Here is a 144,179-nt window from a genome sequence, read left to right as displayed (position 1 = left end):
ACTGTCTTACGCAGAGAGCTTAGAGAGACTGGGCTTGTACACGCTGGAATTAAGGAGATTGGGAGGGGATCTGATTGCAACATATAAGATTATTAAGGGATTGGACAAGATAGAGGCAGAAAATATGTTCCAGATGCTGGGAGAGTCCAGTACCAGAGGGCATGGTTTGAGAATAAGGGGTAGGTAATTTAGGACAGAGTTAAGGAAAAACTTCTTCTCCCAGAGAGTTGTGGGGGTGTGGAATGCACTGCCTCGGAAGGTAGTGGAGGCCCATTCTCTGGATGCTTTCAAGAAGGAGGTAGATAGGTATCTTATGGATAGGGGAATCAAGGGATATGGGGACAAAGCAGGAACCGGGTATTGATAATAAGTGATCAGCCATGATCTCAAAATGGCGGTGCAGGCTCGAAGGGCCGAATGGTCTACTTCTGCACCTATTGTCTATTGTCTATAACAGGCAGGATTGTGAATGCCTGAGGTGATTCGAGCTCATTGCTGACTGAGAACAAAGAGCCATGAGTCAGCAATTGTCCCTTGATGGGAAGAGGACAATAGATGGAGGCTGCTTGGACCAGAGCCAATGACCAGGTGTTAAAGGCCAGACACATGACCTGCGGCCTACGACACAGGAATGCGACATTTGAATTGATAAGCAATGGATATAAAAGTGGATGTTTTGTGTGCGCTGGTGGTGGTAACTTCGAAGAATAACCATCGCAGACACAAGCAAGAAGAACCCTGCGTGAACACGTGGAGAGTGAGTCGGGAACACAAGGAACAAGAGGCGCCTGGCCAGTGTAAATTCCTCCGCCCGGGTAATACCTTTGCTATTCTTTGACTATCCAGTAGAGGCAGGGGTACTTGGCAGTTGTGCGCACAAGGTATTTAATGTATGAATTCACGTATTGTTAGTTTGAACAATAAAGGTAATTGTCAGTAAATACCGATCTCTCTGTGCCTCACTCAGAATCGTTGGAAGAGGTAGAAGTGGTATCTCTCTCTCTCTCTCTCTTTTCCAACAGAATTGGTGTCCCTGGATGGGCTCGAGGTTAAATCTCTTGTTGAGTCAGCACGAGACTCGAGCCGGAACACGTGGGTGAGAAACAGAGGAATCTGGGCTGGGTAACTGGTTGGTAGTGACCCAGGATGAAGAATCGAGGGAAATCTGCAAGTCCGAAGGACTTGGATAGTTTTGATTGGAGGGAATTCCTCCAGAAGTACGTATTGGGGAAATGGCCACAATACGGGGAGTGTGCTGGACGCACCAGCGGTAAAGGCGGCGAAGTGTTGTTTAGAATTGCCCGAGGGAAATTGTCGGACAAGGAATTTAAGCAACTACTGAAGCCAGTAGCGACTGCCTGCCTCATTGAGGAATTAATGGAAGCCAATGCTGAGAGATATAAGTTAGCAGATGAAAACAAAAGAATCCGAGAGGCATTAGAAAACGAAAACAAAATGCTCAGCAAGGAGTTACAAATCCTCAAGGGAAATTTTACAGATTTACAGGGACAAAGAAGTATGGATTTAGTGCATATGAATCAGTTTCAGCTGAAATGCGAGAAACTAGTTAAAGAACAGAGTAAACTGGAAAAGGAAGCTAATTTAGCCAAGAGCCAAGCAGAAGAATTAAAGAAACAGTGCAGTGAATTAAAAACAGCTATAAATGTGATACAGAAATCAGTTGACCATACAAAGTGTTTAAAGCAGATACGAAAGCTGCAGGACCAACTTTCTGTACAGAGGGAAATAATATGCGCTTTTGGATCTGAAAGAGGGGAAGAGAGTGAATATGTAGATATAGATTGGAAAGGTTGTGGTGAACTACATATACCTGTCTGGACACGCCCCCTCTGCTGACTGCTCCTGTGATTCCTCCCACTGGCCGTGGCTCCTCCCACGGACCCTGGTATAAAGGCGATTGGAGCCTGAGCCCCGGTCAATTGCTGCTTGTTCTTTCTTCCAGCCAATAAAAACCTATATCTCGTCTCATGTCTCCAAGAGTTATTGATGGTGCATCAATTTTATTGGCTGGAAGTTTTAAAACACGGAAAGTATTTTACGTCTTGAAAAATTAGACTTGGACCCCCAAGCTCCAGAAGCAGCTCTTGCCTTTGAACTCTTTGCATGCTTCCAATCATACTTGGAAGCGATTCCAGTGACTGAGCCTGCCACAATGTACAAAATCCTACTATCAAGAGTAAGTCCGAAAGTATTCTCTCTTATCAGGGACCTGCCGACCTACCAAGGGGCACTGGACGCCCTCAAAAGACAGTACCTGCGGCCGGTGAACACCGTCTACGCAAGACATCACTTAGTGACGCGGCGACAGCGACCCGACGAGTCGAGCGCTGAGTTTCTCTGAGCCCTACAGACACTCGTGCGAGCTTGCGACTGCAAAGGACTGACGGCGGAACAACAGGCGGAGCTACTAATACGAGACGCCTTCGTTATGGGGATCAGGTCAGTCTACGTGCGCCAGCGGCTGCTGGAAAATGCCGATCTTACCTTACGCTTGGCGATCGAGACGGCCGACTCGCTGGAGGCTGCTCTGCACAACGCTGATGCTGTCCAGCCGCGCGATCCCCCGCCGGTTCCGTGGACACTGCAGACCCCGCCGCCCGCGAGCGAATTCACCACCGCCGCTGCCAGTTACGAGTCCACGAACTCCCCGAAACCGACCACAGCTGCTACCAGTTGCAAGTCCGTGCAATGTTACTTCTGCCGACTCGAAAAGCACCCCCAAAAACGCTGCCCGGCCTGAGAAGCTACCTGCCCCAGCTGCGGAAAGAAGGGCCACTTCACCAAGGTCTGTAAATCGGAACCACGAGCGGGGTCGGGCAGCACTGCGTGTGAGGCATGGGGGCGGCCATCTTGGTCACCGCCATCTTGCCTGCCGCCATCTTGCTTGCCTGCCTCATGCGAGACATGGGGCGGCCATCTTTGTCGGCGCCACATTGCCCCGCCCCCGACCTACCGGTGCTTACCGGGCAACAAGACGGCGGTTCAACTCTGGCCTCCGTAACCCTCGACCAAAGCGCCCCACACCAGCTTGCAAGGTCAATGATGGACATCCTGGTGGAAGGGCACAGGACTAGCTGCCTGTTTGACACATGCAGCACTGAGAGTTTTATTCACCCGGACACGGTGCAACGCTGCCGACTCGTGACACGGCCGGTAAGCCAGAGGGTCACGATGGCTTCTGGGTCACATTCCACAGACATCCGGGTAGGTTGTGTAGCGACATTGGTGGTGCAGGACACAGTATATCGGGACTTTGCGCTACTGGTCACGCCTCAACTGTGCGCACCTGTGCTATTGGAACTGGACTTCCAGAGCCACCTCAAAAGTGTGGCTATGGCATATGATGGGCCCCTCCCACCACTCACTGTCAGGAATCCTCAGTTTTGTGGGACTTCGTCATATACCCCGCTACTGACCACACACACACACTGACCCACACATCCCACCCAGCACCATGCCCACAGCTGCGCTACTGACACCACTTGTAGCCTCTCCACCCTCAAGATCCCTCCCCCACAGCTGTTCGCCAACCTGACCCCCGACTGTCAACCTGTGGCAACTAAAAGCAGGAGGTACAGCGCGGGGGACAGGGCCTTCATTCAGTCGGAGGTGCAGCGGCTGCTCGGGGAGGGGATTATTGAGCCAAGCACAAGTCCTTGGAGGGCCCAGGTGGTTGTTGTTCGGACTGGGCAGAAAAATAGAATGATCGTGGACTATAGCCAGACAATCAACAGGTTCACACAGCTTGACACGTACCCCCTACCTAGCATTGTGGATATGGTCAACCAGATAGTTCAGTACAAGGTGTACTCGACAATAGATCTGAAATCCGCTTACCATCAGCTCCCCATCCGCCCGGAGGACCGCCCCTACACCGCCTTCGAGGCGGGCGGCAGGCTCTATCAATTCCTGCGTGTCCCCTTCGGTGTCACAAACGGTGTCTCTGTCTTCCAGAGGGAAATGGACCGGATGGTGGACCAGTGCCAACTGAAGGCCACATTTCCTTATCTGGATAATATCACCATCTGCGTCACGACTGGCAGGATCACACCACCAACCTCCAATGATTTTTCCAAGTGGCCGAAGCCCTGAAGCTTACTTATAACAGGGACAAGTGTGTGTTCGGAACCACCCGACTCGCTATCCTTGGGTATGTCGTGGAGAACGAGGTCATTGGCCCTGACCCCGACCGTATGCGCCCCCTGTTAGAACTCCCTCTTCCCACCACCCTCTGAGCCCTCAGACAATGCCTGTGCTTCTTTTCCTATTACGCCCAATGGGTCCCCCATTACGCAGACAAGGCCCTCCCCCTGGTCAAGTCCACCACATTTCCCCTCTCTGCCGAGGCCCGCGCGGCCTTCAGCCGCATTAAAGGGGACATTGCCAAAGCAGCGATGCATGCGGTGGACGAGACCATTCCCTTCCAAGTAGAGAGTGACGCCTCCGATTTCGTGCTGGCTGCTACCCTCAATCAGGCAGGCAGGCCAGTAGCATTCTTTTCTCATACCCTTCAAGGCCCTGAAATTCGGCACTCTGCGGTGAAGAAAGAAACCCAGGCCATAGTGGAAGCTATTAGGCACTGGAGGCACTATCTTGCCGGCAAAAGGTTCACCTTGCTGACCGACCAGCGCTCAGTTGCGTTCATGTTCAGCAATCAACAGCGGGGCAAAATTAAAAATGGTAAAATTTTGCGGTGGAGAATAGAACTATCCACCTACAACTATGATATCCTGTACTGGCCTGGAAGGCTCAATGAGCCCCCTGATGCCCTATCCTGGGGAGCGTGCGCCAGCGCACAGCTGGACCAGCTATATGCCCTCCATGCAGATCTTTGCCACCCGGGGGTCACCCGATTTTACCATTTTGTGAAAGCCCGGAACCTGCCTTACTCCCTTGAGGACATCAGGATGATGACCATGGACTGCCAAGTCTGCGCTGAGTGCAAACCGCACTTCTACCGTCCTGAAAAGGTGCAACTTCTCAAGGCCACCCGCCCCTTTGAGCGACTGAGTGTTGACTTTAAGGGCCCCCTTCCCTCCACTGACTGCAATGTCTACTTTCTCAACATTATCGACGAGTACTCGCGGTTCTCCTTTGCCATCCGCTGCCCCGACACCACTGCCACATCCGTCATAAAAGCCCTGCGCCAGCTCTTCACTCTGTTCGGATATCCCTGCTATATCCACAGTGATAGAGGGTCCTCCTTTATGAGTGGCGAGCTGCGCCAGTACCTACTGGCTAGGGGCATTGCTACTAGTAGGACCACGAGCTATAATCCCCGGGGAAATGGACAGGTGGAGAGGGAGAATGCCACAGTGTGGAAGGCCACACTTTTAGCCCTTAAGTCAAAAGGGTTGCTGGTCTCTCGATGGCAGGAGGTCCTCCCCGAGGCACTCCACTCTATCCGCTCCCTGTTATGTACGTCCTCATGAGCGCCTATTTTCTTTTCCCAGGAAGTCTGCCACTGGGACCACCCTACCGGCTTGGCTGACATCCCCAGGGCCAGTGCTGCTCTGGAAACATGTGAGGAGCAATAAATACTCCCCGCTGGTCGAGAGGGTTCACCTTCTACATGCAAATCCCTAGTATGCCTACGTGGTCTTACCTGATGGGCGGGAGGACACGGTCTCCGTCCGCGACCTGGCGCCCGCAGGAGCAGCAGACCACTACCCCGAATACTCCACGGTAACTATGAACCCTGTACCCGAGGTGACACTGCGCACACCAAGCCCTACACAGACTCCTCACGACACTCCTATACCGGGCGTCTCGCACACGCATATACCAGGCGCCTCGCACACGCATGAGGGATCACTGACGCCTAGTGGGCTGACACCTCCAGTTAGGCCGGAACCAGCACAACCACCATCTCCGGTGCAATCACCACCGGCAGCTGTGCAATCACAGCCGGTGCTACGTAGATCGCAGTGACAGATTCGACCACCTGATAGACTTAACCTGTAAATATACTTGTAAGAAACTTCGCCCCATGGGGACTCTCTCTTTATAAACAAAGGGGGGGGGGTGAATATGGTGAACTACATATACCTTTCTGGACACGCCCCCCTACTGACTGCTCCTGTGGGTCCTCCCACTGACCGTGGCTCCTCCCACGGACCCCGGTATAAAGGCAATTGGAGCCTGAGCCCCGGCCTCAGTCTCCAGGATGCAGTGTGGTGGTCAATTGCTGCTTGTTCTTTCTTCCAGCCAATAAAAGCCTATATCTCGTCTCACGTCTCAGAGAGTTATTGATGGTGCATCAACGGTTTAGCCGATGATGCGACTAGATATGGTCTTCATAATGACGAAGCATTTTTTCCTGAGGATCCCCCGCCTGCATACAATACTAAGGAATCGCCGGTGCCAATGGCACCACTAACCCCCGTAGTCACTATTCGAGAGGGGGGTGCAGGGGCAGGAAATCAAAACCAGAATATAACATACACTGCTCCGTTTGGAGTACAGCAGCTCAGAGATATTGCCAAAGATATCGGAATTTGTGGGTTCGGAGATGATCCTCGGGAACTGTTTCAAGCCACTAATCATCAGAGAATAATACACGGTCTAGATGATGCCGAGGAAAGGAAATTGATTATGATGTATTTACATCCAAATATACACTCGGCTTTGCCAAACATACAACAACAAGGTGGGGGCACAAATGAGGAATTAAAGATGGCAATATTGACGGTTATAGGTATTAACAGAGGCGATCCTGTAGAGGCGTTAGCCAAATATTACCAGAGGAGAGGTGAACATCCCATGGCGTTTGCATCCCGTTTATGGACGGTGTTCCAAGGAGTATATGGAACAACAGTAGATCGAGACCATTTAGGACCAGAGCCCTTAAATAGATGGTTTGATGTGTGTGGATAAAACATTAAATATTCCATAGGGTACTGGGTACTTGTGATGATGATAAAGGGAGGTTTTATGTGGGTGACATCAGCTATGAGTTATACCAAAGGATGGAAAGTGTCCTTTGGAAAGTCACAATGTTGCAATTGAGGATGTGACTTTAAATTTGACTATTGGAGGACAAACTTTGCCTAATCAGCAGTGGAGAAGGTATTGGAGGAAGGTCTTTCAATTCAGCGAACTGATACGGATCGATATTTGTGGGACTATGTTGTTACTGATTTGCCACTGATTCCTCATTTGACTGCAAACTGGACACGAGTGGTGGAGGAGGCAAAGGAAATAATTCATCAGTGGGCTGAACATTCAAAAGATATTAAGACACATGCTGAGAAGGCAAATGAAATGTTGAGTGACTTAGACTCTTGGGGTAAATTTTGGAACTGGGGATCAAATGTTCAAATACATCCATGGGTGAGAATAATCTCACATGCTGCAGTGATATTAATTTTTTGTACACTGATGATTGTATTATTTAATGCGTATCAACTTAGAAGATGGAAGGCTGAAATCATGCAAAGGGTAGAGGGGAATGATTTTGCACTACTGAAAAAACGATGGCCAGTATAAACATTGTATGAATTTAGTAAGTAAAAGTTATAATGTAAGTGCAGCACACCTGCTGGAGATCCATGGCAATCCAGTGGATGGTCAATAGAATAGAGGAGGATAGTGATCCTAAGATAAATCTTTGGATTAAGAGGAGTGATATGTTGGCCAGAAAGAATGACAATCTTCAAATCAGTGAATTCAAATGAATCAAGGACAGTGGAAGCAGTCTTTGTTCTTGCCGTGTGCTTGGGGGATGGAGGCTGCCATTTTGTGAAGACACTCTATTCTCCATTTTGTGAGCTTGATATGCTGGACTTGATTAGTGTTTTAAAGAAGACACAAAGACTCTTCAGGTAATTTGCTGGACTGGAGGTCATTTCCAAATAAGGAGTTGTTTGTGAGGTGTTCTTTGGTTGGCTATAACATGCAGACTTGTGAATGCCTGAGGTGATTCAAGCTCATTGCTGACTGAGAACAAAAAGCCATGAGTCAGCAATTGTCCCTTGATGGGAAGAGGACAATAGATGGAGGCTGCTTGGACCAGAGCCAATGACCAGGTGTTAAAGGCCAGACACATGACCTGCGGCCAACGACACAGGAATGCGACATTTGAATTGATAAGCAATGGATATAAAAGTGGATGCTTTGTGTGCGCTGGTGGCGGTAACTTCGAAGAATAACCATCGCAGACACAAGCAAGAAGAACCCTGCGTGAACACGTGGAGAGTGAGTCGGGACCACCAGGAACAAGGGGTGCCTGGCCAGCGTAAATTCCTCTGCCTGGGTAATACCTTTGCTATTCTTTGACTATACAGGAGAGTCAGGGGTACTTAGCAGTTGTGCGCACAAGGTATTTAATGTATGAATTCACGTATTTGTTAGTTTAAACACTAAAGGTAATTGTCAGTAAATACCGATCTCTCTGTGCCTCACTCAGAATCGTTGGAAGAGGTAGAAGCGGTATCTCTCTATTTCTCTCTTTTCCAACAGTATGATGGAATTCACCCTGAAATTTGAGAGGTAGAGCTGAAGTCAGATGTATCAGTATCACAGTGGAGTAAAGGCAATTACAGAGACATGAGAGGAGTTGGTCAGTATTGATTGGAAAAGAACACTGGTTGGCATGACAACAGAACAGCAATGGCTAGAACTTCTGGAAGCAACTTGGAAGGCATGGGATATGTACAATCCAAAGAGGAAGAAGTATTCTAATGGACAGATGACACAACTGTGGCTAACAAGAGAAGACAAAGCCAAAATAGAAGCCAAAGAGAAGGCATATAACAGCAAAAAATAGTGGGAAATTAGAGAATTGGAAAGCTTTCAAAAACCAACAAACGCAACTGAAAAAACCATTGAGAAGGCAAGATGGAATATGAAAGTAAGCTCGCCAATAATCTTGAAGAGGATACCAAAAGTTTCTTCAGATACATAAGATGTAAAAGAAAAGTAAATGTGGGCATTGGACAGTTGGAAAATGATGCTGGAGAGGTAGTAATGATGGACAAGGAAATGGTGGAAGAACTGAATGAGTATTTTGCATCAGTCTTCACTATGGAAGACACCAGCAGTGTGCTGGAAGTTTGAGTGTCAGGGGTCAGAAATGTGTGAAGTTACCATTACTAGCGAGAATATTCCTTGGAAATTTCTTCGGCAGTTTGAACGAGGCACAACTGAACAAGCGCATGAAAGTTGGCCCGTGAGGCAGCGGGAGAGTTTAAAAAGCAAGCAGATTAACGGAGCCGGTGACGGAGTAGAGGGAGGCAGATTAGGAAGGCTTTGGCTCGAGAAGCTGAGAACGAGCTTGCTTCCATTCAGTTAAGGCCGGGTAAGCTCCTTTAATTAATCTATTTAGCTTAGAGGTAGGTAATAGAGGCAGCCGTTAGGGCAGTTGAGTGCTCCGTTTGCAGTATGTGGGAAGTCAGGGTGAGCACAATTGTCCCTGATGACCACACCTGCAAAAGGTGCATTCAGCTGCAGCTCCTGACAAATAGTGTTAGGGAACTGGAGCTGGATGAACCTTGGATCATTCAGGAGGCAGAGGCAGAAATAAACAGGAGTTTCAGGGAGATAGTCATCCCTAAAAGTCAGGAGACAAGTAGCTGGGTGACTATCAGGAGAAGGAAGGGGATTAGACAGAATGAGCAGAGCACCCCTGTGGCTGTTCCCATCAATAATAAGTATACCGTTTTGGATACTGTTGGTGGGGATGACCTACTGGAGACAAGTGGCAGTGGTTGCGTCTCTGGCACCGAGACTAGACCCTCAGCTCAGGAGGGAAGGAGAGAAAAGAGGAGAGCAGTAGTGATAGGGGATTTGATAGTTAGGGGGATAAGTAAGAAGTTCTGTGGAAGAGATCGAGAATTCCGGATGGTCTGTTGCCTCCCTGGTGCCAGGGTCCACAATATCTCGGATTGAATTCTCGGTATTCTCAAGAAGAAGAGTGAGCAGTCAGATGTTGTGGTCCATGTAGGGACCAATGACGTGGATAGGAAGAAGGAGGAGGTCCTGCAAAGAGAATTTAGGGAGTTAGGAGCAAAGTTGAAGGACAGGACCTCTGGGGTTGCAGTCTCAGGATTGCTACCTGTGCCACATGCTAGTGACGCTAGAAATAGGAAGATAATGCAGCTAAATACATGGCTAAGCAGTTGGTGCAGGAGGGAGGGCTTCATGTTTCTGGACAATTAGGCCTTGTTTGAGGGAAGGTGGGACCTGTTCCGACAGTAAGGGTTGCACCTGAACTGGAGGGGGACGAACATCCTTGCAGGAAGGTTTGCTAGTGATGTTCCGGGGATTTCAACTAGATTTGCAGGGGGAGGGGAACCAGAGTGTGAGAGCAGATAGTGAGGTGGAGGAGGATAAAGGTCATGCGAGAGCTGCAAATATAGTGCATGGAGTAAAGCCAGATCTAACATATAAACAGGCTTTGAGGAAAGAGAAACAGAATAAAGGGTATAAAGGTAGTAAGGTAGAAGGGCTAAAGTGTGTGTACTTCAATGCAAGAAGCATCAGAAACAAAGGTGATAAACTGAGAGCTTGGATACATACATGGAATTATGATGTAGCGGCCATTACAGAGACTTTGCTGACACCAGGACAGGAATGGAATCTCAATATTCCTGGATTTCAGTGCTTTAAAAGGGATGGCAGGGGAAAGGGGAGGAGAGGTGGAATTACTAGTCAGGGATACTATTACAGCTATAGAAAAGGTGGGTAATGAAGCAGGATCCTCTTTTGAGTCAGTATGGGTAGAAGTCAGGAACAGGAAGGGAGCAGTTGCTCTATTCTATAGGCCCCCTGGTAGCAACAGAGATACCGTGGAGGAGATTGGGAGGCAGATTTTGGACAGGTGCAAAAATAACACGGTTGTTATCATGGGTGACTTTAACTTCCGTAATACTGATTGACACCTGATTAGTTCCAAGGGTTTAGATGGGGCAGAGTTTGTTAAGTGCGTCCAGGACAGGTTCCTGTCACAGTATGTTGACAGGCCTACTAGGGGGAATGCCATACTAGATCTAGTATTAGGTTACAAACCGGGTCAGGTCATAGATCATCAGTGGGTGAGCATCTGGGGGACAGTGATCACCGCTCCCTGGCCGTTAAAGTTATCATGGAAAAGGATAGAATCAGAGAGGACAGGAAAATTTTTAACTGGGGAAGGGCAAATTATGAGGCTATAAGGCTAGAACTTGCGGGTGTGAATTGGGATGATGTTTTTGCAGGGAAATGTGCTATGGACATGTGGTCGATGTTTAGGGACTCTTGCAGTATGTTAGGGATAAATTTGTCCCAGTGAGGAAGATAAAGTGGTAGGGTGAAGGAACCATGGGTGACAAGTGAGGTGGAAAATCTAGTCAGGTGGAAGAAGGCAGCATGCGTGAGGTTTAGGAAGCAAGGATCAGATGGGTCTATTGAGGAATATAGGGTAGCAAGAAAGGAGCATAAGAAGGGGCTGAGGAGAGCAAGAAGGGGACATGAGCAGGCCTTGGCAAGTTGGGTAAAGGAAAACCCAAGGCATTCTTCAATTATGTGAAGAACAAAAGGTTGGCAGGAGTGAAGATAGGACCGATTAGAGATAAAAGTGGGAAGATGTGCCTGGAGGCTGTGGAAGTGAGCGAGGTCCTCAATGAATACTTCTCTTCAGTATTCACCAATGAGAGGGAACTTGATGATGGTGAGGACAATATGTGTGAGGTTGATGTTCTGGAGCATGTTGATATTAAGACAGAAGAGGTGTTGGATTTGTTAAAAATCATTAGGACGGATAAGTCCCCAGGGCCTGACGGAATATTCCCCAGGCTCCTCCACGAGGCGAGGGAAGAGATTGCTGAGCCTCTGGCTAGGATCTTTATGTCCTTGTTGTCCACAGGAATGGTACTGGAGGATTGGAGGGAGGTGAATGTTGTCCCCTTGTTCCAAAAAAGGTAGTAGGGATAGTCTGAGTAATTATAGACCAGTGAGCCTTACATCTGTGGTAGGAAAGCTATTGGAAAAGATTCTTAGAGATAGAATCTATGGGCATTTAGAAAATCATGGTCTGATCAGGGACAGTCATTACGGCTTTGTGAAGGGCAGACTGTGTCTAAAAAGCCTGATAGAATTCTTTCAGGAGGTGAACAGGCATATGGATGAGGGTAGTGCAGTGGATGTGATCTACATGAATTTTAGTAAGGCATTTGACAAGGTACAACATGGTAGGCTTATTCAGAAAGTCAGAAGGCATGGGATCCAGGGAAGTTTGGCCAGGTGTATTCAGAATTGGCTTGCCTGCAGAAAGCAGAGGGTCGTGGTGGAGGGAGTACATTCAGATTGGAGGGTTGTGACTAGTGGTGTTGCAGAAGGATCAGATCTGGGACCTCTACTTTTCGTGATTTTTATTAATGACCTGGATATGGGGGTAGAAGGGTGGGTTGGCAAGTTTGCAGATGACACAAAGGTTGGTGGTGTTGTAGATAGTGTAGAGGATTGTCGAAGATTGCAGAGAGACATTGATAGGATGCAGAAGTGGGCTGAGAAGGGGCAGATGGAGTTCAACCTGGAGAAGTGTGAGTTGGTACACTTTGGAAGGACAAACTCCAAGGCTGAGTACAAAGTAAATGGCAGGATACTTGGCAGTGTGGAGGAGCAGAGGGATCTGGAGGTACATGTTCATAGATCCCTGAAAGTTGCCTCACAGGTAGATAGGGTAGTTAAGAAAGCTTATGGAGTGTTAGCTTTCATACGTCGAGGGATAGAGATTAAGAGTCGCGGGGTAATGATGCAGCTCTATGAAACTCTGGTTAGGCCACACTTGGAGTACGGTGTCCATTTCTGGTCACCTCACTATAGGAAGGATGTGGAAGCATTGAAAAGGGTACAGAGGAGATTTACCAGGATGCTGCCTGGTTTAGAGAGTATGGATTATGATCAGAGATTAAGAGAGCTAGGGCTTTACTCTTTGGAGAGAAGGAGGATGAGAGGAGACATGATAGAGGTATACAAGATATTAAAAGGAATAGACAGAGTGGACAGCCAGCACCTCTTCCCCAGGGCACCACTGCTCAGTACAAGAGGACATGGCTTTAAGGTAAGGGGTGGAAAGTTCAAGGGGGATATTAGAGGAAGGTTTTTTACTCAGAGAGTGGTTGGCATGTGGAATGCACTGCCTGAGTCAGTGGTGGAGGCAGATACACCAGTGAAATTTAAGAGATTACTAGAGAAGTATATGGAAGCATTAAGGTAAGGGGTTCTATGGGAGACAGGTTTTAAGGGTCGGCACAACATTGTGGGCCAAAGGGCCTGTATTGTGCTGTACCATTCTATGTTCTATGTTCTATGAAAATGAAAGGTCTGGACCAGCTGCTGTACAGCCCAGGGATCTGAAAGAAGTGGCTGAAGAGTTTGTAGAATCATTAATAATGATCTTTCAAGATCACTAAATACTGGCATAGTTCCATAAGACTGGGAAAGAGAGTGTGTGTGTGTGTGTGTGTGTGTGTGTGTGTGTGTGTGTGTGTGTGTGTGTGTGTGTGTGTGTGTGTGTGTGTGTGTGTGTGTGTGTGTGTGTGTGTGTGTGTGTGTGTCTTAAATGTCCATAATGCATCTGAATATACCCCATCCCTGGCAGTACATTTAATGCTCCACCACTCTCAGTGTAAATAGAAACTTGTCCCTGATGTCCTTCCAATACTCTCCGCCAATCTCCTTATGTCCTCTTGTATTACCCATTGCTGTTCCCGGAAAGGCAGCTCTACATTCTGTTTCACTTTTGATATAATTAGATTGCAGCTGCAATGATATAAATAAACACCCATTTGACAATAAAAACCTTTGAACACAGAACAGCAGGGTACAGTAAAGGAGAAAGGCCCACACTCTCCATATTGTGCCAAATTAATCTAATTATTTGATTAAATGCCAAAATAAACTAATCCATTTACCCTCTGCAATGCCACATCCTTTGATTTCATGTATATTCTCATACCTATGTAAAAGCCTCTTAATGCCCCTTTCTTCAATGCCTCCTGAGGCAAAACATTCCAGTCACCCATGGCTCTTTGTGTGTAAAGAAAAATTTGCCCCACACATCTCCTTTCAACTTGTGTCCTCTCCCATCAAATACATGCCCTCTGGTATCAGACATTTCAAAACAGGAAAAAAGAGATATCAGATAATCTATCTATGCCCCTCATAATCTTATATCATGATCTGTACTCAGCTGTCGTTGTCTGAGAAAAGAACCAAACCTGTCCAAACTCTTGTCATAGTGCATTACCTCTCATTCAAGCAGTGTCCTGGGAAACACCTTCTGTACCTTCTCCAAATGTCGACAGAACTCCAACCAGAACTCAATGCAATTCCCAGATCAGATTCTGAATCAGGTTTAATATCACCTAGCCAGAGGCTCAAAGGAGATTTTATATAAATCTGCAACATAACTTCCAGGCTATTGACCTCAGTTCGTTGACTAATAAAGGCAAGGATGCCATATGATTTCTTTACCACCTTGTCATCCCGTGTAGCCACTTTCAGGGAGCTGCTCTCTGCTCATCAAGGGTCTTGTCAAAACAGTCTTTACATTTGATCTCCCCAGGTGAAAACCTCACAGATAGCTGGCTTCAAAGTTCAAAGTAAAATTTATTATTAGAGTACATATAGGCTACTATATACAACCCTGAGATTCTCTCTCTGCATGCAAACTTAACAAATCTATAGAATAGTAACTGTAAACAGGATCAATGCGCAAAAACCTGTGCAATTGTGAATATAAATAAATGACAATAAATTATAACCATGAAATAACAATATAACAGAGTCCTTAACTGAGTGTCGCTATCCCCTTTAGTTCAAGAGCCTGTTGGTTGAGGGGTAGAAACTATTCTTGAACCTTGTGGTGTGAGTCCTGAGGCTCCTGTACCTTCTACCTGATGGCAGAAATGAGAAATGGTCTGAATGGACGTGGTCTGGGTGATGAGCATCTTTGACGATGGATGCTGTTTTTTCATGGCAATGTTTCAGGTAGGATGGTTGGGAATGATAGTAGATGATCAGCCATGATCTCAGAATGGCGGTGCAGGCTTGAAGGGCCGAATGGTCTACTTCTGCACCTATTGTCTATTGTATATTGACATCCAGGATTATATCTGATGTTCTTCTTGAATAATTGAACAAAATCAGTTCTTCATCAGCTCTCCAGGACCTCACCTGTACCCAGAAATGACATGAAGATCTTCAAAAGGTCCTAGCAACCTCATCTCCTGTTTCTCTCAATAACCTGTGGCAAATCGCATTGGACCCTAAGGACTTCTCAATCTTGATATGAGATAGAATTTTACCATCTTCATTATCTTAAAATGATCTAGAAGATTGGCATTAATAAACGAGAAACCATCCACTACTGACTGAAAGCATTTACAGGATGTACTGCATCAGGATCAGGGTGACCAAAGTTGAACACGATAATCCAAGAGCAGTTGTACTGAATGCGAGCGTGGTCACACTTGGGGTTTTGGAATTAGAATTGGAATCAGTTTATTACTGTCACATGTACCGGGTTAGAGTGAAAAGCTGGGGTTCAGTTTCAGTTGTCCTGCTGTCAGAAAGATTGTTATCAAATTGGAATGAGCTCAGAAAAGCTTGAGAAGTTTGCTGCCAGGACGAAAGGCACTAAGTTCTAGGGTACAGTTGGACAGGAAAGTGTTTTATTCCTGAAAGCATAAGAAACTGAGTTGATCATGAGGGACATAGATAGGGTGAATGCATTCAGGCTTGAAAGACTGAAAGCACGTACCCCTGATCTCAAACAGTGTTAAACCTCCTGTTTATAAGACAAGTTAGGTACAAGGGGTCTCGAAGAAGGGGTGGTATCTATGGTGTAAGGGCTTGTCATGTCTGATCTGGGCAACTCACTCACCTTTGGTCCCCACCAGACACTCAGCTCTGACCTGCCATTCCATGTAGCTGTTTGCATGTAACATGGCCACACCACGGTACATTACCTCGACAGGCAGGCTAAACCAGGTAAGGGCTGCCAGCAGACTTCACATCCCAGTGAGATAGGGACAGGCTTGTCCTAACATGTGAAGTCAGCTTCAGATGACTGGGCAGATGAGATCTACAGTGAGATCCAATGGCTAGGAAAATGGTTCTGCAATGCTTCATGGAGAATGAAAGCCATGATGAGGCAGAGATGAAATTATGGTCATCCACTGCAACCAAGGAAGTCCCCAGTTGTGATGACTTGTCGTATCACTGGACCTGGTCCTTCGAGGTTGAGAGAGTGGAACTGCCCCAGTGTCAGGAGTTTTACAGTAGTTGGGTGACCTCAGGAGAGGTAAGGGGATTAAAAGTCAGTTCAGGGTTCCCCTGTGTTTATTCTCCTCAGCAACAAGTAAACCTCTTTGGATACTGCTCGGCAGGATGACTCAACAGGGCACAAGCAGCAGCCAGGCTGGTGGCTCGATGGCTGACTCCGACGCTCAGCAGGGAAGGGTAAAGTCAGTCAGTGAGGTGGTGATAGGGAACTCAATAGGTGGGGTCTGACAGGAGATTCTGTGGCCATAAATAGACTCCAGGATGGTGTGTTGCATCCCAGGTGCTGGATTCTAGGATGTATCAGAGTGACTGCAGGATATTCTCAAGCAGGAGGGTAAACAGTCAGAGGTTGTGATGCAGATTGGCACTAATGACATGCAGAAAAAAGCAAGAGGTCCTATGTAGTGCGTACATAGAGTTAAGAAAGAGACTGAGGAGGAGGACATTGGATCCTTTTCTGGAATTGGTGACCTGGACAAGAGAGACAGGTTGCACCTGAACTCAAGGAAAAACAATTTCCTCGTCAGGAAGTTTGCTGATGCTACTCTAGAAAGCTTAAACTAGCTGAGAACCAGAGCAGCAGGTCAGTAATTGTAGGATGAGACATGAAGGTAGATATCTGGGAAAGTATTGAAAGGCAAGTTTGAAATAACAGGAATGATGGGGCAGAGAATTTGAAGTGTGTATATTTGAATGCTACAGGTACTATGGGTAAGGGTGATGAGCCGAGAGCATGGATCAGTGCACAGAACTACAACGTTGGAACCATTTCTGAAAACTGGTTGATAGAAGGGCAGGAATGGGTGATTAATGTACCAGGTTTTCAAAGTTTGCAGAAATGATACAGAGGAGGTAAAGGGGGGGTTGGGGAGTTGCACTGTTAATGAGGGATAATATCACTGCTGAACTCAGGGGAGACATAATGCAAGGGACAGGCACAGAGTCCGTTTGGGTAGAAATCAGGAATGGGAAGAGTGCAATCACACAGATGGGATTGTACCTCCTCCCCCGGCCCCCCAGTAGCCATTATATGTAAACAGATTGGGGAAATGTGTAAATATAATAGATGGGGCAGAATTTGTTAAGTGTATCCAGGAGGGTTTCTAAAATCAGTATGTAGATGGTTCATTGAGAGGAGGGACTGGGTGTTGGGTAATGAGTCTGGCCAGGTGACTGACCTTTCAGTGGTGAGGAATTAATGAACAGTGACCACAACTCCTTAACTTTCAGGATAGCTATAAATAACGATATATTTAGATGAAAAAAAAAGAATTTCAGAAATATACACTTTTCTTGACATTAAATGTGCCTATTGAAACATATTGACTTGCAGGAGAGGTTTAAATTGGTGTAGGGAAAATTACAAGGGCATTGGGCAGGAACAAAGAAGAGTTAATTGGGAAAACTTTTGCTCTGGCAAGTCCACATCAGACATGTGGAGGGTGTTCAAAGATCAACTGCACAGAGTACAGGAAAGTTATGTTCCTGCTGGAAGGAAGGACAGAGCTGGAAAGATAAGAGACCCTTGGATGTCCAGAGAGACGATGAATTTAATCAAGAAGAGGGAGGAAAGGTATGTAAAGCTTCAGAAATTACAATCAAACGGAGCACATGAGGAGTATAAAGAAGCCAGAAAAGAACAAAAGAAGGGAATTAGGAAAGCCCAGAGGGGCCATGGAAGGTAGGATTAGGGTGAATCCCGAAGCATTCGATACATACATCAGGAGCAAGAGGATAACTGCGAAGAGGGTAGGATCACTCGAGGATAAAATGGGGAACATTTGCTTGGATGTGGAGAATGTAAGTGAGGTACTTAATGAGTACTTTGTTTTAGTATTTACCGAGGAAAACGGTATGGAGGACTAATAGGTCAGTGCTGAGTGTATAAATATGATAGGGTGTTTAGAAGTCAAGGAAGAGGAAGTGTTGGGTATCCTAATGTGCATTAAGGGGGTTAGTTTCCCAGGGCCTGATGGGAATTATCTCAGGTTCTTGGAGGAGGCAAGAGATGAGATTGCTGAACGGTTGCCCAATATTATTATGTTCTCTCTAGCCACAGCTGATGTCCTGAAGGACTAGCGAGTGGCTAATGTACTTCTATTTAAGAAGAGAACAAGGGAAAATAATGGGAAATGTGGACCGCTGTGTCTCATGTCAGCCATAGGGAAATTGCTGGAGAAATCTTTTAGGTATAGCATATACAGTGTGAGTAATTGGAGACCCATGACCAAATTCAGCAGAACCAGCATGGCTTTGTGCAGGGCAGGTTGTGCCTTACGACTTGATTGAGTTTATTGGCAAGGTGATGAGAGAGATTGATAAGGGTACCGAAGTGGATGTTGTCTACAATGATTTCAGTGAGGCATTTGACAAAGTCATTCATGGAGGCCAATCCAGAAGATTAAGATGAACGTGTAACACCCTGGTTAAGATTTTTACTGCTATGCTGTAGGTGTTCTGTTTTAACAGTTCTGCAAGAGCAGTCTGTTCTGCCTTCAGCTTGTTTGCTTTAATTTGAGATAAGAGGCTTGTTGTTCAATTTAGTAATTTGGTATCAGCCAATCAGGATGGTAGAAGTAGGAAGGAAGATAGATAGATAGATAGATAGATAGATAGATACTTTATTCATCCCCATGGGGAAATTCAACTTTTTTTTTCCAATGTCCCATACACTTGTTGTAGCAAAACTAATTACATACAATACTTAACTCAGTAAAAATATGATATGCATCTAAATCACTATCTCAAAAAGCATTAATAATAGCTTTTAAAAAGTTCTTAAGTCCTGGCGGTTGAATTGTAAAGCCTAATGGCATTGGGGAGTATTGACCTCTTCATCCTGTCTGAGGAGCATTGCATCGATAGTAACCTGTCGCTGAAACTGCTTCTCTGTCTCTGGATGGTGCTATGTAGAGGATGTTCAGAGTTTTCCATAATTTACCGTAGCCTACTCAGCGCCCTTCGCTCAGCTACCGATGTTAAACTCTCCAGTACTTTGCCCACGACAGAGCCCGCCTTCCTTACCAGCTTATTAAGACGTGAGGCGTCCCTCTTCTTAATGCTTCCTCCCCAACTCGCCACCACAAAGAAGAGGGCGCTCTCCACAACTGACCTATAGAACATCTTCAGCATCTCACTACAGACATTGAATGACGCCAACCTTCTAAGGAAGTACAGTCGACTCTGTGCCTTCCTGCACAAGGCATCTGTGTTGGCAGTCCAGTCTAGCTTCTCATCTAACTGTACACCCAGATATTTGTAGGTCTTAACCTGCTCCACACATTCTCCATTAATGATCACTGGCTCCATATGAGGCCTAGATCTCCTAAAGTCCACAACCATCTCCTTGGTCTTGGTGACATTGAGACACAGGTAGTTTGAGTTGCACCATATCACAAAGTCCTGTATCAGTTTCCTATACTCCTCCTCCTGTCCATTCCTGACACACCCCACTATGGCTGAGGATACCGTCCCTGTTGCACAAGGTGCTTTCAACAGATGAATGGCTTCAAGAGGAAGGACCGATATTCCCACGGGAGACCTGTTTGTTCGAGATGGTTTTCAAGTGACCTTCGGAAGGTGGTGTGTGTTTTCACACGGACCAAGGGTCTAGTGCGTGAGTTGCAGACAAGTTCAACATGTTACGTGGTTTACTTTGGATGTCACTTTAAAATGCCTGGATGAGGCAGGACTATGACATCAGTATAACAAGCTGAGACAGACCCTGGGATTTTTAGAGGAGAGAGGGAGGGAGGTGGGGAGCAAGAGAGAGGGAGAGGGAGAGGGGGAGGGAGGGAGGGGGAGAGAGAGAACTCATGAATGAACAAACTTTGGACCGCAGGCTGCCGGCAGGGGCTTGCTGTAAAATGGGTAAAGTCTGATACTTTCCCATGCGTAAAGGATTGCTTTGAGTAACGGCACACAGTGCACACTGGATGTGTGACTGTCGGTTCGTATAATCTATACGTGGATTTTTGATGGAGTGTCCTGTGGCGACCACTGTTGTTAATCCCTACCGAGATTCGGATGTGTTATGTGGTAACCACTTGTGTGCACAAGACAAGTCACGGAGTTGGCAGGACCAAAGTTGTTTACACCCTACATTTACCAAGCCTGAGAAAGGTGGGTTTTCTGCTGCAGAATCCGGAGGCTGTTGAAGAGATGCCCAGTAAAAGGGAGTTTCACATGGATCCACAGCAAATTGGCTTCTGGATTCAGAACTGCATTCTGCATGGAAGACAGGACAGTGGTTGAAGGGAATTATTCAAGCTGGAGGTCTGTAATTAGTGATATTGTGCAGGGATCTGTGCTAGAACCTCTCCTGTTTGTGATGTATACAAATGACCTGGATGGAAATGTAGATGCATAAACATGAAAAAATCTAAAGATGCTGGAAATAAAAAGTAACACACACAAAATGCTGAAAGAAATCAGTGGGCCAGGCAGCAAAAATGGGTAAGAGTAAACATTCAACATTTGAGCTGAGACCCTTCAAAAGGACTGGTAAGGACAGAAGATCCTAAGGAACAGGAGCAGAATTAGGCCATTTGGCCCATTGCCTGCCTTCTCTCTGTATCTATTTCTGCTCTGACCAATCAAGAATCTATCAACCTCTACCTTAAATATACATAAAGACTTGGTCTTCGCAACTGCCTGTGGCAAGGAATTGCAGTGTCACCACTCTCTGGTTAAAGAAATTCCTCCTCATCTCTGTTCTAAAAGGACATCCCTCTATTCTGAGGCTGTGTTCTCTGCTCTTTGACTCTCCCACCATACGAAACATCCTCTCCACAGCCACTTGATCAAGGCCTTTAACGATTCAATAGGTTTCAATGAGGTCACCTCTCATTCTTCTGAATTCTACTAAACAGATGCGCTGAGCTAACAAATGTTCTTCATATGACGAGCCATTCAATCCTGGAATCATTTTCTCGTGAATGCCCTCTGAGCCCTCTCCAGCTTCTGTTCTAAGAAAGCAAGCGAAGAAGTCAGACTCAGAAGTTGGGGAGAGAGGGAGGAAGAAGTAGAAGGTCGTTGGTCATAGGTGAAGATGGGAAAGGGGGAGGAGATGCAGTAAAGAGCTGGGAACTGATTACTGAAATAGATAAAGGGCTGGAGAAAGGGGAATCTGATAGGACAGCACAGAAGACCATGGAAGAAAGGGAAGTGGGAGGAGCACCAGAGGGAGGTTATGGTCCAGGCGTGATTATGTATTTGGTAAGTTTCTGTTCTTATTTGGATATTACTCATCTGTTAGGACATAGTAGTGTAGTGAAATTGGCTCTGGGGACAGTGTTTTGTATTGTGTGATGGATGTGGGAAGACTGGGAGATCTCCAGTCTCCCAGAGAAACACACCTGCACCAGGTACATCGAGCTACGGTTCCTGACAGAATGTGTATTCTGCAGCTCGATGACCTTCAATGCAAATGGAAGAATGAAGAGGTTATTGACAGAAGCCACAGGGAGATAGCCACCCCTAGATTGCAGGAGACAGGAGACTATTGGGAGGAGGATGGGAAACACAGCCTGTGCAGAGTATACCTGTGGTCATTGCCCTCGATCATAAGTATATAACTTTCACTACTATTAAGTAGAACAAGCTGCCAGGGGGAGGCACAGTGACCGGCACAGTGCACTGAGCTTGGTGTGTGGCTCAGAAGAGCAAAGAAGTGAAGAGGACTACAGTGTTTATAAGAGATTCCCTGGTCAGAGAAACAGAGACAAGGTTCTGTCTGCGGGATAGAGAGTACCTCAATAATATGTTACCTCCCGTGTGCCAGGACCAAGGATGTGTGGGATTGGGTCCATGGCGTCCTCAAGGGTGAGGGTGAACAGCCAGAAGTCTTGGTACATACTGGCACCAATGACATGGGTAGACAAGGTGAAGAGGTCTAGAAGAGAGACTTTAGAGAGCTAAGTAGAAAACTGAGAAAAAGGACCTCAAGAAAAGTAATCTCTGGGTTGCTGCCTGTACAACAAATAAGTGAGGGTAGGAATAGGATGATTGGGCAGGTGAATGTGTGGCTGAGGAACTGGTGCAAAGGGCATGGGTTCAGATTCATGGATCTCCTCTGAGGAAAGTACAACCTCTACAAAAGGGATGGGTTCCACCTGAACCAGAGGGTATTCAATATTCTTGCGGACAGCTTGGCTAGAGTTGTTCAGGAGAGTTTAAACTAATTTTTCAGGGGAATGGGAACTGGAGCAATAGTGCTGAAGAAGAGGCTACTGGCTTACACACAGCGGCAATGTGTAATGAACAGAGGCTGTTGATAGGGCAAAATTGCAGTCAGTAGGATGTACTGCAATTTAAAAGATGGAGAAAATTGAAAAGGGTGAAAGCAGGACTGAAGGAGTTACATTTGCAAGTGCACAGAAAACTGAATAACACCGATGTTCTTGTTGAACAACTGATAGAGTTTTGTTTTTGAGGACATTATTAGGAAAGCAGATGAAGGCTAAACAGCGGATGTTGTTTCCATGGACTTTAGTAAGGCATTTGACAAGATCCTGTGTGGGAGGCTGGTCAAGAAAGTTCAGTCGCTCAGAATTCAGAATGAGGTAACAAATAGGATCAGATGTTGGCTTCGTTGGAGAAGCCAGGGAGTGGTAGTAGAGGATTGTTTTTCTGACTGGAGTTCTGTGACTAGTGGTGAGTAACAGGGATCAGTGCTGGGACTTTGTTGTTCGTCATTCATATCAATGATCTGGATGATAATGTGCTTAACTGAATCAGGAAATTTGCAGATGACTCCAAGATTGGGGGTGTAGTGGACAGCGACTTAGGTTATCATGGCTTACAGAGAGATCTACATCAGCTGGAAAAATGGGCTGCAAAACGGCAGATGGAATTAATGCAGCCAAGTGCAAGGTTTTGCACTTTGGTAGGACCAACCAGGGTAGGTCTGACATAGTAAATGGCCGGGTACTGAGGAATGTGGTAGAACAAAGTGATCTCGGAATACAATGACATAATTCCCTGAAAGTGGCGTAACAGTAGATAGGGTCGAAAAGAAAACTTTTGGCACATTGACCTTCATAAACAATGTTTTGAGTGCAGAAGATGGGATGAGATACTGAAGATGTATCAGACATTGCTGAGGCCTAACTATGAGGATTGTTTGCAGCTTTGGTCAGCTACCCACAGGAAAGATGTAAACAAGTTTGAAAGAGTACAGAGAAAATTTACAAGGATGTTGCCGGGTCTGGAGACCGCAGTAATAAGAAAAGATTGAATAGTTTATGACTGTATTCCTCAGAAAGTAGGAGATTGAGAGGATGTTTGATAGCGGTGTAGAAAATCATGGGGGGTACAGATAGGAAAATGCAATCAGGCTTTTTCCACTGAGGTTCAGTGAGATACAACCAGAAGCCATGGCTTAAGGGTGAAAGGTCAATGTTTAGGGAGAACATGAGGAGAAACTTGTTTACTCTAAAGGTCTTGAAGAGTTGAATGAGCTGCCAGAACAGGTGGTCCCTGTGAGCTTGATTTCAATGTTTAAGAGAAGTTTAGATAGGTGCATGGATAGCCGAGATATGGATAACTATTGCCCTGGTGCAGGTTATTGGGAGTAGGCAGATTAATGACAAGTAGATAGAAGGGTAGCATTGCTCTGCTGGTAGAATATGAAATCAGATCATTAGAAAGAGTTTACATAGGGCAAGAAAGTATTGAATCACTGTGGAAAGAGCTAAGGAACTGCAATGATTAAAAACAAACATTAACACTCACGAAAGTGATTCCAGGATCGTGTGATTTGTCATATGAATAGAATCTGAAGGCTCTGGTCGTTATTCACTAGAATTCAGAAGAATGAGGGGTGACCTCATTGAATCTTATCAAATGGTGAAAGGCCTTGAAAGAGTAGATGTGGAGAGGATGTTTGGTGTGGTGAGAGAGTCTCTAATCAGAGGGCACAGTCTCGGAATAGGAACATAGAAAACATACAGCGCAATACAGGCCCTTCAGCCCACAAAGCTGTGCCGAACATGTCCCTACATTTGAACTACGTAGGATTTACCAGTAGCTCTCTATTTTTCTAAGCTTCATGCACCTATCCAGGAGTCTCTTAAAAGACCCTATCGTTTCCTCTGCCACCATCACCGCCAGCAGCCCATTCCATGCACTCAGCACTCTGTGTAAAACATTTACTCCTGACATGTCCTCTGTACCAATTTCCAAGCACCTTAAAACTATGCCCTCTCATACTAATCATTTCATCCCTGGTAAAAAGCCTCTGACTATCTACACGATCAATGCCTCCCATTATCTTGTGCACCTCTATCAGGTCACCTCTCATCCTCCGTTTCTCCAAGGAGTAACGGCCAAGTTCACTGAACCTATTCTCATAAGGCATGCTCCCCAATCCAGGCAACATCCTTGTAAATCTCCTCTGCACCCCTTCTATGGTTTCTATGTCTTTCCTATAGTGAGGCGACCAGAATTGAGCATGGTTCTCCAACTGGGGTCTGACCAGGGTCCTATATAGCAGCAACATTACCTCTCGGCTCTTGAACTCAATCCCACCATTGATGAAGGCCAATGCACCATAAGCCTTCTTCACCACAGAGTCAACCTGAGTAGCAGCTTTGAGCGTCCTGTGGACTCAGACCCCAAAATCCCTCTGATCCTCCACACTGCCGAGAGTCTTACCATTAATATTATATTCTGTCATCATTCAGAGGAGCTTCCTTTTAGAATGGAGATGCAGTGCAATTTCTTCAGCCATATAGTAGTGAATCTGCAAAATTCTTTGCCATAGGCGGCTGGAGGAGCCAAGGTGTTCTGTATATTTAAGGCCAACGTTGATAGATTCTTGATTGGTCAGAGCATGAAGGAATATGGGTGAAGGCAGGAGATTGGTGCTGAGAGGAAATTTGGATTAGACGTGGTTAAATGGCAGATCAGAGACAAATGGCCTAATTTTGCTCCAAAATCTTACAGGGGTCTTATGGTGATAGGCAGGTAAGGAGGGAAGGCGAGAGAGATTAACAGGAATGGGGAATTGTGAAGCAGAGGAGTGGGCTGGAAGTTCAGGAAGTCGACATTTATGCTATTAGATTCCAGATGGAATATAAGGTGTTACTCCTCCAACCTGAGTGTGGCCTATTGCAGCAGTATCAAAGACCATGGAATGACATGTCAGAATGGGAATTGAAATGGGTGGCCAGCGGGAGTTCCTGCTTTTTGTGGTGGACAGAGTGTGAGTGCTCAGCAAAGCGGTCTCCCAATCTACGTCAGGTCTCCCTGATATACAGGATACCACACCAGGAGCACTAGACACTGTATATGACCCCAACAGGCTCACAGGATAAGTGTTGCCTCACCTGGAAAGACTGTTTGGGACCCTGAATGTTAGTGAGGGAGGAGGTGTGGGGGCAGGTATGGTATTTGTTTTGTTTGCAAGGGTAAGTGCAAGGAGAGAGATCAATGGGGAGGGGGCAAATGGACAAGGGAGTCAGGTAGGGAGCGATCCCTGTGGAAAGTGGAATATAGGGTGGAGGGAAAGTCCTATTTGGTAATGGGATCCCTTTGAGATGGTGGAAGTTACGGAGTATTATGCACTGGACTTGGAGGCTAGTGGGTGGTAGGTGAGGACAAGAGGATTCATATCCCAATGTTATCGATCTATCTCTCAAACTATTTTCTTTGTATTTGCACAGCTTGCCTTCTTTTGTATTAGTGTTTGTCAGTCTTTGTTTGGGTGTAGTTTTTCACTGACTCTATTGTATTTAACTGGAATTGCCTGCAAGAAAAGGTACCTCAGGACACTGTATGGTAACGACTGTTCATTCATTTCTGTTGATGCTGTTGACCTGTTGTGTTTCTCCAGCATTTTCTGTGATGCTGATAATGGATTTCCAACATCAGCAAAATAACTTTCGTGTTTGTGGTATCATATATGTACTTTGATAATTATCTTACCTTGAACTTTAAAAATCAGATCAAAGATCCAAACTAAAGGTGTAGCCATGGGCACCTGCATGGGTCCTAGCTATGCCTGCCTTTTTGTCGGCCATGTGGAGCAATCTATGTTCCAAGCCTACACCGGTATCTGTCCTCCTCTTTTCTTACGTTATATCGATGACTGAATCGGCGCTGCTTCCTGCACACATGCTGAGCTCGTCAACTTCATTAACTTCGCCTGCAACTTTCACCCCGCCCTCAAATTCACCTGGTCTATTTCCGACACCTCCCTCCCCTTTCTAGATCTTTCTGTTTCTATCTTTGGAGACAGCCTATCCACCAATGTCTACTACAAACCTACAGACTCCCACAGCTACCTAGACTATTCCTCCTCCCACCCTGTCTCCTGCAAAAATGCTATCCCTTTCAATTCCTCCGCTGCATCTGCTCTCAGGATGAGGCCTTTCATTCTAGGACAAAGGAGATGTCTTCCTTTTTTAAAGAAAGGAGCTTCCTTTCGTCCACTATCAACTCTGCCCTCCATCGTGTCTCCCGTATTTCACGCACCTCTGCCCTAACCCTATCCTCCCACCAGGCCACCAGGGATAGAGTCCCCCTGGTCCTCACCTATCACCCTACAGATCCAATGCATAATCCTCCGTAACTTCTGCCACCTCCTACGGGATCCCACCACCAGCCACATCTTCCCCTCACCCCCACTCTCGGCTTTCCGCAGGGATCGCTCCCTACGTGACTCCCTTGTCCATTAATCACCCCCATCCCTCCCCACCGACCTCCCTCCAGGCACTTATCCCTGCAAACGGAAGAAGTGCTACACCTGCCCCCACACTTCTTCCCTCACCACCATCCCAGGCCCCAGACAGTCCTTTCAGGTGAGGCACCACTTCACCTGCAAGTCAGCTGGGGTGATATAGTGCATCCGGTGCTCCCGATGTGGCCATTTATACATTGGGGAGACCCGCCGCAGACTGGGAGACCATTTCGCCGAACACCTGCGCTCGGTCCTCCAGCAGTGGCGGAGTCTCCCTGTGGCCACACTCAATTCCACAGACCTCTCCCACTCCGATATGTCTGTCCATGGCCTCCTCTACCATCAAGATGAGGCCACACGCAGGTCGATGGAGCAATACCTTATCTCCAGCCTAGGTAGCCTCCTGCCTGCCAGCATGAACATTCAACTCACAGACCTCCGTTGATACCCCACTTACCCCATCCCTATCTAATATTTCAGTCTGGTTCTCTTTCTCTTTTTCCTGCCTCACTACAATCTCCCCCCCAGCCCTAACTTTCTTTCTCTTTTATTTCCCATAATTCTCCACCTTACCCCTAGCCCACTTCCCTCCAGCCTATCATTTCCCAGCTCTCTACTTCATCCCTCCCCCCACTTCTTATCCCCCCTTGACCATCCCATGTTACTTCACTCCTGATGAAGGGTTTCAACCCGAAACGTCGTCACTACTTCCTCCCAGGAGGTAGATGCTGTCTTGCCTGCTGAGTTCTGCCAGCATTTTGTGTTTTCAACGATATGTGAAGCGATAGCGAAGCTTTTGCGTGCTTTACAGGAAAACAGCAGCTCTAGTTTCTCTTTCGTCTTCTTTGCAGCAGGAATGAAAGTGGCCGTCTGCTATTGGCTAACAGAGGTGACATGACCCCAAAGGAATGTAACTGGCTCATATAAATCCAGGGCTCACTGAATGCACCAGCTGTTTTACTCTTGAATTGTCAGAGTTCTGTATCCAAGGAGAGTTTGGTAAGTAAGGGAAATCAGTGAGGTATGTTTGTTTGGAATTTATCATAGTAACTCAATTGATTAAATTAATTACCACAAGTTTTGCAAATGATAATGCTCTTGATGTGCCTTGCAAACCTTGGCAATGGGAAGATGGTACAGAAAGGAGTTGGGCTTTAAAAGGAACATGTTGGGAGGGATGGCCTACCTGGGGAAGCAACAGTGTCCGGACCTGTGGCTCAGAAGGGTAGGAAAAGGAAGAAGGCAGAAGTAATAGGAGTTCAAACAGGCGATTCTGTGGATGCAGGAAATAAACTCGGATGGTAGTTTGCCTCCCAGGTGCCAGGGTCTGGGATATTTCACATCGTGTCCAGGATATCCTGAAGTGGGAAGGAGAACAGCCAGAGGTCATGGTACATATTCGTACCAACGACATGGGTAGGAAAAGGGAAGAGGTCCTGAAAACAGACTACAGGCAGTTAGTAAGGAAGTTGAGAAGCAGGACCCCAAAGGTAGTAATGTCAGGATTATTACCTGTTCCACATAGTAGTGACTATAGGAATAGAGGAAGGTGGAGGATAAATGAGTAGCTGAGGGATTGGAGCAGGGGGCTGGGATTCAGATTTCTGGATCATTGGGACCTCTTTTGGGGCAGGTGTGACCTGTACAAAAAGGACAGGTTGCACATCAATTCAAGAGAGACCAATATCCTAGTGGGAAGAATATCCGAGTAGGGGAGATTCAAACAAGAGGACATGAGTTGAGACTTAGGGGGCAAAAGTTTAAGGGTAACATGAGGGGGAATTTCTTTACTCAGAGTGTGGTAGCTGTGTGGAATGAGCCAGTAGAAGTGGTAGAGGCAGGTTTGGTATTGTCATTGAAAGCAAAATTGAATAGGTATATGGACAGGAAAGGAATGGAGGGTTATGGGCTGAGTGCAGGTCTGTGGGACTAAGTAAGAGTTAAGCGTTCGTCATGAACTAGAAGGGCTGAGATGGCCTGTTTCCGTGCTTTAATTGTTATTTGCTTATATGGTTTAAACTAGAATTGCTGCGGGGATGGGAACCGAACTGAAGAGAGGGAGGAAGCAGCAGTGGGCTCACAAAGAGAGAAAACTTTTTAAAAATATATTTTTATTGAAGGAATGACACAATACAGAATACATAATGGATTATATTTTCCTCCATTTTGCTTTTATATATTGCCCCTAAACAAACCTCCCCTCACCTGCCCTCCCCGAACATACCATGGCAGCTAATATAGTTACAATACAACATTTCACAAATAGAAGTATGGACATTTCACAGCCATACCCCCACACTACTTCAAGACGAAGGCCCACACACTTCCATAACATGTCAGATAATCCAAAATACACTTATATTACAATTCATCAACCAGCCTGTGAGGTAAACCATATGTGTGTTAGAAGGGAGGCAATAGAGAAAACTTGGAGACAGTGTGAGAGGGAGAATAGGCAGGTGCTAGAGAAGGGATACACTCAGACCGATGGTTTGATACATGTTCAGCAGAGCTTTGTGGGCCAAAGGGCCTGTACTGTGCTGTAGGTTTTCTGTGTTTCTGTTTCTATATCGTTTCCTCAGAAATTTTTTTGTGATAGACCGCTTGAGGCTGAACAGAAATATAACTTCAGACTACTTAGGAATTAGGAAAAACAATAAATCAATTTTTATTGAATATAAATTATTTAATTGCAAAATGGTGCTAATGCTTTGCAATAGTTCACTCAGCTAAAAATATTTTGTTAATGCTTTCCATTGGTACTCAGTGTCTGAGGCTTCATGTTTAAGTGTTCAACAATAATCAGCCAGCATTGATGGATTCCACTTGCCCTGATACCGTTTCTCCATGACCGAAACATCCTGGTGAAACATTTCACCATGCTCATTACTGACAGCACCAAGATTTGCAGGGAAGAATTCTAAATGTGAATGCAGAAAATTAATCTTTAGTGACATGATGCACTTCATAGTTTTGTTTGCTTGAAGCATATTGTCAACCAGCTGCACGTAGCTTGGTTCTCTGTGGTTAAGAAGGCCTTCATCAACCATGGGATTCAGTTTCAGAGCTGAGAGGTAATGTTACAGCTATATAGGAACCTGATCAGACCCCACTCGGAGTACTGTGCTCAGTTCTGGTCACCTCACTACAGGAAGGGATGTGGAAACCATAGAAAGGGTGCAGAGGAGATTTACAAGGATGTTGCCTGGATTGCGGAGCATGCCTTATGAGAACAGGTTGAATGAACGCAGCCTTTTCTCCTTGGAGCAACAGAGGGTGAGAGGTGACCAGATAGAGGTGTATAAGGTGATGATGAGAGGCATTGATCTTGTGGATAGTCAGAGGCTTTTTCCCAGGGCTGAAATGTTCAGGGCTGAAGATTTCTGGCATTGGAAAGGGTCCAGAGAAGTTTCACAAGAATAACTGCAGGAATAAATGGGTTAACATGTGTGGCATGTTGGCATGTTTGATGGCTCTGGGCCAGTACTCCCATTTTAGCAGAATGGAGAGGGCGGATCTGATTGAGAGCTATGGTATATTTTAAGGCCAGGATACTGGATGTGGAAAGGATATTTCCTATAGTGGGTGGTGGGGTTTAGGACCAGAGGACAGAGGGTCAAATTATCAGCATGTTCTCTTAGAACATATGGGAGGAAATTCTTCAGCCAGAGGGTGGGGAATGTGTGGAATTCACTGCCACAGATGGCAGTGGAGGCCAAATCAGAGAGTAATTTAAAGCAGAGCTTGATAGGTTCTTGATTATTCAGGGTGTCAACATGTGACAGGTTGACAGGAGAATTGGGTTGAGAGTTAAGATAAGTCTGTCATGATCAAATGCCAGAGTAGACATGATGAGCTGAATGGCCTCATTCAACTCCTATGTTTGAAATGAAGGTGGGCTGACTGAAGAAGGAAGCATTTCAGGTGAAAGTTGGTGGAGCTGTGGAGAGTGAAGACGACAAAGGACAGATCAAGATTGAGGTGAGTAGGAAATGTGGGCAGGGAAATGGCAGATGAAGGTTAATCTGGGTAGGTGTTGGTGAGCTGTTGCACTTTGGGAGGTCAAAAGTCAGAAGAAATCACACTGTAACTGATATGACCCTGAGGTGCATTAATGTACGGGAGGAGGGAGGTCATGTGTACAAGCCTCAATGTGGTAATGCCAGTAGGTTGGCAAAGAAGGGATAAGGCATGCTAGTCTTCATTGATTAGGGTGAGAAGAGAAAGGTGGGAAGTGCTGCTACAGGCTCCCTACTTCCACAACACTTCCTGCTCTTCCACCTATCTTCATATCATCCACAAATTTGACCACAAAGCCGTCAATTCCATCATCCACATCATTGACATGTAATATGAATAGAATAGAGGTGTCCCAACACTGACCCCTGTGGAACACCACTAATCAACCCGAATAGGCCCACTGTATTTCCATTTTTGTCTCCTGTCAGTCAGCCGATCTTCAGTCCATGCTGGGGTCTTTCTTATAGAAACCTAGAAAATAGGTGCAGGAATAGACCATTTGGCCCTTTGAGCCTGCACCGCCATTCAGTATGATCATGGCTGATCATCCACCTCAGAACCCTGTACCTGCTTTCTCTCCATACCCCCTGATCCCATTAGCCACAGGGACCATATCTAACTCCCTCTTAAATATAGCCAATTAACTGGCCTCAACTGTTTCCTGTGGCAGAGAATTCCACAGATTCACCACTCTCTATGTGAATACGTTTTTCCTCATCTCGGTCCTAAAAGGCTTCCCCTTTATCCTTAAACTGTGACCCCTCATTCTGGACATCCCCAACATCGGGAACAATCTTCCTGCATCTAGCCTGTCCAATCCCTTCAGAATTTTATACGTTTCAATAAGATCCCCCCTCAATCTTCTAAATTCCAGCGAGTATAAGCCTAGTCGATCCAGTCTTTCTTCATATGAAGGTCCTGCCATCCCAGGAATCAATCTGGTGAACCTTCTTTGTACTCCCTCTATGGCAAGAATGTCTTTCCTCAGATTAGGGGACCAAAACTGCACACAATACTCCAGGTGTGGTCTCACCAAGGCCTTGTACAACTGCAGTAGAACTTACCTGCTCCTGTACTTGAATCCTCTTGCTATGAATGCCAATATACCATTTGCCTTTTTCACCGCCTGCTGTACCTGCATGCCCACTTTCAATGACTGGTGTACAATGACACCCAGGTCTCGTTGCATCTCCCCTTTTCCTAATCGGCCACCGTTCAGACAATAATCTGTTTTCCTGTTCTTGCCACCAAAGTGGATAACCTCACACTTATCACATTAAATTGCATCTGCCATGAATTTGCCCACTCACCTAACCTATCCAAGTCACCCTGCATCCACTTAGCATCCTCCTCACAGCTAATACTGCCGCCCAGCTTCGTGTCATTTGCAAACTTGGAGATGCTGCATTTAATTCCCTCGTCAAAATCATTAATATATATAGTAAACAACTGGGGTCCCAGCCCTGAGCCTTGCGGTACCCCACTAGACACTGCCTGCCATTCTGAAGAGGTCCCGTTTACTCCCACTCTTTGCTTCCTGTCTGTCAACAAATTCTCTATCCGCATCAATACCATACCCCCAGTACCGTGTGCTTTAAGTTTGCAAAATAATCTACTGTGTGAGACCTTGTCAAAAGCATTTTGAAAATCCAAATATACCACATCCATTGGTTCTTCCCTATTCACTCTACTAGTTACATCCTCAAAAAAATTCTATAAGATTCGTCAGACGTGACTTTCCTTTCACAAATCCATGCTGACTTTGTCCGATGATTTCACCGCTTTCCAAATGTGCTGTTATCACATCTTTGACAACTGACTCTAGCATTTTCCCCACCACCAATGTCAGGCGGACCGGTCTATAATTCCCCAGTTTCTCTCTCCCTCCTTTTTTAAAAAGTGGGGTTACATTAGCCACCCTCCAATCCTCAGGAACTAATCCAGAATCTAAAGAGTTTTGAAAAATTATCACTAATGCATCCACTATTTCTTTGGTGACTTACTTAAGCACTCTGGGATGCAGACTATCTGGCCCTGGGGATTTATCTGCCTTTAATCCCTTCAATTTACCTCACACCACTTCCCTACTAACATGTATTTCAGAATCAGAATCAGAATCAGACTTTAATCGCCAAGTACCTATGCACATACAAGGAATTTACTTCCGGCAGATGTTGTCTCTCTGCTCCTAACAATAATAATGATAAATATAAATGAAAATATAGATTATACATACAGGTAGTGCAATCCAAGTAATAGTTAGCCGACAGTTAACCGGCAGTTAACTGTTTAGCAAAGTGACCGCAGTAGGGAAAAAACTTCTCCAATGCCTATTAGTCTTAGTCTGGAGGGATCTGAAGTGCCTACCTTTCTCTCAGTTTCTCCATCTCACTAGACCCTCGGTCCCCTTCTATTTCCGGAAGATTCTTTATGTCTTCCTTAGTGAAGTCAGAACCAAAGTAGTTATTCAATTGGTCTGCCATGTCTTTGTTCCCTTTGATCAATTCACCTGTTTCTGACTGTAAAGGACCTACATTTGTCTTAACCAATCTTTTCTTTTCACATATCTATAAAAGCTTTTACAATCAGTTTTTATGTTCCCTGCCAGCTTTCTCTCATAATCTTATTTCCCTTTCCTAATTAAGCCCTTTGTCCTCCTCTGCTGAACTCTGAATTTTTCCCAGTCCTCAGGTGTGCTGTTTTTTCTAGCTAATTTGTATGTTTCTTCTTTGGAATTGATACTATCCCTATTTCCCCTTGTAAGCCACAGATGCACTACCTTCCCTGGTTTATTCTTTTGCCAAACTGGGATGAACAATTGTTGTAGTTCATCCATGCAATCTTTAAATGCTTGCCATTGCATATCCAGTGTCAACCCTTTAAGTATCATTTGCCAGTCTATCTTAGCTAATTCACATCTCATACCTTTAAAGTTACCCTTCTTTAAGTTCAGAACCTTTGTTTCTGAATTAACTATGTCACCCTTCATCTAAATGAAGAATTCCACCATATTATGGTCACTCTTACTCAAGGGGCATCGCACGACAAGATTGCTAACTAACCCTTCCTCATTGCTCAATACCCAGTCTAGAATGGCCTGCTCTCTAGTTGGTTCCTCGACATGTTAGTTCAGAAAACCATCCCGCATACATTCCAAGAAATCCTCTTCCTCAGCACCCTTACCAATTTGGTTCACCCAATCTATATGTAGATTGAAGTCACCCATTATAACTACTGTTCCTTTATTGCATGCATTTCTAATTTCCTGTTTATTGCCATCCCCAACCTCACTACTACAGTTAGGTGGCCTGTAAACAACTCCCACCAGTGTTTTCTGTCCCTTAGTGTTATGCAGCTCTACCCATATCTATTCCACATTGTCCAAGCTAATGCCCTTCCTTTCTATTGCGTTAATCTCCTCTCTAACCAGCAACGCTACCCCACCTCCTTTTCTTTCTTGTCTATCCCTCCTGAATATTGAATATCCCTAGATGTTGAGCTCCCATCATTGGTCACCCTGGAGCCATGTCTCTGTGATCCCAACTAGATCATATTCATTAATAACTATCTGCACATTCAATTCATCCACCTTGTTATGAATGCTCCTTGCGTTGACACACAAAGCCTTCAGGCTTGTTTTTACAACACTCTTTGACCTTATACAATTATGTTGAAAAGTAGCCCTTTTTGATTTTTACTCTGGATTTGCCTGCCTGCCACTTTTACTTTTCACCTTACTACTTTTTGCTTCTACCCTCATTTTACACCCCTCTCTCTCTCTGCACTTGTTCCCATCCCCCTGCCACATTAGTTTAAATCCTCCTGAACAGCAGTAGCAAACGCTCCCCCAGGACATTGTTTCCAGTCCAGCCCAGGTGCAGACCGTCCTGTTTATACCGGTCCCACCTCCCCCAGAGCTGGTTCCAATGCCCCAGAAATTTGAATCCCTCCTACTTGCACCATTTTTCAAGCCACGTATTCATCTGAAATATCCTCCTATTTCTACTCTGACTAGCACGTGGCACTGGTAGTAATCCAGAGATGATTACCTTTGTGGTCCTACTTTTTAGTTTATCTCCTAACTCCCTAAATTCACCCTGTAGGACCTCATCCCATTTTTTACCTATATCGTTGGTACCTATGTGCACCACGACCGCTGGCTGTTCACCCTCCCACTCCAGAATGCCCTGCAGCCATTCAGAGACATCCTTGACCCTTGCACCAGGGAGGCAACATACCATCCTGGAGTCTCGTTTGTGGCTGCAGAAACGCCTATCTATTCCCCTTACAATTAAATCCCCTATCACTATAGCTCTCCCACTCCTTTTCCTTCCCTCCTGTGCTGCAGAGCCACCCATGGTGCCATGAACTCGGCTGCTGCTGCCTTCCCCTGATGAGACATCTCCCCCAACAGTATCCAAACAGTATATCTGTTTAGGAAGGAGATGACCTCAGGGGACTCCTGCACTACCTGCCTACTGCTACGCTGTCTAGTGGCCACCCATTCCCTTTCTGCCTGTGTAGCCTTTACCTGTGATGTGGCCAACTCACTGAACGTGCTCTTCATAACTTACTCAGCATCGCGGATACTCCAGTATGAATCCAATCGCAGCTCCAGCCGCTCAATGCGGTCTGCCAAAAGCTGCAGCTGGACGCACTTCCTGCACACGTAGTCGTCAGGGACACTGGAAGTATCCCTGATTTCCCACATGTTGCAGGATGAACAAACCACAGGACCGATCTCAGCTGTCATGACCTACCCAATACGTTGCCTCAACTTTTGAAACGTTCTCCTTTTAAAGGAACTTACCCAGCCTTACCTCACTTGGAGTGAAGCTCGTCCTCAGCCTCTGCTCACCAAAGCCCCTGGAGACAAAGCCTTCCTACTCTGTTGCCCGCTCCTTCAAACTGCTCTCTTTTAAATACTCCCGCTGCCTCACGGTCCAACTTACATGCGCTTGCGCAGTCGTGCCCGTTAAACTGTCTAAGAAAATGTAATACCATTGGCTCTTGTCGTGTTTAGCAGCCTCATATGTGGAACCATGTCAAAGGCTTTCTGACTTCTAAACAAACAACATCTACTGACTCTCTTCTGTCTGTCCTGCCTGTCGTTTTCTTAAAGATTTCCAGCAGATTTGTCAGGCAAGATTTCCCCAAAAGAAATATTAATTTTTACCCTATTTTATCCTGTGCCTGTAAGTATCTTGAAAGCTCATCCTTCATTTTGGACCCCAACATCTTCCCAAACACTGAAGTCAGGCTATCTGGACAATAATTTCATGAATTTTGCTTCACTCACTTTTGCAAAATGGAGTGACATTTGCAATTTTACAATCTTCTAGGAACATTCCATTGTCTAATGTTTCTTGAAAGATCTTTACTAATGCCTCAACAATCTCTTCAGCCACCTCTTTCAGAAACTTGGGATGTTGTTCATCAGATCCATGTGATTATCTACTTTCAGACCTTTCAGCTTTCCAAGCACCAGCTTAGTAACTGCAATCACTTCTGCCCCCTGACCCTCTCGAATTTCTATCATATTGCTGGTGACTTCCATTGTGAAGACTCAATCAAAATACTAATTACATTCATCCACTCTTTCTTTGTCCCCAATAACTCTGTCAGCGTAATTTTACAATGGTCTGATATTCACTCTCAACTCACTTTTACTCTTCATATATCTGAAATAACATTTGGTATCCTCTTTTATATTACTGGCGAGTTTACCTCCATATTTCATCTCTTCTCTCCTTATTGTTGTTTTAGTTGCCTTGTGTTGGTTTTTTAACATTTTCCCAATTGTCTAAATTCCCATCAATATTTTTTATATTATATTTTTCCCTCTACTTTGCTTTTATGCTGTCTTTGACTTCCCTGTCAGCCTCAGATTCATCCTCTCTTTCAAGTTCCTAGTCATATTTGAGATGTATCTATCCTGCACCTTCCAAATTACTCCAGAAAATACAGCTGTTGCTGTTCTGCTGTCACCCACAGAGAGTTCTCTCTGGAAAGTGGAGAGGGGTGGGGTGGGGTGGGAGAGAGAAAGCAGCTTTGTTGGAGATGGCAGAAGTTGTGGAGAATGATGTATTGGGTACGGAGGTTAATGGACACACATACACCTCTCCACATCTACTTTATTTAGACCTTTCAATATTCAAAGCTTTCAATGAGATCCTACCCTCATCCTTCTCCGCTCCAGTGAGTGCAGGCCCAGAGCCATCAAATGCTTTTCATACATCAACACTTCCCTTCCCAGAATCACTCTCAGAAACCTCTATCATGTTTTGTAGCTTCAAAACATTAAACTAATTCAAAGGAAGACACAGGAGTCTGAAATGTGGGTCTAGATTCGAGTATTATTTTAAGCGAGGCACTCATATATCACGTGGTAGCGTGATGATGTATGCATTTCATGGATTTTACATTATCACCCATAATTAATTATTTAAATGAACAGGATTGCTCAATCAATCAATACATATACAAGATTACTTAAATATTAAGTATTTTTAATTATTTTTATTAAATATTTTATTTTATTAAATTTATTTATTATTTTATTAAATATTAAGTATCTACTTTTTGCGAAGGCTGAGGGAAGTCCATCTCCCACCCCCCATCCACATCACATTCTACAGGGGTTGTATTGAGAGCATCCTGAGCAGCTGCATCACTGCCTGGTTCTGAAATTGCACCATCTTGGATCACAAGACCCTGCAGCGGGTAGTGAGGTCAGCTGAGAAGATCATCGGGGTCTCTCTTCCCACCATCAAGGACATTTACACTACGCACTGTATCCGCGAAGGAAACAACATTATGAAGGACCCCATGCACCCCTCATACAATCTCTTCTCCCTCCTGCCATCTGGGAAAAGGCTCCGAAGCATTTGGGCTCTGACGACCAGACTATGTAACAGTTTCTTCCCTCAAGCTATCAGACTCCTCAATATCCGAAGCCTAGACTGACACCTTGCCCTAATGTCCTGTTTATTATTTATTGTAATGTCTGCACTGTTTTTGTGCACTTTATGCAGTCCAGTGTAAATCTGTTGTCTAGTGTAGCTTTCTCTGTGTTTTTTTAATTATGTAGTTCAGTCTAGTTTTTTGTACTGTGTCACGTAAACCATAGTCCTGAAAAACGTTGTCTCATTTTTACTATGCACTGTACCAGCAGTGAAAGTCGAAATGACAATAAAAGTTGACTTGACTTGATATTAAATACACAACACTCCTCCTTGCATGGCTATAAAATCCAATTGAATAGAGAATGCATCTCAACTAGGTACACACTCTATAATACAACTACCATACAGACATCCACAGCATAGTGCATTTTAAATTGTCCTATTCGGACCTAAAGATTTAATTGCTCTGGATGACTTTTTACTCCTGTGGGATACTATCCTGTGAGAAGGAGAATCACTTGGCAGGTGAGACTTGTGGCTGTGAAACAATCTCAGGTGCTGGTTCTTTCTCTGTGGTGGCTGTCTTCTAGTTTCTGCATCTTGACCTTGGGAAAGTGCACTTAGTTCACTGAAGTATTCTGGTATTAATCCATCTCGATCTGATCTCTCCACTTTGTTTCCTCATCTACAACATCAAGTCATTAAATCCTCTGTGCTCATCTCTCCATTGACTCTTTTCATTTTGTCTTACCATTCATCCAGCTGGGCTTTGGTCTTTGCATCTACTTTTACAAGAAGCTTTCCTTTTCCAGTTGAAGTTCATGCTATAATCTTCATGCAATCTTTATACTCAGAAAAGCCAAATGCTTGCAACTTTCCTGAAGCACCTTCAAATCTCTTCCTGCTTAAAACCTTATTTCTCAAGTAACTGCCTGATTAATATATCAGAAGATTTCTCAGTTGTTACCTCTAGAAATTATTGTAGTTCAGCCACTGCTTTCATCACTTTCATGATTCCTCTGAGCGGTATGCTCCTTCCTTGGACCAATATGCTTTCCAACTAGAGGCAGAGGTTGGCCTGTTTGCCCCCTGTTGTTCATAGAGTTTGACATGGAGACATCCAGTACCTTCCATAATTCCTGCCAGTTGACATTATTGTAGGTGATGTGGCATGAAAATGGTGGCTGGATCTGCAATCAAGTTGTAGTTGTCTCTGCCAATCACATTCCCCACAATGCTGGTCCTCCTGTTTATACCATATAGTAACTCAATGTGGCTTGTAGCTGTTGTGTTTCACTGTTACGAATGTCATTCTCACAGGATTTGCCTTTACTCTAATATAAGTATATGGAAGTGTTGAATAAAAGGTCTCCAAGTCTGATCAAATTTAATAGAAGGGTCATATATAACACTTCTAATTTTTTCTAAGTTTAAACATAATGTAGTTTGAGAGAACCAATGAAATGTAGTGGGAGGATTAATTTCCTTCCAATTCAACAAAATCGATCTTTTGGCCATTAATGTGAGAAATTCAATCATCCGATACGCTGAAGAGGTTAAATGGTGTGGTTCTATCAGTGGTAAACCAAAGATTGCCATAATAGGATGAGATTGTAAATCAATATTCAAAACAGTTGAAATAATATCAAAGATATCTTCCCATTTTTTTTAAAGCGGAACATGACCAAAACATATGAGTTAAAGAAGCGGTCTGGGAAGGACATCTATCACAAACTGGACTTGTATGAGAATAATAACGAACTAATTTATCCTTAGACATGTGGGCCCTATGAACTACTTTGAACTGTATCAAGGAATGTTTAGCACATATAGAAGATGAATTAACTAATTGGAATTTTTTTCCCATTTTTCGATAGGTAAGGTAAGCTTAAGTTCCCTTCCCCAATCATTTTTAATGTTATTAGATGCATCTGAACGAATTTTCGTAATTATGTTGTCGATAGATGATGTTGCACCTTTCTGAGAAGGATTTAAATCTAAGATTTTTTCCAGACTATCTGTAGCATATGAGTTCAGGAAAGTAGGAAGGATAGTATTTTAAAAGTTTCTAACCTGTAAATACCAAAAAAAATGAGATCTAGGTAAATTATATTTGCTAGACAATTGCTCAAATGACATGAAAAATTATCCAAAAATAAATCACAAAATCATAAAATACCTTTAGTTTTCCAAATCCTATAGGCTTGCTCTATAGTAGATGGATAGAAAAAATAGTCAAATATAATAGGACTTGCTAGAATAAATTGATTCAGCCCAAAAACTTTCTGAAATTGAAACCATATTCATAAGGTATATTTAACTATTGGATTATCTAATTGTTTATACAATTTAGAAAGAACAAAGGGAAGCAAAGTCCCTAGAATAGAACCCACTGAAAACCCTTGTACTGAGTTATATTCAAGGTTTACAAATGAGGGCTTAAAGTTGTATCCAAGTCCCATAACCAAAATTTCAAATAGCAAATATTAATAGCCCAATAAAAATCTAAAATTTGGCAATGCCAGACCACCCTCCTTTTTAGACTTCTGTAAATATTTTTTGCCTATCCTTGGATTTCTATTCTGCCAAATATAAGAAGAGATTTTAGAATCAACACTGTCGATCAAAGATTTCGGAATAAAAATTAGTACCATTAAGCATTAATCCGGCCTATCAATGACAAAGAAATTGGGGACCAATTAGTGAATAACTGTTTAATCTCATCAATGAAAGGTAAAAAGTTAACCTTAAATAAATCTTTGTTTTTTTTGGTAATTTTGACTCTTAAATATATAAAATGGTCGGTAACCAATTTGAAAGGTAAACGTCCATATATTGGGACGTGTGTATTTTGAGGAAATAATTCGCTCTTATTAAGGTTCAGTTTGTAACCTGAAAAGTTACTAAACTGAGCCAACAAAGATAGAACTGCAGGAATAGATTCCTCAGGATTAGAGATAACACAGTAATAAATTGTCTGCATATAATGATAGTTTATGTATCTCACTCCTACGGGTAATACCAAAAGTATTAGATGATTCCCAAATAGCAATTGCTAAAGTTTCCAGAGCAATATCAAATAGTAATGGACTAAAAGGACAAACTTACCTGGAACCCCGAAATAAACAAGAAAAGGGAGATCTTTGATTGCTAGTGATAACCAAAGCTACTGGGGTATGATATATCAATTTAACCCAAGATATAAATGTCAAACTAAAATTAAATTTCTCAAATACAGTAAATAAATATGGCCATTCAACTGTCAAATGCTTTCTCAGCATCTAATGAAATGACACATTCTGGAATACTACATGAAGGAGTGTAAACAATATTCATTAATCTCCTAATGTTAAGAGTACCGGTTTTTAATGAATCCAGTTTGATCCACAGAAATCATTCAAGGTAATACATCCTCTAACCTAGTCGCCAATATCTTAGAAAAAATCTTGGAATCTACATTCAACAAAGATATCGGTCGATATGATGCACATTCGGTGGGATCTTTATTCTTTTTTAATATTAAGGAAATAGAAGCCCTATAAAAAGATTATGGTAATTTACCCAATTTAATTGCTTCTTTAAAAACTCTACCTAACCAAGGAGAGAGAGAAGAAGAAAAGCATTAAAAAAATTCTACTGTATAACCGTCTGGACCTGGTGCTTTACCAGAATTCATTGAATGAATGGCGCCCTGTATTTCTTCATCTGTAATGGGAGTTTGTTTCTAATATTAAATGTTCTTCAGGTGATAATTTCGGAAATTCAATTTCCTTAAGAAATCGTGCATAATATTAGAATCATTAGGAAAATCAGAATTATATAAAGTGGTATAAGAATCTTGAAAATATCTGTTTATTTCATCATGATTAACTGTAAAATTACCAGCTTGTTTACGAATCTTAATAATTTGGCATTTAATTGAGGCAGTTTTCAGTTGATTAGCTAATAATTTACCCAATTTATCACAATGTATGTAATAGTCACATCTGGTTTTTGTTAATTGGTTTGCAATCAAAGATGTAAGTAATAAATAATAAGTAATTCCATTTGAAGCTCGACTCTCTGTTTATAAATCTCCTTGTAAGTTCTCAGTTAAATATCTGCATGTTTCAGTTCAGTATCTCTGAAATGCCTTTCAAGCTCATTTTGTGGAATGACTGAAACAGCTGAATCAGTGTCAAATTCCATTTTAATTACTTTGCTGTTTACTTCTGGTGTAAGCCATATTGTTTGTCCATAATTAATTTTCACATTGTAATCCTCAAGTGTACCCAGTTCTGTTTCACTCTCATCATTATCAGATCCTTCATTAACAGTATGTAAATTAGTGCTCTTTTTGAAACTGCAACTTGAGTTTTTAGTTTTTTCTCTTCCCTGTCTAGTTGACTTATTTTTGTCTGTCCAACATTCTCTTTGTATGTGTCCTACTTTGTTGCATTTTCTGAAAGTTTCGCCCTTGTATCTGCATTGGTCTGGAGCCCCTGCTACAATGGTAATTCATTTTGTTTGGCCAGGCCAGTTTCTGTTTAGATGTTGCAATTTTGTTCATGCTCCCTTTTATTCCCCACTGTAACTCAGGTTCCGTCCATACTGGAACGGATAGTTTTGAAAACGCCGGTTTCACGTAAAAACGATAGGCATTCACACCAAGCATTTTTGAAAATACCTCCATCCACATTAAAACAGTATTTGGGTGAATCTCCTCCTACTGGGCATGCACAGGACACATCTACTGAAAACAAGCCACCAACATCCTTGCAGTGAGGATTGTTAATGCTATTGGGGGGGTTGTTTAAACTAATTTACAGGGGGATGGGAACCAGAGTGACAGAGATAGTGGAGTGGAGATGAAAATAAATGATGTTAAAGTTTCATGGAAAGTCACAAATTGAAGGGTTGTGTGTGGTTGTAATAATCTTCTGAGGTGTATCTATTTGAATGTGAGGAGTACTGTGGGGAAGGCTAACAAGCGTGAGGCCATGGATTAACACATGGAATTATGACATTGTAGCCATTAGTGAAACTTGGCTACAGAAGGGGCAGGACTGGCAGCTTAATGTTCCAGGGTTCCGATGTTTCAAATGTGATAGAGGCAAGAGGGATGAAGGGTTGGGGTGGGGGGGGGGGGGAGATGTCAGGGAAAATGTTACAGCAGTGCTCAGGCAGGACAGATTAGAGGGCTTGTCTACCAAGGCCATATGGGTGGAGATGAGAAACAGGAAAGGTATGACCACGTTAATGGGGTTGTATTATAGACCACCCAATAGTCAGTGAGAATTGGAGGAGCAAATCTGCAGAGATAGCAGGCAACTGCAGGAGATGTGATGAGGATGTTAGGAGAATTCAGGGTGACTTTGATAGGCTGGGTGAGTGGGCAGATACTTGGCAGATGGCGTTTAATGTGAATAAGTGTGAGGTTATCCACTTTGGGAGTAAGAACAGGAAGGCAGATTATTATCTGAATGGTGTAGAGTTGGGTAAGGGAGAAATACAAAGAGATCTCGGAGTCCTTGTTCATCAGTCACTGAAAGTAAATGAGCAAGTGCAGCAGGCAGTGAAGAAGGCTAATGGAATGTTGGCCTTTATTACAAAGGGAATTGAGTACAAGAGCAAGGAAATCCTTTTACATTCGTACAGAGCCCTGGTGAGACCACACCTGGAATATTGTGTACAGTTTTGGTCTCCAGGGTTAAGGAAGGACATCCTGGCTGTAGAGGAAGTGCAGCGTAGATTCCTGAGGTTAATTCCTGGGATGTCTGGACTGTCTTACGCAGAGAGGTTAGAGAGACTGGGCTTGTACACGCTGGAATTAAGGAGATTGAGAGGGGATCTGATTGAAACATATAAGATTTTTAAGGGATTGGACAAGATAGAGGCAGGAAATATGTTCCAGATGCTGGGGGAGTCCAGTACCAGAGGGCATGGTTTGAGAATAAGGGGTAGGTCATTTAGGACAGAGTTAAGGAAAAACTTCTCCCAGAGAGTTGTGGGGGTCTGGAATGCTCTGCCTCGGAAGGTAGTGGAGGCCAATTCTCTGGATGCTTTCAAGAAGGAGCTAGATAGGTATCATGGATAGGAGAATCAAGGGATATGGGGACAAGGCAGGAACCGGGTATTGATAGTAATTGATCAGCCATGATCTCAAAATGGCGGTGCAGGCTCGAAGGGCCGAATGGTCTACTTCTGCACCTATTGTCTATTGTCTATTGACATAAAGTTGTGAAAGCAGGGGATTTTAATTTTCCACATTGATTGGGACTCCCATACTGTTAAAGTTCTAGATAGGGTACAGTTTGTAAAATGTGTTCAGGAAAGTTTTTAAAATCAATATATAGAGATACCGAATAGAGAGGATGCAATACTAGATCTCCTATTAGAAAACGAGTTAGGACAGGTGATGGAAGTGTGTGTAGGGGAACACTTCGGTTCCAGTGATCATAACACTGTTAGTTTCAACTTAATCATGGATAAAGATAGATCTGGTCCTCAGGTTAAGGTTCTAAACTGGAAAAAGGCCAAATTTGAAGAAATGAGAAAGGATCTAAAAAGCGTGGATTGGGACAGGTTGTTCTCTGTCGTTGGTAAGTGGGAGACCTTTAAAGGAGAAATTTTGAGAGTGTAGATTTTGTATGTTCCTGTCAGAATTAAAGTTAAAGTGGGTAAGTATAAGGAACCTTGGTTCTCTGGGGATATTAGAACTCTGATAAAGAAGAAGAGAGAGAGGTATGACATGTATAGGAAACAGGGAGCAAATAGGGTACTTGAAGAGTATAGAAAGTGCAAAAAACTACTTAAGAAAGAAATCAGGAGGGCTAAAAGAAGACATGAGGTAGCTTTGACAGTCATGGTGAAGGAAAATCCAAAGAGCTTCTACAGGTATATTAAGAGCAAAAGGATAATAAGGGATAAAATTGGTCCTCTTGAAGATCAGGGTGGTCGGCTATGTATGGAACCAAAAGAAATGGGAGAGATCTTAAATGTGTTTTTTGCATCTGTATTTACTAAGGAAACTGGCATGGAGTCAATGGAAATGAAGCAAACAAGTAGTGAGGTCATGGAACCTATACAGATTGAAGAGGAGGAGGTGCTTGTTATCTTGAGGCAAATCAGAGTAGATAAATCCCCAGGACCTGACAGGGTATTCCCTTGGACCTTGAAGGAGACTAGTGTTGAAATTGCAGGGGCCCTGGCAGACATATTTAAAATGTCAGTATCTATGGGTGAGGTGCCGGAGGATTGGAGGATTGCAGGATAGCTCATGTTGTTCCGTTGTTTAAAAAAGGCTCAAAAAGTAATCCAGGAAATTATAGGCTGGTAAGTTTGACATCTGTAATAGGTAAATTATTGGAAGGAGAACTAAGAGATAGGATCTACAAGTATTTGGATAGACAGGGACTTATTAGGGAGAATCAACACGGCTTTGTGCATGGTAGGTCATGTTTAACAAATCTATTAGATTACCAGGAAAGTGGATGAAGGGAAGGCAGTGGATGTTGTCTACGTGGACTTCAGTAAGGCCTTTGACAAGGTCCCGCATGGGTGGTTAGTTAAGAAGATTCAGTCGCTAGGTATACATGGTGAGGTAGTAAATTGGATTAGACATTGGCTCAATGGGAGAAGTCAGAGATTGGTAGTGGAGGACTGTTTCTCTGAATGGAGGCCTGTGACTAGTGGTGTGCCTCAGGAATCAGTGCTGGGTCCATTGTTATTTGTCATCCATATCAATGATCTGGATGATGATGTGGCAAATTGGATCAGCAAATTTGCTGATGATACAAAGATTGGAAGTGTAGTGGACAGTGAGGAAGGTTTTCAAAGCTTGCAGAGGGATCTGGACCAGTTGGAAAAATGGGCTGAAAGATGGCAGATGGAGTTTAATACAGACAAGTGTGAGGTATTGCACTTTGGAAGGAAAAACCAAGGTAGAACATACAATGTAAATGGTAGGACATTAAGGAGCGCAGTAGAACAGAGGGATCTAGGAATACAGATACAGAATTCCTTAAAAATGGTGTCATGGGTAGATAGGGCAGTAAGGAGAGCTTTTGGTACATTGGGCTTTATAAATCAAAGTATTGAGTATAAGAGTTGGAATGTTATGGTGAAGTTGTATAAGGCATTGGTGAGGCCAAAGTTTGAGTATTGTGTGCAGTTTTGGTCACCAAATTACAGGAAGGATATTAATAATGTTGAAAGGGTGCAGAGAAGAATGTGGAGAGACTTGATCGAGGTATATAAAATTATGTGGGTATAGATAGAGTGAATGCAAGCAGACTTTTTCCACTGAGGCTAGGGGAGAAAAATAAACAGAGGACATGGGTTAAGGGTGAAGGGGGAAAAGTTTAAAGAGAACATTATGGGGGGGTTTCTTTACACAGAGAGTGGTGGCAGTGTGGAATGAGTTGCCAGATGAAGTGGTAAATGTGTTTCACTTTTGACATTTAAGAAAAATTTGGACAGGTACATGGATGAGAGGTGTTTGGAGGGATATGGGCCAGGTACAGGTCAGTGGGACCAGGCCGAAAAATAGTTTGGCACAGCCAAGAAGAGCCAAAAGGCCTGTTTCTGTGCTGTAATGTTCTATGGTTCTATGGTTTGATGTCAAATCTCACTGTGAAATTGTGCATTTGTGCAGTTACAGTGTAGAAAAACTTAAAAGGAAATTGCCAAATGATGGACAGCTGTTGGCTCTCGTGCAGTAGGACTTAAAACTAAAAAAAAGCAAATACTGGAGCGTATGGAGGCAACCAGCAGGGAGTTCATGGACAGTATGACCTAGCTGATGACAAACATTGAAAAACTGACTAACTCTGTTGCATTAATAAAGCACCTTGTTAAATGTATAAAACATGTCTGCATCCGTGTTATCTTGTATTTCCATACAATGTTACATTAGGCTGTTACACCTCTATTGTCAGAGAAGTACTTGCATAAATTGGTAAACCACGTTCACACAATCAAGGACAGAAAACAGGGCAAAGTGAGTACACTTATTTATTCAGTAAGTTATGGGTCAAAGTATTTGGTGAATACATTTCTAACTCTTCTGGCTTCAGTCTTGTTGCCGTCTGCTCTGAAATTGTGAGGTTGTGTGGCGGGTTGCATTCAAGAAAACAATGAAATGCCACGCTACCACCACAATCTGTTCTGGCATGTCAAGACAGCATTTTTAGAAATCTCCGTTTACCCTGTCCACACTGCTCTGCCCAATCGGCCTTTTCAGATTTACATACTCTGGAGGGCATTTTAGAAAAGTTTTGTTTTTGGGGGAGGAAAATTGCCATTTCTGTGTGGATGGAGGGTCAAAACAAAGAGAAAAAGCTTTGGTTATGGATTTATCTGGTTAAGTGTGGACATAGCCTCAGTTTGTCTCTGCCTGAGGTTTCCATTGAAACAGATATTTCAACTGCTCTTCTAACTGAAGCACAACTTACATTTAGAAGTTATTTTTGAATGCCTTCTTGTAAGATTCCATGATCTAAACAATCTCCTAATTGCATCATTGAGCCCATAATTGGGCTGACAATGCTCGGGCAATCTCTTCAATTCCACCACATTAGCTGAAATGTATTTCCCTTACTTTGGTTTCCACTTCTGAAACCTGAAGTGTTTGGCTTTGGTTTTCATTGTTCCTGCATCACTTCTACAATAGATTAGATTAGATTAGATGAGATTATGCAATATTTGCAGTATGTGCTGCTTTGGTTAGAGCAGTCAAACTTTGAAGCAAACTATATGCCTGGAATCTCAATGTACTTAGCAAAATTGGTTCTTGTTTCTTCTTGGTTACTTAATTTACTACAAAATATTGTTGAATTTGTTCAGTACATGACACTCAGTAATCTGTTGTGTAATCAAACATGCCAATCTTTCTGTTGTAGCCAGCCATTTTTGTTTTTGTTATGATTATCACCTGGTACTCACTCTTTATGAGCCTGTGAGTCCTTCCTTTCCCATAATGAACTGATGAATTCTTCTGTTTTCTGACTTTTTTTAAAACTCAGTCATGTCTTCCCTTCTGAAGAATATATGCCGCATTGCTATTTGTTAACTTGACAGTCTGCACATGCTGGGCTGTGTATTTTACTCTAAATTCCTTGCTGCATTTTTTTTTAGTTTAAATGTCTCACTGCACATTAACAGGTCATGTAACCGTGTCAAGTTCCTTTTAAAAATACTTTGCCACCATTGTTATGTTTTGTAACTTTGGAACTTTAAACTAATTCAAAAGAAGACATGCATGTCCAAAATGTGGGTCTAACTTCAAGTTTTAATTTAAACAAGGTACTCACATATCATGAGGTAACGTGATGATGTAGGCAATTCATGTATTTATACGTATAACCCATGGTAAATTAATTCAATAAACAAGGTGGCTTAATCAACATAAATATTGTGGCAAGCACTTGGTCCATAATGATAAATGAGAAAGCTTTTAACTCAATAACAGTTTTATTGTGATACACAAAACAGACCACCCACCATGACCCAGAGTGTGAACCCAACCAGTCTCATACAGACGGGGGAGGTGACCATCACACACCCTGGTTACAGTCAGGGTGACCCACAAATACACAAGCAAATACAGTAACTGTATAACTCAAGCTAATATGTAACAATAAATGAACTGGAACTTCCCACCATAATCCCACAAAAGCATTTTAACACAAGAACAATAAACAATACTGGTCATTGGAAATGTATACAGTGGCATGCAAAAGTTTGGGCACCCCTGGTCAAAATTTCTGTTACTGTGAATAGTTAAGTGAGCAGAAGATGAACTGATCTCCAAAAGTCATAAAGTTAAAAATGAAACATCCTTTTCAACAGTTTAAGCAAGATTATTATTGTATCATTGATAGTGTATTATTCTTGTTTTGTACAATTTTAGAGTTGAAAAGGGAAAGGAGCACCATGCAAAAGTTTGGGCACCCCAAGAGATTTGAGCTCTCAGATAACTTTTACAAAGGTTTCAGACCTTAATTAGCTTGTTAGGCTATGGCTTGTTCACAGTCAGTGTTAGGAAAGGCCAGGTGATGCAAATTTCAAAGCTTTATAAATACCCTGACTTCTCAAACCTTGTCCCAACAATCAGCACCCATGGGCTCCTCTAAGCAGCTGCCTAGCACTCTGAAAATTAAAATAAATGATGCCCACAAAGCAGGAGAAGGCTATAAGAAGATAGCAAAGCATTTTCAGATAGCCGTTTCCTCAGTTCGTAATGTAGTTAAGAAAAGGCAGTTAACAGGAACGGTTTAGGTCAAGTTGAAGTCTGGAAGACCAAGAAAACTTTCCGAGAGAACTGCTCATAGGATTGCTAGAAAGGCAAATTAAAACACCCATTTGACTGCAAAAGGCCTTCAGGAAGACTTAGCAGACTCTGGAGTGGTGGTGCACTGTTCTACCATGCAACAACACCTGCACAAATATGACCTTCATGGAAGAGTCATCAGAAGAAAACCTTTCCTGAGTCCACGCCACAAAATTCAGCGCCAGAAGTTTGCAAAGGAACATCTAAATAAGATTGATGCATTTTAACTTCCATCAGTCCACAGGACAAGAAAGAAGTCCTGTGGACTGATGGAAGTTAAAATAGAACTTTTTGGCCACAATGAGCAAATGTATGTTTGGAGAAAAAGGGTGCAGAATTTCATGAAAAGAACACCTCTCCAACTGTTAAGCACAGGGGTGGATCGACCATGCTTTGGGCTTGTGTTGCAGCCAGTGGCATGGGGAACATTTCACTGGTAGAGGGAAGAATGAATTCAATTAAATACCAGCAAATTCCGGAAGCAAACATCACACCATCTGTAAAAAAGCTGAAGATGACTTCCACAACAGGATAATGATCCTAAACACACCTCAAAATCCACAATGGACTACCTCAAGAGGCACAAGCTGAAGGTTCTGCCATGACCTTCACAGTCCCCCGACCTAAACATCATCGAAAATCTGTGGATAGACCTCAAAAGAGTAGTGCATGCAAGACAGCCCAAGAATCTCACAGAACTTGAAGCCATTTGCAAGGAAGAATGGGCAAAAATCCCCCAAACAAAAATTGAAAGATTCTTAGTTGGCTACAGAAAGCGTTTAGAAGCTGTGATACTTGCCAAAGGGGATGTTACTAAGTACTGACCATGCAGGGTGCCCAAACTTTTGCTTCGGGCCCCTTTCCTTTTTTGTTATTTTGAAACTGTAAGAGATGGAAATAAAAAAGTAATGTTGCATAAAATATTAAAGAAATGTGTCATCTTTAACTTTATGCCTTTTCAAAATCAGGTATTCTTTTACTTGCTTAGCTATTCACAGTAACAGAAATTTTGACCAGGGTGCCCAACTTTTGCATGCCGCTGTATGTGTGTGTATATATATCTATATAGCCTTCTTGTTTATTGAAATAATACGTAGAATGCTCCAAGTGTGGTCTGACCAAACCTTATAAAGATTCAGCATTCCATCATTGCTTTTACATTCTAGTCTTCTCAAATTGAATGCCAACATCGCATTTCCCTTCCTTCCCACCAAATCAATCTGCAAGTTAACCTTTAAGGAATCCTGCACAAGGACTCTCAAGTCTCTTTGCACATCTGAGGTTTGAAATTTCACCCTGTTTAGACAATAGTCGATGCCTTTATTCCCTCTACCGAAGTGCATGAGGATCACTTCCCTAGACTATATTCTATCAGGCACTTCTTTGTCTATCCTACTAATCTGTCAAGTCCTTCTGCAGACTCCCTGCTTCCATAACATTAACTGCCCCTCCATCTATGTTTGCATGATCTGCAAACTTGACCACAAAGCAACCAATTTCATCAAACAAATCATTGACATATAACATGAAACAAATCAGTCCCAACACTGACCCACGTAGAACACCACTAGTCACTGGCACTCAACCAGGAAAGAATTGCTTCACTTCTGCTGTCTGCCTCGTTACAGTCAGCGAGGCTTCTATCAATGCTGGTATCTTTCCTGTCACACCATGAACTTTTCTCATGTTTAGCAGCCTCATGTGGGGCCCGTTTACCAGCTGGTTGAGATCCCACTAAGCTTTGATAGGATTCCTCACTGTCCACTACACTCAGCTCTTTAGTTTTGGACTGAGGGGATGGTTGTTATCATGACACCATGTCACTGAGTATCTCCAAGGACACACAGGAAATCAAAATCAAAGTCAAATTTGAGTTAATATTCAAGTGCACAGGTGCTCATTGAAATCTTACTTGTAGCAGCATCACAGGAATACAGCACCACATAAGCATTATTCACAAGAAAAGCAAAAAATTAACAAGAATTACACACAGGTTTTTTCAGAAAAGGAAACATTAGAACCAAGAGAAACAAGAAACAAGTCTATTTCTGCGTCATCGTGATGACTTCTTCTCTGTAGGCTGCCTCATTATTGTTTGAGATGAGGCCAATCACTGTAGTATCATCTGGAAATTTAATTAGCAGATTGAGCTGTGGGTAGTGACAGTTATGGGTATACAAAGAGTAAATGAAGGGACTTAGTACATACCCCTGGGGTACCTGTATTGAGGGGCAGAGGTTAAAAGCCAGCAATCTGACAAGAAGTCCAGCATCCAGCTGCGCAAGGCAGGATGAAGGCAAAGGTCTCTGAGCTTCTTGTTGAGCCTGGGGGGAATTAGGGTGTTGAATGCTGAACTGTAGTCCAAGAACAGCTTTTTAAGTATATAAAGGGTAAAAGAGAGTGCAGGGTGGATATAGGACCAATACAAAATTACGCTGGAGATATTTTAATGCGAGATGCAGAGATGATAGAGGACCTGAATGCGTATTTTGTATCAGTCTTCACAGTGGAAGACGTCTGCTGTATACTGGACATTCAATTAAAGAGTGTCAGGGAAGTGAAGTTTGCGCAGTGAGGAGAAGAAGATGGCGGTGCGACGCAGCGTGCGCAGCCTCTCTAGAGAATGGATATCTGTTTTGTGTAAGTAGGGATCTGTGCACAATCCTGATTTGATGGAGGCAGACGTGACAGCATGGAGGAACATCTGGAGAAACTTCTGAAATGCCCGCTTCGCTGCCACTGCTACTGTGCGGTCCGGAATCTCTGGAGGAGAAGGCCTCCGAGAGCTCGGTTTTGCCTGTTTCGGCGGCTGGGACGAGGTTGAAGGCGCCTGGCAGAGAATGGAGCTCGGGAGGGTGTATTGGAGGGGCTGGTCGGAAGTTCGAAGTTTTCGGATGGACTCAGAGACTGCTGTCATCGGGCACTTCTGAGGCATTAATTGTCAGTGCCTGGAAGCTTGCTGCCTGATGATTGGATTATTGGTGTCAATTGGGGACTTTGAGACTTTTTTAAAACCGCGTCCATTGTCTGCGTCTATCGAATTACGGTATTGCTTTGCACTGCTGTAACTAATGTTATAATTATGTGTTTTTGTCAGTGTGGGTCTTGGTTTGTCCTTTTTTTAAATTTTGTGATATCACTCTGGAGGAACATTGTATCATTTCTCAATGCATATGCATTTCTAAATGACAATAAACGAGGAGTGAGTGTCCTCATAATCTAAAAAGATCTCAAAAAAAATTTACGAATGAGAAATTGCTCAGGAAGCATCATGGTCTGAGGGTGGATAAATCTGCTGGAACTGATGGAATGCACCCTCGGCTTCTGAAGGAAGTAGCTGGAGAGATTGCGGAGGGATTAATGCTGATTTTGGCATTGTAGCGGATGACTAAAAAATTGAAAATGTTACTCCGGTATTTAAGGAAGGTGGGAGGCAGCAGAAAGGAAACCATAGACCCGTTAGCCTGGCATCAGTGGTTGGGACGTTGTTGGAATCGGTTGTTGGGGATGAGATTACGGAGTACTTGGAGGCACATGACAAGATAGGCCAAAGCCAGCATGGTTTCCTGAAAGGAAAATCCTGCCTGACAAACCTACTGCAAGTTTTTGAGGAAGTTACAAGCAGGGTAGACAAAGGAGATGTAGTAGATGTTGTGTACTTGGATTTTCAGAAGGCCTTTGACAAGGTGCTGCACATGAGGCTGCTTAGTAAGATAAGACCATGGAATTACAGAGAAGTTACTAGTGTGGGTGGAGCATTGGCAGAAAATAGAGTAGGAATAAAAGGATCCTATTCTGGCTGGCTGCCAGTTACCAGTGGAGTTCCACAGGGGTTGGTGTTGGGCTGCTGCTTTTTACAATGTAGGGCAGTGATTTGGACTATGGTATTAATGGCTTTGTGGCTAGATTTGCCAGTGATACCAAGATAGGTGGAGGAGCAGGTAGTGTTGAGGAAACAGACAGCCTGCAGCGAAACTCAGATAGTTTAGGGAAATGGGCAAAGAAGTGGCATATGAAATACAATGTTGAAAAGTGTACGGTCATGCACTTTGATGGAAGAAATAAACGGGCAGACTATTATTTAGATGGGGAGAGAATTCAAAGTGCAGAGATGCAAAGAGACTTGGGAGTCCTTGTGCAGGTTACCCTAAAGGTTAACCTCCAAAAGTTGAGTTGGTTGTGAAGAAGGCAAATGCAATGTTGGCATTCATTTTCTAGAGGTATAGAATACAGTATAAGAGCCGGGATGTGACGTTGAGTCTTTATAAGGTGCTCGTGAGACCACACTTGGAGTATTGTGTGCAATTTTGGGCTCCTTATTTTAGAAAGGATATACTGACATTGGAAAGGGTTCAGTGAAGATTCATGAGAATGCTTCCAGGAATGAAAGGGTTACTGTATGAGGAACGTATGACAGCTCTTGGGCTGTATTCCCTGGAGATCAGGAGAATGAGGTGGAATTGTATAGAAGCATTCTGAATGTTAAAAGGCCTGAACAAATTAGATATGGTAAAGTTATTTCCCATGGTAGTGGATTCTAGGACAAGAGGGCACAACTTCAGGATTGAAGGACGTCCTTTTAGAACAGAGACATGGAGAAATTACTTCAATCGGATGGTGGCAAATCTGTGGAATTTGTTGCCATGAGCAGTAGTGGAGGCCAAGTCATTGGGAGTATTAGATAGGTTCTTGATTAGCCAGGGCATCAAAGGGAATGGGGTGAAAGCACGGGAGTAGGAATGACTGGAAGAATTGGATCCACCCATGATTGAATGGCAGAGCAGACTCAATGGGCCAAATGGCCTACTTCTGCTCCTATATCTTATGGTCTAGCAGCATTCTCACATAAGCATCCTTCTTCTCCAGATGTATATGGACGATGTTAAGAGCTGTGGCTATTGTGTCATCTGTCAATTGGTTGTGTCAGTAGGCATATTGTAGGGGGTCCAGTTTGGGTGGTAGTGTACCGCAGATGTAGTCCTTGACCAGCCTCTCAAAGTATTTACTTATCATTGAGGAGAATGGGGAAGGACACCAGTTGCTCAGAAATGTTACCTTGGTCTTAGGTACAGGGACAATGGTGGATGTTTTGAAGCAGGAGGCCACTCTACACTGGGAGAGAGAGAGATTAAAATATCAAGGAGAATAAAAGTACAAACCTAACTTAAGCTGTAATTGCAAAACCCAATGCTAAATTTTGGATAGAAAACCATCATCACCAAAATGTTAACAATCCAGCTGGTTGCTGTGGATGAGCTTAATGTTAAAAAGAATTGAAAAATGCTAGTGAGCTATTACATCTCCTATTTCACCTCTCTCCTTCGCCTCTGTAAACAGTCAAACCCACAGATTGAGCCATTAGGTAATTCAGTGAGATCCCCAGTCACCAGGACATCCCAACACCCTTCCAGTGGAGATCAGGAGGATGTAGATTACTCCTGTCTGTGAGTCACTCTGTCATTGGGTGGGGGTGGGGAGTGAGTGGTGCCACAAAACTGACCCCTGTAACATCCCGTATTTACAACTACTATTTCCCTTGCAGGAGAAGAGGAGGATCACCATGGCAACTCAGGAATATACATCTGTTACTGCTATAAAGAAGGCTGTGAGGGGCATCACCAAAGCATCTGATGTCAGGGAGGACAATGCTTTGATCTTGCAGCCATACAGTAACTGGGAACAGTTTCTGATGCCTGGCCCAATCTCTATTGCCATCTTAGGGGAAATTATATTCCTTTCTGCAGGAGAGGACTTTGCAATTGACAAGATGGTGCCCAACGGAGGGGTTAAGTACATGAAATATCCCAAATCATTCCGTGCCTCTTTAGTGCAAGTGAGCAACGAGGGCTGGGAGGCTTTTCAGCAAGCCCACAAGAACATGGATCAAATCCGGCTTCTCGCTGTGAACGTCCCCACTGACATGAGAGATGTTGTGAAGTTCCTCATGCAGAAAGATCCAAAGGTCACTGAAACTTTCCTACCGATTCCTCTGAACAACATCAAATCCACTGCAGATAAATGCTTGGAGCTGGCCACAGCTGTAGAGCAGAAGTTCACTGGGGTCATCCATCTCATCAATGAACTATTGGAGGCCTGTACAAGCTCGAAAGGAGTGTATGAGCAACAATTACATGAAATAAAAATCAAAAAGGAACTGGCTGAAATGAAGGAGAAAGCAGCAAGACAGGCTAAAGAAATTCTGAATGGGTACCACCAAAAAATGGAAAAGCAATTGGATGATGCAAATAAAGAATACAAATCCAGCATGGATTCCATTCCAGTTGGCTGGAATGCTGTGGGAATGTCAATAACAGAAACATTTTTCAATAGTGTCAGTTCATTAGTCAGTCTGGGATTTGTCAGGTCAATGTTCTCTAAAATGAGCAATACTGTAACAGCTGCAGTCAGTCCCAAATCTGCTAGCAATGCTAAAGTCATTGAGAATAATATCATTTATAAAGGAGAGATCCTGCAGTTTTCTATACAACAGCTTTATCCCTTCCGGACCCAGGATAAGAAAATTGACTTGAAGAAACTGAACAGTGAGGATGGAACAGAAATGTTAAGCTTGTGTAAACAGAACTTGGAGCAATTGAAGAAAGAGGCAGAAAAAGGAGGGGATTGCCCTGAGAAGGATACAGCCCTGAAGATCTGTAAATCAGGAATTGGAATATGTGTGGAGCTGCAAACCTTACAAAAGTCTAGACCAGCTGATGAAGTGGCAATGGCCAGTCTAGCTAAGAAGATAAAAAATGTGATGCAGGAGACAATCAGGTTCACCTCACACTGCAAGACAAAGGTAGGGACCATGGGTGTAACAGCCACTCCACCACACATGTCTCAAGCTGACCTAGGAGAGGGTCCCACTGGTTTACAGACAGCCTGTCTCAATGCCAGAATCAAAGTGGAACAGTCTTCAGCACAGCTACGAGCTGCACAGGAGATGTATGAGAAAAGCTTTGAGAATATAAAGAAGAATAATGAGGAACTACAAGAGGTCCTGGAGACTCTGAAGAGCTGTAAAGTTCAGGAAATAGATTTTGATAAAACTGTGGAGATGCTTCTGAAGGGATTGGACGCTTTGGGCCGTGTGAAAGAACAATGGGGTAAGATGGTTCTCTTCTTCACCATGATGTCAAACCTGATCGAATGTGCCCTGAACCCATCACTTCACAAATTCATACAGTACAGTGAAAAGTCTTCCTCCGGCTATTCACAAAACCAACTGATCCAGGACATGTTGTACACAGAGATCTCTCATGCCACTAATATTGCAAGCCTTGTCCACTTGATTGCTGAAACATATGTGCAGGTCTCTACCCATCATCTGATGGACCAGGTCAACAGCCTAGGGAAATTAATGGGCCTCGACCCAAATCGGGACAGAATTAAATTTGAGGAGCAGCATAAGAAGTTTGGATCAGACTGTAAGGCAGCATCAGAAGCCATTGAAGATCTTGTAAAGAAGAATAAAGAGCATTATAAAGAGCGAGTGCAAGTGAGAATAGACAGAATCCAGAACACTGTGATGCCTTTGCTACCCCCTGCCACATCTGAAGAAATTAAAGAAATTGAAGATGCTGTGCAAGTAGGCACACAGGCAGCAATTGAGGAAATATCAGAAGAGATCTTGAATAATTACATTTAACAAGCCCTTTCCTCACACACTCCAACTTTCCAGCGTTTCCCACAGATCATTGTCATTTATTGATGGTATCTTGATTGGCTTTTAGTAAGGAGAGGTTACACTTCCCTGGTAATGGAGGCAGGAGGTTACATGGATAATAACATCTTCCAGTAGTTCAGTTTGAGAGACATTACTTGTTTCTCCATCCAAATGAACTCTCGATTTCCTCTCCACCATGCCTTGGCTTTGTGAAACAATTCTGAAGGCTTCTGTCTCTGTTACTTTGACCCCCTGCCCATCTCATGTACTCACCCCTGGGGAGTAATGATCCACTTGTTTGAAGTTCCCTCTTGAGTCCACAACAGCCTGTGAGGGAGTTTTCTGACATCAGCCCTAAAATGCATTTCTCCCTCAGGCTGTGTCTGTAAATGACTGTGGAATATTTACCAAAGCTGTACTGTTTGTTCTGCTCTGCTGTCATTAGATCAAGTAGATCTGGTGTCGTAAGAAAACACCGAGTGCTCCTTTTCCTCCCAATCTCCCAAATATGGACATCCAAACCATTCCCCAAGTAAATCTCTCTTAATGGCCCCCGTTATTACCCTGTCCTCAAAGCTGGGGACGTGGGCTAATGGCCAAGTGCCTTCCTTGCTCATTTCCTGGCATGGGATTGTGGAGGAAGTGAGCTGTGGAGACAGACTCGGTAAAGTCAGAGGCAGGATTGGGAGGGACACTGGAGGGTTGATTGTGCTGCAGCTGATGATAGATATAACCATATAACAATTACAGCACAGAAAGAGGCCATCTCGGCCCTTCTAGTCCATGCCGAACACTTACTCTCACCTAGTCCCACTGACTTGCACTCAGCCCATTACCCTCCATTCCTTTCCTGTCCATATACCTATCCAATTTTACTTTAAATGACAATATCTAACCTGCATCTACCACTTCTACTGGAAGCTCGTTCCACACAGCTACCACTCTCTCAGTAAAGAAGTTCCCCCTCGTGTTACCCCTAAACTTTTGCCCCCTAAATCTCAACTCATGTCCTCTTGTATGAATCTCCCCTACTCTCAATGGAAAAAGCCTATCCATATCAACTCTATCTATCCCCCTCATAATTTTAAATACTTCTATCATACCCCTCAACATTCTGTGCTCCAAAGAATGAAGACCTAACTTGTTCAACCTTTCTCTGTAACTTAGGTGCTGAAACCCAGGTAACATTCTAGTAAATCTCTTCTGTACTCTCTCTATTTTGTTGACATCTTTCCTATAATTCGATGAACAGAACTGTACACAACACTCCAAATTCAGCCTTACCAATGCCTTGTACAATTTTAACATTACATCCCAACTCCTATACTCAGTGCCCTGATTTATAAAGACCAGCATACCAAAAGCTTTCTTCACCACCCTATCCACATGAGATTCCACCTTCAGGGAACAATGCACCATTATTCCTAGAACACTCTATTCTACTGCATTCTTCAATGCCCTACCATTTACCATGGATGTCCTATTTGGATTATTCCTACCAAAATGTAGCACCTCACACTTATCAGCACTAAACTCCATCTGCCATCTTTCAGCCCACGCTTCTAACTGGCCTAAATCTCTCTGCAAGCTTTGAAAACCTACTTCATTATCCACAACATCACCTATCTTAGTATCATCTGCATAGCCATTAATGTATATGACAAACAACATTGGACCCAGTACAGATCCCTGGGACACACCACTAGTCACCGGCCTCCAAACTTGACAAACAGTTATCCACCACTACTCTCTGGCATCTCCCATCCAGCCACTGTTGAATCCATTTTACTACTTCAATATTAATACCTAACGATTGAACCTTCCTAACTAACCTTCTGTGTGGAACCTTGTCAAAGGCCTTACTGAAGTCCATATAGCCGACATCCGCTGCTTTACCCTCGTCAACTTTCGAAGTAACCTCTTCAAAAAATTCAATAAGATATGTCAAACATGACCTTCCACACATAAATCCATGTTGACTGTTCCTAATCAGACCCTGTCTATCCAGATAATTATATATACCATCTCCAAGAATACTTTCCATTAATTTACCCACAACTGACGTCAAACTTACAGGTCGATAATTGCTGGGTTTACTCTTAGAGCCCTTTTTAAACAATGGAACAACATAAGCAATATGCCAATACTCCAGCACCATCCCCGTTTCTAATGACATTTCAAATATTTCTGTCAAAGCCCCAGCCATTTCTACACTAACTTCCCTCAAGATCCTAAGGAATATCCTGTCAGGATCTGGAGATTTATCCACTTTTATATTCCTTAAAAGCGCCAGTACTTCCTCCTCCTTAATCATCATAGTTTCCATAACTTCTCTACTTGTTTTCCTTACTTTACACAATTTAACATCTGCCTCCTTAGTGAATACCAAATAGAAGAAATTGTTCAAAATCTCCCCCATCTCTTTTGGCTCCACATACAGCTGTCTACTCTGATTCTCTAACGGACCAATTTTATCCCTCATTATCCTTTTGCTATTAATATAACTGTAGAAACCCTTTGTATTTATTTTCACCTTACTTGCAAAAGAAACCTTGTATCTTTTAGCTTTTCTAATTTTTTTCTTAAGATTCTTTTTATATTCTTTATATTCCTCAAGCGCCTCATTTACTCCATGCTGCCTATATTTATTGTAGATATCTCTCTTTTTCCAAACCAAGTTTCCAATATCTCTTGAAAATCATGGCTCTCTCAAACATTTAACCTTTCCTTTCAACCTAACAGGAATGTTAGGATTCTGTACCCTCATAATTTCACCTTTAAATGACCTCCATTTCTCTATTACATCCTTCCCATAAAACAAATTGTCCCAATCCACTCCTACTAAATCCTTCCGCATCTCCTCAAAGTTAGCCTTTCTCCAACCAAAAATCTCAACCCTGGGTCCAGTCCTACTCCATAATTGTATTGAAACTGATGGCATTGTGATCACTGGACCCAAAGTGCGTGCCAACACATACCTCCATCACCCGACCTACCTCATTCCCTAACAGGAGATCCAACACTGCCCCTTCTCTAGTTGGTACCTCTATGTATTGCTGCAAAAAACTATCCTGCACACATTTTATTGACTCCAAGCCATCCAGCCCTTTTATAGAATGGGCTTCCCAGTCTATGTGTGGAAAATTAAAATCTCCCACAATCACAACCTTGTGCTTACTACAAATATCTGCTATCTCCTTACAAATTTTCTCCTCCAGTTCTTGCTCCCCATTATGTGGGCCCTAATACACCCCTGTAAGTGTTACTACACCTTTCTCATTCCTCAATTCCACCCAAATAGCCCTCTAATATATCCTGCCAGAGCACCGCTGTAATATTTTCTCTGACAAGCAATGCAACAACTCCCCCTCTTGTCCCTCCAATTCTATCACACCTGAGGCAATGAAATCCAGGAATATTTATTTGCTAAACATACCCCTCCTGCAACCATGTTTCCCTAATAGCTACAACATCATATGTCCAGGTATCAATGACAGGATTTGATTGGGAGTGGCTGGTGGCTGAAGGTCATTTGGCCTATCAAGTCTGCCGTGCCATTTCATCATGGCTGATCCATTTTTCCTCTCAGCCCCAATTTTCTGCCTTCCTCGCATATCCCATCATGCCCTGACCAGTCAAGAATCACTCAACCTTTGCCTTAAGTACCTGTCATGTGGCAATGAATTATACAGATTCAGACTCTCTGGCTAAAGAAATTCCTCCTCATTTCCATACATTACCCAGAGTCGGTAAACACTCTTCATATGACAAACCGATCAATCCTGGAATCATTTTGTGAACCTCCTTTGAACTTTGTCCAGTGTCAGCACGCCCTTTCAAAGATAAGGTGCCCAAGAGTACACATAATAGTCCAGGTGAAGCTTCACCAGTGTTTTATAAACTCTCAGCATTTGGGAGGCTGAAGGGGTGTTAGGCAGGACACATAGAGTGGTAGTTACACTCAAGGTGCAGGACGCAGGAGGATGGGTGTCAGTCAGGAAGAGGAAAGGGCTTAAAGAGCAAGAACAGAGTACCCCTGTGTCCATCCCCCTCAACAGCAGACACTACCAAATCTCATTATGCCTCAGATTTTTGTATTTTTCCCTCCATTTAGAAAACAGTTAACCATTTCATTTCTTCTACAAAGTGCTTGACCAGACACTTCCTGACACTATATTCCATCTGCCACTTCTATCCCATTTTCTTAATCTAAGTCCTTACGTAGCCTCCCTATTTCCTCAAAACTACGTGCCCCTGCACCTATCTTCATATTGTCTGCAAAATTTGCAAGAAAGCCATCAATTCCATCATGCAATTCATTGACATTTAACTTAGTAAGAATCAGTCACAACATAGACCCCTGTGGAAAACCACTACTCACTGGTAGCCAGTCAGAAAATGCTTGTGTTATTCCCATTATTTGCCTCCAGCATCTCAGCCACTGCTTTTTCCATGCTAGAATCTTTCCTGTAATACCATGGGCTTGTAGCTTGTTCAGCAGCATCAAGTGTGGCACCTTGTTAAATGCCTTCTGAAAATCCAAGTATATAACATCAACCGATTCTCCTTTGTCTATCCTGCATCTTATTTCTACAAAGAAATTCAAGATTCATCAGGCTAATTTTTACCTTAGGAAACTATGCTGATTACGACCTATTTTATCATGTGACATGGCAGACATTAAGGGGAGAAAGTGCTGCATTCAATGATTCTAGATTATATAGATGGACAGAAAACTGGGCTAAGACAGTTCTCTTCTTCACCGTGTTATCATACCTGATCGACAGAATAATAATATGATAATGATAGGGATCCATCTGCTTCCAGGTCATTGAATAGACAATGGCCTGGATGTAATTGGATCCCTCGGCTTTAATGTGAGTGGGAAACTTTAAATGACATTTAAACATTATGCAAGACTCCACTCAGACCTGCTTCATTACTTTAAGTGCAAAAGACCACAAGACAGGTACAGAGTTATGCCATTCAGCCCACCAAATCTGCTCCACCATTCCATCATGGCTAATTTATTGACTATTCCTCTCAACCCCATTCTCATGACTTCTCCCTGCGACTTTTGACTCCATACTAATCAAGAACATATCAATCTCCATTTTAAGTATTCACAGTTATTAGGTCTCCACAGCTGTCTGTGACAATGAATTCCAGATTCACCACCCTCTGGCTGAATATGTTCCTCCTCATCTCTTTTCTAAGTGGGGCACCCTTCTATTCTGAGGTTGTTTGTCTGATTTTAGACTCCTCCATTAGGAGGATCTGCAGCAATCTGATTCTCCTGGACTTGTGTGCATTGCTCAGATCATCTGGGAATGTTTGTACACTGTTGGACATCCCCAGCGGCTTCTCTGCACTGGTTTATAGTGTCCATTGACACTCTAGTTTACCAGGATCAAGCATCAACATTCACTCTGGAACAAGCTATTTTTACTATTTCATATTTAGTCAAGGCTGTGGGCTTTACAGGTGCCAGCATTTAGTTGTCCATCACCAGTAACTCTAAGGTGTACTGTTCGTTTGTTTGTGCCACTCCTATTCATTCTCCTTAGCGCATCTCACCCCGCTGGGATTAAGTTCCATCTGTCATTGTTCTGCCCCTTTTATTAACTGATCATTATCATCATGTATCCTCCGATGGAGGCTTGAGTCTGTGATTCTGTGATAGTCCACTGGGGAGGCGATGGCCCAGTGTCTGTGAACCCACTGGAGGGGGGGGGGGGGGGTGTGTGTGTGTGTGTGTGTGTGTGTGTGTGTGTGTGTGTGTGTGTGTGTGTGTGTGTGTGTGTGTGTGTGTGTGTGTGTGTGTGTGTGTGTGTGTGTGTGTGTGTGTGTGTGTACACAGGTGGGAGAGAGGAAAGGGGCTTGTCGTTCTCTTGTTACTTCATCAATTGCCATGTTCTGTGTTGCTCTGCCGAGCATTGTGGTCATGATGTTTGGTTACTGGAATGTGATAAGAGAGGAGAATGGACCAATGGAGAATGGGAAGGAAGAGGTAATAAGCAAGGAAGAAGAGGTCAGAAGCCAGAGTGGGGAATAGAAGAAGGGGGAGAGAAAGAATTGTTTGGCTTAAGAAATCATTCCATCCCCTCTTCACTCTTCTTCTGGCCTTTCTCCTATGGTCCACTCTTCTCTCCTTTCCTACCCACCTGGCTTAACCTGTCAACTTCCAACTGTCCTCCATCCTCTCCCTCCACCTTTTTATTCTAGTGTCTGCCCACTTCCTTTCCAGTCCTGAGGAGAGGTCTCAGGCTAAACCGTCGACAGTTCATTGATTTCCAAAGATGCTGCCTAACCTGCTCAGTTCCTCCACAGTTTGGTGTTGCTGTGCATTAGGTTTAAACTTCCAGCACCTGCAGAATTTCTCCTGTTTAAATTTTATTCATTTCTATGTTAAAAATGTTAAAAATTAATAGCTTTTAAACAAGTCACCCACCAAAATACTTTTGATTCATACTTCTTGAATACTATTTTGAATATTTATAAGTTTGCAGTCTGAGTTGAAGAGGAACAGCTGAAATTACCTTCAATGTACACATGTTGATGAAATCTTCATTAAACAAGGGTGAGCCAAGCTGTAATCTCCATGGCACACTGCTGTACCTCCTGGAGACTCAGAGCCTCCAGCAAGAGTGAAATAACTGTACCCGTTAACATCAGTACTTACTGTTATGATATGATACGGGACAGGGATGAATGTCCCCACTGGAAGGGTCACCAAGGTGGTTTGGGAATGTTTTACTGGATCAGAACCTGGACAAAGAGAAGGGGAAAATGCTTATTGATCTGGCTGGATCTGGTGGTTGTGTATCCCTGGGTCAGAGGTGGATAAACCATTAGTAATTAATGTTACTGATTATCAACCATTTGGATATTGGAGTCTAAGGTTGAACGTCCATAACTGCTTATGATACAAACCCACAGCGATCACTTCCACTGATGTCCCATTCCATACTTGCACTACTCAGTGAAGAAGTTCCCACTCAAATATTTCACCTTTCACCCTTACTCTACGACCTCTAGTTCGAGTCTCACACAACCTCAGTGGAATGAGAACTGGTCTTGGTGGATTGCTTTAATCAAACCCATGTCACCCCAGGGCTACCCTTGTCTTGGATAAAGCTTTATTGTATTTTGCTTAAAATAATCCAGTATATATTGAATATAATGTACCTGCTTTTCAATAAACTATTCTCATTCTAAATGTGATGTGTTTGACCTCATTCTTGAATATTCTCAGGTCACGTCTTTTGATGTACTTTTTTGTTCTGATATCTGAACCAGTTACAAATCTGAGGACAATAGGTTATAAACTGTGGTGCATTCAGAAGACATTGAAGTCCCCAGAAATATTATTACTTACTTACTGCCCGTTACGCCAGTGGCAATGAGGGCAGCGATGAAATTCCTCAATCTCTGACAATGTTCAGTGCTTCCTTCTTGTTAGTAGCTTCCTCTCGATTTTCAGTACTGTCAGTCACAAGTCCCGAATGGAGACTCAAGAATATCATTGCATTCTGATGTAGAAGGATTCTTCATTGCTATTTCTGCAACAATCCTGTTTTACCAGTCAAAGTTGTTAGCCCTGAGCTCAACACCTGAACAGGGTGGACCTGTGGACCACTCTTAGTCTTGCCTCTACCCTTAGATCTGATTGGTATGGGTGATCCAACCAGGAGCCAAAGCTGGAAGCCCTGATTCCAGCCAACAGAGCTCTCTGGGTCATTGAGGGCCACAGGCCTCCAAACCCAACAATAAAGTTGTGGTTCTCTTGGAGGCAGATTCTTGCACCATTTAAAGTCAGATGTGTACGAGGAATTATGGTTCAAATTATTTTTCTACTTTTCCCATGATGTCAGAGTCAGAATCCAGTTGTTAATCATTCTCAAACAGATTTGTGGATTTGATGTGAAAACATGGGTGACATCCTGCTTTTATTTATTCATCAGTATTGTTTATATTCTGACCAATCTCTGGCACCTCCGAACACCAGCAAATTACAGGCCACTTCATTTAATGTCAGTTCCAGGAAAACGATTTAGCAGTAACAATAAAAGAAGTCTTGCGGGGCACTGTGGAAAATTTGAAATAATGAGAGAAGTTTAAAATGATTTTCTGAAAGAGAAGTGATGAAAATGAAGTGCTTTGTATAGAGTGGGTCCGATGAAAACATGGTACTCAGTTACATTTATTAAGATGCATAATGAAAGTTTGTCGTGGAAAATGAGAGCTCATGGTAGAGAGGACCATACTGAAGTGGGCTGAAGATTAATTTTAATAATAATATTCCATACATATAACAAACCAAAATCGATAAGTGAAAAACAACAGAAATATGTTGAATTAAAAAAGGAAATTGAAAGACTATGGAACACGAACAGGGTATGCACTGTCCCAATAGTAGTATCTACAACTGATATCACCCCAAAGTCATGACACAAGAGCTTTAAACAATTATGCCTATGCAGATATATTTATGTAAATCTCCAGAAAGCCACAATACTGAACATGACTAGAATTGTCCAAAAGCTCATAGCGATTGGGAAATGAGTGTGCTTGGCGGTGCCTGCACCTCAGGTTTTACCAGCCTGAGCCAACAGAAGTTAAATAATAATAATTACAAGGATGAGGAACCAGAACTGTTCACAATATTCAAGGTGAGGCCTCGCAAGTGCCTCTCTCAGGACTCAAACATCTGACATGAAGAACACACAACAACCATTTACTACACTAGGTAGAGTAGGAGAGAAAAAAAGGAATTTTAACAGAAGCTTACCCAGAGCCAGTGCCTCATTCAAGCGAAAGCCTCCTTTGAAGCAAAGCCTGACACTCCCAGTCTCACCACTGGCCTACTCCCAATAATGGCCACCCTGCTTGTCCCTTCTGTACTTGTAAACAAGCGGCACCGACCCACAAGAAACCGTGTCACTGTGCCCTGATCCTGCAGCTGATTGGACCATTGGAATAAGGCTTGTTTCTTCTGATTGGGTCTTTGGGTCGTTCATTCTCTTCTTTTCCAGCTGTCACTTGTTCTCTGTGACACAGCAGTGGTCGTTCCCATGTAACGAAGTTCCCTCTTGGCATTTTTTAGATGCAATTTCTCCAGGGTGATTTTAATATTATCTTTCAAGTGTTCCCTTTGCCCAGAAAGGTCTTGTTGACCTTCCTTCAACTGGGAGTGAAGGACTTGTTTGGGGAAATGTGAGTTTGGCATCCAGATGACGTGACCTATCTATTGGAGTTGGTGTTGCTCTGCCAGGTGGAGATGATGTTCATGTTGGCTCCCTCCAGTATGCAGAATTACTGTGTTTGGTGCGGGTGTGTCGGTCCTTCCCGTGAATTGTCAAAATCTCTCATAAGGATTTTTGATGGTAGAGAGTAAGACAATATATTTTTTGGATATATACCTCAAGAATGGTTGAAAAGAGATAAATATTTAATGAATATACTGGTGGTGGCCTGTAAAAAGACTCTTACTAGGAAATGGTTATCACAGGAGAGCCCAACTTTAAATACATGGGTGGAAATTACAATGGACATTTACATAATGGAAAAGATAACAGCATCTGTTAATCATAAGCTGGAACAATTTGATTCATACTGGGAAAAATGGTTTAACTACATAATGCCTCATAGGCCTGATTTTATTCTCACAAATCAATGAATCTGTTGTAAAAAAAAGATCACTCCCTACTTGTACATGGTTCTTTCCTTTTGCTTGTTTTTCTCTTTCCACTCTTTTCTATAAGTGTATACCTCAGATAAATTGTTGGGATTTGTGATATATATGTGATTATATGATATATATGTACAATGTCTGAAATACATCTTATGGAAATGTTTGATGATGAACTTCGATAAAAAAATAAATTACAAAAAGGATTTTTTATGGTATTGTTCCAGGACTTTCAGGGTTAATGTAGGAAGGATGACAGCTCTATTGACCAAAAGTTCAGAATATACCTGCAGGTTGTGGTTTTCAAAGACTATTTTGTTTACTATTTCATTGGCTCCACTTGCACTACTCAGACAGAGGATAATCTCTGAGTCAATGTTTGCTTCCCAATAACCTGTAAAACAGCCAATATACTCAAAGTCCACACCCACCCTGGATATTCTCTTTTCTCAGGGGCCTATCGTACACTAAAGATAAATTCTTTATCTCAGTCTATCACATTAGAACATAGAACATAAAAATTTACAGCACATTACAGGACCTTCGGCACACAATGTTGTGAAGACAATGTAACCTATTCTAAAATTTGCCTAGATTTCCCTAGGGCATAGCCTTCTATCTTCCTAAGCTCCATGTACCTATCTAAGAGACTCTTAAAAGACCCTATTGTAAAATGATTATATACCTCAACTACATCATTACCCATTACGTCCATTGAGTGGACCCTGCAGCAGATAGTGAGGTCAGCTGAGAAGATTATCGGGGTCTCTCTTCCCGCCATCACAGACATTTACACTACACGCTGCATCCGTCAAGCAAATACTATTATGAAAGACCCCACACACCTCTCATACAAACTCTTCTCCCTCCTGCCATCTAGGAAAAGGCACCGAAGCATTCGGGCTCTCACGACCAGACTAGGTAACAGTTTCTTCCCCCAAGCTATCAGACTCCTCAATACCCAGAGCCTGGACTGACACCTTACTGCCCTATTGTCTTGTTTATTACTTATTGTAATGCCTGCACTGTTTTGTGCACTTTATGCATTCCTGAGTAGGTCTTTAGTCTAGTGTTGTTTTTTTCTGTGTTGGTTTTTACATAGTTCAGTGTAGTTTTTGTACTGTGTTATGTAACACCATGGTCCTGAAAAACATTGTTTTGTTTTTACTATATACTGTACCAGCAGTTATGGTCCAAATGACAATAAAAAGTGACTTGACTTAACTTGACTTAATACTTTTCAAAAGCTCCAGAACACCCTCTTTCTTAATGTCTATATACTCAAGCATTTCAGTCTGCTGTAAGCCATCCCCACAATTACCAAGGCTTTTTCCCTGATGAATACTGAAGCAAAGTATTTATTAAGTACCTCTGCTACCTCCTCCGACTTCATGCACACATTTCCACTATCACACATGATTTGTCCAATTCTCACATGGCTTATGCTCTTACTCTTCACATACTTGTAGAATTCCTTGGGATTTTCCTTAATCCTGCTCACCAAGGTCTTCTCATGGCTCCATCTGGCTCTCCTAAGCTCCTTCCTAGCAACCTTGTAATTTTCTAGAGCTCTAACAGTACCTAGTTTCTTGAACCTTCTGTAAGCTTTTGTTTTCTTCTTAACTAGATTTTCTACATACTTTCTACACCATGGTTCTTTAAACCTACCATCCTTTCTCTGCCTCAATGTCACATACCTATGCAGAAGTCCATGCTCTTGCTTCCTGAACACTTGCCATATTTCTGCTGTGCATTTCCCTGAGAACATCAGATCCCAATTTATGCTCACAAGTTCCTGCCAAATAGCATCATATTTCCTCCTACCCCAACGAAATGTTTTCCCAAATTGTCTGTCCCTATCCCTCTCCAGCTCTATGTGAAGGAGATAGATGTACGTGTACCTCAAGAACTCTTGTTTCCTCCACACTGTGAAGAATCCTGTCTTTAAACCTACCTTCAAATATGACCTTCCAAAGTGAATCACTCCACACTTCTGCAGGTTGAACTCTGACCTTCCTCAGCCCTGCTCTACATCCAGTCAATGTCCTGTTGTACCCTACGAAAACCTACACTATCCATAGCTCCACCAACTTTGGGCAAACTTACTAACTCACACTTCCATTTACTTGTCTAAGTCACATGCAGGAAAGGGGTAAAGGTCCTGATGAGAGAATAATGGGAGCTGGGGAAGAAACTGAAAAGCAGGTCCTCATGGGTAGTAATCTCTGGGTTGTAATAAGATGATTAAAATAATAAGAAACTTTAAAAAAATTTAAAATAAGATGAATTGCTCGATGGACATGTGGCTGAGGAATTAGTGCAGAGGGTGGGGGTTCAGATTTATTTGTATTTATTTATTTAGCAATACAGTGAAGAATTGGCTCTTCAGGCCCAACGAGCCACACCGTCTATCAACCTACCGACTTAACCCTAACCTAATCACGGGATAATTTTCGATGATCAATTAACCTACTAACCAGTGTGATTTTAGACTGTGGGATGAAACCAGAGCACCCGGAGGAAACCCACGAGGTCACAGGGATAACATACAAACTCCTGACAGGCAGTGGCTGGAATTGAACCTGGGTCGCCTGTACTGTAAGGTATCGTGTTAACCACTACACTGCCATGTCATGCAGCCCCTCATGATTTTAAACATTTCTATAAGGTCACTTCTCATTATGTGGAAATATAAAATCACCAACTACCACAATCTGATTTTTCTTGCAACTGTCTGCTATCTCTCTGATAATTTGCTGCTCTAAATGCCACTGACTATTGCAAGGAATTTAATACGATTCATTAACATGGATCTATTTCATATTCCTTAGTTCCACTAATATAGCCGCAGTAGACGAGCTCTCCAGTCTGTCTTGTCTGAATGGTGTTGTGACATTTTCCCCACTGAGTGAAGCCACCCATCCCTCTTTAATTCCAACCTGTTATCATGTATAAAACAACAGAACCCAGAGCATTGAGAAGCCAGTCCTATGGCTCTTTCAACAAAGTCTCACTAGTCATCAGAGGGATCTGATAGATAAGCTTTGTTTAATGATGGAGATTAATTGATATCTGTAAGGGTGATGGAATCAAAAATGATTACTATAATTAAGAGGCATTTGGACAGGCATTCAGATAGACAAGACATGGAGGTATATGGACATAATGCAAGGAAATGGGATTAGTGCAGATGGGTAAAATGCCAGTATGCTCACGATGGGATGAATGGCCTGTTCCTGTGCTGTATTACTCTGTGGTCCCATGATAAGAATCTAAGTGGCCTTAACAATGGTAGACATGAGGGGATATTTCCTTTCGTGGAAGATTTGGGAAGTAACTGGTGACAGTTTAAATATAAGAGCCTGTGAGGAGCACATTTTTCTTTCAAAGAGTCATAAGTCTTTGCAAATTAAATCATCTTTATTTATCTTTAGAGCAGATATAGAGATATAATGGCCCAGAAGGATGTGAGGAGTTTGAAGGAGGTGGACGAGAATGTGGTGTTCATGTTAGTCACACCAGCTGCAATCTTACTGCACGGGGCGGCAGATTTAAGGGTGAATGGGCCACTCCTGCTGGTAGTTTGTGATGCATGTGACCATTCCGTATAGTCATGTGATGAGAGTAGATCACAGACCTGAACCGATTACCTCCCGATGGGGGACAGAAAAGATGTGGTCACACCTAAACTTCGGTAACCAGCAGGTAAACAGAAGGGAGTCAGGGTTCAGACAGTGTAGGATTTCCCTAGGGCCATTCTCCTTGAAACTAGTGTACCATTTTACTGTATGACCATAAAACATAGCAGCAGAATTGGGCTACTCAGCCCATCAAGCCTGCTCCACTATTCCGTCATGGCTGATTTATTGCTCCTCTGAACTCCATTCTCCTCATAAACGTTAACATCTAGACTAAACAAGAACTTATCAACCTCCACTTTAAATGTACCCAATGAGTTGGCCAGCACAGATGCATGTGGCAATGAATTCCACAGAGTCACCAGCCTCTGGCTGAAGAAATTCCTCCTCATCTCTGTTCCAAAGAGACATCTTCCATTCTGAGGCTGAGCCTTCTGGTCCTGACACCCCTCACCGTACAGAACATCCTCCCACATCCACTCTATCCTGACCTTTTTATACTCAATAGGTTTCAATGAGATCCCCTTCATTCTCCTAAACTCCAGTGAGTAAAGAAGGCAAAGAGTGGTTGTAGATGGGTCATATTCGACATAGAGGTCAGTCACCAGTGGTGTGCCTCAGGGATCTGTTCTGGGACCCCCACTCTTTGTGATTTTCATAAATGACTTGGATGAAGAAGTGGAAGGATGGGTTAATAAATTTGTTGATGACACAAAGGTTGGAGGCAGCTGGTATCAAGTGAATCTCTGGAGGAGTATTGGGAATGCAGGAGTGGAGTTGAGAAGGAAATGAGGAGGACAGGAAGGGTGCATGTGATAGCTTTAGCAGAGGAGATTAAGGAGAATTCAAAGTGATTTGAAGGTACAAAGGTGGATAAATCTCAGGCGTCTGCCCAGCTACATTCATCACAATGGTGAAAGGCGAGGAAAATGAGGGAGCCAGGATTTGCACCAGTGTTAGTTACAGGGCAGGTGCTGGTAGACTGGAGGGGAGTGAATGTTGTATCTTTATTTAAGATGGGCAGCAAATAAGAAGCCAGGAATTATAGAGTAGTAAGTCTAATATCTGAGGTAGGAAAGGTACTGGGAGGATTCTTTGTGATAAGAAACACGTACATCTGGAATGAATGGGGTAGTCAGTGAGTCTTTGTGCGTGGGAGGTCATGACTGAGTTATAGACAATAGACAATAGACAATAGGTGCAGAGGTAGACCATTCAGCCCTTCGAGCCTGCACTGCCATTTTGAGATCATGGCTGATCACCTACTATCAATACCCAGTTCCTGCCTTGTCCCCATATCCCTTGATTTTCCTATCCATAAGACAGCTATCTAGCTCCTTCTTGAAAGCATCAAGAGAATTGGCCTCCACTACCTTCTGAGGCAGTGCATTCCAGAGCCCCACAACTCACTGGGAGAAAAAGTTTTTCCTTAACTCTGTCCTAAATTACCTACCCCTTATTCTCAAACCATGCCCTCTGGTACTGGACTCTCCCAGCATCTGGAACATATTTCCTGCCTCTATCTTGTCCAATCCCTTAATAATCTTATATGTTTCAATCAGATCCCCTCTCAATCCCCTTAATTCCAGCGTGTACAAGCCCAGTCTCTCTAACCTCTCTGTGTAAGACAGTACTGACATCCCAGGAATTAACCTTGTGAATCTACGCTGCACCTCCTCTACAGCCAGGATGTCCTTCCTTAGCCCTGGAGACCAAAACTGTATACAATACTCCAGTTGTGGTCTCACCAGGGCCCTGTACAAATGCAAGAGGATTTCCTTGCTCTTGTACTCAATTCCCTTTGTAATAAAGGCCAACATTCCATTAGCCTTCTTCACTGCCTGCTGCACTTGCTCATTCACCTTCAGTGACCGATGAACAAGGACTGCTAGATCTCTTTGTATTTCTCCCTTACCTAACTCTACACCACTCAGATAATAATCTACCTTCCTGTTCTTACTCCCAGAGTGGATAACCTCACACTTATTCACATTAAACGCAATCTGCCAAGTATCTGCCCACTCACCCAGCCTATCCAAGTCACCCTGAATTCTCCTAACATCCTCATCACGTCACACTGCCACCCAGCTTAGTATCATCAGCAAACTTGCTGATGTTATTCTCAATGCCTTCATCTAAATCGTTGACGTAAATCGTAAACAGCTGTGGTCCCAATACCGAGCCCTGTGGCACCACACTAGTCACCACCTGCCATTCCGAGAAACATCCATTCACCGCTACCCTTTGCTTTCTATCTGCCAACCAGTTTTCTATCCATGTCAATGTCTTCCCCCCAATGCCATGAGCTTTGATTTTACCCACCAATCTCCTAAGTGGGACTTTATCAAATGCCTTCTGAAAGTCGAGGTACACTACATCCACTGGATCTCCTTTGTCTAACTTCCTGGTTACATCCTCGAAAAACTCCAATAGATTAGTCAAGCATGATTTACCCTTGGTAAATCCATGCTGGCTCAGCCCAATCCTATTACTGCTATCTAGATATGCCACTATTTCATCTATAATAATGGAATCTAGCATCTTCCCCACTACTGATGTTAGGCTGACAGGTCGATAGTTCTCTGTTTTCTCCCTCCCTCCTTTCTTAAAAAGTGGGATAACATTAGCCACCCTCCAATCCTCAGGAACTAATCCAGAATCTAAGGAGTTCAGAAAAATTATCACTGATGCATCCACTATTTCTTGGGCTACTTCCTTAAGCACTCTGGGATGCAGACCATCTGGCCCTGGGGATTTATCTGCCTTTAATCCTTTCAATTTACCTAACACCACTTCCCTACTAACATGTATTTCCCTCAGTTCCTCCATCTCACTAGACCCTCGGTCCCTTACTATTTCCGGAAGATTATTTATGTCTTCCTTAGTGAAGACAGAACCAAAGTAGTTATTCAATTGGTCTGCCATGTCTTTGTTCCCTATGATCAATTCACCTGTTTCTGACTGTAAAGGACCTATATTTGTCTTGACCAATCTTTTTCTTTTCACGTATCTATAAAAGCTTTTACAGTCAGTTTTTATGTTCCCTGCCAGCTTGCTCTCATAATCTTTTATCCCTTTCCTAATTAAGCCCTTTGTCCTCCTCTGCTGGTCTCTGAAATTCTCCCAGTCCTCAGGTGTGCTGCTTTTTTTTGCTAATTTATGTGTTTCTTCTTTGGACTTGATACTATCCCTAATTTCCCTTGTCAGCCATGGGTGCACTACCTTCCCTGGTTTATTCTTTTGCCAAACTGGGATGAACAATTGTTGTAGTTCATCCATGCGATCTTTAAATGCTTGCCATTGCATATCCACCGTCAACCCTTTAAGTATCATTTGCCAGTCTATCTCAGCTAATTCATGTCCCATACCTTCAAAGTTACCCTTCTTTGAGTTCAGAACCTTTGTTTCTGAATTAACTATGTCACTCTCCATCTTAATGAAGAATTCCACCATATTATAGTCACTCTTACCCAAGGATCCTCACACGACAAGATTGCTAACTAACCCTTCCTCATTGCTCAATACCCAATCTAGAATGGCCTGCTCTCTAGTTGGTTCCTTGACGTGTTGGTTCAGAAAACCATCCTGCATCCATTCCAAGAAATCCTCTTCCTCAGCACCCTTACCAATTTGGTTCACCCAATCTATATGTAGATTGAAGTCACCCATTATAACTACTGTTCCTTTATTGCACGCATTTCTAATTTCCTGTTTAATGCCATCCCCAAACTCACTACTACTGTTAGGTGGCCTGTACACAACTCCCACCAGCATTTTCTGCCCCTTAGTGTTATGCAGCTCTACCCATATCGATTCCATATCCTCCAGGCTAATGTCCTTCCTTTCTATTGCGTTAATCTCCTCTCTAACCAGCAATGCTACCCCACCTCCTTTTCTTTCCTGTCTATCCCTCCTGAATATTGAATATCCTTGGATGGTGAGCTCCCATCCTTGGTCACCCTGCAGCCATGTCTCTGTGATCCCAACTATATCATATTCATTAATAACTATCTGCACATTCAATTCATCCACCTTGTTACAAATGCTCCTCACATTGACACACAAAGCCTTCAGGCTTGTTTTTACAACACTCTTAGCCCTTATACAATTATGTTGAAAAGTGGCTCTTTTTGCTTTTTGCCCTGGATTTGCCTGCCTGCCACTTTTACTTTTCACCTTACTACTTTTTGCTTCTACCCTCATTTTACACCCCTCTGTCTCTCTGCACTTGTTCCCATCCCCCTGCCACATAAGTTTAAATCCTCCTGAACAGCAGTAGCAAACGCTCCCCCAGAACATTGTTTCCAGTCCAGCCCAGGTGCAGACTGTCCTGTTTATACCGGTCCCACCTCCCCCAGAGCTGGTTCCAATGCCCCAGAAATTTGAATCCCTCCCACTTGCACCATTTTTCAAGCCACGTATTCATCTGAAATATCCTCCTATTTCTACTCTGACTAACACGTGGCACTAGTAGTAATCCAGAGATGATTACCTTTGTGGTCCTACTTTTTAGTTTATCTCCTAACTCCCTAAATTCACCCTGTAGGACCTCATCCCATTTTTTACCTATATCGTTGGTACCTATGTGCACCACGACCGCTGGCTGTTCACCCTCCCACACCAGAATGTCCTGCAGCCGCTCAGAGTCATCCTTGACCCTTGCACCAGGGAGGCAACATACCATCCTGGAGTCTCGTTTGTGGCTGCAGAAACGCCTATCTATTCCCCTTACAATCAAATCCCCTATCACTATAGCTCTCCCACTCCTTTTGCTTCCCTCCTGTGCCACAGAGCCACCCATGGTGCCATGAACTCGGCTGCTGCTGCCTTCCCCTGATGAGACATCTCCCCCAACAGTATCCAAAACAGTATATCTGTTTAGGAGGGAGATGACCTCAGGGGACTCCTGCACTACCTGCCTATTGCTACGCTGTCTATTGGCCACCCCTTCCTTTTCTGCCTGTGTAGCCTTTACCTGCGGTGTGGCCAACTCACTGAACGTGCTATTCACGACTTTCTCAGCATCACGGATGCTCCAGTATGAATCGAATCGCAGCTCCAGATGCTCAATGCGGTCTGCCAGAAGCTGCAGTTGGACACACTTCCTGCACACATAGTCGTCAGGGACACTGGAAGTATCCCTGATTTCCCACATGCTGCAGGATGAACAAACCACGAGGCTGATCTCAGCTGCCATGACCCACCCAATACTTACCTCAACTTTTGAAACTTTCTCCTTTGAAAGGAACTTACCTGGCCTTACCTCACTTGGAGTGAAGCTCGTCCTCCGCCTCTTCTCGTCGAAGCCTCTCAAGTCAAAGCCTCAAATCTCCACTTCTTCACTGGCCCACTCACTCAAATCAAGGTAATACATTTACTGTGAACATCAGGTCCCTGTGGAGAGCTGTAAAACAGAGGGACCTTGGTGTACAAGTAGACTAAATTTCAGCCGTAGGCAGACAGTGTAGTGAAGAAGACTTCTGGTGTACTGGCCTTCATAAGTCACAACATTGAGGATAGAAGATAGAAGGTCTGTAGCGGTTTTACAGGAGGCTGTTGAAGATGCATTTAGAGTATTGCATTCCACTTTGGTCAACCTGAAACAGGAAAGAAATGATGAAGCTGGAAAGATTGCAGAAAAGATTTACAATGATGTTGCCACAACTTGAGGGACTGAATTATAGGGAGAGCTTCGACAGGATAGGACTTTAACTTTTTGATCTTATAGAGGTGTAGAAATGCTGAGGGTCATGGATCAGGTGAAATGCTGAGGGGCATGTATCAGGTGAATGCACTCAGGTGAGGGGAAAAGATCTAATAGGAAGTTGAGAGGCTATTTTTTGACACAAAGGGGAACGAGCTGCCAGAGGAAGTGGCTGATGTAGGTACAAAACAAAAAAACAATTGGAGAAGTACATGATTTGGAAATGTTTAGAAGGTTATGGGTCAATCTCTGTCAAATGGGACTGGCATGAATGGGGCACATGGGACAACAGGAACCTATTGGGCCAAAGAGCCTGTTTCCATGCTGTATAACTTATGGCCCATGGAGCATGTGACACTGTCACTGGATAATATCTGACCTCTGTGTTTCTAAAGGGACCATGGCAGTTGTACAGTTTTTCAGTAAAAAGGAGATGCCCATATGATTGAAAAATATCTTTCAAGAGAGATTGAAGCTGTGAAGTTACTGGCCACTTTGCTGAGCAAAATCAGGAACAGGAGCTTGACTGAGATGGATATTGCCAACATCCAGATGCTGGTCCAGGAAGCACACAGTCCGGAGCACAGGGAGCATGTGACACGGCTTCTGGCTACCTCAGAAAGGTTCAGTCAGACTGTAAGAAGTTAACGGAAGAGAAAGGCCGATTGCAACAAGCAATGAAAGAGAAGAAACAGCAGCTAAGCCGTTTACAAGCCCAGTTACCAAACATTAGAAAGGAGAAGGAAGAATATGAAAATCGTCTGTGTCATTTGAGAGAGTCACTGAGACATGCAGAGCAAGCATTGGAGAAACAAAGGGAAACTGAGAGGTCGATGGAAACTGGATGGAACATTGGCATTGGGCTTTTATTTATTCCCATTATTGGCACAATTGCAGGTGAGTGTCTGCTCGTAATAAGGTTAGAAAATGTTGGTTAGTTCCAGAGAGAGTGTCTGGCACTGTTTGCAGAACAATGAGTGAGCAGTAAAGATCAGTCAAACATTTAACAACAGAGACAATAGGAGTGTTCAGCACCTGACTGGCCATTCAGCTGTTAGATCATGGGTTAAGACCTGTTACAATGATTTACCTCTTTGTAATAATAATCAGGGAGATACAGAGAGAATCTGTGATTACCAACAAGTACCTTTATTGTCTCAACAGAAGAACACGTGAATTTGCACAACCACATTCCTGTGTTTACTCTCACTAGGTTTTCCTGACCCTCCGTGAGCTGTCAAAGAATAGAAAAGGTAATCCTAGTAACAAGGGGTCTCTGTGGGCCATATGCTCCTCATGGTCCTGGTCCAAATCTCCATGTGTCACTGGGGTTCTCTGCATCTGCAATGTTGTGTCTCTAGAGAGTTATTGCTGCCAACGCACCCAAAGCATCTGCTTTTATGTTTGTTGCTTACCAGTTCAAATGTTGTATTTCAGTGTTATTGTCTATGGAGCATCTGGCTGACCTTTAACACCTGCTAATTGTCTCTGATCTAAGCCAGCATCCATTTATTGCCCTTCTCCACATGACATCTGGTATTTTATGTCTCTTCATTCTCTTCAACTCTAACGGGTTCAAAGCAGTTAAACCAGGTGACCCATACCCTGAGTCTAGCAAGATACTTCTGTAAACCTGCCAATGCACACAATACACAGCTTATCGGAGAATGATCTCAGATTTAGCAGATTACCTGGAGCATCATTGTGTCTACTTTAGATCACTAGACAAGCAATTTCAGTTCATAAAGGTGATTGGCGAAAGTGATACAGAGCTGGAGAAGGGAAAGGATCATTGGACGGGAGGCCTCGGGAAAAAGAAAGGGAGAGGAGGGAGCACCAGAGGGAGATGGAGAACAGGCAGAGTGATGGGCAGAGAGAGAGAGAAAAAAACAAACAACTAAATATGTCAGGGATGGGGTAAGAAGGGGAGGAGGGGCATTAACGGAAGTTAGAGAATCATCTTTCCAGCTCTTAGCTTCATCCCACCCCCTCCGGTTTTCTCCTATCATTTCGCATTTCCCCCTCCCTCCATTACTTTCAAATCTCTTACTGTCTTTCCCTTCAGTTAGGCCTGACGAAGGGTCTCGGCCTGAAACGTCGACGGTGCTTCTCCTTATAGATGCTGCCTGGCCTGCTGTGTTCCACCAGCATTTTCTGTGTGTTGTTTGAATTTCCAGCATCTGCAGATTTCCTCGTGTTTACTGTTGAACAGGGCATTTTTCATTGTGTCCAAACTGAAAAGAAAACTGCCAATACTTACCTACAAGTGTGAGACTGTGAGACTGATAGGTTTGTGGTCTAAGGTGGAAGGAGAGGATTTATTAACTTCAAACTTTCTGCATAATCACTCAAAGAGTTGAACTGAATGTGCATGTAACGAGAGCTGTGTGCACCTATCAATCACCCCTACTTCCGCACTTCCAAGACGCCGACTTCTACAAAGAAGGGATCCGTATGCTTCACGGCCACTGGACTAAGTGTGTAAATGTAAGAGGGGACTATGTTGAAAAATAAATGTGCTAGGTTTTCTAAAATTGACTCCGTCTACCTTAGGCCACAAACTTATCAATCACCCTCGTAAGTCCCAACATTGCATTTGCCTTCTTTACTACAGACTCAAACTGTACATTAATCTGCTGGGAGTCCTGTACAAGGACGCCGAAGTCCCTCTGCTCCTATGATGTTGAAACATTCTCCCTATTTAGATAGTAGTACGCACTATTGTTCCTTTTACCAAAATGCATTATTATACATTTTCCAACACTGCATTCCAACTGCAAATTTTTTGATCATTCTTCCAATTTGTCTAAGACCTGCTGCAATCACATTGTTTCCTCAACATGGCCTACCCCTCCACCTATCCTTGTATCATCTGCAAAATTGGCTACAAACCCGTTAATACCATTATCCAAATAACTGACGAAAATGCGAAAATTAGCGGTCCCAATACTAACCCCTGAGGAGCCAGAAAAGGCCCCCTTTATTCCAACTCACAACCTCCTGCCTCTCAGCCATTCCTCTATCCATATCAGTATCTTTCCTGTAATGCTATAGGATTTTATCTTGTTAAGATGCCTCAAGTGTGGCATCTTATCAAAAGCCTTCTGTAAATCTAAGTAAATGACATCCACTGCCTCTCCTTTGCCCACCCTGCTTGTTACTTCCTCAAAGGACTCTAAGTGATTTCTCAGGCAAGATTTCACTTGACAGAAACCATGCTGACTTCGACTTAACCATATAACCATATAACAATTACAGCACAGAAACAGGCCATCTCAGCGCTTCTAGTCCATGCCGAATGCTTACGCTCACCTAGTCCCACCGACCTGCACTCAGCCCATAACCTTCCATTCCTTTCCTGTCCATATACCTATGCAATTTTACTTTAAATGACAATACCGAACCTGCCTCTTCCACTTCTACTGGAAGTTCGTTCCACACAGCTACCACTCTCTGAGTAAAGAAATTCCCTCTTGAGTTACCCCTAAACTTTTGCCCCCTAACTCTCAACTCATGTCCTCTTGTTTGAATCTCCCCTACTCTCAATGGAAAAAGCCTATCCATGTCAACTCTATCAATCCCCCTCATAATTTTAAATACCTCTAACAAGTCCCCTCTCAATCTTCTATGCTCCAAAGAATAAAGACCTAACTTGTTCAACCTTTCTCTGTAACTTAGGTGCTGAAACCCAGGTAACATTCTAGTAAATCTTCTCTGCACTCTCTCTATTTTGTTGACATCTTTCCTATAATTCAGTGACCAGAACTGTACACAATACTCCAAATTCAGCCTTACCAATGCCTTGTACAATTTTAACATTATATCCCAAATCCTATAGTCAATGCTGTGATTTATCAAGGCCAGCATACGAAAAGCTTTCTTCACCACCCTATCCACATGAGATTCCACCTTCAGGGAACTATGCTCCATCATTCCTAGATCACTCTGTTCTACTGCATTCTTCAATGCCCTACCATTTACCATGGATTCCTATTTTGATTATTCCTACCAAAATGTAGCACCTCACACTTATCAGCATTAAACTCCATCTGCCATCTTTCAGCCCACTCTTCAAACTGGCCTAAATCTCTCTGCAAGCTTTGAAAACCTACTTCATTATCCACAATGCCACCTATCTTAGTATCATCTGCATACTTACTAATCCAATTTACCACCCCATCATCCAGATCATTAATGTATATGACAAACAACATTGGACCCCGTACAGATCCCTGAGGCACACCACTAGTCACTGGCCTCCGAACCTGACAAACAGTTATCCACCACTACTCTCTAGCATCTCCCATCCAGCCACTGTTGAATCCATTTTACTACTTCAATATTAATACCTAACGATTGAACCTTTCTAACTAACCATCCATGTGGAACCTCGTCAAAGGTCTTACTGAAGTCCATATAGACAACATCCACTGCTTTACCCTCATCAACTTTCCTAGTAACCTCTTCAAAAAATTCAATAGGATTTGTCAAACATGACCATCCACGCACAAATCCATGTTGACTGTTCCTAATCAGACCCTGTCTATCCATATAATTATACATACCATCTCTAAGAATACTTTCCATTAATTTGCCCACCACTACGTCAAACCTACAGGCCTATAATTGCTAGGTTTACTCTTAGAAATCCTTTTTAAGCAATGGAACAACATGAGCCAATGCGCCAATCCTCTGGCACCATCCCTGTTTCTAATAACATTTGAAATATTTCTGTCAGAGCCCCTACTATTTCTATTCTAACATCCTTCAAGGTCTTAGGGAATATCCTGTCAGGACTTAGAGATTTATCCACTTTTATATTCCTTAAAATCCTCTTTAATCATCATAGTTTCCATAACTTCCTTACTTGTTTCTGTTACCTTACACAATTCAATATCCTTCTCCTTAGTGAATACCGAAGAAATAAATTGTTCAAAATTATTTTATCATTAGTCTCCAAGTACCTCAAAATTTCATGCTTAATAATAGACTCCAACACTTTCCTGACCACTGAGGTTAGGCCAGCTGGTCTCTAATTTCCTTCCTTTTGCCCTCTTAAATAGTGATGTGACATTCACAATTTTCCAGTCCTCCAGGAACATGGCAGAATCAAGTGATTCTTGAAGGATCATAACCAATGCATCTGCTATCTCTGCAGTAACCTCTCTCAGGATTCTCTTATGTTTTCCATCTGGTCCAGGTGACTTATCCACTTTAAGACCTTTCAGTTTGCCTTGCAATTCTTCTTTTGTAAAACCAATGGCATTAACTCCTGCTCCCTGACACTCAAGGACCTCTGGCACACTGCTAGTGTCTTCCATAGTGAAGACTGTTTCAAAGTACTTCTTAAGAGTGTCCATCATTTCTCTCTGCCCAATTACCATCTCAACAGCATTTACCAGTGGTCCAATATCAAATCTCATCCCCTTTTACTCTTTATATAACTGAAAAACTTTTGGTATCCTGCTTTATATTATTGGCTGGTTTGCTCTCATATTTCATCTTTTCCCTTTGGCTTTTTTAGAGGCTTTCTCTAAAAGTTTTAAAATATCACAATCATCCAACTTCCCTCTCACTTATGCTACATTATATGCCCTTTCCTTGGCTTTGCTGCAGTCCTTATCTTCTCTCGTCAGCCACGGTTGCCTACTCCTGCTGCTTTAGAACTACCTCCTCTGTGGGACATATCTGTCCTGTGCCTTTGGACTCTCCCCAATCAGACCCTGTCTAGATAAATCACTTATATATCCTGTCCATTCAAGTATCTTCCAATAATTTCCCCCCTACTGACCACAGGTTCAACCACATATAGCTTCCAGGTGTGTTCACAGAGCCTTTTTCGAACAACAGAGCAATATTAACTATCCTCTTTTTCTCCAGCATGTTACCCATGGTAAAGGATATTGTAATTACCTCTCCAAGGCCCCTGCAATTTCTGCACTAGCTTCACACATGGTCCAGGAGGCAACTAGTCAGGTCCTGGGGATTTCTGGCTTCATCTATGTACTCTACATATTCATCTCTCTACATTTCTTTCCTCAGGAGCTATAACTGCTATCGCTTGTGAAATTGGTAGAGCCGATGCAGAGGAGAATTGTCGATCGATCAGGAGACAAGTGCAAAGAGAAGGGGAGTACATTTCAAAGTGTTCAAGGGATCTGGAATCCTGTATCTCCCGCATCAAGCGGACAATGGACGAGATTGACTGGACAGAAAAAAGAATAAAAAGTGTGGAGGGTCAACTCAACAGCCTACACAAGCTGCTGAACAATCGCTTTGCATTAGATTACCTGCTGAAACACGGGACAGTTGCTGTCAATGAACTGCTTGGTAAAGTGGAAGTGTTGAAGTTTCGCAGTGAGAAATTCTGTAACGTGGATGCACTGGTCATTGTTCTCAATGACATCATTGCCCACATATTAAAGCTGCCCAACCTGCTGGATGGGAAGGTGCTGCAACTGGGGGCTTCCACTGTTGAAATGCTGAAATATCTCAGTGGTCGCCTGAAGGCCATTGATTGGTCAGGTTCAGATGTCAGTCAGTGGTGCTAATGGCGATGAGCACAGTAACTGTACATCAGACTGTGCTACTACAGACAACTGATGTGAAGCAAGCCTTCTGACTCTGCTCTTGTTTCTGACATTTCATTCACTCATCTGGAGTGAACTAGAAGAGGAACAAGCTCAAAGAGTCCAGATCACCATCGACCACCCAGTTACATTCATCCTGATGTAATCTCATTTTTGAATCTCCCCACGTTCCCACCAAATGTCTCCCTGATTCCAAGTTTGAAGTACATTTATTATCAAAGTTTGTATATGTTACCATACACTGCCTTGAATTTAAAGTTACTGACCTTCTCCGATCTCCTCATGAGGACTGACTCATGGACCTCTGACTTCCTCTTGTAGTCAGTGCTTTGGTTTTTGCTGATATTGAGTGAGAGCTTGTTATTAATGCACCATTCAACCAGATTTTCAATCTTCCTCCTGTGCGACAATTTATCATCACCTTTGATTTGCCCAACATCTGTAAATTTAAATGTGACATTGGAGTTGTACTTGGTTACACATTCATTGGTTTAAAGGGACCTTTTACTTGTTCAATGATTCTACCACTTATTTAATCTCTCATAGCAATTTAGAGTGATTTCAGACACTGATTAAAACCCACCTCTCACAGTCAATTGAACAGGATACACAGCACTGTCTGTGTTAAGCTGGGTTTCAGCTAAAGGCAAGGGGCAACTTAGGAATGTTGTGTCGGCTGAACAGGATGACAGAACTGAGAGAAGGCTCTAGGGACAGCAGGGCAAAGAGAGATTTGTGACGGACACTGGTGGGGTTCCTAGTCTTTTTGGTGCGAGACTCAGAGAGAATATCAGGAAAGAAAGCCGTAGGATTCAATCCAATGGGAAAAGGCGATTTCAAGGAGTGCTTTGTGAGATGAAAGAGTCCAAGATGGGAAGTTCTGCTGGTCATATCCAAACTTTGGACAACATGATCTCCAATGCATGTGCACAGTTAGAGTGGTTTAGTTGAAATGAGCCCTTTTTATCCTTTTTTGTCTCCTCTTCATCACTGTTTGATAAAGCTGAAATTAGTAAATGCATTTTCTTTATAATTGTATGTGGTGTATGATCTGTTATTTCTGGCTGATGGATAGTTGTGTGTGGGCAGTATTTACACAGTGTTTGCTCAAATCAACGTTCTGTTCATCAAAACATCACAAGGTTCCTGTTTGGTTGGACCCAAACCCTACTGACCCTAGATGCATATTGTTTAAGAATGGTGGCCTTCTCACCACTGAGTTCAGTGGCTGTTAGCAGAGCCGGCTTGCGAGCCAAGTTCTATATGAGCTCGGTGAAGTCGGGGGCAGGGAGTACACATGGTATCAGAGTTTTGATGTACAAATATTTTACAGATTCATTTACACAACGAAAGCATGCCAACAACAGTAACGTAGGAGACTTATTCACATCCAAGGGCCTGAACATCTCCCTCCACTACAAAAGGATCATTCTAAGTGGGCTTTCTTCAATACTGAAGTCATGCCCTCTTGTCCTCAACTCCCCTACCATGGGAAATATCTTTGCCATATCTAATCTGTTCAGGCCTTTTCACATTTGGAATGTTTCTATGTTATGAGACAACAGGTTTCGTATACTGTGGACTGTGACTTTAAGAGACGATTGGCTAAGGCGGGACTATGCTGTCAGTATGACAAGCTGCGATGGACTGCTGAGACTCTCAGTGTGAGAGAGCGCGCGAGAGAGAGAGAGAGAGAGAGAGAGAGAGAGGCTGTTGGAACTTCAGATTGTCATTGCTATGGTGTGGAACTCTCCCATGCCAAAATGATTGGGTTGATCATCGGCACACAGTGCACAACAGATGTGTGACAGTCACCTCATATTATCCATATGTGTGGATTTGTAGAGTATCCTGTGGTATCACTTTTATTGGCCCTTACCTGGAATCTGGATGTTATGTGGTAACCACTTAAAGATGATATTCCTGTGACTGTCACCTGGTGATATTTCGATGTGGATTTCGGAACGACTTGACAGATAAGATCTTCAATGACAATTACTTCGTTAACCCAATGTGGAACCTGTGGAATCTTTCATAATCGCCTCCTCTCTACATTTTAACATGAATTCACAAATCTCCCCTCACTCACTTATCCTGTGGATTACTGGACCTTTTCTACTTTACCATCCTAAGATTTTAAGAGTTGTTCCTAAGCTTGATAGTTTGGGAGCTATATATATAGATATATATATATATATATATATATATATATATATATATATATGTGTGTGTGTGTGTGTGTGTGTGTGTGTGTGTGTGTGTGCATACACATACACACACATATACATGCATAACACTGTTAACTTCTGTTTATTTTTGTTTAATCTTTTATCTTTTGAGTAGATACTAATAAATGTAATGGTTTTAACATCAAAAACCAGACTTCATGTGTGATCTATTGCTACTGGTATGTAACAAAATTGGGGGCTCATCAGCAACATGAATAAAATTGTAGCTTATTGATTGATTGATTATCGATCTCATTGGTTGCTTCTTTTTTGATTGACTTGTGTGTGGAAACCAGCAGCAATGAAGATCGATGCATTTCTGGCATGGTCAACCACTGCAGCATTAGATAAGGTCAAAAAGGACGACTCGGTGGCTGTTGCTAAAAATCTGGGATTTGTTTTGATAAACTCATCTATGGAAAAGGTAGAGATTCAACAGAAAATAGCTGAGCACTATATTTCTTTGGGGATGTTTGACACCAAGATGTTAGAGCTGTTTCCTGAAAGTAAACCCAGTGATTTTGAGCTCCAGTACAAGTTGGAAAAACTAAAAATAGAGGCTGAGGAAAAGCAAAGACAGCAACGGCTCAAGGCTGAGTTAAGAGGAAAACAGCTTGAGATTGAGGTATGACAAAAACAGAGGCAGCTTGCAGCTGAAGAAGCAGCCAAACAGAGGGAGGAAGCAGCAAGACAGGGGGTGGAAGCACTGAGTTAAGTATTGTATGTAATTAGTTTTGCTACAACAAGTGTATGGGACATTGGAAAAAAAGTTGAATTTCCCCATGGGGATGAATAAAGTATCTATCTATCTATCTATCTATCTATCTATCTATCTATCTATCTATCAGATAGAGAAGATGGAGAAATTGTAGTAAGGGTGATTAGTGTTTGACTCTGGTGATAAGTTTGTTGCCAGTTGGGAAGTTAAATTGGTCCCTCCATTTAATGAAGCTGAGGTTGGTAAATATTTTCAGCACTTTGAGAAGGTTGCTAAGAACCTACAATGGCCAAAATTTAATTGGCCTCTTCTATTACAGGGTGTAATTAAGTGTAAGGCTCAGCAGGCTTATTCTGCCCTATCAGTTGAAGCGGCAGCTAATTATAAAATCATGAAGTAGGCTGTGCTTAAAGCCTATGAGCTGGTTCCAGAAGCCTACAGGCAAAGGTTTAGAAATTTGAGGAAATCTGTGAACCAGACTCATATGGAATTTGCTTATGAGAAGTTTGTGTGTTTTGAATGATGGTGCACATCTAAAAATGTGGATGATAATTTCAAAAAACTGAAAGAGTTAATTTTAATTGAAGTGTTTAAAAGGTGCATCCATAATGATATAAAAGCATATTTAGATGAAAAGGATGCTGCCACTTTGCAAGGGTCTACTAGATTAGCAGATGAGTTTGCTTTAACCCACCACATGGTTAAGTTTACCCCGAGTAAGACCTCCCAGAAGTACAGCGTGGATAGTCAGGGTAAACCAGAAATTAAATCTGGGACTAGTGGAAAAGGTAAGGATGAAGGGAAGCAATTAAAGGAGAAACAGTCAGGTCTTACTTGTCACTATTGTAAGAAACCTGGTCATGTTATGGCTAATTGCTCCCTCCTGAAGAAGAAGGAAAAGGAGGTAATTCCAGTGCTTTGAAACACCTGTGATCCCACAGGGTTCAGCACATTCTGAGGAAGCTCAGTTAAAGGCTGAGACGTCTGACCTGGTTAGAAAATAATTTAGTCCTTTCATGTCAGAGGGATTTGTTTCAGTAAATGAAGGGTGAACCCCGGTACCAATGAAAATTCTTCGAGATACTGGGGCTTCTCAGTCACTCTTGTTAGACAGTGTATTAAAGTTTAGTGATGGACTGCCACTGGTAAGGTAAATCTTATTAAAGGCATTGGGGATGACATTGTTTCTGTGCCTCTGCACAAGGTAATCTTAGAGCCAGGGTTAGTTTTGGGACCTGTTAAGATAGGACTGTGACCCAGTTTACTGGTGGAAAGTGCTTCTTTGTTGTTAGGGAATGACCTAGCAGGTGGCTAAGTTGTCCCAGTAGTGCAGCTGATGACTAAGCCAAACACTGATTACCCAAAGATGGATTCTAACACGTATCCATCCTGTGCAGTAACTCAAGCTATAGCCAAGAAGCTTGCCAATATGAATGGTTCTGTGCAGCATCGTTCTGCTACCCATGATAGCCCAAGCCAGGATTTAAGTTTTGATGATTTGTCAGGGATGTTCCTGCCTTCACTGTTTGAGTGTTTGATCACTGTTTGATCCACAAGGATCCTTGTGGTAGGGCTGACTCTAAAGATTTGTCTTTGTCCAGGAAGGAGTTGATAGCAGAACAGAGCAGAGACCCTGAGATTGCAGCCTTGAGAGGAAAAGCACTCCCAGGTGATGAGATTGAGGAAGTGCCAGTGCCAGTAGGATATTATGTCCAGAATGGAGTGTTAATGAGCAAGTGGAGATCACCTGACATTCCTGCAAGTGAGGAATGATTCACCAGGTTGTAGTTCCTAAAGTCAATAGGAATGAGATTTTAACTTTGGCCCTTAGTATGCCTTTGGGTGGCCATCTAGGTGTGAATAAAACTGTGAACAAGGTTTTGAAATAATTCTTTTGGCCTGGTTTGAGGAAAGATGTTGCAAAATTTTGCCAGACTTGTCACACTTGTCAGGTTGTGGGTAAACCTAATCAACCACACCAGTGGCCCCACTGCAGCCTATCCCTGCATTCAAGGAACCCTTTTCTAAAGTTATTGTGGATTGTGTTGGCCCATTGCCAAGGACTAAAGCTGTCCATCAGTATTTGCTAACTATCATGTGTACCGCATCTAGGTTTCCAGAAGCAATACCTCTCAGGAATATCAGAGATAAAACTGTGTCAAAGGCTGTCATAAAGTTTTTCACTTTATTTGGCTTGCCTAAACAAAATCAGTCTGATCAAGGAAGTAATTTTATGTCAGGATTATTTCAACAGGTAGTTTATGAGCTGGGAGCCAAACAAATTACGCTGTTTGTGTACCATCCAGAATCACAAGGGGCCTTAAAAAGATTTCATTCTACCCTCAAACCTATGATTAAGACATTCTGTATTGAAAATCAGAAGGATTGGGATGAGGGAGTATACTTGCTTTTGTTTGCAGTAAAGCAGTCGGTGCAAGATCCCTAGGCTTTAGCCCTTTTGAACTTGTGTTTGGACACCAGGTCCAAGGACCTTTGGAATTATTGAAGAAACAGTGGATTAACAGTGACCTGCATGTTAATTTGCTAGACTATGTTTTGAAATTCAAGAGCAGATTGCAGACTTGTAGCTCAGCAAGGGAAAACTTAAAAGATTCTCAGGACAGAATGAAATCTTGGTACAATAAGGAAGCTCGAATTAGATAATTCCAGGTGGGAGATAAAGTGCTGGTGTTGTATCCCAGACGAACCAACCCTTTACAAGCAAAATTTCATGGTCCTTATGAGATTGTGTCTAGAATCTATGATGTGGATTATGTAGTCAAAATACCAGACAGATGAAGACAAGCACAGCTCTGTTATATAAACATGATAAAACTGTATTATGAAAAACAAACAGCAGCTGTGAGCGGTGTTGTCAATAACAATGAATCTGACCTCGCTGGGAATGTACTAGCTGATACATCTGAAGCCTGTTTTAAAATAAACATTGTTCCTGCCAGACTGACTGACTATCTTAGAGTCTTAATCAGTTCATTTACAGCCACAGCAGCGGCAGCAAATGAAGTAGCTGATTCTGAAATTTAGGGATTTGTTCTCTGATGTCCTAAAGAGAAGAACGGGGTATCATATGATGTAGATGTTGATAATGCCAGACCCATAAAACAACACCCATATCGCACGAATGTTGATAAGTGTAAAGTTGCTGAACAAGAATTTGAGTATATGTTGGAAAATGGTATTAGGCCTTCTACTTCAGATTGGATTTCGCCTTCTGTTATGGTACCTAAACCAGATGGTAGTATCAGGTTTTGCACTGATTATTGAAAGGTGAATGCCATAACAAAAACAGATGCTTACGCAATCCCTAGAGTGGATGATTGTGTAGACAAGCTTGAAAAAGCGAAGTTTCTTACAAAGATCGATCTGTTGAAAGAGCATTGGTATGTTCCTTTAATGGATATGGGTAGAGACATTTCTGCATTTGTAACACCTTCTGGGTTGTATGACTACACTGTTTTGCCATTTGGAATGAAAAATGCTGCAGGAACATTCCAGAGAATGAGTAATTCTGTAATTCAATGGTTAGAAAACACAAATGCCTATATTGATGATTTGGTCATAGGAAATGACATATGGGAAGCCCATATCTCTGCAGTAGAAAAGCTGTTTGACAGGCTTTCCTTACAGTTTACTTATGTTTGCAGTTTACAGTTTCGTCATGTAGGCCAAGGCATGTTCCTGCTCAGGCAGAAGTTTGGGCAATTTCTGAAGTTCCCATTCCAACCAGTAAAAAAGCCTTTAGGATATCCTTGGGAATGGTCGGATATTATCGTAAGTTCTGTAAGAACTTTGTTGATGTTGCTATCCCATTGACTAACCTCCTGAAGAAGGGTAAAAAGTTTGTTTGGACAGGGCCTTGTCAGGAGGTAGTTGATAAATTCAAAGCCATCTTATATCATCAACCTGTGCTCAAGGCACCTGACTTTGCAAAGCCATTCTCTTTCACTGTGAATACTAGTGCTGAAGCTGCAGGAGCAGCGTTATTACGAAGGGATGATTATGATGATGCTGACCATCCAGTGGCTTACTTTTCAAAGAAATTCAATGAGCATCAAAGAAATTATTCCACCATTGAGAAGGAAATATTATCATTTATTTTAGCTTTGCAGCATTTTGATGTTTATGTTTGCACAGCTCAGAAACCACTTGTGGTTTATACAGATCATAATCCACTGGTGTTCTTGAGTAAGGTGAAAAACAAAAATAGAAGATTGATGAACTGGAGTCTGATTTTGCAGGAGTATGATCTTATGATAACTGATATTAAAGGCAAGGACAATATAATTGCTGATTGTCTTTCTAGATGTTAAGCTTGCAATGTATTTTTAATAGTGGAATAGAATCCGATATTTGTATAAACTTCTGCAATATATTAGTTTATAGCATACTACATATACTTATATATGGTAACCATACCTGTATTGTTTCATATTTTGTACTTTGCAGTTAAAAAGTTTGCTCTTTCAGATCAAAATGTTCCCTTTTTAAGGGGAGGTGTTACGAGATCACAGGTATTGTTTACTGTAGACTGTCACTTTAAAAGACACTTGGATGAGGCCAGACTATGCTGTCAGTATGAAAAGCTGCGACGGACCGCTGAAACTCTCAGTGAGAGAGAGCGAGAGACAGAGAGAGAGAGTGAGAGAGAGGCTGTTGGAACTTCAGCTTGTCACTGCTATGGTGTGGAACTCCCCCATGCACAGAAGATCATCGGCACGCAGTGCACAACAGATGTGTGACTGTCACTTCGTATAATCTGTAAGTGTGGATTTGTTGGAGTATCCTGCGGTATCATTGGAATTGGGGTGTTCTGTGGTAACCACTTGAAGATGATATTCCTGTGACTGTCACCTGGTGATATTTTGATGTGGATTTAGGAATGACTTGACGGATAAGCTCTTCAACAACAATTACTTTGTTTACTCAATGTGAAACCTGTGGAATCTTTCATAATCACTTCCTCTCTACATTTTAACGTGAATTCATAAATTTCCCCTCACTCACTTATCCCATGGATTACTGGACTTTTTCTACTTTACCATCCTAAGACTTTAAGAATTGTTCCCTAAGCCTGATAGTTTGGGAGATATATGTATATATATATATATATATACACACACACATACACACACATATACATGCATAACACTGTTAACTTCTGTTTATTTTTGTTTAATCTTTAATATTTTGAGTAGATACTAATAAAGATAGTTTTAACATCAAAACCAGACTCCATGTGTGATCTATTGCTGCTTGTACGTAACATCTATGATATCCCCCCTCATTCTCCTGAACTCCAGGGAATACAGCCCAAGAGCTGCCGGATCTTCCTTATACTGTAATCCTTTCATTCCCAAAATCATTCTCGTGAATCATCTCTGAACCCTCTCGAATGTCAATATATCCTTTCTAAAATAAGGAGCCCAAAACTGCACACAATACTCCAAGTGTTGTCCCAGCAGTGCTTTATAGAGCCTGAACATCACATCCCTGCTCTTATATTCCAATCCTGTCAGGGTCCGGTCTGGCCTGGAATCCGCATTCCGGGTCTCGATCCGGTCCGAGGGCTCCGGACTCCGGGTCCTGCAGTTGTCCCTCCCATCACCCGTGATCTAGTTAGGACCCTCCTGGCTCAAGGAGGCACATCTGTAACTCATTGAGCTGCAGGTATTTATAAGGGGCCTTCGGACTGGGACCAGGTGGGTGGTCGTTTTGTTCTGTTTCCTGTTTCTCCGCCGACTCCGAACTCTTCTCTGCATTCTGTTATCCTGCCCAGGCTCAGATCCACTCCTCATCATGCTTCTCTGCCCCGTACCAGTACTGCCAGGTTGGTCCGGTCTCCCCCACCTTTCTTCCCATGCGCTGGTCCCACTTCTCCGCTCGTTTGTTTTGTTCGCGCGGTCGCGCTGTCTGCTGGCTGTTCCCAATTTTCCCACTATTGTGGCTGTTGTGTTGGTCACCCTGGACCTTCGCCCGTTCCTACCCCTTGCCTCCGTTGGGCAGGCCCAGCCGATCTGCCGCTGTCCTGCAGGGGTTCTGCCCCGTCCTCCCCTTCCGCCTGAACCCTGGGATCGTGCCCCGCACCCGCCTAGGGATTTGCATCATGCCCAGGCCTCTGGTGTTTCCACCTGGGAGGCGGCCCTTCCCGGAATATATGCGGCTGGCCCAGGAAGGGCTCTCTGCCGGCCTATCTATCCCCCTAGACCTGCCTGAACCTCCGGGGACCTGTCTACCTGCCTGCCTGAACTCCGGGAGCCCACTCCGCTCTGCCTGCCTGACACTCTATCTACCTGAACCCCAGCTCTACCCTTAAATGCCATGGCATCCCCATCCTGTCCTCCCCCTAGTACTTCACTGTCTGCGTCCTGCGTTTGGGTCCATCTGGCCACGTTTCTGACAATTCCCCTAGAAATGAATGCCAACATTGCATTCGTCTTCTTCGCCACTGACTCAACCTTTCGGGTATCCTGCACATTTTGAATTCTTTCCCCATCTAAATAATAGTCTGCCCATTTATTTCTTCCACCAAAGGGCATGACCATACACTTTCCAACATTGTATTTCATTTGCCACTTCTTTGCCCATTCCCCTAATCTATCTGAGTCTCTCTGCAGGCTCTCTGTTTCCTCAACACTACCCGCTCCTCCATGTATCTTTGTATTATTGACAAATTTATCCACAGATCCATTAATCACATAGTCCAATCTTTGTTATACTTCGTAAAAAGCAGCAGTCCCAACACCAACTCCTGTGGAACTCCACTGGTAACTGGTAGCCAGCCAGAATAGCATCCCTTTATTCCCACTCTCAGCCAATGCTAGTCACTCCCTTGTAATTCCATGGGCTCTTATCTTCCTAAGCAGCTTCATGCAGGGCACCTGGTCAAAGGTTTTCTGAAAATCCAAGTACACCAAATCTACTGCATTTCCTTTGTCTTTTCTCCTTGTAATTTCCTCAAAAAGTTGCAGTAGGCTAGTCAGGCAGGACGATCCTTTCAGGAAATCATGCTGGCTTTGGCCTATCTTGTCATATGCCTCCAGGTATTCCATACTCTCATCCATACCAATCGATTCCAACAACTTCCCAAACACTTATGTCAGGCCAACAAGTCTATAGTTTCCTTTCTGCTTTCTAACCCTTTTTAAATAGTGGAGTAACAATTGCTTTTTCCACTTATCCAGTACAATGCCAGAGTCTATCAATTCTTGAAAGGTCATTGTCAATGTCTCTGCAGTTTCTTCAGCTACTTCCTTCAGTCCCCGAAGCTGCATTCTATCAGGTTCAGGAGATTTATCTACCCTCAGACTATTAAGCTTCCTGAACACTTTCTCAGTCATAATTTTCACTGCACATGCTTCACTTCGCTGACACTCTTGAATGTCTAGTACACTGTTGATGTCTTCCACTGTGAAGACTGATGCAAAGTACACACTCAGTTCCTTTGCTAACTCTGTGTCTCTCATAACAATATCTCTAGCATCATTTTCTATTGGTCCAATATCTACCCTGAACTCTCTTTTACCCTTTATATACTTAAAAAAGCTTTTAGTGTCTTTTTTTGATATTAGTCGCCAGCTTCCTTTCATAATTCATTTTTTTCTTCCCAATGACCTTTGTCATTTACTTCTGCAAGTTTTTAAAAGCTTCCCAATCCTCTACCTTCCCACTACCCCTGACTTCCTTGTATGCCCAAACAAGCTGGATGAACTCAGCATTTGCAGTGTACTTTGTGATTCCTTGTACTCTTTTGTTTTTACTTTGGCTCTGACTTCACGTCAGCCAGGATAGTGCCCTTCTTCCATTCAAAAATGTCTTCTATTTGGTATATATCTAACTTGCACTTCTCTCATTTCTCGTAGAACCTCCAGCCATTGCTGCTCTGCTAGTGTCCTGTTTATGACAAAATACTGAGAGTTATTCATTATGGACAGTGCCTGTAAAACGAGAGGGAGTGTGTACCACTGATTCAGAGAGAAAGAGAGCACCAAGCAGCTCGTGAGTTGCTATGGTGATGGAAGGGCAGAGCTATATAATGGACAGCTGGTGTTCAGCATGTTTGGGTATATATACAAGGTCAGCTGGCTTTCTGGTAGACGCACAAGGCACATTGAAGACACCCAAGAAACAGACACTGGATGAGCTTTGAGTGCCCATGAAAGGGTGAGTTTTGCTAGCAGTGTGCAAAAGTGGTGACCAGTGGAAAGCTATCAGTGTGTTTAACCCTTGCATGGGTAGATAGCTTTATAGTGTGAAGACGGTACCCTTAGTGTGGTCACGGTTGGTGACTTTGAAAGGTTTTTGGAGGACACTGGTAAGATCTATGGCATCGGCTTGCTTATGTAACCCTCTGGATCACCTCAGGCTCGCTCAGCTCATTCTCGTCTAGGGGGAGCAGCCTTCAGCCCTGTCAAACTGGGTAATCAGCTTGTGTGGATGCTGTGTGATGTCCCTGCCTCGCCAAAGAACAGACAGGACACCATATGTGATTAAATGATTACAATTTGTAAAGATTACTATAACTAAGTAATCAATAATGATACAGTATACATGAAGGAAAAGAAAATAAAGAAAAGGCACCAAACTTATCAAAGTCCAAACCACTTCATGCACAACCATTGGAGCTCAATTACTGAAGTCTTCGGGCCACCATTTGATCCCCTCCAAACTCCTTGACTCGCGGCTCAGAACCAGCCGAAGTGGTCAACCAAGCACATCTATCTTCGTCTCCTCGGGGTACCTCCTGGCCTCAGACCCCCACTTGGGGTCCATTCCCCGCCCAGTTTATGGCATCGCATCCTCTCTCTCTCACCCCCTTGTGCCTATCTCCCCAAAACCCCGCCAACAATAGCTTACAGACTCAGAAGAAAGAACAACATTAATCCCAATTGGTTAACAAAAGAATACAATTCTCATTATCAGTAAATTTTAACCCAAACAAGCTTCCAGCACTCTCTCACAACAAAGAAGCATTCCTATTTTTACAAAGAAGCCATTTTGATTAACATACACAGTAACAAAGGAAAAGAAGAAACCCCCTTTACACTTGGATAACAAATCATCTCTCTCTCTCTCTCTCCTCAATTCTACTACACTCAATATAATGAACTGAACTGACTTCATTCCTATACTATCGCAAGACTGTATCATTTACCACCTAAACTTGAAGAAGTTTGAGGTTTTATATTTCCACACTTATATATGCATAGACTCTGCTAACCTGTTTGATTTATCTGGTTTTTTATTACTATATTATGTAGATACTAATAAAATAGTTTTTTTTTAGTAGCAAAACCAGACTCCAGGTGTGTTCCATTTCTGCTGGTTCTTTTAACCCGTTACGGGGTACGTACCAAAATTGGGGGCTCATCCGGTATATGAACATATTATCTGGAGCCATGCTAAAATTGTTGGGAGCCATTTTAAATTTTGGGGGGCTTAATCGAGTGATTAATGGTTGATATAATTGGGGAAAATCCGTTTTGTTTACTTGAGTGGGAAATCAGCAGCAATGGATGTCAGTATTGATAGGTTTCTGGTGGAACCATCCCTGAAGCATTGGATGATGCGGAGAGGGATGCGCTGTTGGGAATTGCTCATACATTAAAACTTAAACTCATCACCAGAATGAAGAAGTTTCAGATTTTCACGTACCCCGTGACTGGGTTAAAGAACCCAGCAGAAATGGGAAACATTTTGGGGTCTGATATTACTAGTAACTAATAGTATTTATTAGTAAACTATGCAATACAGTACTATAGAATGCAAATATGTGAAACAGATTAGCAATAATATATAGATATATATACAAAAGTGTGGAAATATGAACCAAATCCAGGATCTTTCAAACCTAGTGGTAAATGGATAGAGTCTTACGATGGTGAAGAGTTCAGTTCAGTTCAAGTCGAGGTAGTTGTTTGAGTAACGTTGGAGAGAGAGAGGGAGAGAGAGAGCCCTGCTCCAAAGCCCCTTGAGACTCCGGGTGGTATGCGGAGGACACAATTTGTTTAACTCCCAGCTCAGAAGCTATCTGTTAGAATGTGCGGGATGTGAAGTTACTCGGCTGATCTGATTGAATCTCCTTAGGTAACCCTACCATGGTGAAAAACTTGACAAGTGCCTTTACCACAATGTTTGCTTTTATGCTCTCAAGTGGCACAGCCTCTGGGAACCTAGAGGCAGCACACATAATGGTCAGCACATACTGATGACCAGCTGCAGTCCTTGGTAAGGGTCCTACACATTCCACTATGACTCAGGAGAATGGTTAACCAAAAGCAGGTATTGGTCAAAGGTGTGCCCTTGGGATGGCCTGATTCAGCTTTCCTCCACCTGGCATGTGTGACACCTTCTACAATAAGTAATAATGTCTCTCCTCATGTTAGGCCAATAAAATTCCCTCATAATCCTATGTACTGTTTTCTTTATTCCAAAATGTCCACCTAAAGGCATCTTGTGGGCCAAATTCAAAATTTCAGCCCTATAAACCTTCAGAACCACCACCTGGTGTACAATCACCCAATCCTCATTATTTTGCGTAGTATCCCACTGGCTCATTCTTAATTCCCTCCTCAGAGAGAGCTGTCTCTTTTAAAGCCACAATTTTTATATCTTTGCTCTGTTCCTCCACAAATTATTTCTTCGATAATGATAAATCTGCCTCGTCCCCCTTACTCTCCTCAGCCTTACTCTCCTCTAAATCCTGTTGATACATGGACGGTAAGAAAGTCCCGGATAAATCGATATTTGTATCAGCAGCCTCTTTCGACATGCTTCTGGTTACTGCGCAGGCGGGATAAATTCAGAATCTTTGGGCGGATCCTCAGCAGCCGCAGGCTTACTCATTAGTTGCACTGCTGAGTACATACCCCCACCTGCAAGGTCACTACCGAGTAAGACATTCACATTGTGTATTGGTAGTTCAGACTGCAACCCTATGGTGACTGGTCCCGATACTAAGTCACATTTCGGAATTATTTTATGCCTCAGTCCTTTTTCCAATTCCTTTTATCATATTCACTTCACCAGTCTTCATCTCAGCACTGAATTCCAACACATTTCTTAGGATCAATGACTGTCAAGCCCCAGTATCTCTCCATATGCTCATTGGAAATGGAGTTGACCCCTCCTTTACAGATACCAACCCGTTTGAAATAAATCTCTCGCGTCCTTCTTGAACTCAGTCTGACCACTCTTTCCTTAGTGGTCTGTTAACCGGCTCAATGCAGGCATTTGGGGTTGTCACCTTTCCTTTTCCTTTATCTCTTCTTGGAGCAAAACACCTCGACACTATGTGACCGGCCTTCCCACAGTTAAAACATGTTAAACTGGAGAACTTTCCTCTGGACTGCCTCTCATCCTCCTTACCTTTTCCACTAGTCCCCGGCTTACTTTCTGACTTAGCCGTGGGCTCTCTCTATTATCCCTACTACACCTCTGATAGCTCTGGCTCGGGGAGAACTTTACCTTGTGGGTTAAGGCATACTTGTCTGCTAACTTGGCAGATGCAAACAGAGTTTCTGCTGCTTTCGCATCTAAGTACATCCTCATACACTCAGGGATGCAACTTTTAAACTGCTCAATCAGCATCAACTGTTTCAGTTTGGCAATATCCTCACTTGCCCTTTTCGAAGTACACCAGTGATCAAAGTACATCTGTATCTCACGGGCAAACTCTAGATACGTACGATCCCACAGCTTCCTCAAATTTCAGAACCTTTGTCTGTATGCCTCCAGAACATCTTAAGTATAGCCCCTTTTACTTCATCATAATCCCTTGCACCTTCCACAGACAATGCTGAATAAGCTTGCTGAGTCTTCCCCTTAAGTACACTTTGTAACAAAACAGCCCACTTCCCCTTCAGCCAGTTCTGATTCATAGTGACTTTCTCAAAATGTAAAAAATACCTATCGATATCCGTTTCCTCAAATGGGAGCACCAACTTAACCTCCTGAATAACCTTGACTGGGTCTATCACTCGTCCCCCTTCCTGCAATACTCTTATCCTTTCTTTCTCAAACCTCTCTTTTTCCCTTTCCTCCCTCTCTCTTTCCTTTTCTTGTCTCGGCCTTTCTGTTTCTTCCCTCCATCTTTCTGCTTCTCTGCCTCCAGCTTTATTACTCGTAACTCAAACTCGTACTGCTGTGCTCTTTTCTTCTTCTCAGCCTCGAGTCTTAATTTCTCCATTCGAAACTGGGCCTCAAACCCGCTAGGTTTACTTTCAGGAAACAACTCCAGCTCCCTTACTTGAAACACCTCCTTGGATACATAATACTCAGCTATGGCTCTTTGCATCTCTGACCTCCTCATTGTCGGCTTCACCTTTGAAAGTTTCAACTTTTTTGCAATACTCAACAGCTCCAACTTCCTGGTGTCTTCAAATGCCTCTGAGGTTGGCTCCACCAAACATTTATCAAAATCTATTTCTGCTGTTTTTCCACACAACCAAATCAATTAAGGGAATTTACCCCAATCAATTCAACAAGCCCCCACACAAATTTTGTTCATATCCTGGACAAAGGCCCCAATTTTGTCACGTACCCCGTGACCGAGTTAAAGAACCAGCAGAAATAGGAAACACTTTGGAGTCTGATATTAACAGTAACTAATAGTGTTTATTAGTAAACTATGCAATACAGTGCTATAGAATGCAAATATATGAAACAGGTTAGCAATAATATATAGATATATAGATAGATAGATAGATAGATACTTTATTCATCCCCATGGGGAAATTCAACTTTTTTTCCAATGTCCCATACACTTGCTGTAGCAAAACTAATTACATACAATACTTAACTCAGTAAAAAAAAAATATGATATGCATCTAAAACACCGTCTCAAAAAGCATATATGCAAAGGTGTGGAAATAGGAACCAACACTAGGCTCTTTCAAACCTAGGCGTAAATGGATAGACTCTTACGATGGTGAAGAGTTCAGTTCAGTTCAGGTTGAGGTAGTTGTTTGAGTAATGTTGGCAGAGAGAGAGAAAGAAGTGATTAGAGGTGATGCCGTTGCTATCAATCTTCCCATTGTCTCCTGAAGTCCTGTTGTGGACACCGACTATGACCATAGTACACACAACTGTTCTTCAGTGGTGGAACTATCACCCAGACAAGAGAGGACACACATACAGTTCCCCACAAACACCTTTTCACTGTGAGCCACTGATCTATTTCCCAGAATCGATCCACCAAAACCCCACCTTCATGAGGGTGCACAAAGCTCGTTCAGTGTCCCGTGGTATGTCTGTCTGTGTCCCAGCGGACCTGCTTTTTATCACCATATGCTGGACACCAACTGTCCATCAACTGGCTCTGCCCAGCTCTCTCTGCAGGAATCTTAACAAGCAGTAAAAGTGTCCTTGGAGAAAGGTAAACAATCAGCAGAGGAACCATAACATTAAATCTTGTCTCTCTCTCTCTCTCTCTCTCATTTGCACTGGGCGCCTCCCCACCCCTCCTCAATAGCAGCACAGTTCATGGGGTCAATTCTGGATCCCGTTTCAAACTTTGTTTGCCCATCACAAGATACAGATGTTAATAGCACAGTATTATATATCCAAGGGAAAGTTCAAAGAGGATGTGTTGGAAATGTTTGCTGAAAGTAAACCTACAAAGGTTCAGCTTCAGTTAGAAAAATTAAAGAGGGAGGATGAGAAAGAGTGAAGACAACATGAGTTGCAACTAAAACAGCTCAAGGTTGACGAAGCAGAAAAAGCAGAGGCAGTATGATGCTAGAGAGGCAGATAAGCAGAGAGAAGAGGCAGAAAAACAGAGAGTAGAGGCAGAAGGACAGAGTTCGTTCGAGAGGGAGAGAATGCAGCAAAGAGGTGAAATTGGTGGTTGGTTTAGTGTCAGTCGAGAAATTAAGTTGGTGCCTCTATTTGATGAAGTTGATAAGTACTTCCTGCATTTTGAAAAAGTGACCCAGAATCAGCAGTGGCTGAGGGACCAGCGGGCTGTTTTGTTACAGAGTGTAATTAAAGGGAAGGCTCAGCCAGCGTATTCTGCTCTGACAGGGCTCTGGTGAGACCACACCTGGAGTATTGTGTACAGTTTTGGTCTCCAGGGTTAAGGAAGGACATCCTGGCTGTAGAGGAAGTGCAGCGTAGATTCACAAGGTTAATTCCTGGGATGTCCGGACTGTCTTACACAGAGAGGTTAGAGAGACTGGGCTTGTACATGCTGGAATTAAGGAGATTGAGAGGGGATCTGATTGCAACATATAAGATTATTAAGGGATTGGACAAGATAGAAGCAGGAAATATGTTCTAGATGCTGGGAGAGTCCAGTACCAGAGGGCATGGTTTAAGAATAAGGGGTAGGTCATTTAGGACAGAGTTAAGGAAAAACTTCTTCTCCCAGAGAGTTGTGGGGGTCTGGAATGTACTGCCTAAGAAGGCAGTGGAGGCCAATTCTCTGGATGCTTTCAAGAAGGAGCTAGATAGGTATCTTGTGGATAGGGGAATCAAGGGATATAGGGACAAGGCAGGAACCGGGTATTGATTGTAGATGATCAGCCATGATCTCAGAATGGCAGTGCAGGATCGAAGGGCCGAATGGTCTACTTCTGCACCTATTGTCTATTGTCTATTGTCCCGCCATTCTGGGAATTAACCTTGTGAACCTACTCCCTCAATAGCAAGAATGTCCTTCCTCAAATTTGGAGACCAAAACTGCACACAATACTCCAGGTGGGGTCTCACCAGGGTCCTGCACAGCTGCAGAAGGACCTCTTTATTCCTATACTCAATTCCTCTTGTTATAAAGGCCAGCATGCCATTAGCTTTCTTCACTGCCTGTTGTACCTGCATGCTTGCTTTCATTGACTGATGTACAAGAACACCTAGATCTCGTTGTACTTCCCCTTTTCCTAACTTGACTCCATTTAGATAGTAATCTGCCTTCATGTTCTTGCCACCAAAGTGGATAAACGGAGCCGAGGGAGATGGGAGAGATTTTGAATGATTTCTTCTCTTCGGTATTCACTAAGGAGAAGGATATTGAATTGTGTAAGGAGTGGGAAACAAGTAAGGAAGTTATGGAACCTATGAGAATTAAAGAGGTGGAAGTACTGGCGCTTTTAAGAAATTTAAAAGTGGATAAATCTCCAGGTCCTGACAGGATATTCCCCAGGACCTTGAGGGAAGTTTGTGTAGAGATAGCAGGAGCTCTGACAGTGATCTTTCAGATGTCATTAGAAACAGGGATTATGCCGGAGGATTGGCGTATTGTCATGTGGTTCCATTGTTTGAAAAGGGTTCTAGAAGTAAGCCTGGCAATTATAGACCTGTCAGCTTGACATCAGTGGTGGGTAAATTAATGGAAAGTATTCTTAGAGATAGTATTTATAATTATCTGGATAGACAGGATCTGATTAGGAGTAGCCAGCATGGATTTGTGCATGGAAGGTCATGTTTGACAAACCTTATTGAATTTTTTGAAGAAGTTACGAGGAAAGTTGACTAGGGTAAGGCAGTGGATGTAGTCTATATGGACTTCAGCAAGGCCTTTGACAAAGTTCCTCATGGAAGGTTAGTTAAGAAGGTTCAGTCGTTAGGTATTAACGCTGGAGTAATAAAATGGATTCAACAGTGGCTAGATGGGAGATGCCAGAGAGTAGTGGTGGATAATTGTTTATCGGGATGGAGGCCGGTGACTAGCGGGGTGCCTCAGGGATCTGTTTTGGGCCCAATGTTGTTTGTAATATACATAAATGATATGGATGATGGGGTGGTAAATTGGATTAGTAAGTATGCTGATGATACTAAGGTAGGAGGTGTTGTGGATAATGAGGTGGGTTTTCAAAGCTTGCAGGGAGATTTATGCCGGATAGAAGAGTCGGCTGAACGTTGGCAGATGGAGTTTAATGCTGAGAAGTGTGAGGTTCTACATTTTGGCAGGAATAATCCAAATAGAACATACAGGGTAAATGGTAGGGCATTGAGGAATGCAGTGGAACAGAGAGATCTAGGAATAACAGTGCATAGTTCCCTGAAGGTGGAGTCTCATGTAGATAGGGTGGTGAAGAAGCTTTTGGAACGCTGGCCTTTATAAATCAGAGCATTGAGTACAAAAGTTGGGAGGTAATGTTAAAATTGTACAAGGCATTGGTAAGGCCAAATTTGGAATATTGTGTACAGTTCTGGTCACCGAATTATAGGAAAGATATCAATAAATTAGAGAGAGTGCAGAGACGATTTACTAGGATGTTACCTGGGTTTCAGCACTTAAGTTACAGAGAAAGGTTGAACAAGTTAGGTCTCTATTCATTGGAGCGTAGAAGGTTGAGGGGGGATTTGATCGAGGTATTTAAAATTTTGAGAGGGATAGATAGAGTTGACGTGAATAGGCTGTTTCCATTGAGAGTAGGGGAGATTCAAACAAGAGGACATGATTTGAGAGTTAGGGGGCAAAAGTTTAAGGGAAACACGAGGGTGTATTTCTTTACTCAGAGAGTGATAGCTGTGTGGAATGAGCTTCCTGTAGAAGTAGTAGAGGCCAGTTCAGTTGTGTCATTTAAGGTAAAATTGGATAGGTATATGGAAAGGAAAGGAGTGGAGGGTTATGGGCTGAGTGCGGGTAGGTGGGACTAGGTGAGATTAAGAGTTCGGCACGGACTAGGAGGGCCGGAATGGCCTGTTTCCGTGCTGTGATTGTTATATCGTTATATGGTTATTTATCTACATTAAACTGCATCTGCCATACATTTGCCCACTCACCCAACCTGTCCAAGTCAGGCAGGAATTAGGAAGGAAGATGGCTGAGGATGCTGTCCCTGTTACACAAGGTGCTTTGAACAGATGAATGGCTTTGAGAGGAAAGACCAATACTCTCGTGGGAGCCCATTTGTTTGAGATGGATTTCAAGCGACCTTTGGAAGGTGGTGTGTGTTTTCACACAGACCGAGGGTCCAGTTCATGAGTGACAGACAAGTTCATCATTTGAGCTCCACCGTGCACATGTGACTGTTTAAATATAATGGGCTTTTTTTGTTTTTTACTTTCTTTACTAACTTTTTGCTTGAGTTAACATTCTTAGACACTTCTGATTAATTGTATTTAGTGTACGATCTGTTATTTCTTGATGATGGGCAATTGCCAGGGGCAGTAAATCACACAATATTCATGCAAACTGGGTGACTGAGACATCCCAACCTCATGGATATGGTGGGTCCAATGTTGTCTGCACCCTGGATGTACAAAGCCTGAGAAAGGTGGGTCTCTCACCATGGAATCTAATAGTTGTTAATGAAGGGCTAACAAGCGGCAGTTCCAGAGATGCCCAATGAAAGGGAGTTTCAGATGGGAACTACAGCAAACTGGCTTTTGGATTCAGAGTTGCATTGTTCATAGAAGACAGGACAGTGATTGAAGGGAATTATTCAAGCTGGAGGTCTGTAATTAGCGATATTGTTCAGGAATCTGTGCTAGAACCTCTCCTGTTTGTGATGTATACAAATGACCTGGATGAAAATGTAGATGCATAAACATGACAAAATCTATAGATGCTGGTAATACAAACAAACACACACAAAATGCTGGAGGAACTCAGCGGGTCAGACAGCAAAAATGGGAAAGTGTAAGCATTCAACATTTTGAGCTGAGACCCCTGAAAAGGAGTGGTAAAACTGTAAGATCATAAGGGGGCAAGAATTCAGATTTCTGGATCATTGGGACCACTTTTGGGGCTGGTGTGACCTGTACAAATAGGTCAGGTTGCACTTGAATCCCAGGGGGAACAATATCCTGGTGGGGAAGTTTGCTAATGCTAAGGCTACTGGGGAGAGTTTAAACTAGAATTGTTGTGGGGGTGGGAACCGAACAGAAGAAACTGGGGAAAAGGAGGTTGGCTCACAAATAGAGAAAGCTTGTAGACACTGCGAGAGGGAGGATAGGCAGGTGATAGAGAAGGGATGCGCTCAGGCTGAAGGTTTAAGGTGTGTCTACTTTAACGCAAGGAGTGTTGTGAACAAAGCATTGAGCTTACAGCATGGATCAGTACACCCATTCCTCATAATTCTGGGGGATACATTCCTCGCAGTCGATGCATAATGTGAAAACGCATAATGTGAATAAATATTTAAATGGAGAAAATAGGGATGCGTTCTGGAGGGCTTCCTAAATATGTTTTTTCTGTAATTCATTCGCATTTTCATACCAATACAACACAAAAGCAGTACCACAAGGCAACATTTGTATTATATTTCATCAATTTAAGGTAATATTCAATGTAATAAATAATAGAAAGTTAACATACTAGGGTGTACAGTACTCACCAATGGTGGCAGGTGAGTTCGCTCCGGGAGATGAATGGTCATTGTGGTGTCTGGCAGCTTTACATGGATGAGATGGATGGTTGTGTGTCATCAGGATCATCAAGGACAGCAAGGGGTGAAGGAGGACTCACAGAACTTCCAGTATTGCTGGCAGCAGGAGATGACACCGGTTTGAAGAAAGTGGAGAGGGTTGTTTGCTTGGCAGCATTTTGTTTTTCAGCATAAATTTGCTTCTAGGGAAGAAGGGTTGACTGTACGGAATGACTGAAATGCTGACTCCATTCTAAACTTGGGTCCACGTCCGTCACCATTTGTGACAAGTGCTCTGCAGCCTTAAAAAATTCTGCCAGTTGCTTCACTGTAAAATCCTTCAACTGCGACTTGCCACTCTTCTTCATTGTTATCACCTTCAGTCTGAGTTAAATGCAGAAGGTCATCCACACTTAAATCTACATCATGAGAATCCAGGAGCTCTACCATATCAGCAGTCTCGAGATCTGAGAATCCTTCCCCACCAATTTTACGGTTCAGGGCCACATAATCCTGGACAGCTGCAGTGAAGGCAGGAAACCCTTTGAGGGTGTGCACACACTCCACCTAAATTGATTTCCATGCTCCATTGAGAGTGGAAGATCTGACCTCTTTCCAGGATTCATCAGTGTTGTTGATGGCATGTCTGACGTTGAAGGACTTCCACCATTCCTTCATCATTGGTAAACTCCCGGGCTTTTCAAAATCGTCTGTTGCTTGCAGCAGCTGAGAGATAGTTTGCCGTAAAAAAATACAATTTCAAGTGTTAAAGCGATTCTTTGCTGCTTGGCTGATGGCCCAGGACTTGACATAATTAAATATTTCAAACACAAAATCACTGCACCGTAGGTAAAAAAAAAGTTTTAAGAGTGTAGGATTGCACATCCACACGTTGCTAAAACCAATGCGAGACTGGCGGGATTGAGACTGTGAGGCATGTGCACGTGACTTGTATTGGCAGGAAAGCAGTGCTCCTTGTGTAACTGTGACTTTTGGATGCAAATAAGGAGAAGTTGGTAGAAATAGGTTCCTCGCATAACTGTGAATCTACATTGTCTGAAGATGCATAAAACGAGGATATGGTGTACATGGAGATATGATGTGGTGGCCATTACAGAGACTTGGATGGCTCAGGGACAGGAATGGTTACTTCAAGTTCTGGGTTTTAGATGTTTCAGAAAGGACAGGGAGGGGGGGCAAAAGAGGTGGGGGCATGTCACTGTTGATCAGAGATAGTGTCACAGCTGCAGAAAAGATGGATGCCATGGAGGGATTGTCTATGGAGTCTCTGTGGGTGGAGGTTAGGAACAGGAAGGGGTCAATAACTTTACTGGGTATTTTTTATAGGTCAGCCAATAGTAACAGGGATATCAAGCAGCAGATAGGGAAATAGATCCTGGAAAGGTGTAATAATAAGTGTTCTTGTGATGGGAGATTTTAATTTCTCAAATATAGATTGGCATCTCCCTAGAGCAAGGGGCTTAGATGGGGTGGAGTTTGTTAGGTGTGTTCATGAGGGTTTCTTGACACAATATATAGATAGACCTACGAGAGGAGAGGCTGTACTTGATTTAGTATTGGGAAATGAACCTGGTCAAGTGTCAGATCTCTCAGTAAGAGAGCATTTTAGAGATAGTGATCATAATTCTACCGCCTTTACCATAGCACTGGAGAGAGATAGGAACAGATGTATTAGAAAAGTGTTTAATTGGAGTAAGGGGAATTGTGAGGTTATCAGGCAGGAAATTGAAAGCTTAAATTGGAAACAGATGTTCTCAAGGAAAAGTACAGAAGAAATGTGGCAAATGTTCAGGGAATATTTGTGGAAGTTCTGCATAAGTACGTTCCAATGGAACAGGGAAATTTTGGTATGGTACAGGAACCATGGTGTACAAAGGCTGTAATAAATCTGGTCAAGAAGAAAAGAAAAGCTTACAAAAGGTTCAGAGAGCTAGGTAATGTTTGAGATCTAGAAAATTATAAGGCTAACAGGAAGGAGCTTCAGAAGGAAATTAGGAGAGTCAGAAAGGGCCATGAGAAGCCTTGGCGGGCAGGATTAAGGAAAACCCCAAGGCATTCTACAAATATGTGAAGAGCAGGAGGATAAGACATAAAAGAATAGGACCTATCAAATGTGACAGTGAGAAAGTGTGTATGGAACCAAAGGAAATAACAGAAGTACTTAATGAATACCTTACTTCAGTATTCACTATGGAAAAGGCTCTTGGTGATAATAGTGACATGTTCAGCACAACTTTGTGAGCCGAAGGGCCTGTATTGTGCTGTAGATTTTCGATGTGTCTCTGTGTTGCATAAATAAATATTCTGCAGAAGGTTATGGATTGGGGGAATGAGCAAGGAAGTGGCAGATGGAATATAGTGCTGGGAAGTGAATAGTCTTGCACTTTGGGAGAAGAACTAAAGGCAGAGACAATTTTCTGAATGGAGAGAAAATTCAAAATTCAGAGATACAAAAAGTCTTTGGAATCCTCATGCAGGATTCCCTGAAGGTAAACTTGCAGGTTGAGTCAGTGGTGAGGAAGCAACTGCAGTGTTAGCATTCATTTCTAGAGGACTGGAACATAAAAGTAAGGATGTAAGTAAGAGATTCCAGAATTACTGGATATCCAGAGCAAGAAACACAAAATGCTGGAGGAACTCAATAGGTCAGGCAGCATTTATGGAAGTGAATAAACAGTTGACATTTCAGGCTGAGAAAGTTCATCTTGGGTCTTGGTTAAAACATTGACTGCTTATTATTTTTCATTGATACAGCCTGATTTGCTGAGTTCCTCAATGATGTAATGTTGAGTCTTTATAAGACATTGCTCAGACTGCAATGAGAGTATTGTGAGTGGTTTTGGGCCCCTTATCAAAGGAAGAATATGATTAATTTGAAGATGGTCCAGAGAATTTTCGCAAGTATAATACCAGAAATTATCCCACTGTTACGAACCTCGTAACTGGGTCACTTACCAGCAAAGATAGAGAGGTCCTTTGAAGTCTGATGATACGATTTCTAACAGTATTTATTAGTAAAAATACACAAAAATAATATCAATGCAAACATACAGATAATATACGTCATCAATACTAAATTTAAAAGTGTGGATATAATAATAATCAATAAGAAATACGCTCTATCGTTGTCTAGGGGATAATGTATTGTCCGATGGAAATATAAAAGTCACTCAGTTCATGCAGGCTGCAGTCTTTGGTTGGAGAGAGAAAGAGATTTTTGAGAAACTTGCCGGCTTTCCTTTTATGATTTCGATCCGTCAGAGTCTCGTTAGTGTGGCCGTTCACTTGACGCCTCTCCTTTAGCTAAGCCGTTCTTCCATGGTAAGCCCGCCAATCCCAGGCAAGGGAAAGGACGCACACGAGCCCCCACCGGCTGTCGCTATTAAACACTGTCATGGGACTTCTAGCATTTCTCCTGGTGCATCTAAAGGGGTTGTTCCCCAGACCCTCTTTTATCCTTACTCACGGGGTCTTAGATGTCAATCAGGTTGGGATGATGCAATCCCTCTACCAGCCTACTCTGGTTGTCCCCTGAGGTGCTTCAATGAATAGTACAGTACTCAATACACAACTCCGTCTCCAAGAGACAATGGCCGTTATCAGTGGCTTTGTTTTGCTGAGGCCAGGACACATTCTAAACCTTGTGGATTCTCTCTCATTTCCTGGGTCCCAGACCCGAATTAATAGCGATCTTGCGATTCTCAAAAAGGAGGGGGCGACTTTGTACCCTTCGGCCCCTCAGAGTTGTGGCACATTCGTAACACCCCCTTCCTTCAAAGATTTTTACCATCGGTAAAAATGAATTAATACAGAGTCTTACAGGATTTTAGAATCTAACACAATACAAAAGAGGTTTTTTTTCACTACGGAGTAATACAGTTATACATTCAATTCAGCATCTAAACAGTTAACGATTACATTGTCACTTCCTTTAATATCTTAACATCTTGTACCTTAATAAATTCTTGTAGCATCAGATTCTAATTTAATAACCACCTATTTTTATTCCTTTTCTTCAGCAAACAAAAACTAAAGAGTTGTCATCTTAGCTTACGTGTATATTACAAAAGTTCATGCAAATACTAATCTTTATGTTACTTTCAAACTTAACAGTCAATCTTCCATGGGTTTTGTCTTTATTATTCACATGCTTTGTCGAAATCCCTTAAAACCGGATCCTATTATTTAACATGGCATCTCGTCAACCCTCGCCCCTTTTCCAGTTAACTCCCACGTGGTTAACTTGTATACTAGTGTGGAATAGGCTTTTGCATGCTCCTTTCATAGGAGTTATTTTATCAACAATGTGTTCCAAACTTAGACCATTTTCCGAATTTCCACACAATTCTTTAATTTTAAGCAAGTTGTTAGCATTATCTTCAGGACCCTTCATGCTATTAGTTTTCAATTTAAGATCTGCAAGCGACCCCTCTTTGTTCAAACAGCATTTCAAATTCGGCCTCATCACAGCACACTCTTGAATAACAATAGTGTGTGGGGCACCTTTACATTCCAAATCAACCTGTAATTGATTCGCAGGCACCGTGTTACCAAGCCATTGTCTCTGTAGCCTGGTTGCTGCTTCTGACATCAATCCAGACTTTAAATTTTCTTCATTCAATTTAGGAACTACACGTTTCCCTTTTCCTTCAATAATAATATTCACCTAAACACCTTTTATCTCCTCATTAACTTTTAACACACCTTCGAGCACAAACAACTGGGAATTCTCACTTCCCACTATTACCAAGGTTAACCCTTTCTTCACTGAACCAAGTCCATCTGACCCACAAGGACTGCACTCCTTTTCAACTGAATCAAATACCTCAGACTTTTTCTGAGCTCCATTACTAGGTTCAGTACCACGTGCATCCACATCTTGAACACACTCAAACGGGACATCTGCCTCTTCCAGGCTTTCAATACCCGTACCCTTTTCAAATTCTAAATTCCCCTGATCCTCCCAGTTACTCTCTGGGCAACTCCCTTCCGGAGTAAACTCAAGCCCGCGGGCTGAAACAACCTCATCTGCCAACCCAGCAGACTTCTTCAAGGTAATGGCATCCTTTTCATCTAGGACTGCCCTCATTTCATTGTCGGGAACACATTTAGAATTTTCAACTTCTTCAAACAGTTCTGCCAACCCAGACAGATCATCCATGTCCAACCCTGGACCTTTTAACAGCCTTATCTGTTTCTCATCTTTACTCTGTGCCTCTATAAATTTCCTCCTGGCTAAGGGAGGTCTACCTCCTCTCCCTTACTCTCTTTCACTTTCCTATTCTCCGTTTTACCACCCTCTAACTCCTCTTGGTACAGGGTCGGTAAAAACATCTCGGCCAAATCGATACTGGCCGGATTTAAACTGGTCTTATTCTCAGCTGCCTTTCTCGACATGCTGCGAGTGATCGCACATGCGGGATAGATCTTTGAATCTAGGGGCAGGTCCTCAACACTTACAGGCTGACTTGGCAGCTCCATGGCCATCCAGACTTCACCACCAGCTAAATCGTTACCCAGGAGGAGGTCTACGTCAGTTCTCGGGAATTTGGATCGCACCCCTATTTCAACTGGTCCAGATACCAGCTCACAATTTATAATGATCCTATGCAAGGGCACCTCTTCTGTCCCTTTTCCTATGCCTCTCAAAGCTTCCTCTCCAGTCTTGCGACCAAAGCCTAGTACCATACTGCGAATCAATGACAGTTCAGCTCCCATGTCTCTCCAGATCCGCACTGGAACTGGTGTGTCTCCCTCTTTCACAGACACAGTTCCTTTTGAAATACATTTCTCAGACCCCTCTCGTATTCTGTCTACCTGGGGCTTTCTCGTCGATTTACTGATCACCACAACACATCCTGTAGGGACTGCTGCTCTCCCTTTTCCTACCTCTGAGCAAGGCACTTAGATGCAATATGACCCACCTTTCCACAATTAAAACAGGTCAAGCCAGGACCTCTCCTGCCGTCTTGCCTTTCCTCCTCCTTAATTTTACCACTAGCTCCCAGCGGGATCTCTGCCTCAGCAGGCGGGCTTTCTCTACCGTTCCCACGGTCTCTCTGGTAACTTTTATTCGAGGAAATCTTTGTCTTGTGGGTTAGGGCATATTCATCTGTGAACCTAGCAAATTCGGAGATGGACTTATTCGGCTTCTCATTCAAATACATCCGGATATCATCTGAAACACAACCTTTAAATTCCTCAATCAGAATTAACTCCCTGAGACGCCAAAAATCTTCTTCCACTATTTCTGCTGCACACCAACGATCCAAGAGCACACCCTTCTCATAGGCAAACTCTGCATACGTCTGATTCCACCCTTTCTTTAAATTTCTGAACTTTTGTCTATAGGCCTCCGGTACCAATTTGTAGGTCCGAAGAATGGCCTCCTTTACTTTCTCATAATTCTCAGACTCCTCCCCCTCCATGGACAACGCCACATATGCCTATTGTGCCTTCCCTTTTAATACACTTTGTAACAATGCCACCAACTGTTCTTTGGGCCACTTCTGACTCACTGCTACGTTTTCAAAATGCAAGAAATAACTATCAACATCCGTCTCCTCGAACGGAGGTACTAAACTAAACTCCCGACTAACATTAAACCGCTCCTCTCGGTCTGACCCTTGAGCTCTTCGCTCTTGCCTTAACTTCTCCATATCCAAGTCATGTTGCCTCTGTTTCTCTTTCTCCTCATACTCCCTCTCTTCTCGGCTCTTTCCTTTTCTTTCTCGTCCCTTTCCTTCTCTTTTTCAGCTGCTTCCAGCTGCTTTAACTTAATTTCATGTTCCAACCTTAATTTCTCCAACTCTAACTGAGCCGTCCCACTAGCGGGTACCTGTTCAGCAATATTTTCCAATACCTCAGCCGAAAACACATTCTTCACAATATAATACTGAGTTATGGCCCTCCGCACCTCCTGCTTTTTCATCGACAACCTCACCTCTGTGAGATTTAGTCCTTTCACAATATTTCTCAAGTCCAACTTTGTGGCTGCCTCTAGCGCCTCCAGAGTCAGGTTTTCTATAAATTCATCCACGTCCATCTTTGCTGGTTTCCTGTCTGGTTACCCACGCAAGCAGACCCACGTTTGGACTTAAAAGCCCGATTAACTGGCACTCCAATTTGCTATCAAATCTCGAGACCAAGCTCCCACGTTGTTACGAACCCCGTAACTGGGTCACTTACCAGCAAAGATAGAGAGGTCCGTTGAAGTCTGATGATATGATTTCTAACAGTATTTATTAGTAAAAATACACAAAAAATAATATCAATGCAAACATACAGATAACATACGTCATCAATACTAAATCTAAAAGTGCGGGTATAATAATAATCAATAAGAAATACGCTCTATCGTTGTCCAGGGGATAATGTATTGTCCAATGGAAATATAAAAGTCACTCAGTTCATGCAGGCTGCAGCCTTGGTTGGAGTCGAGAGAGAGATTTTTGAGAAACTTGCCGGCTTTCCTTTTATGATTTCGATCCGTCAGAGTCTCGTTAGTGTGGCCATTCACTTGTGACCTCTCCTTTAGCTAAGCCGTTCTTCCATGGTAAGCCCGCCAATCCCAGGCAAGGGAAAGGACGCACACGAGCCCCCACCGGCTGTCGCTATTAAACACTGTCACGGGATTTCTAGCGTTTCTCCTGGTGCGTCTAAAGGGGTTGTTCCCCAGACCCTCTTTTATCCTTACTCACGGGGTCTCAGATGTCAATCAGGTTGGGATGATGCAATCCCTCAACTAGCCCACTCTGGTCGTCCCCTGAGGGGCTTCAATGAATAGTACAGTACTCAATACACAACTCCGTCTCCAAGAGACAATGGCCATTATCAGTGGCTTTGGTTCGCTGAGGCCAGGACACATTCTAAACCTTGTGGATTCTCTCTCATTTCCTGGGTCCCAGACCCGAATTAATAGCGATCTTGCGATTCTCAAAAAGGAGGGGGCGACTTTGTACCCTTCGGCCCCTCAGAGTTGTGGCACATTCGTAACACCACGAATGAAAGGATTAACATTTGAAGAGCGTTTGATGGCTGTGAATTGTACTCATTGGAGCTTAGACGAATGAGGGGGAATCTCATTGAAACCTATTGAATATTGAAAGGTATAGATAGAATGGATATGGAGAGAAACTTTCCTATATTAGGGGAGTCTAGTGGAAGGAGCAATGCCTTATATTCTATCTGGGTAGCTTCCAACCTGATGACATGAACGTGGATTTCTCAGACTTCAAGAAATCCCCTCCCCTTGCATACCCAATCCTCTTTTCCCTCTCTCAACTTATCTTCATGCCTGCCCATCATCTTCTTTGGTGCTCCTCCCCTTTTCTTTCTTCCATGGCCTTTTAGTCCAGCCCTGTATCTCTTTCACCAATCAACTTCCCAGCTCTTTACTCCACCCCCACACATCTCCTGGTTTCACCAGTCAGCTTCTGTCTCTTGCTCCCTTCCCACCACCTTCTAACTCTGACTCCTTATCCTTTATTCTACAGTCTTGATGAAAGTTCTTGGCCCGAAAAGTTGACTGTACTCTTTTCCATAGATGCTGTCTGGTCTGCTAAGTTCCTCCAGCATTTTGTGTGTGTTACAGAGGACACAACCTCAGAATAGAGGGACATCCATTCAGAACAAAGATAAGCAGAAATTTATTTAGCCAGAAGATGACGAATTTGTAGAACTCATTGCCGCAGATAACTGTGGAGGCCAAGTCATGTACATTTAAAGCGGATGTTGACAGATTTTTGATTCATCAGAGCATCAAGCATTATGGAGAGAAGGCAGGAGAATGGGGTTGTGAGGTATAATAAATCAGCCATGAGGCAATAGTGGAGTAGACTCAATGAGCTGAATGGACTAATCCTGCTCTTGTGTCTTAGTCTTAAAATAACCCTAGAAACTGGCCTGGTGAGATTAGCAGGAATAAAGGAAATGGGATCCAATGGGAATAATGATCTTGAAAAATGGAACCCATTGAATTCAGAGGTAGAATGGCAAAAGGATAAGTAAAGAAACAAGTATTTGTATTCTGAATCAAAGATTTGTCAGGGACAAACAGTGATATTTCAAGTCATTTGTTGACAAGACATGAAGTGGGACCATAAGGAGAGTTGAGAATGAGAAGAGGTTTGAGGAAGATGGACACAGACTGAGTGAGCGGGAGATAGCAAGGCAGGTGGAGCACAGTGTGGGGATATAGGGGGTTAATCCCCTTCAGTGGGAAAAACAGAAAGAATGCAGATTTTTTGCATTGTGAGGGATTGGGAAATGCCATCCGGGAAATGCCTGGAGGTGAAGGACGTTGGGCAGGTTCATCATGAATACATTGTTTCACCAGAGAGAGGGGCTGATAATTGTGTTGTCAGCAGTGACAGGCTGAAGTGCAGGAGCATGTTTATGTTAAGAAAGAGACAGTGAAGGGCAAGCTAAAAAATTATTAGGATAGTTAAATCTTCAGTGCTGGATGGCATAAACCCCAAAACACCATGTAAATGAGGGAAGAGACTATGGAGGCAGTGACAATGACATTGTGTTCTCCCTGGTCACCAAACTGGTACTAGAGGACTGTGGGATGGCAAATGGTGTTCCGCTGTTGAAGAAATTAATTAGGGATAATCTTGGGAATTATAGACCAATGAACTTTACATCAGAGTTGGGCAAACTACTGAAGAGGATTTCTGGGGACAGGATTTCTGATCATTTAGAGAAGCATAGTCCTACTGGAGATTGTCAGCATTACTTTGACAGAGGATGGTCCTGTTTCACAAGCTTAATTGTGTTTTTCAAGGCAGAACAGGTGTGAAGTGTTGCACTTTGGCAGGACAAGCCAAAGTAGGACTTACACAGTGAACAGTAGACACTGAGGAGTGTACTAAAACAAAGGAACTGTATCCACAAAGCCTATATTCCCTGGATCCCATCTCTCATGACTTTCTCAATGAACCCACCATGGAAAACCATAATACCAGGAGACCAAAGAGCAGAATTAGGTCATTTGGCCCATTGAGTCTGATCCACCATTCAATCATGGCTGATCCCTTTTTCCTCTCCTTCATCCCACTCCCCAGACTTCTCCCCATAACCTTTGGTGCCATGTCCAATCAAAAATCTATCAAGCTCTGCATTAAATATACCCAATAACCACAGCTGCCTTTAATAATAAATTTCACGAATTTTCCACCCTTGCTGAAAGAAATTTCTCCTCATCCCTGTTTTAAGTGGATGCCCCTCTATACTGAGGCTGAGCCCTCTTGTCCTCGACTACCTCACCATGGGAAATATCCTTTCAACATCTACTCTGTCTAGGTCTTTCAACATTCGAAAGGTTTCAATGAGATACACCCCCCACCCCCCCCATATCTTCATATCATCTGCAAACTTGGCAACAAACCCATCTATTCCATCATCTAAACCATTGATATACAGCAAAAAAAAAGCATCCCAACACCAACACCATGAGTCACTGGCAGCCTACCAGAAAAGAATCTTCTTATACCCACTTGCTGCCATCAGCCAATGCTCTAACCATGCAGTATCTTTCTTGTAATGCCATAGGCACTTGGCTTGGTAAGCAGCCTCGTGTGTGGCACCTTGTCAAAGGCCTTCTGAAAATCCAAATGTACAACATCCACTTTATCTATCCTACATGCAATCTCCTCAAAGAGGTTACACGAACCTTACCAAATACCTTATTAAAGTCTAAATGCACAGCATGCACTATTCAATTTCATCAATGTGCATTGTCACATCCTCAACAAATTCAGTTAGGCTTGTGAGTCATGGCCTGTCTGTCACAAAGCCATGCTGACCATCCTTAATTAGACTGTGCTTCTCCAAATGCTTGTAAATCCTCTTCCTAAGAATCTTTTCCAACAATTTTCCCACTACTGATGTAGGACTATAAGACCATAAGCTTTCAGAGCAGAATTCGGCTATTTGGCCATTTGAGTGTATTCCACCATTTCATCATGGCTGATCCAATTCTCCTCTCAGTGTCCTTTCCCCATATCCCTTTGCTCTGACCAATTGAGAATCTATTAACCACTGCCTTAAATATATATAGAGTTGGTCTCCACATCTGCCTGTGGCAACAACAGATTCATCCCTCTCTGGCTCAAGGAATTCTTTCTCATTTCCATATTACACCCCTCTACTCTGAGGCCACTGATCTTAGATGCTCGCACCAAAGGAAACATCCACTCCATCAAAGCATTTCAGTATTTGAGAGGTTTCAATTAGGTCACCCATCATTCTCAGAAGATTAGTGAATACAGGCCCAGAACCATCAAAACCTCTTCACTTCTCAAGCTGTTCAAACCTGGAATCTTTTTGTGAACCCCCTTTGAACCCTCTCCAGATTCAGCACAGCTTTCTCAGATAAGGAGCATGAAGTTGTTCACAATAGTCCAAGTGAGGCCTCACCAGTGCTTTAAAAAGTCTCAACATTACATCCTTGCTTCTATATTCTACATCTCTTCAAATGAGTGCTAACGTTGCATTTGCTTTCCTTACCACAGACTTAAACTGCAGAATAACCTTCAGGGAATCCTGTACAAGAACTCCCAAGTCCCTTTGCACCATTTAGAAAATAGCAACCCTTCTATTACTTGTACCAAAATGCATAACTATGAGATTCCCAACACTGTCTCCCATCTGCGACTTCTTTGCCCATTCTCTTAATCTGTCTAAGCCCTTCTGTAGCCTTTCTATTTTTTCAAAGCTACCTGTCCCTCCACCTATCTTCATATCATCTGCAAACCTTACAACAAAGCCATCAGTTCCATCATCCAAATCATTAACATATAATATAATCGGACCCACACAGACTGCTGTAGAACACAAGTAGTCACTGGCAGCCAACCAGAAATGGCTTCTTTTAGAAACATAGACATATAGAAGAACCTACAGCACAATACCCGCCCTACAGCCCACAAAGTTGTGCCAAACATGTCCCTACCTTAGAAATTACTAGGGTTACCCATAGCACTCTATTTTTCTTTTTTCTTTTCCTTTTTTAATTGATTTTTAATGCATTTTCTACAACACTACAAATAAAAAAAACCCAAACCAAAATAAAAAATTAATACAGTGCAAAATAAAAATACAATAATAATATAATACAAAAAAGATAATTGAGAAAGCACCCAAATTGAAGTCATGTAAAGTTAGTATCCTCCCCAAGCCCCACAACAAAAAAAAAACTCCAGACCAACCACAACACAATATAGAGAATATAAATCAGGACATTCAAACCCACAAAACTGTAAATACACTTGAAAACAGAAGATAATAATGCCTACTACCAAAAAAAAAGAGCTGAAAGTAAGGGACTGAAAAAAACCTTAATTAAGAGGGAAGTTATGAAAGTACTCAATAAAAGGTCCCCAGACCTTATGAAACTTTATATCCGAATTAAGAATTGAATAATGATTTTTTTTCAAGGTCTAAACAGGACATAATATCATTAAGCCATTGAGCATGCGTGGGTGGGGCAACATCTCTCCATCTGAGGAGGATTAGACGTCTAGCCAGGAGAGAAGCAAAAGATAATATTCGACACTTAGTTGAATTCAAACGTATATCTGTCTCACCCAAAAAAACCAAACAGAGCAATTAAAGGGTTAGGTTCTAAGTGGTGATTCAGAATACAGGATAAAGTTATAAAAACACCTTTCCAAAATTTCTCTAAACTAGGACAAGACCAGTACATATGAATAAGAGAAGCCTCACCCCTTTTGCATTTATCACAAAGAGGAATAATATTAGGGTAAAATTGAGATAATTTAGATTTAGACATATGAGCTCTATGAACAATCTTAAACTGTAAAAGGCAATGGCGAGCACAAAGAGAGTTGAATTAACCGATTTGAGAATCAAGTCCCAAATCTCATCAGATAAAGGCACTCTATTTTTCTAAGCTCCATGTACCTATCCAAAAGTCTCTTAAAAGATCCTATCATTTGACTTCTCTTATTAGCTACAGTTGTGTCATCTTGCCTTTGGAATACTTCTTCATCTTTGAGATGTATATATCCCATGCCCTCTGAATTGATTCCAGCCAGTTATCCCTGCCAGTGTTCTTTTCCAATCAATTCTGGCCAACTCCTCTTGCATGCCTCTATAATTCCCTTTACTGCACTGTAATACTGATTCATCTGACTTTAGTTTCTCTTTCTCAAAATTCAGGGCAAATTTAATGTATCACTTGTCTTCTAATCACTTAAAATTTAATTGATTAATTTAATTAATTTAATTTAAAAATTAAAAAAAATAATTAATCACTTGGCTTTAAGGGTTCTTTTACCTTAAGCTCTCTAATCAATTCCAGTTCATTGCACAACACCCAGTCGAGAATAGGTGATCCATTAGTGGGCTCAACCACAAATTACTCTAAAAATCCACCTCATAGACATTCTAGCTATTCCTGCTCTTGGAATCCAGCAACAACCTGATTTTCCCATCTACCTGCATATTGAAATCCCTCTGACTGTTGTAACATTACCCATTTGGCAAGCATTTTCTATCACTTGATGTAACTTATGGACCACATCCTTAATAATGTTTGGCGGTCCGCATATAACTCCCATCAGTACCTTTCTATAGGCACACTGGTCTATAATTCCCATGGTTATCCTTACTCCTTTTCCTGAATAAACAAATAACAATTGTCACCCTCTAATCATCTGGTGGTACCCCTGTGACCAATGAGGATGCAAAGATCATTGCTAAAGGCACAACAATCCCTTCCCTTGCTTGCCATAGTAACCTGATGTACATTTCATCTCGGATTTACCTGTCCATATGTTCTTCAAAAGTTGCAAACCTCCCTCTTTCTTAATGATGATATGATCTATAATTTCAGCTTTATTAGTCACCAACATCAATGTTACTCTCACTGGTGAATACTGAAGCAAAATAATGGGCCTTTCCTATCTCCTTTTGCCCTTCTATCCTTGATTGGTTCTATTCTCACATTGACGATTTTTCTGTTCTTCACATTACATGTGGAACACCTTGAAATTTCTTTAACCCCTCTCACCAAAGCATTCTTTTGCCGCCTTTGTTAAGGGCAGGTCATGCTTTATGAGCCTGATTGAATTTTTGAGGATGTGACAAAGCACATTGATGAAGGAAGAGCAGTAGATGTTGTGTATATAGATTTCAGCAAGGCATTTGATAGGGTACCCCATGCAAGGCTTATTGAGGCATGGGATCCAAGGGGACATTGCTTTGTGGATCCAGAACTGGCTTGCCCACAGAAGGCAAAGAGTGGTTGTAGACAGGTCATATTCTGCATGGAGGTCGGTCACCAGTGGAGTGCTTCAGGGACCCTACTCTTCGTAATTTTTATATATGACCTGGATGAGGAAGTGGAGGGATGGGTTAGTAAGCTTGCTGATGACACAAAGGTTGGGGGTGTTGTGGATAGTGTGGAGGGCAGTCAGAGGTTACAGCGGGACATTAATAGGATACAAAAATAGGCTGAGAAGTGGCAGATGGAATTCAACCCAGATAAGTGTGACATGGTTCAATTTGGTAGGTCAAGTATGATGGCAGAATATAGTATTAATGCTAAGTCTCTTGGCAGTGTGGAGGATCAGAGGGATCTTGGGGTTCGAGTCCATAGGATGCTCAAAACAGCTGCGCAGGTTGACTCAGTGGTTAAGAAGGCGTATGGTGTATTGGGCTTCATCAATTGTGGAATTGAATTTAGGAGCCAAGAGGTAGTTTTGCAGCTGTATAGGACTCTGGTCAGACCCCACTTGGAATACTGTGCTCAGCACTGGTCGCCTCACTACAGGAAGGATGTGGATACCATAGAAAGGGTGCAGAGGAGATTTACAAGGATGTTCTTCATTGTAATTTTTCATAGAAAACCTACAGCACAATACAGGCCCTTCAGCCCACAAGGTTGTGCCGAACATGTCCCTACCTTAGAAATAACTAGGCTTACCTATAGCCCTCTATTTTCTAAGCTCCATGTACCTATCCAAAAGTCTCTTAAAAGACCCTATCATTTGATTTCTCTTATTTGCCACTGCCGCTGTAATCACTATCCCACCACACTATCCACAACACCTCCAACCTTAGTGTCATCAGCAAGCTTACTAACCAATCCCTCCACTTCCTCATCCAGGTCATTTATAATAATCACAACAGAGTCCCAGAACAGATCCCTGAGGCACCCCACTGGTGACCAACCTCCATGCAGAATATGACCCGTCTACAACCACTGTTTGCCTTCTGCGGGCAAGCCAATTTCAATCCACAAAGCAATATCCCCTTGGATCCCATGCCTCCTTACTTTCTCAATAAGCCTTGCATGGGGCATCTTATCAAATGCCTTGCTGAAATCCATATACACGACATCTATTGCTCTTCCTTCATCAACGTGTTTAGTCACATCTTCAAAAAATTCAATCAGGCTCAGAAGGCACGACCTGCCCTTGACAAAGCCATGCAGAATATTCCTAATCATATTATACCTCTCCAAATATTCATAAATCCTGCCTCTCAGGATCTTCTCCATCAACTTACCAACCACTGAGGTAAGACTCACTGGTCTATAATTTCTTGGGCTATCTCTACTCCGTTTCTTGAATAAAGGAACAATATTCACAACCCTTCAATCCTCTGGAACCTGTCCCGTCCCTATTGTTGATACAAATATTATCGCCAGAGGGTGAGCAATCTCATCCCCCGCCTCCCACAGTAGCCTGGGGTAGAATTCATCTGGGCCCGGCAACTTATCCAACTTGGTGCTTTCCAAAAGCTCCAGTAATTCCTCTTTCCTAATATCTACATGCTCAAGCTTTTCAATCTGCTGCAAGTCATCACTATTATCACCAATCGTCTTTTCCATAGTGAATACTGAAGTAAAGTATTCATTAAGTACCTCTGCTATTTCCTCTGGTTCCATAAACACTTTCCCACTGTCACATTTGATAGGTCCTATTCTTTTACGTCTTATCCTCCTGCTCTTCACATACTTGTAGAATGCCTTGGGGTTTTTCTTAATCCTGCCTGCCAAGGCATTCTCGTGGCCCTTTCTGGCTCTCCTAATTTCCTTCTGAAGCTCCTTCCTGTTAGCCTTATAATCTTCTAGATCTCAAACATTACCTAGCTCTCTGAACCGTTTGTAAGCTTTTCTTTTCTTCTTGACCAGATTTATTACAGCCTTTGTACACCACTGTTCCTGTACCCTACCAATACTTCCCTGTCTCATTGGAACGTACTTATGCAGAATTTCACATAAATATTCCTTGAACATTTGCCACATTTCTTCTGTACTTTTCCCTGAGAACATCTGTTTCCAGTTTAAGCTTCCAATTTCCTGCTTGATAGCCTCATAATTTCCCTTACTCCAAATTAAGTGCTTTTCTAACTTATCTGTTCCTATCTCTCTCCAATGCTATGGTAATGGAGATAGAATTATGATCACTATCTCTAAAATGCTCTCTCACTGAGAGATCTGACACTTGACCAGGTTCACTTCTCAATACCAAATCAAGTATAGCCTCTCCTCTTGTATGTTTATCTACATATTGTGTCAAGTAACCTTCCTGAACACACCTAACAAACTCCATCCCATCTAAACCCCTTGTTCGAGGGAGATGCCAATCTGTATTTCGGAAATTAAAACCTCCTATCACGACAACTCTGTTATTATTACACCTTTCCAGGATCTGTTTCCCTATCTGCTCATTGATATCCCTGTTACTATTGGGCGGCCTATAAAAAATACCCAGTAAAGTTATTGACCCCTTCCTGTTCCTAACCTCCACCCACAGAGACTCCGTAGACAATCCCTCCATGGCATCCAACTTTTCTGCAGCGGTGACTCTACCCTGATCAACAGTGCCACACCCCCACCCCTCTTGCCTCCCTTTCTGTCCTTTCTGAAACATCTAAAACCCGGCACTTGAAGTAACCATTCTTGTCACTGAGCCATCCAAGTTTCTGTAATGGGCACAACATCATATCTCCAAGTACTGATACATTCTCTAAGCTCATCCGCTTTGTTCACAACACTCCTTGTGTTAAAATTAATACATCTCAAACCTTCGGTCTGAGCACGTCCCTTCTCTATCACCTGCCTATCCTCCTTAACACACTGTCTCCTATCTTTCTCTATTTGAGAGCCAGCTGCCTCTTCCCCAGTCTTTTCAGTTCAGCATCTGAGAACATTTTTATCACATACAAACCTTTGATTTCTGTCCACACAAGTAGTCCTCACATGACTTTTATCCTCCTCCACCTCATCATCTGCTCTAACACTCTGGTTCTGCTCCCCCTGCAGATCAAGTTTAAACCCCCCCAGAGCAGCACTAGCTAACCTACCCGTAAGAATGTTAGTCCCCTTCCATTTCAGGTGCAAACCATCCCGTCGGAACAGGTCCCACCTTCCCTGGAACAAAGCCCAATTGTCCAGAAACATGAAGCCCTCCCTCCTGCACCATCTCCTTAGCCACATACTTAGCTGCATTATCTTCCTATTTCTAGCAAGTGGCACAGGTATCAATCCTGAGATTGCAACCCCGGAGGTCATGTCCTTCAACTTTGCACCTACCTCCCTAAACTCTCTTTGCAGGACCTCCTCCTTCTTCCTATCCACGACATTGGTCCCTACATGGACCACGACGTCTGGCTGCTCACCCTCCTTCCTGAGAATACAGAGAACTCGATCCGAGATATCACGGACCCTGGCATCAAGGAGGCAACAGACCAACCGAGATTCTCGATCTCTCCCACAGAACCTCTTATCTGTCCCCCTAACTATCGAATCACTTATCACTACTGCTCTCCACTTTTCCCACCTTCTTCTCTGAGCTGAGGGACCAGTCTCGGTGCCAAAGACGCGACGACTACAACTTGTCCCTGGTAGGTCATCCCTACCAACAGTATTCAAAACAGTATACTTTTTATTGATGGGAATGGCCACAGGGGTGTTCTGCTCTTCCTGTCTATTCCTCTTCCCTCTCCTGACAGTCACCCAGCTACCTGCCTCCTGACTTTTAGGGGTGACTATCTCCCTGATACTCCTGTCTATTTCTGCCTCACAAATGATCCAAAGTTCCTCCAGCTCCAGCTCCCTAACTCGGTTTGTCAGGAGCTGCAGCTGGATACATCTGGATTTGGGAAGATGCCTTATGAGAATAGGTTGAGTGAACTTGGCCATTTCTCCTTGGAGCAACGGAGGATGAGAAGTGACCTGATAGAAGTGTATAAGATGATGAGAGGCATTGATCGTGTGGACAGTCAGAGGCTTTTTCCCAGGGCTGAAATGGTTGCCACAAGAGGGCACTGGTTTAAGGTGCTGAGGAGTAGTTACAGAGGAGATTTCAGGGGTAAGTTTTTTACTCAGAGATCGGTGAGTACGTGGAATGGACTGTTGGCAGTGGTGGCGGATGTGGATACGATAGGGTGTTTTAAGAGACTTTTGGAAAGGTACGTGGAACTTAGAAAAATAGAGTGCTATAGATAAGCCTAGTAATTTCTAAGGTAGGGACATGTTCGGCAGTACTTTGTGGGCTGAAAGGTCTGTATTGTGCTGTAGGTTTTCTATGTTTCTATGTTAACTCTCCTCTCGATTCTTCATCATCCTAGCTACCTTGTAACTCTCTCAAATCCTGTCTGATCCTTGCTTTCTGTCCCCTCTGGATTAGATGTTCCATATCTCTTGTTGACCACAGTTACTTCACTCTACCATTCTTTCCTACCTCAATGGGACAAACATATCCCATACTGCAGCTCTATTGTGGATAGAGCTAAGGAACTGCAACAGGTAAAAAGACCCTGATGGGAGTTGCAGACAGGCCCCAAAACAGCAGTAAGAATGTGCCTAAAAATTACAATGGGAGATAGAAAACACATGCCAAAAGGACAATGTTACAACAGTCATGCAGGTAGATTGGGAAAATCAGGTTGGCGCTGGATTACACGAGAGGGAATTTCTAGAGTGCCTATGAGAAGGTTTTTTAGTACAGCTCATGGTTGAGCCCACCAGAAGATCAACAATTCTGGATTGGGTGTTGTGCAATGAACCAGAATTGATTAGAGACCTTAAAGTAAAAGAACACTGTGGGGAAAGTGATCATATTATTATCAAATTCACCCTGAAATTTGAGTAAGGGAAGCTAAAATCTGACGTATCAGTATTATAGTGGAGTAAAGGGAATTACAGAGGCATGGAAAAGATATTGCCCAGAAATGTTTGGAAAAAAACACTGGCTGGAATTTCTGGAAGCAATTCAGAGGGCAAAGGATATACACAGTCCGAAGAGAAAGAAGTATTCTGAAGGAAATATGGCACAACTATGGCAACCTAGATAAGTCAAAGCCAAGATTAAAGTCAAAGAGGGCATATAATAGAGCAAAGATTAGTGGGAAGTTAGAAAACTGGGAAGCTTTCAAATACCAACAGAAGGCCAATAAAAAGTCATTAAGGTAAACATGGACTACAAAAGTAATCTAGCCAATAATATTAAAAAGGATACCAAAAGTTTCTTCAGATATATAAAGTGTAAAAGAGAGGCGAGAGTGGATATAGGACAGCTCAAAAACAATGCAGGAGAGGTAGTAATGGGGGACAAAGAAATGGCGGATGAAATGCATTAGTCTTCACCATAGCACCAGTATGGTGGAAGTTCCAGGTGTCAGGGAGCATGAAGTATGTGAACTAGAGAGAAAGTTCTTGGGAAACAGTAAATTCTGAAGGTAGATAAGTCACCTGGACAAGATGGTGTACCACCCCAGAGTTATGAAAGATGGTGGCTGAAGGGATTTTGGAAACATTCGTAATAATCTTTGAAGAATTACTAGATTCTGGAATGATTCTGGAAGAGTGGAAAATTGCAAATGCCACTTGACTCTTGAAGAAGGGGGAGAGGCAGAAGAAAGGAATCTATAGGCCAGTTAGTCTGATCTCAGTGGTTGGGAAGATGTTGGAGTTGATTGTTAAGGATGAGGTCTCGGGGTACCTGGAGGCACATGATCAGCATGGTTTCTTCAAGGGAAAATCTTGCCTGAAGAAATAGCAAGCAGGATATACAAAGGGAAATTGACTGATGTTGTGTACTTGTATTTTCAGAAGGCCTTTGACAAGGAGTCATACGTCAGCCTGCTTAACAAGCTGTGAGCCCATGGTATTACAAGAAAGATTCTAGCATGGATAAAGCAGTGGCTGATTGGCAGGAACAAAGAGCAGGAATAAAAGGAAACACAAAGTACACTGCAGATGCGGGGATAAAGCAACACGTACAACAAGTTGGAGGAACTCAGTAGGTCGGGCAGCATCTGTGGATATGAGCAGTTAACGTCCAGGGCTGAGACCCTTCATCAGGACTGAAGAGGGAGGGGGCAGGGGCCCTTATAAAGAAGGTGAGGGGAGGGTGAGAAGGAGAAGGCTGGAAGGTGCCAGGTGAAAAACCAATCAGAGGAAAGATCAAGGGGTGGGGGAGGGGAAGCAAGGAGGGGATAGGCAGGAAAGATGAAGAAGGAATGTTAGGGGAAGGCACTATGGGTAGTAGAAGAGTGAAAGTGGGATGGGGAAGGGAGAGGGAGGAAATTACCGGAAGTTGGAGAATTCGATGTTCATACCAAGGGGCTGGAGACTACCCATACGGTATATGAGGTGTTGCTCCTCCAACCTGAGTTTGGCCTCATCATGGCAGTAGAGGAGGCCATGTATGGACATATCCAAATGGGAATGTGAAGCAGAGTTGAAGTGAGTGGCAACCGGGAGATCCTGTCTGTTGTAGCGGACGGAGCGGAGGTGCTTGATGAAGCAGTCCCCCAATCTGCGTCGGGTCTCGCCGATGTAGAGGAATAAAATAAGCCTTTTCTCGCTGTCTGCTGGTGACTAATGGTGTCCTTCAGGTGTCTGTGTTTGGATTGCTCCTTTTTACATTATTTGTCAATGATTTGGATGATGGAATTGAAGGCTTTGTTACAAAGTTTGCAGATGATATCAAGACAGGTAGTTTTGATGAAGTGGAGAGGCTACAGAAGGGCTTAGACAGATAAGGAGAATGGGCAAAGAAATGGCAGGTGGAAAACAGTGTTGGGAAGTGTATGGTCATGCACTTTGGTAGATGAAATGTGAGGGTTGTGCTGAAACTGGAGAGGGTCCAAAGGAGATTAACGAAAATGATTTCAGTATCAAATGGCTTGATATATGAAAAGTGTTTGATGGCTCTGGGCCTGGATTCACTTTAATTCAGAAGAATGAGGGGTGACCTCATTGAAACCTATTAAATGGTAGAGTGGATGTGGAGATGATCCTCTATCCATGCTAATACCTCACCCCCAACTCAATGCATCCTTATACTATAGATATGTCTTTTATGCGGCACCTTATCGAATGCCTTCTAGCAATCTAAGTCAATAATGTTCATCTGTTCCCCTCTATCCACTGCGCTCAATTTATCCTCTAAGAGCTCCAGTAAGTTTGTCAAATTCTCTTAAATTCACTTGTTATTCTCCATAAATGCTCCTGATCTGCTAAGTTCCTCCAGCATATTGTGGGTTTGCTCTGCATTTCCAGCAACTGCTGAATCTATGTTAACTAGAAGAACTTGCAACATCTTGTCAGTGCTCAGCATCTTCACCAAACCTCTCTTGTCAAAGCCTCAGCACTGCACCACAGAAACTTCCTCATCCAACAAAACCACAGTGCTTACACCTCAAACTCATCCCACGTTCACAAAACCACAGCGCTGACACCTCAAACACTTCCCCTTTTTGACAAAGTACCAGTTTTCCTATAAATTCAGTCACCTCCTAGCACACACATTCAACACATCCACTCCTAACTGAGCCAGAGAGAGTTCCGTGTCAACACTGGGTAAGTGAAGAGCAGTGTGGAGCAAGGTATTGCACTCCTCAAACCAGGGTTTCAGATCAGAGCAGGTGAAAGAGGAGGGAGCATGGTGGGGTCATAGTTGTTAAACATCAATTTACCAACCTCCTGCCATCAGTAGGTGAATGACTTTAATTTCAGTCATTCAGGGCATTGGTCATTTGACTAAAGCAAGCAAAATATCAGGGAAACAAGGCAGATGGGCTGAATGGTCCACTCCTGCTGTGATCACAGTTTCCCTGAGTTTAGAAGGAGTGTGGAGGTCAGAGAACCCAGAGCTTAAACCTGCAGTGGCAAAGAGCAGCTCAAGTTCCAGCATAGCACAAGAGGTGAGTTCTCAGCCGCTCAGGAAGCACCACGAGAGACAGTGGTCCTCTGAGCTTTAATGCACCACCGGAGACAAAGATCCCTTGAGATGAATTTGGAAGGGCTCTCAGGGACAGGAAATTATCTGCTTGTCATAAGGGGATGTGAGACTGGACCCAAATGCAGGACGCAGGCACTGAAGTGCTGGGAGCAGGACGGGAAAAGCTAAAGGATAGGACAAGGTGTGGAGACTGTGGAGTTCAGAGGGGATCTTGGAGTTTAGGGATGCTCTCGAGGTTTGGCTAGAGGCAGGGCTCTTGAGGCTGGGATTTTGAGGCTTGGCTTGAGGATGGGTTCTTGAGGCTGGAGTCTTGTGGTTTGCTTGAGGCTGAGTTCTTGAGGCTGGGCTAGAGGGGTTCTTGAGGCCAGGGTCTTGAGGCTTGGCTAGAGGCCTGGGTCTAGAGGCTGGAGTCTTGATGCTTGCCTGAAGCTGCGGTCTAGAGGCTTGGCTTGAGGATGGGTTCTTGGGACTAGGAATGCTGGGAGGATAGCCCCCTGGGCAGGCCGCAGAACTCCTTGGCAGGGCTGGACCTCCCAGGCAGGACACAGGGGTCTGGGCAGGTCGCGGGGCACAACCCGTCAGAGGCGAGGGATAGTAAGGCGTAGAGCCCTCCGCTGGGCAACGGCAATCTGGCCTGGCTTACCTGACAGAGGCAAGGGTTAGGAAGGGGCAGAGCCCTCCGCCGGGTGACGGCAATCTGACCTGGCTTACCTGACAGAGCTCCTTGAGCCCAACCAAGCTAAGATGATCCTCAGGTGTGACTATTTGAGTTCAAGGTGAAATGAGGGTTGGTCGAAGGACCTGGAGTCCGGAGTCCACGGACCAGATCAAGAACCGGAGTGCAGGCTCCGGGCCGGACCATAACACTGCTGGCTCAGCCGAAAACCCCACACTCCTGGAATATTTTTTTAAAGTTTAAGTCAGCAAGCAAGACAAAGTCCTGCTGAAGGATCTCAGCCTGAAACATCGACTGTACTCTTTTCCATAGATACTGCCTGGCCTGCTGAGATCCTCCAACATTTTGTGTGTGATGCAAGGCAAAGACTTCTTTGGTTGAAGTAAGCATAAGTAAGTGTCAGGAAGCTGAAAGGAGACAAAAGCCTTCATGAATAAAAGGAAGCACAATATTAGGGGAGCTAAAAGAGCTATGAATTGAATTTAATATAATTGATGTTATTACTTACATCCCTCAGATACACGAAGAGTAAAAATGTTTACGTTACGTCTCCGTCTAAATGTGCAATTTATTATAAATAGTATCTACAACAGGATAGTCAATATAACATAGAAATACAGTTGTGTCAGCATGAGTTAATCAGTCTGATGGTCTGATGGAAGAAGCTGTCCCATAGCCTGTTGGTCCTGGCTTTTATGCTGCGGTACCGTTTCCCAGACGGTAGCAGCAGAAACAGTTTCTGGTTGGGGTGACTCGGGTCCCCAATGATCCTTCCGGCCCTTTTAACACCTGTCTTTGTAAATGTCCTGAATAGTGGGAAGGTCCCATCTACAGATGCGTTGGGCTGTCCCCACCACTCTCTGCAGTCCTGCGATGGAGGGAAGTACAGTTCCCATAACAGGTAGTGATACAGCCAGTCAGGATGCTCTCAATTGTGCCCCTATAGAAAGTTCTTAGGGTTTGGGCACCCATACCAACCATCTTCAACCGTCTGAGGTGAAAGAGGCGCTGTTGTGTCTTTTCACCGCACGGCTGGTCTGTACAGACCACGTGAGATCCTTGGTGATGCTTAGGCTGAGGAACTTAAAGCTGTTCACCTTCTCAATCCCAGATCCATTGATGTCTAGGACTAGCCTGTCTCCATTCCTCCTGTAGTCCACAACCAAATCCTTTGTTTTTGTGACACTGAGGGAGAGGTTGTTTTCTTGACACCACTGTGTCAGATTGATGACTTCTTCATCACCCTGACACAGTCTCCTTGCCCTTGGCAACTGGAAAAGGCTAAATCATTCTGTACATATATTAGTAACAAGAGAGTTCTTTAGATTCACAAAACCACAAAGGAGGAGAGTTCATATAAAAGACTTTGCAATTGTTGGAAATCCAGAGTAACACACACAAAATGCTGGAGGAACTCAGCAGGTCATGTGGCAATGATGGAGAGGAATAAAGAGTCAACATTTCATGCTCTGAGACCCTTCATCAGGATCGTTGGGGAGTTATACATGTAGCCAGAGTAAAGCAGTGTGGCATGGCTAAGTGGTTAAGGTGTTGGACTGGCACTCTGGAGGTCACTAGTTCGAGCCTCAGCCGAGGCAACGTGTGTGATCTTGAGCAAGTACTTAACCACACACTGCTCGTGCATGTTTATAGCCCAGTGGTGGAAGCTGGTGCAGTATAAATTTTTTTAAAAGGGTGAGGTCCTTAATGCATACTTTGTATTAGTTTTTAACACACAGACGGACATGGCTGATAGCAAGATAATGAAGGGATATGTGGATATTGTTGAGCATGTCCTTAACAGAGATCTTCATGTCCTCTTTAGCCACAGGTGAGTTCCCAGAACATTGGAGCCTAGGAAGGGTTGTCTCTTTGTTTAAGAAGGACAACAGGGACAATCTATGAAGTTACAGGCTTATATTACATTCCTTACATTAGTGGTAGGGAAATTATTGGAGAAGATAGTTTGGATCAGGATTTTAATGCATTTGGAAAAGCAGAGGCTAATTAGAGATGAGCAGCATGATCTTGTGAGGAGAAGGTCATGACTCACAAATTGAATTGAGTTATTTTGCTGAAGTGATGAGGATGTCTGATACGACTACAACAGAAGCTGTAGTACACAGAGATTTTATTAAGGCCTTTTGCACAGTCTCCCAGGAAGGATAAGATCAATGATTAGAAAAAGATTTACTTTAGTTATAACATGTACATTGAAACATATAGAGTAATGCATTGTTCGTGCAAATCTACCCAGCATATATAGTGATGGACTGCCTGCAAGTGTTGTCACGCCTCTGGTGCCAACATAACATGTGCACCAGTCATTAACCCTCGTTCCTTTGGAAAGTTGGAGGAATGTGGAGCAACCAGAGGAAACCCCACATTGTCACAGGGAGAACGTATAAACTCCCTACAAGCTACAGTGGGAATTGCACCTCAATCAGAGATCGGTCATTATCGACCATGGTGACTTGGCTGATTCGACTCAAAATTGGCTTGCCCACAGAAGACAGAGGATAGTGTTGGATGAGTCTTATTCTGATGAGAGGTCTGAGATCAGTGGTGTTCCTCACAATCTGTACTGGGATCTTGGTGTCCGTCATACATATAAATGATTTGGATGAAGATGTGGTAGGATGGGTGAGTAACTTGCCAGATGACACAAAGTTTTGTTCTGTTATAGATTGCATAAGATTGGCATAGGATACAGCAGGGTATGGATTAATTGTAGATCTGGGAAAAGAAGTGGAAGATGGAGTTTAATGTGGACAAGTGTGAAGTGTTGCATCCTGGGAGCTCAAAAGAGAGAGTTGATGAACAGAGGGATCTTGGGGTCCTGGTACACAGCTCCCTGAAAGTAGCCACACAGGTTGATATGACAGTAAAGCAGGTGTGGCACTATTATTATTCATTATTCGAGGCACAGTGTTCGAGCCTGGAAACTACTGCATGTTACAGCTTTATAAAACTCCAGTTAGGCCAGATTTGAAATATTGTGTTCAGTTCTCATTGCCTCATATTGGAAGGGTGTGAAGGCTTTGGAGAAGGTGCAGAAGAGTTCTACCTGGAATGTTGCCTGGACTAGAGGGTATGCACTATAATAAGAGGTTGAACAAACGTGGCTTGTTTTCTCTGGAGCAGGAGATGCTGAGGGGAGAGCTGATAGAGGAGACAGATAGTATATTTACCCCAGGGTTGAAATGACTAATACCAGAGGGCATGTATTTAAGGTGAGAGGGGGTATGTCTAAAGGAGTTGCGAGGGGCCAGTCTGAGAGTGGTGGGTGTCTAGAATGTGCTGCCTGGGATGGTGACACAGCCAGAAATATTGAAGATTTTTAAGTGATGTTTACATAGGCATTTAGATGTGAGGAAAATGAAAGAATATGGACATTCTGTAGACAGAAGAGAATAGTTAGTTATTTCATTACTAATTTAATTAATTAATATAATTGATTAATTGGTTAGGCATAACATTGTGGGTTGAAGGGCCTGTTTTGCAGATTGTGCTGTATAAGGCCTGGGAAGCTGCAAATGGACAGGAACTGTAAATATCGGAGCCAGAAGGGAACTCAAGAGGGCACTAAGGGGAAGTAGAAGGGGGTAATGAAAAGTCCTGAGTTCTAGAGGATAACATGTTTTACAGATGGATCAAGAGCAAGAGCATAACTAGGGAGAAGATAGAACCACTCTGTGGTAGAGGAGGGAACCAGTGCTTGGTGACAGTGAATATGAGCAATTTGTGGCAGTGCTTACCAGGTAGAAATACGTGGAGGAGAGTGAGATCTGAATGGAGCATCTTAAAATGATGGGGTATTTTATAATTAGAAAAGAAGTAGCATTAAGTCTTTTGAAAAACATTAAAGTGGATAAGTCCCCTGATGAGAGAAACTCCAGGTTACTGAAAGGGAAAAGAGAGATGAGATTGCTGAGCCTCCACCAAGACCTTTGTATCTTTCCTAGCCACAAGTGTGTGTTGAATGATTAATGGTTAGCTAATGTGGTTCAAGAAGGGAAATAGAGATAATTCTGGAAATTTTGAACCAGTGAATCTCATGTCAGTGGTAGGGAAACTAATGAAGACGATTCTTAGAGGGAGGATTTATGAGCATTTGGAGAAGCAAGGGCTAATTAGGCACAGTGAACACAGCTTTGTATGGGGTAGGTTAGGGTGACCAATCTGATTTTGAGAAAGAGATTAAAGTGATTGATAAAGATAGAGCAGTAGGCGGTGTATATATAGATTTAACACAGCTTTTGGCAAGGTCCCTCACAGTAGCTACATTGAGAAAAATGCAATGCATAGGATTCACGCTGACCTGACTGGTTGGATCCAATTTTGGTTTCCCCATAGAAAACAGGGCAGTGGTGGATAGGTCTGAATCTGGATAGAGGTACATGGCTGGTGGTGTTCCACAGGAATGGAAAGAACATTACAGCATAGTACGGGCTCTTTGGCCCATGAAATTGTTCCAACCTTTTAACTTACTCTAAGGTCATTCTAACCCTCCAATTTCTATCATCTATGTGCGCCTATCCAAGAGTTATTAATTGCCCCGAATGTATCAGAATGTGAGGCAGAAAGGATTAGAGTAAAACGGAGTCATGGTGGACTGAAGGCCTGACCTCTGCTGTACTGTTCTATATTTGTCACGAGAGAGAGGGTTATTTAGGAGGGAGGTTTCTCGCACTGAGATCTGCACTGGTGATGGCCCCGTGGATCAGTGCTGGGACCTCTGTTCTTTGTGATACTGTACATACAGTATAAATGATCTAGATGACAATGAAAATGTAGAGATTGCATCTGCTGGAAGAACTCAGCATGTTGGACAGCATCTGCAGGATAAAGAGAACTGTCAATGTTTCAGTTCAAAGCCCTGAAGGTTTGTTGCTAAAAATCTACGTGGTCTGATTGGTAAGTCTGCAGACAATACAAAAATTGGTGGAATCAGCAATATTAAGGGGGGCATCAAATGATACCGCAGGATATATATCAGATGGAAAAGTGGGTGGTGAAACCATAAGACTATAGACCATAAGATATAGGACCAGAATTAGTCCATTTGGCCTATTAAGTCTTCTCCGCCATTCAATCATGGGCTGATCCAATTCTTCCAGTCATCCCCACTCCCCTGCCTTCACCCCATACCCTTTGATGCCCTGGCTAATCAAGAACCTATCTATCTCTGCCTTAAAAACACCCAATGAATTGGCCTCCACAGCTGCTCATGGCAACAAGTTCCACAGATTTACCACCCTCTGACTAAAGTAATTTCTCCGCATCTCTGTTCTAAATGGACATCCTTCAATCCTGAAGTCGTACCCTCTTGTCCCAGAATCTCCTACCATGGGAAATAACTTTGCCATATCTAATCTGTTCAGGCTTTTTAACATTTGGAATGTTTCTATGAGATCCCCTCTCAATCTCCTGAAATCCAGAGATTACAGCCCAAGAGCTGCCAGATGTTCCTCATACAGGAAATTTTTCATTCCTGGAATCATTCTCGTGAATCTTCTCCGAACCCTCTCCAATGTCAATATATCCTTTCTAAAATAAGGAGCCCAAAACTGAACACAATATTCTAACGTGTTCTCATAAGTGTCTTATAGAGCCTGGACATCGCATCCCTGCTTTTCTATTCTATACCTCTGGAAATAACTGTCAACATTTGAAGTAAAGGTGGAGACAGATAGGAGAGTGATAAACAGGAACATTGATTGCCTTCTTCACCACCAGCACCTACTGAAACAGCAGACAAGGTGAGGTGATGCATTTTGTATAGAAGAGGAAAGGGCATTTGTTGTTTAACCTTAAGCACATGCAGGAAGGTAAACAATCTGTTGGAGAAATCAATGAGTATGTGGAGGACAGGACCTTTGACATTTCAGCTTAAAACTCTGCTTTGGGACTGAGTTTGGAGAGGAGAGACAATCAGTATAAAGAGGAGAGGGAGAGTGGCGAGACAGGGATCAGAAAGAACTGGTATTCTAAGAAGGGGTGACAGACTGACAGGCAGATTGATCCAGGTAGGGATGGGTGGAGGTGGGACACTGGCAGAGTGGATGCTAGGTGGAGGCAAACAGAAAACAGAGGCAGATGAAAGCTGGTGAGGGCATTCAAAGGTAAAGGTAGAGACAGATAGGAGGGTGATAAACAGGAACATTGGTTACTTGTCAGTCTCTGTTATTTACATGTTATTTATAAATCCTATTGAATTTCTTTGTTTTTCTGTAAATGCCTGCAAGAAAATAAGTATCAAGGTAAAATATGGTGACATATATCCACTTTGATAATAAATTTATTTTGACCTTGACATGTAGATAGATTGTTAAGGCCGGACCAGCTCTATTGTAGGCTGTTATTAAAGATTAGATTAGCTTCATTGTCACATATACATCAAATCATGCAGTGAAATGTGTTGTTTCCATCAAATAAAGTCAGCAAAGATTGCGCTGGGCAGCACACAACATAGCATGCTCACAACTCACAGGCATTAACCCATATATCGCTGGAACACGGGAGGAAACAAGAGCATCCACAGGAAATCCAGTCAGCTGGAGAACAAACAAATTCCTAACAGACGTCAGTGGAATTGAACCCTGATCAGTCATTACTGGTGCTGTAATAGGGTTATACTAACCACTGTGCTAGAATGTTGCCGGGACTCTGGCAGAGATTTTTGTACCTTCGTCAACCACAGGTAGGTATTGGACATCTGGAGGGTAGCTAATGCTGTGGCTTTTTTTAAGGGCAGCAGGGAGAAGCAGGAAACTACCAGTGGAAAAGTTACTGAAGGGGACTGAGGGACAGAACTTGTCTGCATCTGGAAGGTAAGCACTCATTAGGAATAATCAGAATGGTGATTTGACTGGGAAATCATGCTTCAGGAGTCTGAGGTCTTTGAAGAGGTGACAAAGAGAATTGATGACATCAGGTTGATAGACTCAAACAAAGGTAATAAGAGCTCTCAATATGAATTTGTGGAGGAAATGCTGAATCTGACATAATTACATTTTACTGATAATGATAAAGCAATTGATGTAATATGCCTGGTGTTTGATAAAATCTGATAATGGCATATTGGTGTCGATACCTTGCTGCTGCTTGTGAGTTGGAAGGGGGAGGTGGGGGGGGGGGCTTTGGGGCCCTAGTGCTTAACTGTCATTCATTCATTCATTCATTCATTCATTCATTCCTTGGGGCACTCTTCTGTTTATGTGGATGTTTGCAAAGAAAAAGAATTTCAGGATGTATATTGTATATATTTCTCTGACATTAAATGTACCTATTGAAACCTATTGATGAAGAAAGTCAACACTAGCTCAATGGCAGGAAAGCAAACGTATTGATTGATGAACTATTCTGACAAGAAGGGTTCCACACTATTTTTTTCATTGAAGCAACACATTCAGTCAAAGAGACATGGAATAATATAGCCCAGACAGAAGCCCATTTCTTCCATGTTGACCAGGATGCCCATCTAAACTAGTCACGTATGTCCACTTTTGGACCATATCCGTCAAAATCTTTTCTATCCACATACATGTGAAATGTCTTTTAAATGTCTTACAAAACCTGCTTCAAACATTTCTTCTTGGAGCTTGTTTCACATACACGCACCCTCCATATGAAAATCAAATTTCTCAGGTTCCTTTTAAATCTTTCCCCTCTTGTTTTTGTTTTTTTTTTTACCTGGGAAAAAGAGAGTGCACAATCTGCCAATCTGTGCCCCTTATGAATCGATCCTCTTCGATAACACCACACCTCAGTGTACACAACCTCTCCTTAGAACTCAAGCCCTGAAGTCATTACAGTAGCTGCATAAAGCTTTATTCCACTCTTTCCAGTTTAACCACATCCTTTCTGTAACAGGTGAACCAAAAGTGCACACAATTCTCCAGGTGCCACCTCAGCAACAATGTGTACATTCAGAATCAGATTTAATATCACAGGCATGTGTCATGAAATGTGTTAACTTTACAGAAAACTAAATACATGATAACTAAGTATAGAGAAAAACCTGCAATACATTAAGTGTGTGTCTGAGTCTGTGTGTCTGAATGTGAGTGAGTGAGTGAGTGAGTGTGTGTGTGTCTGTGTGTGTGCATGTGTGTCTGTGTATGTGTGTGTGTGTGTGTGTGTGTGTGTGTGTGTGTGTGTGAGATTGAGTGTGTGTATGTCTGTGTGAGTTTGTGTGAGACTGTGTATGTGTGTGAGTGTGTGTCTGTGAGTATCTGTGTAAATGTGTGTGCATTTGTGAGTATGTGTATGTGTGTGTCTGTATGCATGTCTGTGTGTGTGTGTGTGTCTGTATGTGTGTTTGGGTGGGTGTGTGTATGTGTGTGCGTGTGTCTATATTAAACAGTGAGTAGTGAGTATAAAATGAGTAGTGCAAAAATACAGAAACAGAAGTAAAAAGTAGTGAGGTCATGTTCCTCCTGTAATCCACAACTGGATCCTTTGTTTTGGTGACATTGTGTATGACGTTGTTTTCTTGACACCACCGTGTCAGGGTGATGACTTCTTCTCAGTAGGCCACCTCATTATTGTTTGAGATACATTTTTTTGTATTTTCCCCCTCCATTTTAGGTTTAGACTTTAATGGCTGGTGCCTTTCAGCCACTTCTCCCCAGGTATTGAAGCACCACATCATGAATTCCAAGTACCAACTCGGTCCTCGTCCCACCCTTGGTCTCACCTTTCCAGTAACGAATTTTCTTTAAGTCAGAAGGGTCTCCATAGGGCCAGTCTTCAGGGCTCCATCTGTATGAATAGCTAGAAAAGTAATCATGCCTGCTGTCTCCAGTTTGCAACTATACCTTGTCCAATGGGGAGCCTGGAGAACATTTGGATGCAAAGGATGTGGGTACAGTCCTTAGTGAAACTTTATATCACTATTTACCAAGGAGAAAGATGTGTAGGACAGAGAGATCAGTGCCAATTGTGTTAATACGTTAGGCCATTACAAAGTATAGGTCTCCTGTTGAAGGGTCTTGGCCAGCAATGTTAACAGTTTATTGATGTTAATAGATGTTGCTTGGACTGTTGAGTTCCTCCAGTACTTTGTGTGCATTACATTGAGAGAGTGATGGATCTTTTGTCGAACATTAAGTCCCTAGGGCTTGATTGGATATACCCCAGGTTACTGAAAGAGGCAACAGAAGAGATTCCTGGGACCTTGACCAATATTGTTGTACCCTCTCTAGCCACAGGTGTGGTCCAAGAAGACTGGCAAGTAGTTAACGTTCCATTATTCAAGAAGGGAATCTGGACAATCCTGGAAACTATAGACAGGTGAACCTCATGTCAGTGGTAGCAAAGTTACTGAAGAGAATTCTTCGGAATAGAATTCTTAAGCATTTGGAGAATTATGGTTCAAATAGGGAGGGCCAACATGGCTTTGTGTGGGACAAGTCATATCTTCCTAGCCTGATAGATTATTTTGACAAGGTGACAAGGGTGATAATGAAAGTAGAACTGTGTCATTATTAAAATGGATTTTAGTAAGGAGCTTGGCAAAGTCTGTCATGGGAGGCTCATCCAGATAATTAAGATGCATGCGATCAATGGTGAATTGACTGTTTGGATTCAGAACTGGCTTGCCCATAGAAGACATATGGTAGTGGTTGAATTTTAGCTGGAGGTCTGTGATCATTGGTATTCCACAGGGCTTTATACTGGGACCTCTGCTATTTGTGATGTAAATGTGAATTACCTGAATGAAAATGTAGATAGGAGTGTTAATAAGTTTGCAGTTTATATGAAATTTGATCGTGTTGTGTATAGCATAACAGACTGGCAAAGAATACACGGGATATAAATCAGTTGCATGTATGGCCAAGAAATGCTGGAGGTGTTTAACCCGGGCAAATGTGAAATTTTGCACTTTGGTAAGTCAAATGTAAAGAAACAGGACATTGTTAATGGCAAGATCTTTAACACCTTTAATTAGCAGAGAGATCTTGGAGTCTAAATTCATAGAAAGTTGATCAGGCAGTTAAGAAGGCTGGCCTTTGTTAGTTGAGGCATTGATTTAAAAAGTCAATGAATTTTGTTGCTGCTTTTAAAACTCTAGACAGAGTTAGGCCACATCTGGAGTATTGCAGATGCCCCATTATAGGAAGTATGTCAAGACTTTGAAGAGGGTGCAGAACAGATTTAGAGCACAAGACCATAAAATCAGAAGAGACAGGAGAAGAATTAACACGTTCTGCACATACCGTGAAATAAGTACTTTGATAATAAGTTTACTTTGAACTTTGAGTCTGCTCCACCATTTCATCATGGTTCATCCATTATCCCTTCAACCCCATTCTCCAGCCATCTTCCCATAACCTTTTACATCCTGACTACTCAGGAACTTTAAGGAACTCTGCCTTAAATGCACTCAATAACATAGCCTCCAAGCTGCCTGTGGCAATGAATTCCACAGATTCACCACCTTCTGTCAAAATAAATTTCTCCACATCTCTGTTATAAAAGGACATCCCTCTGGTCCTAGATTCCCCCGCAATAGGAAACATCCTGTCCATATCCACTTTCTCTAGGCCTTTCAACATTCAATTGGTCTAAATGAGATCCTCCTCATTTTTCTGAATTCCTGCAAGTAAAGGCCCTGCAATAGCTAATGTTCAACATATGATAAATCTTTCATTCCCAGAACCATTCTTAGGAATCTCCTCTGAACCCTGTTCAATGTCATAAGAACACAAGAAGAACATAAAAAATAGGATCAGGAGTCGGCCATCTGGCCCATTGAGCCTGCTCCACCACTCAATAAGATCATGGCTGATCTGAGGACTCATTTCCATCTACTTGCCTTTTTCCCATAACCCTTAATTCCTCAACTATGCAAAAATCTATCCAAGCTTGTCTTAAATATATTTACTCAGCACATCATTTCTCAGATACGTGGCCCTAAACTACTCACAATACTCCAAGTGAAGCCTCACCTGTGCCTTATAAGGCCTCAATAAAACATCATTGCTCTTATATTCTAGTCATTTTGAAATGAATGCTAACAGTGTATTTGCCTTCGTCACCACCCACTCAACCAGCAAGTTAAACTTTGGAGAATCTTGCACAAAGACTACCAAGTCCCTTTCCAGCTTGGATTATTGAATTGTCTGCCCATTTGGAAAATAGCTACACTTTTATTCTGTCTATCAAAGTGCTTGACCAAACACTTCCTGACACTTTCTGCCACATCTTTGCCTGTTCTTATTTGTTTAAGTCCTTCTGTAGTCACCTGCAGGGCAGGTTTTACTTAACACAACCTGCCCTTCCACTGACCATCACATAATCTGCAGACTTGACCACAAACCATCAATTCCATCATCCAAGTATTGCTATACAATGTAAAAAGAAGCAGTCCCAACACCAACCCCTGCAGAACACCACTAGTCACCAGCAGCCAATCAGAAAAGGCCCACTTTATTACCATTCTTTATCTCCTGCCTATCAACCAATGCTCTATCCATGATAGTATATTTCTTGTAATCCTATGGGTTCTTATCTAGCTAAGCACCCTCACATTCGGCACTTTGTTAAATACCGTCTGAAGTTCCAAGTTCACAACATCCACTAATTCCCGTTGTCTATATTACTTGTTATTTTCTCAAGGAATTCCAACAGATTTGTCAGTCAAGACTTTCCCTTGAGGAAACTATTGTGACTTTGGCCCTTTTTATCATGTTCATGCAAACACCCAAACTCCAACCACATCCTTAACAATCAACTCTAACATCTTCCCAACCATCAAAGTCAGGCTAACTAACTTATAATTTCCTTTATTCTGCCTCCCTTCCTTCTTGACGGGTGGAGTGAGATTTACAGTTTTTCATTCCTCTGGAACCAAACCAAAACCTATTGAGTTTTGGAAGATCTTTATTAATGCCTGCACAATCTCTTCAGCTACTACTTTCAGAAACCTAAGGAGTAGTCCATCTGGTCCAGATGACATATCTACATTCAAATCTTTCAGTTTTAATAAGACCATAAGATATAGTAGCAGAGTTAGGTAATTTGGCCATTCAAATCTGCTCAACCATTTCATCATGGCTGATCCAATTTTCCTCTCAGCCCCAATCTCTTGCCTTCTCCTCATATCCCTACATGCCCTGATCAATCAAGTATCTATCAACCCCTGCCTTAAATATACATAAAGACATGGCCCCTACATGACCCCTCTATTCTGAGGCTGTGTCCTTTGGTCTTCAAATCTGCCACCATAGAAAACACCCTCTCCACATCCACTCTGTCAAGTCCTTTCACTGTTCTTCTGAATACTAAGGAATACAAGCCCAGAGGCATCAAACACCCTTCATATGACAAAGTGGAATCATTTTGAGAACCTCCTTTGAAACCTCTCCAGTTTAAGCAAATGCTTTCAAAGATAAGGAAGATAAGGGGCCCAGAACTGCTCACAATACTCCGTGCGGCCTCACTAATGCTTTATAAAGTCTCAACATTGCATCCTTGCTGTCATATTCTAGTCCTCTTGAAATGAATGCTAACAGTGCATTTGTCTTCCCAAGCGCAGACTCAACCTAAAAATTAACCTTTATGGAATCCTGCACATGGTCTCCCAAATACCCTTGACCCTCAGTTTTTTTTTTGTTTCCTCACCATTTAGAAAATAGTCAACCCTTTCATTTTTTCTACCAAAGTGCTTGACCATATATCTTCCAACACTATTCCATCTGTAATTTCTTGCCCATTCTTCTAATCTAAGTCCTTCTGTAGCATCTCTACTTCTCAAAACTACTTGCCCCTGCACCTGTCTTCACATTGTCAACAAAATTTGCAACAAAGCCAATAATTTCATCATCCACATCATTGACATATCATGTAAATAGAATCAGTCCCAACACGAACCTCTGTGCAACAGCACTAGTCACCGGATGCCAACAAGAAGAGTCTCCCTTTATTCCCACTTTTTGCCTCCTGTCAATCAACCACAGCTTTATCCATGCTAGAACCTTTGCTATAATACCATGGGTTTGTAGCTTGTTAGACAGCCTCATGTGTGGCACCTTGTCAAAGCCCTTTTGAATACCCAAGTATACAACATCTACTGATTCTCCTTTGTCTAACCTGCTTGTTATTTCTTCAAAGAATTCCAACAGATTTGTCAGGCAAGATGTTCCCTTAAGGACACCACGCTGACGACAGCCTATTTTATCATGTGCCTTCAAGTATCCCAAAACCACATCCTTAACAATCGACTCCAATGTTTTCCCAACCATTGAGGTCACACTAACTGGCCTATAGTTTCCTTTCTTCTGTCTCTTTCAAACCTAGAAGAGTGGAGTGACATTTGCAATTTTCAAATCTTCTGGAACCATTCCAGTTTCTAGTGCTTCATGAAAGATCATTACTAATGCCTCCATGATCTCTTCAGCCACCTTTTTCAGAACTCTGGGCTTCAAACCATCCGGTCCAGGTGACTCATCTACTTTCAAGTCTTTCCTTTTCCTAAGAACTTCTGTCTAGTCATGTTAATTTCATACACCTCATGACCCTGACTCTTGGAACTTCCACCATACTGCCAGTGACTTCCACAGAGAAGACTGATACAAAATACCCATTCAATTCATCTGCCATTTTTTCCCCCATTACTACCTCTCCAGCATTATATTCCAGCCATGTGATGTCCACTGTCACCTCTCTTTTACACTTTATGTATCTAAAGAAACTTCTGGTATCCTCATTAATATTATCGGCTAGCTTACCTTCGTAGTCTACCTTTGTCTTCTTAAAGATGTTTTTAGTTGCCTTCTGTTGGTTTTAAAAGCTTCCTAATCTTCTAACATCCTACTAATATTTGTTCTATTAAATGCTGTCCCTATGGCTTTTACCTCTCTTGTTAGCAACAGTTGCTTTATCTTTCCTTTAGAATACCACTTCCTCATTGGGGTGTATACAACTTGTGCCTTCCAAATTGTTTCCAGATATTCCAGCATTGCTGCTCTGCCGTCATCCCTGCCAGTGTTCTCTACCAATAAATTTAGCCAACTCCTCTCCCATGCTTCCGTAATTCCTTTTACTCCACGGTCATACTGATACATCAGTATACATATAAGGTGCATTTGATCATATTATGATCACTTGCCCATAAGGATTCTTTTACCTTAAGCTCTCTAATCAATTCTGATTCATTAAACATCGCACAATCCAGAATAGCTGATCCTATAGTGGGCTCAACCACGAGCTGCTCTAAAAAGTCATCTCATAGGATGTCTAGAAATCTCCCCTCCTGGAATCCAGCAACAGCCTGTCTTTTCTGATTAACCTGTATATTGAAGTCACCCATGATTATTATTAAATTGCCCTTTGGGAAAACATTTTCCATCAACTGTTGTATTTTGAACATCACATCCTTACCTTTGTGTGGTGGTCTGTATACAACTCTCATCAGGGTCTTTTTACCCTTGCAGTTCCTTAGCTCTATTCACAATGACTCATTAGGTGAGAGTCAGTGTTCAGCATGGGCTTGAAGGGCCGAGATGGCTTGTTTCCATGCTGTAATTGTTATATGGTTATATATGGTTATGTCACCTCTTTCTAATGATTAGATTTCATTTTTTACCAACAGAGCAATGCTGTCTCCTCTGCCTTCCTGCCTGTCCTTTCGATATAATGTGTATCCTTGGGCACTGAGCTCTCAGCTATAATCTTCTTTCAGCCATGTTTTAGTGATGCCTACAACATTCTATTTGTCAATTGTAACTGCACTGCAAGTTCATCTGTTTTATTCTGTATACTGTGCGATTCAAATACAACACCATCAGTCCTGTATTCACTCTTTTTGATTATGTGCACCTTTTACATTGCAACTTGTCCTATTTACTGGAATTTTACCCTATCAACAGCCTCTCCTCACAACATATTGCCTCTGTTTATAAACCAGCTACCCCTTCTTCGGCACTGTCATCTGCCTTTCCTACAATATTTCTTGCACTGAAATATATGAAGCTCAGGATATTAGTCGCATCATGCTTAACCTTTTGATCCTGACGGGGTGGGAGTGTGACCTATGGAAACCCAACACTGTCACTCAGTAATATCAGACCTCTGTATTTCTAAAGGGGCCATGGCAGTTGCAAACCTTTTTATGAATGAAGAAGTTCTTTGCAAGATCGGAGAGGGTCTTTTGCAAGAGATCGAAGCTGTGAAGTCATTGGCCAACAAAATGATCAGCATTGGGGACAGAGACTTGAGTGAGATGGATATTTATGCGATTCAGATCCTCGTTCAGAAAACACATCATGGAGCACAGGGAGCTTATGATGCAGCTTCTGCCTTCTTGAGAGAGGTTCAATCATATCATGCGAAGATCATCAAAAAGAAAGGGAAATTGCAAGCAGAGGTGAAAGTGAAGGAACAGCAACTGAGCAACTTACAAGACCGGTTACAGATCATTAAAATAGAGAAGGAAGGGTATGAAAAAAAGCTAGATTCCACAAAAGAGTCTCTGAGAGACGCAGAGCAAGCACTGGAGAGACAAAGGGAACATGAGAGGTCGATGGCAGTGGGACGTGATGTTGGCATTGGCTTAATGTTTCTGCCGATTATTGGCACAATCGCAGGTGAGTCACTGCAAACTGCTGCTGTAGATGTGTATAGAAAACATAACTTCAACCAGGCGAGACAGTCTGGCCATGAATCACAAGAACACTGAGTGATCAGAAAACTCTCTGGGAGGTCAGTTGTAAAGAGAAGCTGAAGCCAGATGTATCAGTATTAGACTGGAGTAAAGGGAATTACAGAGCAAGAGAAGGGGACTGGCCAAAGCTGACTGGAAGGGGACATTAGCAACGATAATGTCAGAAAGCAGTGGGTGGGGTTTCTGGGAGCAATACAGAAGATATGCAGGAGAGATAGATTCTAAGGAAGAAGTATTCTAAAGGGAGGATGAGGAAAACATGTCTGAAAATGGAATTCAAAAACAGCACCAAAGCAAAAGAGAGGACGTATGATATGGCAAAAATTAGTGGGAAACTGGAGGATTAAGAAGCTTTTGAAAACCAATAGAAAGCACCTAACAGAATCACAAGTAGAGAAAAGATGAAATATGAAGGGAACCTAGTCAATAATATAAAAGAGGATACAAAAGTGTTCTCAGATTTATACATTTTTGAATTGTAACCCCATTTAGAAAAGTCTACACTTTTATTCTTCCACCAAAGTGCATGACCAAAGACATCCCGACACTATCTTCCACCTCAGTCAAGAGAAAATCTGCAGATGCTAGAAATCCAAGCAACACAAAATGCTGGAGAAACTCAGCCGGTCAGGCATCATCAATAGAAAAGAGCACAGTTCACATTTCAAGCCAAAACCCTTCAGCAGGGCTGGAGAAAAAAAGATGGAGAGTAGATTTAAAAGGTGGGTGGAGGGGAGGGAAAAACATAAGGTGATAGGTGAAATTAGGAGGGGGAGGGGAGAAGTAACAAGCTGGGAAGTTGATTGGTGAAAGAGATACAGAGCTGGAGAAGGCGGAATCTAAAAGGAGAGGACAGAAGCCCATGGAAGAAAGAAAAAGGGGGAGGAGCACCAGACGGAGGTGGCGGCAGGTGGCAAACTGACAAGGTGAGAGAGGGAAAATGGGATGGGGAATGGAGAAAGAGAGGTTGGGACATTACTGGAAGTTTGCGATATCGACGTTCATGCCATCAGTTTGGGGGCTACCCAGGCAAAATACAAGTTGTTGTTCCTCCAACCTGTGTGTGGCTTCATCATGACAGCAGACCATAAGGGGAATGGGAAGTGGAATTAAAATGGTTGGCCTCTGGGAGGTCCCACGTCTTCTGCTCCACCACTCTGAGTGTGGCCTCATCTTGGCACAAGACGAATCCATGGACCAAGATGTCAGAACAGGAATGGGAATTGGAATTAAATGTTTGGCCACTGGGATGTTTCACTTTTGCAGATCACCAGAAGAAGTGTAATCTCCCACTGGCCACTCACTTTAATTCCACTTCCTATTCCTGTTCCGACATCTTGGAGTGGAGTGACATTTGTAATTTTTAAATCCTCTGGAATCATTAGAGAATCTAGTGATTCTTGGAAGATCATTACTATTGCCTCCAGAATCTCTTCAGCTACCTCTTTCAGAAAACCAGGGAATAATCTATCTGGTCCACGTGACTAATCTACTTTCAGACCTTTCATGTCCCAAGGCTCTTTTCCTTAGTATTCACAACAACACTCACTTCTGTCCACTGACACTGTTGAACATCGGGTACACTGCCAGCGTCTTTCACAGTGCAGACTGATGCTAAATACTTACCAGGTTCATCCACCATTTCACTGTTTCCCATTACTACCTATCCAGTATCATTTTCTAGCAGTCTGATATCCACTCTTGCTTCTCTTGTCCTCTTCAAGGAGATGGCTCGGTTTGAGTTGGAGGTAAGGAAGATAAATCCAATTTTTGCATTTGTTTCAAGAGAAGATCACAAGATCACAAGACAAAGGAGCA

The 144,179-nt window shown here is 42.9% G+C and overlaps 2 protein-coding genes across 2 annotated transcripts; both read left to right on the top strand.

Moving 5' to 3' along the window:
- Positions 1-27,954: 27,954 nt before the first annotated feature.
- LOC140730226 (uncharacterized) lies at positions 27,955-64,089 on the top strand. Its single transcript, XM_073050397.1, has 3 exons — positions 27,955-27,967; positions 30,863-30,949; positions 54,747-64,089. Exon 3 carries the CDS (start codon positions 54,765-54,767, stop codon positions 56,850-56,852), a length of 2,088 nt encoding a protein of 695 aa, XP_072906498.1. The 5' UTR covers positions 27,955-27,967; positions 30,863-30,949; positions 54,747-54,764; the 3' UTR covers positions 56,853-64,089.
- A 12,347-nt stretch (positions 64,090-76,436) lies between these two features.
- On the top strand, positions 76,437-84,300 carry LOC140730227 (uncharacterized). Its single transcript, XM_073050398.1, has 2 exons — positions 76,437-76,800; positions 81,946-84,300. Exons 1-2 carry the CDS (start codon positions 76,581-76,583, stop codon positions 82,452-82,454), a joined length of 729 nt encoding a protein of 242 aa, XP_072906499.1. The 5' UTR covers positions 76,437-76,580; the 3' UTR covers positions 82,455-84,300.
- The last annotated feature ends 59,879 nt before the right edge of the window (positions 84,301-144,179 follow it).

The sequence above is a fragment of the Hemitrygon akajei genome, chromosome 7 (genome assembly GCF_048418815.1).
Source record: "Hemitrygon akajei chromosome 7, sHemAka1.3, whole genome shotgun sequence".
Lineage (NCBI taxonomy): Eukaryota > Metazoa > Chordata > Chondrichthyes > Myliobatiformes > Dasyatidae > Hemitrygon > Hemitrygon akajei.
This window is presented reverse-complemented; position numbering and strand designations above follow the sequence as displayed.

What these genes read in the sequence shown, in the direction of transcription:
- LOC140730226 (XM_073050397.1), top strand. Translation starts at nt 54,765, where the DNA reads ATGGCAACTCAGGAATATACATCTGTTACTGCTATAAAGAAGGCTGTG.
- LOC140730227 (XM_073050398.1), top strand. Translation starts at nt 76,581, where the DNA reads ATGAAAGAGAAGAAACAGCAGCTAAGCCGTTTACAAGCCCAGTTACCA. An exon ending in CATTATTGGCACAATTGCAG is followed by an intron (nt 76,801 to 81,945) that starts GTGAGTGTCTGC and finishes TTCTTTCCTCAG; the next exon opens with GAGCTATAACTGCTATCGCT.